At 40.6% G+C, this 144,179-nt stretch overlaps 4 protein-coding genes across 4 annotated transcripts in view; 2 read left to right on the top strand and 2 right to left on the bottom strand.

The window, feature by feature from the left end:
- The window catches only part of SARAF (store-operated calcium entry associated regulatory factor), a 16,534-nt gene extending 4,826 nt beyond the window's left edge, over window positions 1-11,708 (bottom strand). Inside the window, exons 1-3 of the mRNA XM_074275369.1 lie at window positions 11,054-11,708; window positions 1,537-1,715; window positions 339-783 (exon numbers count right to left, since the gene is read on the bottom strand). Of these exons, the coding sequence (XP_074131470.1) occupies window positions 339-783; window positions 1,537-1,715; window positions 11,054-11,174 (745 nt within the window). The 5' untranslated portion in view covers window positions 11,175-11,708. The remainder of the gene's footprint in view (window positions 1-338; window positions 784-1,536; window positions 1,716-11,053) is intronic.
- Window positions 11,709-23,553: 11,845 nt separating this feature from the next.
- On the top strand, window positions 23,554-47,982 carry LEPROTL1 (leptin receptor overlapping transcript like 1). Its single transcript, XM_074275368.1, has 4 exons — window positions 23,554-23,709; window positions 42,619-42,694; window positions 44,432-44,618; window positions 45,513-47,982. Exons 1-4 carry the CDS (start codon window positions 23,694-23,696, stop codon window positions 45,627-45,629), a joined length of 396 nt encoding a protein of 131 aa, XP_074131469.1. The 5' UTR covers window positions 23,554-23,693; the 3' UTR covers window positions 45,630-47,982.
- Window positions 47,300-61,906, bottom strand: MBOAT4 (membrane bound ghrelin O-acyltransferase MBOAT4). The gene is made up of 3 exons (XM_074275366.1): window positions 60,069-61,906; window positions 54,658-54,882; window positions 47,300-51,611 (listed from the first exon to the last, which is right to left on the bottom strand). Exons 1-3 carry the CDS (start codon window positions 60,185-60,187, stop codon window positions 50,651-50,653), a joined length of 1,305 nt encoding a protein of 434 aa, XP_074131467.1. The 5' UTR covers window positions 60,188-61,906; the 3' UTR covers window positions 47,300-50,650.
- An 86-nt stretch (window positions 61,907-61,992) lies between these two features.
- DCTN6 (dynactin subunit 6) lies at window positions 61,993-80,529 on the top strand. The gene is made up of 7 exons (XM_074275367.1): window positions 61,993-62,161; window positions 63,996-64,060; window positions 71,148-71,253; window positions 73,660-73,748; window positions 74,501-74,548; window positions 79,580-79,722; window positions 80,111-80,529. The coding sequence occupies exons 1-7, from the start codon at window positions 62,139-62,141 to the stop codon at window positions 80,207-80,209; spliced, it is 573 nt and encodes a 190-aa protein (XP_074131468.1). The 5' UTR covers window positions 61,993-62,138; the 3' UTR covers window positions 80,210-80,529.
- Window positions 80,530-144,179: the final 63,650 nt, after the last annotated feature.

The raw sequence follows: 144,179 nt of genomic DNA, 5'->3' as shown, positions 1-144,179 counted from the left end.
GTGACTTGCTCAGGGGATAACACAGCTAGGAAGAGTCTGGGGCAAAATTTGAGTCTTTCTGACTGCAGATCCAGTGCTATACCAATCCACCACCATTGCGACAATACAGCCAAGCCATATGAACACCCTAAGTCATGGCCAATGCTTCAGTCCCCCTCCAGTCTTGTTTTTTACTCTGGGGATCATGGAGTCTTCAAATTGCCCTGGAACCACCCCAACCCAGCAAGCTCTGGGGGGATGGTGACATTCAGTCCTTTCCAGGGACACAGCAACAGTCACCACGCTCACAAGAGACACTGGAAGCCATCCCTTGGGGGAAAGTAGCCATAGCAACATACCTGTGAAATAGGACTTGAAGCCTGGGGGAGGAGGAGGCGGGGGTGGGGACGCCTGGAAGAACCTCTGGTGGTCCTGGGGATGCTCAGTGTAGGGCGGGGGGAGATCCTCATTCTGGGCTTTCAGAAAGAGCTTATAAACGCCCAATGCCAGCACCAGCAGGATGACGACGGCCAACAGGCCTCTGGTACTGGAGGGCACGGGGGAATCCATCTTCTCAACGTACCCGGGGAAGTAATTGGAGCCGTAGGTGTTCCCGTGGCTGTTGGTGTTGCTGCTGCCAGCATCTTTGTATTTCTTCCGGCCTTGCTCGGTCAACTCCAAGTTGAATTCCAAGCCACAGGAGCCCCGGAGCACGTAGGGGTCATCAGGATAATCATAACCTTCACAGCTCACAGCGGTCTTGCCAAATCGGTAGGACGTGTCAAGCTCTGCTTTACACTCCCACTGCAGAGGGGCCAAGAAAAGACAGTCACCCTCCCCTTGTTATCAGGAAAGGTCCTCCCATTTCCTGGGAAGAGTACAAACAAAAAGCTGCGGGCAAACCTCTGGGCTTTGATTCTGTCTCCCTATATAAAGTGACCACCTGGACTAGAGGGTCTCTCCAGTTTCCACAGCTAGGATCTAGTAATCTTGACATTTCCTCAAATAAGCATAAGCAAAAGCTTCCTGATTCTATGATGTATCAAATCTATTCTGCCTTTTTTTTGAGGAGGACATGGGAGGGGAACTAGACTATGAGATTCCAGTGAAGAAACTCCTTCTTCTAAAGCAGATCAGCAGCTGCTTTCCCCCTGTATTTCTCAGAGCCCTGAGGGGAAGGGGGAGAGAAACCCCACCAGTACATATGGAAATCAGAGCTTGAACCCAAAGAAGACTCTGAGCAGCTAAACATGTTTCTTCTCCTGACAGCAAATAAGTCCAAGTCCTCTGAAGCTGAATGGTCACAGTACATCAAGAGGAGTGAAGAAAAGGCAATAGAAGTAGCGCATTCTGAGTGATCCCTGCATGACCCTGGACAACCCATTTCCCTTCCTGCAACTTGAGTTTCTGCCTCTGTGAGACAGAAGATATTCTGTCCTAGATCCATGACTGACCAAGCAAAGGCCAGCCCTGATGGTAGGCAAACTCCCCCCTGGGGGTTCCCCCATAGCACCTCAGTCTACCTACCCCACCTCCCGGCCCTTCCACTGCCGGTACCTGAACGTCAAAACCGTCCCAGCCTTTGTTGCGGCACTGCACGATTTCGGGGATGTGGGCCGGACATCCGGCAGAGCCACCTAGGCACTGCAGCTGAGGGATGGGTGCAGTTCTGCGGGCAGTGGTGAAGCGGTCGCGGTGGAGGGTCAAGGCCTGGATGTCCCGTAGCAGAATTTTCTCTATAGAGCAAAAGAGAGAACATCAGCATGATGCAGACAGAGGACAAAGGTTCCCCACCTGGCTACTGCACAGGGGGGCTTCTCAGTCTCTCTCAGCCACCTCCACAGTCAGTACAGCTCCTTTGGCCCGAGGTCTGTTGCCAGACTGACATGAAGCTCAGGGACAGAATCTGACTAGGTCAGAAAGGCAGAGGAGTTCCAGCAAAGATACAGGACAGGAGTTGGAGAGTCAGTCTCAGGTCCAAATCCCAGCCTTGACAGGGGAAAACCAAGGGAGACAGGGCAGCAGTGGGGCCAGAGCAGCTGATCTCTAGGATCCCTTCCAGCTAGAAAATCAAAGATCCGGGTACCTTGGTTAGATTACAAGAAGGAGCTGAGAGATGCTACCACCTAGCACAGGGACTTATCTGACAACTTCTCACAAAACAAAACACTAACAGAACACATAGGAGAGAATTTTCTTACATGAAAAAATGTGTCTTTTTAAAAAAATACAATCCTGAAAAGAAATGTCAACTAAGAGATAACCATCAACTGGAGAATAAAAGATCAATAACGGTATATGAATGCTGTGAGAAATGACAAAAGGGATGATGTTAGAAAAACCTGGGAAAACCTATGTGAACTGATGCAGAGGGAAGGGAGCAGAACCACAAGAACCATTTATACAATTAGAGCAATACTGAAAAAATGAACTGTGAAAGAATTAGGAATTCTAATCAATGCAATGGCCATCTGCTATTCCAGAGAACTGATGAGATATCATGCTACTCACCTCCTAACAAACAGTGGATGGACTCAACATGCAGAAAGAAACAGATGCTTTCTGAACATAGCCAGAATAGGCATTTGTTTTGCCTAACTATATTTATGACAAAAACTATACGTAACAATATTTATTACAAAAGTTTTGTAGAGATAATTTTGTAGTTTCAAAAGGTAGAAGGGAAAGAAAATAAATGCTCATGGATTGAAAAAAATTAGCTAAAAAAATTAAAGAAAAAGAATGACTACTAAGGTAGAAATTATGGGAGGCCTGTGAAGAAGTAACTATTCCACCCTAGATTTTGTGATCTAGAAAAAAGAGGAAATCTTATCATAATTTGAAATGATCCCAAAATTGGAGCAAAGCAGATTTCAAAAGGTTCAATGAAAAGATAGGTAGTATCCCATAGACTAAGATGCTTCAGATGAAGTCAGTCCAGGAAAGATGAGAGATGCTCAAACATAAAATTCTAAAGACACAAAAGGAAACAATTTCAATGAAGAAGAAAAATTAAATCCGTCTTTAGAGGTCTATGCATAGGGAAGTCACCAACTCATAGATTTTAAAAAGAAATATACAACAGATGAAAGCAAGGCCAATGACAGGAAATGAATATGAAAGCCTGGCACTTTCCTATAAAAACAATGTCAGGGCAATTAATGGCTTCAACAAAGTAACAGATTACAAAAGATACCCTCAAAAAGCAATAGCATTTTTATAGAACAATAATAAAAAATGGAAAATTCTATTCCAAATAACTACAAATTGCATAAAGTAATTGGGGATATATCTAACAAACCACACGAGACTTGTACAAATTGCTCCTTCACAGAAATAAAGAACAGCTTAAACAGTTGGAGGACTAGTAGATGCTCATGAGACTGAGTCAATATCAAAACTTTCAATAGTAATTTATACTTTTAATACATTTCAATCAAATTATCAAAGGAATATTTTATAAAATGATAATGATAAAATTTATGTGAAAAAATTAGAGATCCAGAATATCACATGAAAGGAGAAAAAGAGATAGGGATGAGGTGGGTAGGTATATAAAACCTCAGTCATCAAAATTATCTGGTGTTGGTTAGAAAAGAGAGGCAGCTCAAATAGAACAGACTAGACTGGGAAGAATCAGGAATAACAGAATTCAAAAATTCAAAATAAACCTGGAAAACATGAACTACTTAGGAAACAACTTCTTAAGTTACATTAAGAAATATATTCTTAATCAAAAACTACGTATAAAATTCTTGCAATAAAAATTTGGTTTATATAAATAATTCCATTTCAAAAGAAGAAATCCAAAACTATCAACAGCCATATGAAAACGCTCCAAATTGCTAATAAAGGAGAGAACTGTAAATTTAAACAAATATGGGATTCCACCTCATACCCATCAGATTGGCAAAGACAACAACAACAATAAAAAAAACAAAACAAAACAAAACAAAAAAAAAACCAGAAAGCAACATTGCTGGAAGAGCTGTAGGGAAACAGGCATGATATGTTTGTTGTTGCTGAAGCTGTAATGTAGTTCAACACCTCTGGAAATTATGTTCCCCTTAATCTAATTCCTAGGTATATTTATATATCCCAAAGAGATATATACAAAGATACTTAAAGCACTTTTTTGTTATAGCAAAGAACCAGCAACAAAGTAAATCTCCACCAACTGAAAGGACCAAATTATAACATATAAATATAATGAAATTATTACTATACCCCAAGAAATGATAGAAGGGATAAATTCAAAGTAACCTGGGAAGAAGACTTACATGAACTGATACAGGGTGAAGAAAGCAGATTCAGAACAATTCACATAATAACTACAATAATGCAAAGGAAGACAAATTCCAGAGGAGTTGAGCATGCCCCCCACCCCGATATAGTGGTGGAATAGAGGTGCACATTGTTACTTACCTTTTCAGACATGGCCAAGTAGAGAGCAAAAGAAAGGTTAGGAAAGGACACAAACAAGTACTGCCACTATGTTGTTAAATTTAATACACAGTTTTAAAAAGCAAGCTGTATATAGCAAAGATTCATGCTTTGTGTGGACACAATCATCTTTTTCTTTTTCAAATACGATGCTCTTTATTCTGTTCTTTGGAAATAGATATGTTTGTGTTTGTTGGAGTTTGTTTTATATGTTCACATGCCCAAGCTGTCTCCTTTAGAATGTAATCTCCTTGAGGGCAGCATCTCTTCCATTCTTTACTTTTGTATCTCCAGCCATGACCACAATGCCTGGCTGGCACTTAGAAAGCACTTGCTGACTGATTTATTAGCTTTGAGACCCTGAACAGGTCACTGGACCTTCTTGATTTCCTCATCCTTTCCTTTCCAGCTCTAAATTTATGGCCCTCTAAGTCACTCCCCTGAGCCTCAAGAAGGCACTTTGTAAACCATGAAGCCCAACAGAAATAATAGTGCTTGTTATGTGAGCACTTAAAACAGGGATATAAAGTTATCCAAACTTCCCGTAAATGGGCTGCCGTTAAAAAAGAAAATATTCATATGATAATAATAAGTATACAAAGTTTTAAGATTGGCAAAGCATTTAAAATACCTCATTTGATCCCAACAACAACCCTCAGAAGCAGAGGCTAGTATAATCTCCATTTTACAAATGAGGAAACAATTTGGAGTGGTTAATTATCTAGGATCACATGGTTAAATATGTCCAAGGTCAGATTAGAACTCAAACTTCCCTGACTCCAGGAAATGGCTCTATCTATTGTGCTGCACAGCTGACTTATATATGAAGTATCTTCCAAGAATGATAAAGTGATTGCTTTGAAATAAGAAGGTTATTAGATGCACTAAAAAGAAGGCATCTAAGAATTATTTTTCGATATCTGGAAATATGAAGTTGCCGGATTCCTGGTCAGAGATGGAATCTGATATCTAACAACAACAAAAAATGTATTTGCCAGGAATTTTAAAAATCTTCTTATAAGGACTCTAAACCAAAAAGGATGAAGGAAGAAGAGTATCCCCCTCTAAGCTAGATATTATAGAAAGTAACCACAAAAAAAAAAAAAAAAGAAAGAAAATAACCCCAAGACACTCAGAAATTCACAAGAGATAAAACACAAGAAAGAAGTACTACTAAAAATAAAACAAACAAAAATCCGTGACCTAGAGAGCACACACACATAAATATTCAGAGCTTAAGCAACAAACAAGAGTCCTCACTCAAGAGGGCATATTTGATCTTAAGATAGGTACCACTGAGGCTCGGTGGGATGAAACTTATAACTGTAGCATGGCTCTGGATAGGTACACCTTATTTGACATAATAAAATAAATATAAGCAGGGCTTAGATGGGAAGATATTCAGAAACCACAAAGGAAAGGAAGCATACTAAAGATTATTTGGGCAAAGGTCAAAGGAGGGAGAAACAGGGCTGAATTTGTCACTAGAATATGCCAGAGACTACTTGGCCAGAAGGAATAGATGAAGAGGAATAGATCCCAAGCCTGACACAGAAATATCAGACAGGAGTGATGAGAAACTTCTATCGTGACATCTGCTGGACCTGAGCCACGATTAACTTCTTGATCTGCCTTAATATTAATAATTAAAATTAATATAATTATTTCATCCATCAAAAGGGCCAAAAAAGGGAAATTATATTCTGAATCTCGTTCTCACTCACAAGGAGAAATTGGTTGCTGAGGCAGAAATGAAGAAAAACCTGAAGAATAAGTGACCACATAGTCAGATAAAATCAAGAGAAAACATATTTTGAAGACGTCAGAGGGAACATAGAGAGGATAAGGAGGATCCCATGGGTTAGGAGATTCTCACAGATAAAATTTTAAAGACACATGGAAACAATTCCAAATAGGAATAATAATAACTGGCATTTATATAGTACTGTAAGGTCTGCAAAGCATTTACATCTCATTTGATCCTCACAATATCCCATGGAGATAGATGCTATGATTATCCTCCCTTTACAGCTGAGAACACTGAGTCTAAGAGACCTCAAATGACTTGCCCAGGGTCACAAAGCTCAAAGACCTAAATCTTAAATGTTGGAAATGGATTTGAATTCAGGTCATCTTGATTCCAAGTCCAGTCATCCATCCACTGTGCTACCTTTATAAAACATATTTGTCTGAGAATGATATGCAAAGGGAATACAAAGGGAACTCCCAAGCCAACTTAAATAGTAAAAAGAAACACAAAGAAGATGAAATCAAGGTCAAGTAACAGAGAAAGACAATAAGAGTGTAGTGCTGTCTCATAAAAAATAGTGTCATTAGGCTTAAATATTGAGTTAGAATTTGAACTCTTAATTCCATATCAAGAATCCTAAAGCACAAAATGTCTATATTGTACACATAGACTTCCATGCTAAGAGCCCCAGGACATCTCTGTAAAGAAATTATTATTGTAGATGTTTTTATCCCTATTTGACAGGTGAGGAAACTGAGTTACACAGAAGTGAGGTGACTAGTTAATAGTTACTTATATAAAAGTATCAAAGATAAAGGGGATTTACTTATACCCCAGTAACTCTTTAAAGGGTAGTGTTAGGAAAGAAATTTAAGAGCAACAACAACAAAAAAAGAACTTTTGATACACTGAGAAATGAGAGGATTAAAGAATTCACAGAACCTTTGTATAGTATGGGAAGATGACAACTGGAAAAAGAGAGAAAGCAATTTTTATTTTGTTTGTTTTTTTCCCAAAAAAGAGAATGGCCTTGACTGCAAACAGAACAAAAATGACTAACAAGGAGGAGATATTCAACATAAGACACTCAAGATAAGAAAGGAGATGGTAAGAAACAGCTAGCTGCATTGGATGAATTTAAATCACTTAGTATAAAACAGCATCTTTTACAACATGATGGCTGAATCACCATCAGTGATAGTTCAAAGAACACAGAACATAGGAAAGGTATTAAAAGATTGCAAAAGGACAGATGTCATCTGGATTTTCCAAAAAGGGAAGATAACAGTCATTGAATTATAGGGCCAGTGAGCTTCTCTCTGATGATCCATTCTATAATTGTCCCAGAACTGAAAGAAATGATTGGCGCATAACTAGAAAGAAGCAATAATTCCAAGGAGCCAGCCTAGTGTTATCAACCACATGCCAGACTAACCTCACTTCCTTTTTGGGAAAAGATTAATAAACTAGGTGGATTTCAAGCTTTTGATGTAGTATCTCATGTTATTCTTGGGGAGAAAATAGTAAACTATTTATAACATAATCAAGTGGATTCCAAGCTTGTTAGATGGCAGGATTCAAGGAGTAATTGTTAATGGTTCAATATTAGAGTGGCAAATCTAAACAACCATGCAGGCCTAATTTGTAGCCTAGAAAGCTGTGTTTGGTCCCTTACTAAGCAACAACTTTAATAAAAATTCGGATAAAGGTATGATGGTGAGAGTTCATCAAGTTTACAAATGGACACAAAGTTGGGGGAAGATGGAATGGCTAACACATCCAAAGGTAAATCAGAATTCAAAAGTCCCCTGACTACCTAGAACTTTGGGCTAAGATTAATAAAAGTAAAGTTCAAGAGGCCTCAACATATAAGCTGGAGAGGACTCAAAAGAGGGCAACCATGAAAGCCTTCAAGTCCATGACATGAGGAATCACTAAAGGAATTGGAGATGTTTACAGCCTGGAGAAGAAAAGACTGCTGGAGAAGAGATGAACTTGGGGACAGAATCGGCAGCAAGAGGTAGAAAGAAATTGCATGGAAGCCAATTTAAATTTGCTCTCCACTGAAAGTGGATTGGCATATCTGCCTGAAGTGGAGGGTTCCCCTAAATTAGAAGATCACTTGTCCTAATGGGAATTCCTTTTACATGTGGATTTGGAGGTAGCCACTCACATTCTGTGACCGGGTTCAAACCCCAGTTCTGCTGCTTGCAGAGAAGGTGCTAATCCTCACTGGGAGAGGAAGTATCCTCATCCAAAAGCTCCCTATGCCAGAGAAATCCAAGGTCCGGCCTGACCTGGGCCCTCTTCTCTTCCTGCTCTATACCTTTCTCTGAATGCATCAGATCCAATGTTCATCTCCTCCTCCATACACATGACACGCAGCCCCAGCCTCTCTCCTGAGAGACAGCCAATACACTACCAACTGCCTCATGGAACATATGTCACACAGACATCCCAACTCAATGTGTTCAAAAAATAACTCCTCTGTCCCCAAAACCACTCCCTGTTCTTAACTATCAAGAGGACCACCATCCTCCCAGTTACCTCAGCTTATAACCTAGATACCACCCTCAATTCCCACAGTTAACCAGTTGCCAAACCTTATCCTGGAGTTTCAAAATACCTCTTTTATCCATTTTCTTTCCACTCACCTGTCAAAATCCTACCTCAAGACTTCATCATTTCCTGCCTGGACCATTACAATAGCTTCCTGGTTTCCCTTCTTCGAGTTTCTTCCCCCTCCAATTCATCCTCTACTCAGCTACCAACATGATTTTTCCACAGCACAAGTCTAACCTTGCTAATTTACTGACTCACCTATATGCTTCTCATCAATGACAGCCATCTTTGGACCACCGTGGGAGGTAGAGGTCCAGGCTCAAAAAAGGGCTGGGCCATGAGTAAGGAAAGCACCAAGGATAGTGATCCAAAAGCCACACAACACGTTGGCCACTCAACTGAACATGACCTAAAAATTTTGCAAAAAAACAGCAAACTTCCACATTATACACATAGACTTCCATGCTAAGAGCCCAGGACATCTCTGTAAAGAAATTATTATTGTAGATGTTTTTATCCTCATTTGACAGGTGAGGAAACTGAGGCACACAGAAGTGAGGTGACTAGTCAAGGGTTACTTATATAAAAGTATGAAAGATAAAGGGGACTTACACCCCAGTAACTCTTTAAAGGGTAGTGTAATTCATCATGAAAAATAAATTAATCACCCTATCTTTAATTTAGATAACACTAAATGATTAAACACCCTGAGGATGGGGACTGTATTTGCTTTTTTTTTCATTGGAATACTGATGGTTAGTAGGGTATGGTATCTAATTAACACTTAATACATGACTGTTGCTTAACTGATTGAATTTCATTCTAGAAACAACTAGTAGCCGCATAAGTTTCTGAAGAATATTCTGTCAGCCATGCAAAAGATGGATTAAAGAAAAGGACACAGTGGCTGGAGTACTGGGATTTAAATCAGCAGGACCTGTGTTCAAATCAACCTTCGACCCTTACTAACATGTGACCAGGATCAAGTAAGTCACTTCTCTGCCTCAGATTCATCTGTAAAATGGCATGACATCTATTTCACAGGCCTGCCACGAGGACTTTCTAAAATGACATAATGCTTATAAAAACATGATGGCTGCCACTATCATTCAGTGTAGCCCAGGATCCATAGAGCTAATCCACTAAGCCTTTAAATTAAATCTAAATTTTATCACTGGGTAAGGGCATAGAGACAAAGCATCTTGGCCTCTCAGCTAAGTCACAACAGAACACGCCTCTTCTCAACTGTAACATGAGGATATAGAGACCTGGCTCCCCCACCTCACAGGCCCAGATAAAATGCCGTTATAAAAAAATAAAAAGCTCGGTGAATGAAATCAGTCAGCCAGCAAGGGCCAGGCAGCGCCCCACCTCTCCCCACCCCCCCACCCCGGCTCTTCCCTTCCCCACCCCACCCCCATTTTGTCTGACAAAGGATTTCTGTCGATTTCATCAGCCAAAGACAGGTGAACAAAGGGGAAGAAAGCCAGGACTAGAAGAAGCCCTGGGTGGCTCGCAGGCTACTAGGGAAGCAGAGAGGGAAGGGTGAAGCAGAAACATGGAGGAGCTGAATAATACGCATTATGGCAACAGAGGACCAGACCCCACCCCCACCTCACCCGCAGTGTGGGAGGGGGGAAGAGGAGCAGGGGGGCGGGGATTAGAAAGGAGGGGCAAAGGGAGGGATGGATGGCTGCAGCCACAGGGGAGGGGGCCTCAAAAAGAAGGAATGGGGATGGTGGCAGGGGATGGAAAGAGCAGGGGGGGGAGGAATGACACTGGAGGGGGAAGAAGGAGAGGAGCATGAAGAAGCAAAGGAAGGGGGCCGGGAACGGATGGGGGGAGGAGGTGATGTCAGGGAGGATGGAGAGAGGGGAATCAGACTGTGGAGGGGGATGACAGCAAGGAGGATGGGGAGGAGGGGAGGGGAGAGAGAAGGGGGAGGGAGATGGACAGTAGAGGAGGTCGGTAGGAAAGTCTCAGAAGGAGGGCAGGTGAATGGGCTTCGAGAGGAGGAGGGAGTGACAGGGGGTCTCGTTGGGAAAGGGGATGATGGAAGGGAGCCTGGAGAGGAGAGATGGAGGCTCCTGAGGAGAGGGGATGACGAAAGGTCTCAGGAGAGTGATGCGCTCCTTCCATAAGGAGATGGGGAGAGAAGGGTGATGGAGAGCTGGAGAAGAGGGGGGGTGAGGAAAAGGAGTCTTCGAGAAGAGGAGGATGGCGGGGGCTCCTCCAGGGAGAGCCGAGGGGAGGACTCCTCCAGAGGGGAGCGTGGGGGGTACCTTGGAGAAGGGGAGGGGGTTGGAGCAGGGGCCTCACCGGACTGGTCCCAGGCGAGGGCGGGGCTGGGCCGCGGCAGTAGCAACAGCACGAGGAGTGCGCAGAGCAGGGGCAGGCAGCGACGGCCCCCCCAGAGCGGGGCCGGGGCTGCGGGCGCCATGGAGCCGGCGCGCGGGGGGCGGGTGGCCGGCGGACTAGCGCAGAGACTTAGCGGGGAGTGGTGGAAGGAGCTCAACGAAGGCCGTCGTTCCGAAGTCGCAGACGTTCTAGAATGGTGCAGCAGACGGACTGCGGCGGGAGGCGGAGGAAGCTCGCGACGCTCGCTTCGGTCCCGTTTGCTGCGACACTGGGGCGGTGCCACGTATCGGCCTCTGATTGGCTGCTTCTGCCTCACGCCCCGCCTACTCCCCGCCCCGCGCTGGGCCCGCCCGCCGCCGCCAGCGTTCGAGAAGAACCCGACCCAGCCGGAGATCTCCGCCCCAGCGCGGGCCCAAGGGCAGTTGCGCAGGCGCCTTGGGGAGCAGTCGCGTTCATCACCCTGTCCCTTCACTCTCCATACATCCCTCCCCCTCCATCTCCCTCGGCCTAGCACTACCCCCCACGGAGCTGCTCGGGCTGGCGGAGCGGAGGAACGAAAAGACCACAGCCCCCTTTTCCGGGACTCTCCCGGACTAGCAAAGCTTCCCTTCTTCCTCCCCCGCCCCTTTCTCCCGTCTGTGTATCCATCCCTCCTAGTACGCACAAGCACTTACGTAGCAACAATAGCTTGTCTCAATAGAGACGGCGCTTGGGAGGGGAGGCCGCTAATATTACCTCATTCTACAAATAATACTAATAATACAGCTAGCGTTTCTAGAACTCTGCAAAGCGCCTTCGGTACAAGTCTGGAAAATTCGGGGGCAATTCTTCATTTCACAGACGGGGAAACTGAGGCAAGGGGTGATTAGCCGACCTGCCCAGGATCCCACCATTAGTGTCGGAGGCAGTATTTGAACTCAGATCCTTTAAGCACTTGGACCACTGCAGCATAGGTACCCGCCTTATTAATGCCCACTCCGTGCAGGCACTCCATATAAACATATGTAAATGTGTTTAAAAATATATATAAATATATTTTATATATATAAATATAAAAATATATATAAACATACATACATATAAAGATAAATGTGGAGGAAAGACAACGTGTATGTTAATAAGTGGTCTCAAAAGTCAGTACATCTTTGAACTATCAAAATTTAATACTTAATAATGATCGGTAAATTTATATAATAGAATTATTTTATATTAGACTATGACATATAGTCTAATATAATAAATTATTGTATTGCATATAATCGATAGATAAACAATACATATATCAAATATATTAATAATATATTGTATAATATTTTATAATATATTATATATTATATCTATTAAAGTATATTAAAGCTTAAAACTAAATTAAAATTTTGGGACTGCCTTTATTAGCATATATAGTATATATAAAATACACATTGTGGCGCATATCGTATGCATACAATACACATGTGGCGCATATAGTATGCATACAATACACATGTGGCGCATATCGTATGCATACAATACACATGTGGCACATATAGTATGCATACAATACACATTGTGGCGCATATAGTATGTATATAATACACATTGTGGCGCATATAGTATGTATATAATACACATTGTAGCATATATAGTATGTATACAATACACATTGTGGCGCATATAGTGTGTATATAATACACATTGTAGCATATATAGTATATGTGTGTATATATAAATAAATACACATTGTATAGTTCACAAACAACTACATAGATTGTGTGTGTACTAGATACATACTGTATCTCTCCATAAATAAGATACAAAATAACAAAGGAGCCACCTAAGCACTGGAAGAGGAAAGGCTTGGGTAGAAAGTGGCAACAACAAATGGAAGTGGAGGTCACAATCTCAGAGCTGGAAGGACTATCAGAAGTATCTGGTCTTACCTAGAACTGAACGAATGCCCTGTATAACGCACCCAAACAGTGGTCTTCCAGCATCACCTGGCTGATAGGGTATGAGGGCTTCTCGAGTCAATTAGAATCTCAGGGGTTAGCCTGTCTCAGGATCCTAATCTAGAATTGAAAAGTCACCTAGAACAGCCCCTCATTCTACAGATGAAGAAACAGAAAGAGTGACTGACTCCTCCCAGTCACATAGGTTTCGAGTAGCATTATGTAGACTTAGATATCAGTCTTTTGACCCTGAATACAAGCAGTTTACATGTATTCTGAGACAGTTGTATGTAGAATTTTGTCATTACTAAGGCAATTAAGTATTTACAAAGAAAAGAGTTCGTGAATGTGAGTCAGTTATGTAGCAATGATCACAACAACTAAAAAATGGAGAAATGAGAAAGCAGGATTGAGTCAGGAAAAAAAAGGGAAGGCAGAGGAAGAAGAAGGAAAATTATCTCACATAAAAGAAGCATACAAGGAAGAGCTTTTACACCAAAGGGGGAAGGGAGATGACTAACACTTGAACCTCATTTCCATCTAAACTGCTTCAAAAGGGAAGAATATATAAACATACATATATAGTTGGATAGGGAAATCTATTTTAACCAAGAGGGAAGTAAGAGAGGAAGGAGGTAAGAGGAGGGGGGCTGGAGAAGTGCAATAAACAGGAAGGTAGATTAAAAGAGAGAAGAGTCAAAAGGAAAACAAATTTAAGAGGATGGATAAGATAAAATAAGAGAAGTATAAAGGAAGAAAATAGGGTGGAGGGGAAATGAATTAGTAATCATAACTGTTAATATGAATGGAATGAATTTGCCCATTAAACAGAAGCAGATAGCAGAATGTGTTAAAGACTAGAATCCAACATCCAACAATATGTGCATGAGAAACACACTTGAAATAGAAAAACACACAGAGCTCAAGCAGACTCTATTATGCTTAAATTGAGGCTAAAAAAGACAGGATTAGTTGTCATGATCATCAGATAAAGCAAAAGCAAAAATAGCCCTATATATTTGTCTTTGTTAAAAGGTACCATAGACAGTGAAGTAATATCAGTATTAAATATATGGGCATTAAATAATGGCAAACATCCAGATTCTAATACTGTCTATTCTAATAGACTATACTAGTAGGGACTTCAATTTTTCCCTCTTAGGATTAGATAAATCAAAACATAATGTAAATAAGAAAGATAATAAGGAGATGAATAAAATTTTAGAAAATTTAGATATTATAAACCTAGAGAAAATTGAGTGTTTTTTTCAGTACATGGAAACTTCACAGGCACAAAAACTTCACAAATAAATGCAGAAAAGCAAAGATGCTAAATGCTCCATTTTGAGGACTATAATGTAATAAAAATTACATTGAGTAAAAGATCATGGGAGACTAGATCAAAAATTAATTGTAAACTAGAGAGTGGATCAAAGAATAAATCATAGAAACAATCAATTCTATTATAGATAATAACAATGACACAGTGGACCAAAATTTTTGAGATATTGTTGGGTGCTGCCCTCCACTTCCTTGCCATTAGAAGTGGAAATTGAGTTTTATATACCATTGAAGGATAGAAAAGAAAAACAATATCCAGATGACCGCCACTCTGACTCGATTCTTGTCCAAAACTACCTTGGAATAGAATTATCTCACCTCCTGCCTAAAAAATCTAACATAGTCCATATCTATCCAAGAATGATCCTCCTCCCTTATCTGAGGAGGGCCTGAACCTCAATCCAAAGCTGTAAATACCAAGTTAACTCCTTTCTCTCGTTCTCTCTCTGAAGTAAAGATAAACGTTACAAAATGTTAGACTAATTGCATTCTTGGCTTCTGTATCCTAGCTAATTAGCTAAAAAAGGGAACTGAGAAGTTCCCTTTCTCAGTTCCTCTGGCTAGAATGATTTTGGACACAAGTCCCATCCTGTCGGCTACCCTAAACTCTCCACATTAAAAGATTAAAAACAATCTCTATCTTGCCTCAATTTCTCTGGTATTGCAATACCAAAGTTGTAAATCAACAAAATCAATTAAAAAAAAGAAAGAGTAGATCAATGAATTGGGCATGCAACTAAAACAAAATAGAAAAAGAAGAAATAAAAAAATTCTCTACTAAATACTGAAAGAGAAATCCTGGAAAAGCAAAGAGAGATTAGCAAAGTGAAAAAAAAAAACCAAACAAAACCCATTGAACTAACAAGTACAATTAGAAACTGATTTGGGAAGGGAGAGAATAATAAAAAAATAGATAAACTAATGGTTATCTAGATTTAAGAAATAAAGATAAAGAAATTTAAAGAATAAGAATCAAGGAAACAAATTTTAACTCCTTGCAGACCATGATGGTATTCTTGTAAAACTCTAGAGAATCAACTAAAAAAAAGTTGAAATAACTAACAACATTAGCAAAGTTGCAGGATGTAAAATAAATCCACACAAATCATCAACATTTCCATATATTGCCAACAAAATCCAGCAGAAAGAGATAGATAAATTCCACTTAAAATAATTACAGACAATATAAAATGCTTGAGACTCTACCTGCCAAGATAGACCTAGGAACTATATGAACCCAATTACAAAGCACTTTTTATCCAAATAAAAATAGATCTAAACAATTAGAAAAATAGTCATTGCTCATAGGTAGATCAAGCCAATATAATAACAATGACAATTTTATTTAAATTAGTTTGCTTATTCAGTGCATCCTGAACTATTTTATATAGCAAGAAAAAAATAATTCATCCAGAAGCATAAAAGATCAAGAATATCAAGGGAATCAGTGAAAAAAATTATTAAAGAAGTTCACCTAGCAATACTAGATTTCAAATTATATTAGAAAGTAATAATCATCAAAACAAGCTGCTGCTGGCTAAAAAATAGTGTTGGATCAATGGAATCAATTAAGTATACAATATACAGAAGAAAATGTCCTCTATAATGTGTTTGATAAATCTAAAGACCCAAGCTTGAGAGGCAAAATTCACTATTTGACAAAAAATATTTTCTAGGAAAGCTGGGAAAACAATATGGCAAACACTGGACAGAGATCAACATCTCATCTCACATTGTATATCAAAGTAAGTTTAAAATGGATACATAATTTACACACAAACATGTAATATCATAAGCAAATTAGGGAAGTGTCAGAACTACAGATAGGGGAAGTGTTTGTGACCAACCAAGACAGACAGGATCAGGGGAAGTAAAATGGATGATTTTGACTACATGAAATCAAAGAGTTTTAGCAGAGACAAAAATAATGCAGTCAAAATTAGAAGAAAGTAGAAAACCTGGAATGAATTTTATATCCAGTTTCTCTGATAAAGATCTTATTTATCAAATAGATAGAGAATTGAGCTGACTTTATATTACCAAAAAAAAAAAAAAAAAGGGAGAGACATTCCCCAAATGATCAAGGGTCAAAAGATATGAACAGTTTGCAGAAGAATAAATCAACACTATCGATAATAATATAAAAATGCTCTAAATCAGTATTGATTAGTTGAAATGCAAATTAAAACAAGTCTGCGATACCACTTCATATTTATCATGTTGGCTAACATGACAAATACTGGAGAAGTTGTAGAAAAATAGGTACTCTATTGTGAATTGATTCAACGATTCTGGAGAATAATTTAGAACTATGCCCAAAGGACTATAAAACTATATATATATATATACATACACACACACACACACACACACACACACACACATCCTTTGATTCAGCAATATCATTATTAGATCTGTATCCAAAGAGATTTTTGGGGAAAAGAAAACAATATATATGTATAAAAATATTTATACCAAAACTTTTTGTGGTAGCATAGAATTAGAAATTGAGAGAATGCCCAATAATTGAGGAATGACTGAATAGGTTCTGATCCATGATTGTGATGGATTGAGAAAAACCTGGAAAGACATACCTAAATTGATGCAAAGTAAAGTGTACACATTAACAGGACTATTGTTATAATGATCAACTGGGAATGATTTAACTATTCTCAATAACAGAATGATCCAAGACAATTCTGAATTTAAAATGAAAAATGCTATCTACCTCCAGAGAGATATTAAATGTTAAATGTTAATGTTAAAATATATAATGGACAAACATTTATTTATTTATTTATTTTTGCTGAGGTGATTGGGATTAAGTGACATTCCCAGGGTCAGACCCTCCTGACTTCAGGGCTGGTACTCTATCCACTGTGCCACCTAGCTGCCCCTATGGATCAACATTTAGAAAGTTAATGCTTAAAGAAAAAGTAAAATTTTTCCTATACACTCCTGCGATATGTATATGAAGAAATACAGATTTTAGGTAGGATTTGGTACATTTTCAGAGAGAAAATGATTTGTGGTATGGATTGGAGTGCTGGGGTTAAGGCAGTTAGAAGCAATCAATTGAAAAAAAGGCTTCATTTGAATGATTCCTGATTGATTACAGTTGATTTTATTTACCAAGATCTCCAGTGATATTTCCTTCTAACACCACCTAAAGTTGCAGAAGAGCAATAATAAATATCTGGTCTCTGCTGCCATTTCTGAGAGGTCTTTGAGCTCCCTTTTGATTGGATGAAGCAGCAAGTAGATGAGTGAATTACTAACTACAATCAGCAGATGAAGCAACAAGTAGTTGAGTGAATTACTGACTGCAATAAGCAGAGAAAACAAAACATTCCAGCCCATGCTCCAAAACTGCACCCATGAGTTTTTTTTTTCCCTTTCTGTGTTTCCTTGGAAGATTCTTTTTAAATATGCCAACTTTTCACCACAGTTACTGAGTACATCTGTGAAAAGCTGTAATCTAGGTTTATATGCATATTGTAATGTATTTATATTTTTCCTTAATATTTTAGTATCTATTATATTACTATTTTTGCATTATTATTAAGTAACTAGTTATGTTTCAAATTTTAAAATGTCATTACTATGAATGGCAGGTTGTTTAGCCAGAAATATATTGGGCCTGACATAGCATCATCCCAGCTACTGGGGAGGCTGAATCTGCTGGATTGCTTGAGTTTGAGAGTCCTGAAATGCAATAGGGCTAAATCTGGTCCAGTGTCGGCATTAAGTACAATATCAATATGGTGAGTCTATAGGAGTAGGGGACCACCAGGCTATTTAAGAAGACTCAAGCTAGCCCAGGTTGGAAACAGAACATGTTAAAGCTTCTTTATTGATCAATGATATTGAGTGCAAGAATCACTGCCCTACCCCCTGTCTGGGTGAGATAAGGCATTGAAGAAAGGAAGAAGGAAGGAAGGAAAAAGGAAGAAGGAAGGAAGGAAGGAAGGAAGGAAGGAAGGAAGGAAGGAAGGAAGGAAGGAAGGAAGGAAGGAAGGAAGGAAGGAAGGAAGGAAGGAAGGAAGGAAGGAAGGAAGGAAGGAAGGAAGGAAGGAAGGAAGGAAGGAAGGAAGGAAGGAAGGAAGGAAGGAAGGAAGGAAGGAAGGAAAAAATGGAAAGATGTTCAAGAAGCAGAATTATAAGTAGGAGAAGTATATTTCTCAAGTGTCACTCCGAGGATGTTGAAAGAGTTGAATGTTCCAGTATTGTGGTGGTAAATGGTCACTCACTGGAGACTTAGACCTACTAATGTAACAACAGGTTGAGGAGTAAGTCAAATCCAGAGAAAAGTAAAGTAGGTCCCTGTATCTGAATGAAAGGGATGACCCCCAAGTATTATATAGTTTGAGCATTGATTATTTTCCATTATAGCACTTCATTTGCCTTTTTACACTTTGGAAGAACTGGAATCACCACAGTAGCAAGGAATTGGAAACTGAAAGAGTACCCTTCATTGTATAATGAAAAAATATGATATATGAACACTATTGTGCTATAACAAATTATAAAGAGGATGGTTTCAGAGAATCCTTAGAAGAGCTGTTTGAACTGATGCAGAGTGAAATGACTAGAACCAAGGGAATACTTTATTCAGTGGCAACTTGTCATTATATATTGTAAGTACAAACATTTTGGAAAGACTCTGAAACTCTGCTCAACATAGTGACTAATCATGATTTCAAAAAATTCATGATGAAACATACTGTCCTCCTCCAAATAGAGAGGGAAGAACTCATATTATTTTCTAGTGGTCAGGCAGTTAAATAAGGTCTAGTGGCAGGTTTAGAGTTCTGGGAGTCAAATAGAGTTCCCCTGTAACCCTTCAGAATTTGGCCCAAGGGTAGAGAGTTAAATGAGGTCTAGTGGCAGTACAAGCAGTTCTCTGTAAAGGAATTTACAGACCCGAAAAGAGGTTTATTATGGGGATTGGAAATAGGGTTAAAATCTGTTTAAAGTCTAGTTAAGGAAATAGATAAGGATAAAGAGAGGAGGGCACTGGAAACAGTATTCTAGTGGGCAGAGACCCTTGGTATGCCAACCATAAGGCTGCCATGTTTGGAACCTCTGCAAAGAGACAGTTTTAGTTGGCTCTTTTATAATAGGGGGTTTTGGCTATAAGTCCCAGGTTGGCTCCTCCCTGAATTTCAGCTAGGGTTAGAATTTGAGTTGAATTCTATGGGTTTCCGGACTGAGCCAACCCCACCCAGATAACAAAGATGAAACTGTGCTTGGGGTGGAATCCCCTCCCAAAGGCAGAGTTGAAGGAGGTTTTCTCCTTTAAGGATTTTCAGTTTTGGGGATCCCTCTTGAATGTGACCAATAAAGGGATTTGTCTGACTTTACTATGGTTGAGAGGGAGAAATGGGAAGAAGAGAAAGTATACTTGAAAATAATATTGAATTTTGAAAAAGGAATAGATCCCAAATCATCTGATATTCCTGCTATTAAACCTGATCTTCATTCTCACCATAGACTCTGGTTTCTCTCTTTTCTCCTACACTGTGTCTTCTACTCTAGTTTCACTTTCCTTTCTTCATAGTCTTGCATTCTTATACACTATTGATCTTTGTCCCCACTGTTCATATTTTGTCATTCCACAACTTTGAGTCACCTCTAGCCTCCACCTTCTGTGCTCTGGTTCTTAAAGTCATTCATTGCCTGTGGGTAACAGAGCTCACAAAACTATAATGCCTGGGTCTACCTATTACTGGCCTTCCTTACTGCATAGCAACCCTTATTTCAGCTTTGGTTGACTATCACACTTCAAGCAACAATCCTGAACTTCTAATCACCCATCCCTTCTATCCTTCCTCTTAGCAGGTAATGCTGTTTTGCTGAAAAGATCAAGATCATCTGCTGATAAACTAGCTTCCTTTTCCTTGCCTCAAACCTCATCTATCTCTACATGAGTCTTCTCCTCCTTGCAGCCTTAGAGAAAGAGGTAGCCATCTCTTTGAAATTCCTCTCCTCTCCTCTCCTTTCCATATCCTGTAGGAATTTGCCTATTAAGTAGTCTCTTTATCTCTGGCCTTTCCCTATCCACTGCTTTTATCTCTGGCCTCCATTTCAGAACTTCCGGGAGCCAGGATTCCTTCAGCAATTCTTCTCATAACCCCTTTGCTACTCAATTGATAGTCTGTGACAGTTGCTATAGCCAAGAAAAGGTGACTCTGCCTCCAACTTAGTGAAACTGGTTCTTAGCCAATACATTCAGTCCATTACCAGGTGCAAAAAGTTTTTCCAGCCTAGCAAGAACATGCCATAAACCTTGAACTTCTTGGTACATCCTTAGAAAATCCAGGATAAGACCTTTTCCCAATCATGCTGAGAATTCTATGCAGACAAGGTACCCTCAGTTTTAAAAATCTGTCACCAGATGCTGCTGTTATTGTTGTTTGTCCTTCATTCTCAGAAAGGACCAATGGTGTTAAGAAATTGATGTCTTGACTTCCAAGTGAAGTAGATTTAAATGAGACAGGGCTGTGCAAACTCATCAACCTTACTCTTCTTCAGAGCCAGCTGGGTCCAGTGGCAAGACTTCATAAGTAAAGACAGCATGATGACCCAGCTGTTAGCCATTGAAACTGCCTTTATCTTTCCTCTTCTCTTTAGACCTAGAAAGAGTTCTCCACAGTCACTGCCTCCACTTCTCACCAATATGCATCTCAAGCTTAACTTCCAGTTTCACTTGGGGTGAACAATGAGCTAGAAAGTGAAAATAAGTGTAAAATATATCAGAACTCTTCCTTCCAAAGTCTTAGTCTCTGATACAAAAGCAACTTCATTGCTAAACTTAATGCCATTTCCCAGTCCTCATCTTCCTTGACCTCTCTGAAACTCTTCTCATACTTTATTCCTATCTTGACTGCCCTGAATCTACTTTCTACTGGTTCTCCTCCTGTCTATCATAGTGCTCCTTTTCCTTTCCTGAATTATATAATTGCAGTGAAGCAAAAAATATGGCAAGGTGATATCTTATAACTCCTGGTACTAGAAATCCATTTCACTCTTTGTAGAGTCCTCACAGAGCTTCCTTAGGCTTTTGCTCTCCATTAGGCAAACCATTCAAACAGAATCTGAGTTCTTATCCATATCTCTGCCACAGAGGGTCATTTTCCTTCAAGATGCTTTTTCTCTATTGTGTCTCCCCATGGTTTATTTAACTCAGTGTGGCTCTACATTTTTGATGTGGATCCCTTAGCTATTAACCCTTCACCTCTGATGACAGCTACTATCACGATCACCAGTCCTTTCAGAATTGCCCAAACTTCTTAACAATTCTTATTTGGATACTAATTTACTTGAAATAAGGAAAGAATAAACACAAAGAAACAGAAGCTTCTGTATGTTCAGGGATACATAGTAGTCAGGCTAGCTGACTCTTTCTCACTAGACTCTTGAGAGGCAGCTCACCACAGTCACGATGGTTCAAAGCTAAAAGAAAAGGAGGAACAATATTGCTTTAGCAGACATCTTGAATTTTAGTTTAGCAGACAATTAGAGAATTTTTCATTACCCATTGCAAAGCCCCGGAAGCATCCCTGGTCAGAAATAGGCTCTCCTCAGTAAGTATGTGGACTGACAAGCAGGAAACATCTGCAAAAGCTCCATACAGCCCATCAAGAGCAACAAATCCAAGCTTACTCCATGAGCTCCTGTTGCACTATGAACCTCAATATTACATGGTACCTGACACATGGTATGACCTTATGCTTGTTGGTTGATCTCTTTCCCCATGCATTCTAGAAGGTACTACTTTCCCCTCTTTACCTTTTAGAATGCTTTCCTTTTCTAGGAGCCAGTTAATTGGGTAGAGGGTCTTAACTTGGAGTCTGTATTTTTTTTAATGTTTCGATAACAGTATTTCAATGTAATTGATTTCTTCTGGAATTCTATGTATTTTATTTATGCATTTAAAAAACATGATTCTCAGCTGCACCAGAGAAGGAATACTGGGAAATGAGTGTAAACTGTTTGCATTTTTGTTTTTCTTCCCAGGTTATTTTTACCTTCTGAATCCATTTCTTCCTTAGCAACAACAACAACAACAACAAAAATCGGTTCTGCACACATATATTGTATCTAGGATATACTATAACATATTTAATATGTATGGGATTGCCTGCCGTCTAGGGGAGGGGGTGGAGGGGAGGAGGGGAAAATTCGGAACAGAAGGGAGTGCAAGGGATAATGTAAAAAAAAAATTACCTATGCATATGTACTGTCAAAAAATGTTATATTTATAAAATTAATTTTAAAAAATAAAAAATAAAAACAATTTTTAAAAATTAAAAAAACATGATTCTGAGGAGGGGTGTATAGGCATTATCAGACTAAAGGGAACTATTACACACAAAAAAAGGTTATGCACATCAGGTTTTAAAAAGCATTAAAACAATTGAAAAGGACTTTGAAATTTGAGTGTACATATATATATATATATATATATATATATATATATATATATATATATATATATATATATATATATATATTCATTTTAAATAAAAACTAGCATGTGCATGGTATTTTAACGTTTTGCAAAGCAAAATATGTTGCATAAGATGTTATCTCACAAGATCTGCGCAATTCCAGGAGGCAGGTGACATTTATCATACCATTTTACAGATGAGGAAATTGAGGCACAGAGCAATTAAAAGATTTGTCCTGTCCTGGGTCATTCATCTAGCCAGTGTCTGAGGCTGGCTTGGAACTGAAGTCTTCTAACGTCAAGTCCAGCACTCTATCCTGTCTCGATGAAGAAAATGAGGGCCAGAGAAGGGAAGTGACCACTAGGAGTCATGCAGACATTAAGTATCAAGGGGGCACTTGCAACCCAAGTCTTCCTACTACAAAAGCTGGACTTTCCCGGGGCATGGGGGAAGGAAAGGACGGACGTGGGAATGGAGGGATGTGAAGGAGCCCAGTGAGTAGTGCTGCTCCAGGCGGACAAACTGACCGCCCACGCATAAACCCTGGAGGGCAGGACGAGCCTCCCGGATTCCGGACTTGGCGTGAGAGTGCGAGAAGGAACTAGCTTTTCCGCGGCCCCTTTAATAACAGGTGCAGAGCCAGAGACAGGGAGGAGTGAAGGGAGGGTCCAGAGGCGGGACCCTATATTGGCTGTCCAATCACAATGTTAAAGCAGGGAGGAGAGGGCGAGCTCGAGGCGGAGCACGGTGTTCTGACGTCATCGCGTCCCACCGCTCTCTCCCACCCGACCGGCGGAAGTGCTGTGTTGGGCACTTCCGGTTGTTGTCTGTCTGGTTGTGTGGCGACTGCGTGGAGGCTCTCGGGGCGTCGGCGCCGCCATGGCCGGCATCAAAGGTGAGGGGGCCGGCGAGCGGCTCTGCCGGGCGGGCGGCGGAGGGGCTGCGGGCTTGCGGCGACAAAGCGGGCAGGAGGGACCAGAGCTTTGGCCTCCTCCAGCCCCGCCTCATCTCTACTTCTCCCCCTCCCCCGCCTCACGTCGCTGCCCCCTCATGTCCGCCCCCCCAGCTTCAGGTCGCTCTCCCCACCTGATGTCGCTGCCCCCAGCATCATGTCGCGCCCTCCCCCCGCTTCGTGTCGCTATCTTCCTTCACATCGTGTTCTCCCTTCCCCCCCCAGCCTAATGTCGCTGCTTCCCTTCATTTCTCTCTTCCATAAAGGGTATCTTTTGGAAAGCTCTTAAGCGCGGTGCCTGGTAACAGTAGGTGACTAATAAATGTTTGTTCACTTCCCTTTCATTTCTCTCTCCTTGGCTTATTTGTCTTCCCTAAACGAGACAATTTTTGTAAAGTGCCTGGCACACAGCAAATGCTTAATAAATGCTTGTCCCCTTTCCCTTCCCCTCATTTCAGCATCCCTTGCGTCTATTCCGTAGCCAGAACTTTCAGAAACTTAAGGGAAATAGAGGTTTCAATAAAACCTCTATTTAAAGTGACTCCTGAACGGAGACTAGATGCTCCTGCGGTCCTGCCTGCTCGCTTCCGATCCCCACCCCAATGAGGGCAGAGCTGGTCTTTGATCCCCTTCCCCTGGAACTCCCTAAGCAACTTCCTAAGCGGAGGGTTGGGGATGGGGCATCTCGGAGTCGGGATAATTCTCACACTCCCCCGCGGAAACACTGTTCCTTTTGTGGAGCAGCCCGGACCAGAAGGGGGGAGCACATCCCACTCTGGGACATCCCTTTACCCGACTCTTTATCTTCGCTACATTGTTATTGAATTCAAACTGCGCTGGGTTATTGTTGCATACCAATCTGCCTCCCTCGACTTCTCTCTGGGCTCCACCCTCGGGGCCGAGCTTGGCCTCCCGGGGGACTGCGTTGGGTTTCATGGTTAATGACTCAGCTCCTTCCCTGCAGGCAGAAGCCACTGATTTTTGGGTCCCGATCCTGTTTTACGTGTTCTGGGTTCCAGAATCTTGTAGTGATAATTAGGGAACGAGTTCTCCTATCCCTGGAGGGAAATTGAAGTATCCAGCCTTTAGAGAGGAAGTGTACTTACAAAGTTATTTTATTCTTCCCTTCTGTGGTTAAGTAACAAAAAGCCACCCACACTTTAAAGACTATACTAGTAGTGTTAAGATACTTTTGGAAGACTTAGTTCCTTTGTAGATCTGATGTTTTGGAGAAAGATTGAGCCCACAGGAAGTGAGGAGCTTTTAAGTTATGGTTTTGTTTTGTTTTTTGATGCGTTTAAAATGTGCTTTAGTGTCTTTAATCACAAGCAGTTATTTACAAAGAAAAGAATGTAATTTAAGCAACAATGCTCCAAAATCCACTTTCTGTTATCCGAATTAAACAGCCATTGTTGATTCTACTTAGGGCCAGTGAGGGAACTTCTCCCAGACTCACTTTCCTCATATGTAGAATGGGGTTAATAATAGCACCTACCTCAGAGGGTTGTATCAAAAGAGCTAACAGAGCAGGCATCGACTTTTGTGCCAAGTCTGATTTTCGATTTTGATAAGTTTAAAAAAAATACCAAATTCATATAATTAGCACTTCATCTCTAGATATTGTATATTTTTTCTGTTCCAACCCTAGCCTAGATAGAAGTTTTGGAAGTTGACCAGTCACATTTACATTTGCTCACCACTGGATTGTGATAATGTATTATTACTATGTTATTATAACAAGGAAACAGTTTACATAGAAATGTTACTTCAGAGTCAGCCAAGTTATCAAATTCATGACTTGTTTTGCCAACCTTGAGATAAACTACAATTTTGAAAAACTTTTTATTGATATTTTTATAAGAATTTTATTTATCTAATGAAGGTAAAATCTTGTGTTTAGATAAGTGATTTTATTCCAATTTACACTTGAAATTGCTAAGATTTTTCAAGGGGCCTATTGTTTAATAGATAACATGCTTCTCTGACTTCTTAAACAGAAGCAGAATTTATCCCTGTCCTTACTGAAAGCCATCATTATTAATTATTGTACTGTATAAAATACATTATTACTCATGAGTTTTTAAAAAGGTAGATATAAATGGTGCAATAAATAGAGCACTGGGCCTGGAGGCGTGAGTAACTGAGTTAAAATATAGCCCCAGACATTTAATACTTGCTGTGTGACCCTGAACAAGTCACTTAACTACAATTGCTTCAAAAAAAATGAGAAAAAAAGAGATTTGAATTGGTATCCTTGATATCCTTTTGCCCTTGTTTTGAATTTGACTCATCAGCAAACATTTCATTGTCCAAAAAAGAACAAAAAGATCTACCCAAAATTGTGGCCCTCGGGTCTATGAAATGAAGTCTGTTCAATTGAACAAGGTGATAAGGAAAATTAAAGTTATTTGTGAATGTCTGTGTCCCTATGGTAAATTGGCTCCAGATTGCCTCACTTTTTGAGTTTGGTGTCCACTTTGTCTAGTTTTCTCCTGGCCAGTTTTCATATCTTAGTCATAATCATTAAGGTCCTACTTTGGTACGGGGCACTGCTGTATGCTGCCAATACAAGTTCAAACATGAGTCAGCCTTTGCTCTCCATAAGCTTCTGAGGAGTCCTACAACATCCCGCCAGTGGAGAAAATAGACAACCTGTAGAATAGACAGGGAATGCTGAAATGGGGAACAGGGATATCAGGTAAAGGGAAGAGTCACTGAGTGAATCAGGAAAGGTCTGAAGAAAGTGCTCTTTGAGCTTAGTCTGGAAGGGAGCAAGAGAGATTCAAAAAAGGGAAAGGGGAAGAGGGAGAATAATGCAGATGGGAGGAAGCCTGCAAAGTAATGGAGGTAGCTTTTATTATATTTTATAATACTGACACACCCTCAGTTTCACACTTATGATCTTTGATATGATGTCTAAGCTTTTTAGATTTTATTTTTTACTTTTTTAAAGTAACATGAGAAGAATGTAGTTGTACTTATTTTCAAAATTGTGTAACTTAGAAATAAACAGAATTTGGCTGCACAGTAGATTGTATGGAGAAGATCAAGTGACCTAGATGGACAGGAGCACAATGAGTTATAGGTAACTTTCTAATAGCCTAGAAAGATAGTCAGGAACCAGATTGTGAAGAACTTTTAACTCATAAAGCAGCTGGTATTTTATTCTAAAGAATTCTTTTCTATTCTAGGGAGTCACTGAAGCTTCTTTAGCAAAGCAGTGACATGGTGAGATCAGTGCTTTAGGATTATCCATCAGCAGCCATGGGCAGGAGGAATTGGAGAGAAAGGAGCATAACTTCTATAATAAATAGCCCTGGAGACAGTTGCTAAGGGTATATGGTGGTTGTAATTAGAATCTGATTAGAATAATGACAAGGATAGATGGGAGATTGAGGACTAGCACTTAAGAGAGAAGAGGGCTGGTTCATTTTGGAGTCTTCTGAATAATGGTTATATAGAAAACAGGAGAGGTGCCATAAGATTGGAGAAGGGCAAATGTGATTTTCCACAAAAAAGGAAATAGAGTCTGCAAAGTATGGAACAGTGAGCTTGATTTCAATTTCAGAGAATTCTAAAGCAGATCATTAAAGAGATTGGTAGGGAACTTCTAGAAATGGAAATAGTAATCACAGAAAATCAACCTGGCTTCAAGAACAGGTTGTTTAAGACTAACTTCATTTCCTATTTTCACAGGATTTCACAAGAGGCAAGCACTGTGTTAAGTGGTTTGGAGTTAATTTCATTTAATCTTCACAACACCCCTGCAAGATGAGTGCTATTATTATTTGCATTTTACACTTGAAGAAACTGAGATAGACAGATGCTACGTGACTTGCCAGGTCACATAGCTAGTAAGTCTCTGAGACCACATTTTAACTCAGATCTTCCTAACTCCAGACCCAGTGCTTTGTTTCAGGCACCACCTACCTTAGGAAGCAACCAAAGGGGTTCTGATATCTATGTTCATATGTCTGAAGGACATATGTCATGTGGAGGAGAGATAAGGGTTGTTGGAGGGGAACAACAGATTACAAATTTAGGCTTGATATCAAGGAAACCTTGTTGCTAATTAGAACTGTCCCAGAGAGGGAATAAACTGCTTCTGAGGATGATGGGCTCCCCCTTCTTGGAGACCTCTAGAACAGGGTTTCTCAAACTATTGCCCGTGGGCCAGTGGCCACTGAGGACGTTTATGCGGCCCGCCAGGTTATGGCAAATGGGCTGAGGGGCGGACACAGAGTGTGAGTTTTTGTTTTTACTATAGTTGGGCCCTCCAATAGTCTGAGGGACAGTGAACTGGCCCCTGGTTTAAAAAATTTGAGGACCACTGCTCTAGAATATGGTAGTGCCAATTCCTTTCATGTAGAGACTGATCTGTAATGACCCTGTTGTCCTTCCATCACTCAAGTTCTTTGATTCTGTGAATCCATGGGAACAGATGAGATCACAGGAGAGTGCAAAAAGAGAAAAAGCAGGAAGGGATCCAGGACAGCTCTGGATTATAGCTGCCGATAGGGAACAAGGCTTGTGTGTAGGTCATTGTAAAAGCTGGAAGAGAGCCATTCTTGGGGCAGCTGGATAGCACAGTGGATAGAGCCACCCAGCCCTGGAATCAGGAGGACCTCAGTTTAAATCTGGCATCAGACACTTAACACTTCCTAGCTGTGTGACCCTGGGCAAGTCACTTAACCCCAATTGTCAGCAAAACCAAAAGCCACTCCCAGAACAGAGCCATGAAACCCAGGAGAAAAGTATCCAGAAGGGGTGGCCTAGACAGCACCAATCTAGCCTCAAGAGAAGCCAAGGTTACCAGTGCTGTTATCACCAGTCTGCTTTTACCAGCTGCCCTTTTCTGCATTTCCTGAGGCATGATATGCTGTGGTTTGAAGAGCTAAATTTTAGTGCAATTCAACAGACCTCCTTTTGAACTTCCTAGGTTGAGGCCAGATGAGAATTCTGGGGACCCCTTTGTTAAAGGTGTTTTGATTTTATAACTAGTGTGCTTTCCCTTCAGGTTTTTAATGCTCTTGGACATTGATAGTCTATTTCTTGGTTAAATGAGTTGTTAACCTTGTGTTCTCAATAGTGTGTAACTTGAAAGACTTCAATTACAAAAAGAAAGAGTAGGAGACATACTTTCAAGTCCTAGCTCTTGAGATGGAGGCCTTTATGTGAGGTAGGGTAAGTCAGTGGGCTCTGAGTCTGTTTCCCTCCATCCCACTTTCATTGCAATGCCACCTCACAAAGCTGCTGAGAGGAAAATAATTTTGTACACCTTACAATACTCCCTAAATGTAATTTGTTAAGAGGTCATAGACTTGTAAAATGTCAGAGCTGGAAGACACATCAATCATCATGTAGTCCAGTTTCTTCATTTTACGGTTAAGGCAGATGGACTTGTGACCAGAGCAAGAGACAACCAGTGAATGTCCCTTGAGTTCGATGACAAAAGAAAGGAATGTTGACTCACCTGTGGCAGTGCTAGAGGAACCTGTGGACAAGAATGGTCCTGAGTGGAGAAGTGGAGATGGGTCCCTGTGAAGCATCAGTGAAAAGAATGCCATACCCATGAAGTCATAGATCTATCTATTGAAGGTTGTGTGGCACATTGACTTCTGTTTCTCTAGAAACACATTTACATTGAATACTATGAGCCACAAGAGTTTCACAAAAATTCTGTACTCCATAGGACCCAGAGATGTATAAAAACTAGAAATGAAAAGATTTCATAGCCAGCTCTGGCTCCCCCTATATTCTACTCCAGCTGCCAGTTATAGGTGGAAGGGAAAAGTCATCTTTCATGCTGCTCCCACCTGAATACCAAGTGTCTATAAGAGTGCAACTTATTCTACAAGTGTGTGTTTATTGTTCAATGCAGGCTAATTATGGAAATGAAATTGAGATGTTATTCAACCTTTCCTCTCCCATCATTTCAAGGTGATTTTGCTCTATAATAAACCTTACTTCACTATGAAGCCCAAATTCTCCACCTACCTGGCCTCTTGCTCCCCCAACAGAAATCTTCTAGGTTATGGTGGTCACCCTTCTCCAGCTACTAGGAGTTGTGGCTGAGTTAGGCCAATTAGAAACATTGTTAATTTTCACCATTGTGTGTAAAGAGAAAAGAGAGTAAATAGATTGGGAACTGGGTTTGAAAAACTTAGTGGTCAGCTCACTTCTGTGCTAAGTCATTCCTATGCTGCATATTCTGTATAAGACAGTTCAAGGACTCTTGAGAGGAACTAAGAGTTTAAACCATTAAAAGTGATTCTCTAGAGACTAAAGCATCTGTGGTTTAGGGGAAAGTATGTAATATGGAGACAGGAACCTAGCTTCACGTCTGAGCTCTATAATTTAGTAGGTCACTTGACCCCACCAAGCCTTAGTTTCCTCCCTAATTGCATGGAGAAACAAATAACTTGTACTACCTGCTTGACCTAGTAGTTGTCTGAGAATATTTTGTAAACCTTTCCTTAAGGACAGGGACAGCTTTGCCCTAGTTGCCTAGCACAGTGCCTGATATGTAGTAAGCAAATGCCTATTGAATTGAATATTAAAAAGGTTAACTTATCATGCGTATATAGATTATGTGCAACACTATTTTTTTAATCCTTAGTTAAATTTCCTTCTTAGAATAATGGACTTTTGGGGCAGCTAGGTAGCTCAGTGGATAAAAAGTACCAGCCCTGAAGTCTGGAGGACCTGAATTCAAATGTGATCTCAGACACTTAACACTTCCTGGCTGTGTGACCCTGGGCAAGTCACTTAGCCCCAGTTGCCTCCTTAAAAAAAGAAAAGAAAAGAATAATGGACTTCAGTGAAGAGAAATGATAGGAATGCTATCCTCACAGAGAAGTGATACCTATGCAGATTGAGACACATTTCTGGACATAACCAAACATGGGATTTTTATTTTTTATTTTTTTATTTTTTTGCCTATAAGAACTTGTGAGGTGGGTTTTGTTTTTCTTTTCGAATTTTTACTGGAGATAGAAAGATAGGAGGGGGAAAAAACATACTTTATAATTTTTAAAAATAAAATTTAATTTTAAAAAAGCCTGTTCTTCATACCCCTCAATCCAGGAATGATTCTGCTAGACATATATACCCCAGGTAGGTCAAGGAAAGAAAGCTAGATTCCATGCATACACAAAATATTTAGAGCAGGAATCTGGAAAGAGTAGCTCAGAAATTAGCAGGACAGCTTTGAATTTGTTATGTACCTGAAGAGAAAAACAAGTTGGATATAGCAGTGTAATTTTGTACTAGATGAAAAATACTCTGCTTAATTGGTACTTGTGACACTTAGAATGAAGAAACCAGGTGAATGCCAGTTGACTGGAACATGTCTGATCAAAAAATAATGAAATTTTATTATGCTGTAAGAAAATAATAAGTAGAAAGACTTAACAGAAATATAGAAAGTTGTGCAGACTAAGACATAGTAAAACAAATAACTGGGAAAATAATCTAAATGATGATAATAAAGTTATAAAGGGGGAAGGAGGATGAAAATAAACTCAACTTATAATAATGAAATAATGAAACTTGTGTCCAGAAAGGAAATGAGAGTGTGTTTTTCTTCCATTAGAAAGGTGTAGTTGTAAAACATCATCTACTTATATTAGTAGAATCTGTTGATATATTGCCAATTTTATTTCTTCTCTTTTTAGATTTTGTTACAAGGAATGGATTACTGTATAGTTTGGGGATGAGAGGCACATTTGAAAATGAAGATGTGTAGGAGATATCATTAAGAGATCAAAACCTCAGAAATATGTTCTACTCCAAAATATAAAAGGAATGTTAGTGCTGGAGGGGAATTTGGAGACCATTTAGTCCACTTTCTTCATTTCACAGAAACAATAATTTTACAACCCATGGGTTGAGTAAATGTAAAGTTACATGGAAATGCACTGTGGAGTAGAATTTGTATTTATTGGTTCAGCAGTAGATAGATCTATTCATTCCTCTCTTCATCTCTTTGTAAAATTGGAGACATTAATATTTCCTCTTCCTCTAAAATTCTAATTTAAGTAATCCCACACTGTGTGATGAATATGACCTTGGGTTCTCAAAGGCAAACTAGTGGTATGCAAATTCTGGCAGGCTTTGCCAAGCTCAGCAGACTGGCATATGACAAAGCAGCCTAACCCATAGGAAGGCTCATGATCATCATTTGATGCTTTTTGTTATTGAGATTAGCTTAGCATATAGTAAGTAGGTGCCTAATAAATACTTGTAGACTTGGTTTTTTTTTTTAATAGAAGATTATAGCTTTGTATTTATAAAACATATGCATTGGGCAATTTTTCAACTGAGCCTTGCAAAACTTTCTGTTCCAACTTTTCCCTTCCTTCCTCCTACTCCCTCCCCTAGATGGCAGGTAGTCCAATACATGTTAACTTTTTTAAAGTATGTGTTAAATCCAATATATGTATACCTAGTTACACAGTTATCTTGTTGCACAAGAATATCGGATCTAGAAAGAAAGGAAAAAAACCTGAGAAGAAAAACAAAAATGTAAGCAAACAATAACAAAAGTATTGGAAATGCTATGTTGTGGTCCACGCTCATTTCCCATAGTTCTCTCTCTGGGTGTAGCTGATTCTCTTCATTACTGAACAATCGGAATTGGTTTTAATCATCTCATTGTTGAAGAGAGCTGCGTCTATCAGAAATGATCATCGTATAATCTTGTTGCCATGGATAATGGATCTCCTGGTTCTGTTCATTTCACGTAGCATCAATTCAGGGAAGTCTCTCTAGGCCTCTCTGAAATCATCCTGCTGATGATTTTTTTAAGACATGACAGGCCACGTCCACATTCAGATTCCCTAGGGATGGTATCCAGATGATATAAAAAGAAGACATGAGTGGAGAGAATATCCAGATGGATGGAATCAGGCACTCAAAGCAATTTTTTTTCAAAACCTTTTTCATTAGTGAATATAATGATTGGGGAAATGCAGCTATTATGAAGATTGTTTAACTATTCACATTTTTCACCTTAATCATTTGGTTTACATTTAAGAGATGAATAGTACAGGACACATCTTTGTCCTAAGTAATTCCTAAGAAATAAGAATAACTGGATTCGTTGGGTCTTAAATTATGCTAAAATTCAAATTGAGTAATAGTGATAAATTTATTTTTTTAAAATATAGCTTATGCTGTGAAATTTGCCTTAAGTACATTGAATTGGATTCAGAAATCAAACTTGTATAGGTATGAAAAAGAGGAAGCATGGCTAGACAAATTTCCTGTGAAAGTGATTTGAGGGATTGAGGAAACTTGAAACAGCTTTGAGTTAACAGTGTTATGTGGAAGGCTAATGATTTGGGGCTATATGAATACAGGCCTAACATCCAAAACAAGCAAGGTCTCTCCTCGAACACCACTTCTGGAGAATTATGTTTGGTTCCGCTGTTACATTTTAAGAACATTGACGAACTGGAAGGTGACCAGCAGTGAGTTGAGGTGGAGAGAATCCTTAAGAGTATTCTCTCCAATAGGCAGTTAGGTGGTGCAGTAGATAGAGCACCAGCCCTGAAGTCAGGAGAACCTGAGTTCAAATTTGGTCTCAGACTCTTAACACTTACTAGCTGTATGACCCTGAGCAAGTCATTTAACCCAATTGCCTCAGAAAAAAAAAAGGAGGCATTGTCTCCAAGAATAAGTGGAGGAAATGGAAAGGTTGAGTCTTCAGAAGAGAATATATGGAAGGAATAGATTCAAACTTATAAGAACAAGAGCCATTCCCCAGTAAAGAAATGGTCAAACTATATAAACAGGCTTTTTTTCAGAGAAGTCCTAGTAACTACAAATTAAGGCAATTCTAAAGTAACATCTCATATCCACTTGATTGGCAAAGTGACAAAAAAGCAAGATGACAGTTGTTAGAAAGACAGTGGGAGGACAGACTGCACTGTTGGTGGAACTGGGAATTGGGCCAGCTGCTCTAGAAAACTACTTGGAACAATGCCCCAAATGTCACAACTCTGCATATCTCCTTTGATACAGAGATACTGCTATTAGTTCTGTAGCTCAAAGAGGGCAAAGAAAGGGGAGAAGGATCCAGGTACAAAGATATCTCTAATAGTTATTTTTGTAGTGACAGAGAACTAGAAACTAAAGGGGTGCCTGTAAGGTCAGGAAGGGTGAAGCAAATTGTGTCATTGGAATATAATTTGGAATGCTCTAATATTGTAGTAAATGACACAAAAAAGTCAATTGTGGAGAAACCTATGAAGATGGGCTGATGCAGAATCAGGTAAGCAGGAGAGAAGATGGAATAAGCATTTATTAAACATCTACCATGCGTTAAACAATTTTTAAAATATTTTCTTATCAACATGATTACTGCATGATCCTCGGGTCCAGAGGACACAACTGAGGACCATAGGAAGAAGTTAAAAGAGAAATTTTAGACTTGACAAAAACCTAAGCTCCATAATTGGAATGAATGCTGCTTTAGCAGGTCTTTTCCCTTCCACTAGAGGTTTGGAAGCACTTGCTCAGTCAACATGCTGCAAAGAAGATTCAAAATTAGTTAAATAATTTCAAAGTTATAGGATAATAAAATAACTCCACATCATTTCTGTATGATAACAAAAAGACAAAGAAATTCTAACTTATAAAATATATCAAATACTAGGGAATTTTTACTTACCAAGACATACACAGAAGCTATGTAAACACCACAAATCATCCTTTATGAAAATAAAAGTAGGCCTTTCCTTTTAGGAAAATATTAATTTTCTATTTATTAAAACAGACTTAGAAACAATATAAAATATTACAAAACATTTTGTGGAAATGAGAAATATTAATTTCTTATAAGTAGATGAAGCCAATACAATTTTTTAAACCACACCTAAATTATTGTCATACCAATGAAACTACCAAAAGATTATTTAGAACCAGAAAAAAAATAATGGTTGACCCTTCATTTAGGGGAACAGAAAGGCCAGACATCTCAAGGGTTTGGGGTTTTTTTTGTTGGTTTTTTTTTTTTTTTTTTTAGTGCAAAGAATTAGTTTAATAGTATCATATTACAAACTGTAATACAAAGCATCAATTATCAGAAATACTTGGTATTGATAAAAACAAATAATAGAATAGATTAGATATATAACAAAAAGAAATAAACAGAAAAATTGTTTGAAACCCAGAAATCCCAATTCCTAGGGTAAGAACTCATTCAACAAAGACTGCTGAGAAAGGTAGAAAGTAGTCTAGCAAAAATTAGATTTATATCTGTCACTTATATAACACATAGCAAAGCAAGCTCCTTATGGATACTATAATAATAATAACAATAGTTAGCCTTTATAAAACACTTTAACATATGCAAAGTGCTTTGTAAATATCTCATTATCTACGTAATATTCCTAGAAAGTAAGTGCTATTTTAATTTTATAGATAATGAAATTGAGGCAAATAGATTTGTTCAAGGTCACACAGCCCAAAAAGCCTGGGGAGTTAACTATTCAGGTTTTCCTATCCCAGTACTCTATTCATTGCAGCACCACTGTTTACCTGCTTTATATTATAACTTAGATACAAAAGGTTATATTGTGAACAAGAAATAATAGGGGAGATTTTTTTTTCCAGATTTGGACAGGGGAAGAATTCATAAATAAGGTGATCAAAGAGAATGAAATGGAAAATGTTGATTACAAAAAATCAAAAAGTTTTTGCCCAAATGAAGTATAGTTAGTTAGAAAAATTGCTAGGGAGGGGAAATCTTTGCAGTAAATTTTGCTAATAAAGATTTCATTTCCTTTATACAAAGAACTGGTACAAAATTTAAAAAGAGACACTACCTAATAGACAACTGGTCAAAGGATATAAACAGGCAGTTTTCAATGTCTTTTTTTTTTTCCCCCTGAGGGTGGGGTTAAGTGACTTGCCCAGGGTCACACAGCTAAGAAGTGTTACGTGTCTGAGACCAGATTTGAATTCAGGTCCTCCTGAATTCAGGGCTGGTGCTCTACCCACTGCACCACCTAGCTGCCCCCAAACAGGCAGTTTTCAAAGAAAGAAATCCAAGTTGTTTATAACCAAATGGAAAAAAATCCTCCAAATCATAAATAATTAAGGAAATGCACATTAAAGTAATTTGGAGACTTCACATCTATCTGACTGTCAAAGATGCCCTAAAAAAGGAAAATAACAATTTTTGTAAGTACTATGGAGAGAGAGGCATACTGCTGCAGTGTTTGTAAAAGATATATGGATATGAGAAATAATTTGAAATGTATTCAAAGAAACCAGTCCAGATATCCTTTGACCCAGATAAAGAGAGTGCAGGGAAAAAGAAAAGTACAGGAAAGTACAAAAATATTTGTAGCATCCCTTTGAAATGGTAAAGACCTAGGAACTGAGAGTATGCCCATCAGTTGTGAAATGATTGACTAAATTATGCCACCTAAATAGAATGGAATATTATTTCATTATAAGAAATTATAGAAAGGTTGTCAAAGAAACCTGGGCACACTTGTATCAACTAATGCATAGTGAAGTGAGCAGAACAGAATAATTTATACAAAAACAACATTGTACAGCCAATTTTTTTCCTTCTGATTAACACAGTGATTAATCATCACAGAGAACAAAGGAATGTGCTACCCACTTCTGGACAGAATTAATGACATATAAATGACAGAATAAAAGATATATATAGTTAAATTTTTAAAAATATAAAAAATTAGATTCAGATTGAATCCTGGGAATTGGGACTTTCTCACTTTGATTCTTTGTAAATTAGGATCAAGTGCACATTTTGTATGCATAGTTTTGTTTTGTTTTAATATTTCTTAATATGATTGGATATTGGATTTTAGTGATTTTTGTTGTAATTAAACATGAATTAAATCATAATTAAACTCATCTTGTATGTCCAGACCTCACATGATAAAAAGTTAAAAAAATTTTTTTAAAATAAAAAGAGTAGGGACTCTGTGGCATTGCTTTCTTGGGAAAGAGAATGTGATACAGTATTATGTTCCTGATAAGAGACTTATTAAACTACATCAACCCTTTAGTCAGATAGATGGATTCGTTGATCAGATAAGATAATTGTTAATTATTAAATAACCAGGAAATCTTTTAAAGATTATTGTAGGTTTATCAACCTATGGAGGAATCACTGATTAGAATTAGAAAAACTAGGTTGTATTTTTTGGTTTGTCTCACCTGGAACACTAATTTGATTCCTGACTTTTTGGATAAATATTTTAACCTGTTTGTTGTTTTTCATTGGCTGCCCTTTGGGAATGTTATGAAGGTAATATGACCATTAGTATTATGCAACCTTTTGTTCTTGGTAGATAAGATGAGCTATATAAGCTCAAGGTAATGCTATAGTAATAATGAAAAAATATATATCAGGGAGTTGTGTTTTTTCAAATATTTTATTTTTTCCCAATTAGCATGTAAACAAAATTAATATTTGCTTTTTTTTTTTTTAATTTTGAGTTCCAGATTCTTTCCTACCCCTCCCCTACATTGAGAAAGGAAATAATTTGATATAGGTTATACATGTATACTCACACAAAACATTTCGATATTAGTCACATTAGGAAAGAAAACACAGCCATTTTCCTCCTTCCCCTCCCCCCAAAAAACCCTAGAACATTAAAGTTCATGTTAATCTTTCCAGCTTTTCCTGAAAGCATCCTCTTCATCATTTTTCATAGCACAATAGTATTCTATCACAATCATATACCCTAACTTCTTCAGCCATTTCCCAGTTGATGAGAAAAGCAGTAATCTGATTTTAGGAAAAAAACTGCAATTTTTTTTGTACATTGTTCTTTTCCTTTTTCTTTGAGGTACAGACCTTGTAGTATTGCTGGGTTAAAGATTATGCACGGTTTTCTATCCACTTGGGCACAGTTCAGTTGCTCTCCAGAATGATTGGATCAGTTCACAGTTCCACCAACAATACATGAGTATCCCAATTTTCCCACATCCCCTCCACATTTATCATTTTCCTTTTCTTCCACATGAGCCAATCTGTGAGGTAATACCTTAGTATTTAATTAGGTTTTGGTACTGAATTTTATTATTGTAGTCTGTAAGCTGTGAATAGCCAGGGCCACACAAAGCAGGTATAGAGACAGGTTTTAGAGATCAAGTAGCAGTTTAATTATTTCAGAATGAAGAATACAATGTGCAAAATGGAAGTTCTCCTGAGCAAGAGATTTTTATTGCAGGAAGGTAGAGATTTTATATACAAATCATAAGTGAGAAGGGAGAGAAGAAGGTAGATTACAGTACAATCATTTTTAGAGCCTGAATGGCTTCCCAGGACAAGACTATGAATGCAGGACAAAATGAGTGTTCTCCAGTCCTCTGGGAAAAGTTCTTAAGTGATTGTTTCAAATCACAGGGAGGTGGGAGGTTATTTGGTGGGAGAATAGGACCAGAGTTCTGTGATAGGAACAGGTCTACAGTTTTTGATTCACTTCACTTATCATACACAAGAGAGTGTTGTCAAAATTTTATTAATCAGGGCAGCTAGGTGGTGTAGTGGATAGAGCACCAGCCCTGAACTCAGGAGGACCTGAGTTCAAATATGACACTTGATACTTCCTGGCTGTTCACATCCTGGGCAAGTCACTTAACTCCAATTGCCTCAGGGGAAAAAAGAATTTATTAATCATTTCAAGCTGCATTGTTCAACTAATTTCCTATCCAGAAGAGGCAGCTGAGAGATCTAAATTGTTAGTATAGGCATATATATATATATATATATATATATATATATATATATATATATATATATATATATATACATAATGTTGGTAATTATAAAACTCATAATCATTTTTCCTCAGTTTTTAAGTCATTTTATGAATGCTCCATGAGAAAATACTTACTTGAACTGTCATAACAAATTCTGAAGATAAAATTTTAAGGGGCAGCAAGGATCGTGCAATAGATAGAGGGCTAAGCTTAGTTTAGAAACCCTGAGTTTAAATTCTGCCTCCAAAACTTCTTAGCTGAGTCACCTTAGGCAAATCGTTTAACCTCTCTTTGACAGTGGAGAAGGAAATTAATGGTCTTTGCTAAGAAAACCCTAAGCTCACAAGGTCACAAGACAGGATTTGAAACAACTGAACAAGAAGATAAAATCTAAATGATGCAGTTCTTGCTTTTCTTGAAACTTGTGGCAAGCACAGAAAATGTTAAATAAAAAAATGCTTTATTATATTTCCGCAAATTGTTATCTTTAATCTGATAAATATGTCAAATATGCTTTCTTCAATGACAGGGTTTGATCATGTCACTGTTGCCTACATGCAAGATCAGCTCAATGGCCCAGTAGTTTTTAGATGTTCAAAATATTAAGTTTTAAGTTTTCTCCTAGGCTTAGGTGGCCAAGTTTATAAGAAGATTAGCAGATTTACTCCACCTTTTATTGTGGTTATATGGGTATCAGATATACCTCATATCCACTCTATTGCCAAACCCTGTCTACTTCACCTTTATAATGCTTCACCAAATACTTTTCAATTCATTGACACGTCTTTTGCCTCTTCCACAAATAAGGTACTTTGTCTCTTGGCTCTGGGCATTCTCTCAGGCTGTCCCCCAAGCCTGAAATGTCCTGCTTCCTCAACTTTACTTGATATCTTAACCTGCTTACCTGGATTCCTTTAAGTTCCAATTAAGATCTCATCTTTCTCCAAACCCTCTTAATTTTAGTACCTTCTCTTTTGGTTATCTTTTACTTATCCTGTCAGAAAGTTTGTTTGTAACTAGTAACTTGCAAGTTTTATCTCCCCCAATTTCATTAGACTGTAAGCTTTTTCAAGGCAGAGCTTGTCCTTTTTGTATCCTTAGCACTTAGAATAGTGGCCCATATATAGGTCCTTAATAAATATTTATTGTTTAATTGACTAATTGTATATCCATTCTCTGTAAAAGATGCACCAATCAACATCATTTTGGTAGAAATAAACTCCTGACACTGAAAATCAGGTATCAAGGAAAATTTATTAAAGAAGAATCTTAAGAATTGTCTTAACATTTCGTGCAGAAGTAGGAGAACCTTTAAATTTGCTATTTTGGCACAGTCCCTCCCTTCAAAGAACAGATTGGTCCAATTTCTTCCAGGTTACATTCTTTCTGATACGTCAGCTACATATTTCTCCTAAATATATATAAACATGTTCCCCTTCCCTCATTATACAGCCCATGTTCAAAAATGAAGGAAAACTTTTCTTATAGAGTGTGTTGTTTAATATTCAATTAGCTTGTTAAATAAGCACAGTAGTGATTTGGTCAAGGTCAGGTCATTGACTCTAACTAGTTTGGAATGGATCAACTATTATCTTAAATTTGTGGTTTTCTCAAAACCCACAAGATTTTATGATTGGCCTGATATCCACCTGTGTCTTCCAATCCCTTTCTCCTCCCCCCCCTCCCCCATTTCCTTGTTTGCTCAAGGCTTCTAGTGATCACTTAATTGTGTGGAATCTTAACCTTCCTTAACCTCTCACATTCTGAAAACCTCTTGGTCAGTGTTATCTTCTATCCCACAGTACCTAAAAGCTTGCAAAACTCTGGAAACCCAACTTTTCAGCATTTCTCACATTTTTCCAATGCTGTAATTAACATATCATAGCCAAAGCCTAGGATTTGGCTAAAATTTTATTGTAAAACAATGTCACTATGGTCACTGTTGATTCATTTTGCCTAACAAGTTTTCATGAAACCAATGAAGAAAATCAGATGAAATATATCTGTATAAAAAGTACTCATTTTTTAAGCTTAAAGCATATTGCAAATAAATACTATTCGCTTTTAATAAATGTGCTGATACTCAGTATTATCCACAAATATTGATTGTGAATACAAGAAACTTTCCACCATGAGACACTTGTTAACTTTTTCCCTTTATCTTCAGACAGTAAAATCTGGTGGTTGGGGATTATATTTCCAATCACCATCAGCCATCATCTGATAAGAGGGCATCATGCTGAATCCAGTCTAACAATATTTCATTAAAGAAATTAAGTCTTCTTGAGATACATGTGTGATTATCCATGTAAAAACCATCATTGGATTACTGTCTTCATAACTTCAAAGAGGCTCCTGATGTGATTTTTTTTTTTTTTTTTTTTTTTTTTTTTTTTTTTTTTTTTAAGGCAGTCCAGGTTAAGTAGCTTGCCCAGGATCAACTAGCTAGTAGTAGGTATCTAAGGCTTGATATGAATTCTGATCTTCCTGACTCCAGGGTCCATGTTCTATCTACCATGCAATCTACTTGTCCTATGATATTACTTATATTCATTTAGTCAAGATCTGGTTAGGGGAAGAAAGATCATCAGAATAGATTTATTTTTGGCCTTTTTTTCCCCCTTAAGAGTGGGGAAACATCACCATATTTGAAGGCAGGGAGAAATGGGAAGAACCAATGAAGAAAGAAAGGATTGAAGGTCCCTGAATTATGGCAAAGAATCTTAAAGAGGAGCCAATAGAAAATATAGTCCAAAACTCATAAATATAATTTCTTCTGCAAATATATATATTTTCTTGAACTGATAATTTGTTATATAGTTTGAATCCATATATTTTGAATCCTCGTTGATGTTCTGCTGGACACATGACTTTTTTTTTTTGTTTCAGATTCCTTTTCTGTTTTTTCTTTCCTTATTCTGTTTTCTTAAATAAAATAATTTTTCTTAAAAAAAGAAAGAAAATGTAGTCCAGGCCACACAAAGAGGGATTATCTTTAGTGAGAAATAATAATTGTTGGGGTTGTTAATGTTAGTGATGTTAATTGTTTTCCTAATGTTGAAACACCCCACTTATAAATATTTTGGGGGATATATTGTTCTAGGTTTTTTGTTGGCATTTTTTAAATAAATTTTTCATCAATATTCATTAGTCATATTGGTCTTTAGTTCTCTTTTAAGTACACCCCCCCAAAAAAAGTACATTTCTATATTTGTAGTAGAGTAGAAAAAACATTCTCCTCTTATTTTTATATAAAAATGTCTAATTAAATCTCTATTGCTTTGAAAACTCTCCAGGTTATCTAGAATCCTTTCTGAATTTTCTGCTCTGCTCTGTGAATTTTTAGAAGTATTTCTTTTTGGCAATAACTTGGTAAACATACATTACTCAGAGCCTTCCCTTTCCTTTCTTCCCTCTTCCACATACGAGTTAATGAAGAAAACTCCACAGGTGTCTATAAATAACCTTAATTTAGAACATTAAAATTTGTTATACTCAGGTTCTTAGTTTAATGAGTTTGGAAGAGAATACCAAAATTGAAGAATGTGATAATATGATTTGAATTTAAAATTTTTTATTTATTTTTTCTCTGTAGTATTTTATTTTCCCAAATATTTATAAAGATAATTTTCACCATTCATTTTTGTAAGACTTTGTTCCAAATTTTCCCCCTAACTCTCATCCCTCTCCCCTCCCCAAGAGAGCAAGCACTGTGATGTAGGTTATATGTATGCAATCCTTCCATATTTGTCATGTTGTGCAAGAAAAATCAGACCAAAAGGGAAAAAAAAATCACTGGGGTAAAAAAGTAAACAAAAGAGGTGGAAATGATGTGAATATTTTGAAAGTTGATATTTATCTTTTAAAATACTGCGAAAGACCATTAGTTGGAAAGTAGGTGATTGAGATATTTCCAGAGTTGGCTTAATTTTAATGTTCCCTCCCCCTTTTTAAAAAGAAAAGCAGAATTTTTACTTACAAAGTTATAAGTTTTCTTTTTATAATATTTCTAGGTATTTTCAACCATATAATAATACTAATTGAAGCTGTGATTTAATTGAATGAACATTTCTATTTTGTGTGTTTTCCTTGCAGCTCTGATCAGTTTGTCCTTTGGTGGAGCGATTGGGCTAATGTTTTTGATGCTTGGATGTGCCCTTCCATTATACAAGTATGTATGAACATTTTCTCTTTGGTTGTGTTAAGGTTGTCTTTACAAAATAGTGTTTTACATGTATGGGACTGCCTGCCATCTAAGGGAGGGGGTGGAGGGAAGGAGGGGAAAATTCAGAACAGAAGGGAGTACAAGGGATAATGTTGTAAAAAAAATTACCCATGCATATGTACTGTCAGAAAAATTATAATTATAAAATTAATTTTTAAAAAATGGTGTTTTAATGATCTCAAAAGGAGTCACCACCAAATTCTTATAAACCTCAGCATGGGGATCAGAGGCTCTGCTTTTCCATTCCAGCCTTGCTGCAATCAAAATAATGATGACTGAATTCAGTTACCTTTCTCTGTCAAAGCTAAATAAGGTGTCACCTATTCTCCACACCTTATTTGCATATGATCAAATATTGGTCGTGATGGAAATGACACTTTGATGTGGAAAGGGGTGGGGGGGGGGATGAAGGTAGGCAACTTCATTTGCATAGGAGTTTCCTATGATTGAATCCATTCAATCAGTTATTGGTTGGCTGCCCATTAGGTGCTTGGTGCTGAGGAAGGTGTTGTAAGGACTAGGCATATAATTTCATTAGTATAGTGAACTGCCAATGAGAATCTTTTGACAGGACTCAGCTCCTGCTCTAGGACTTAATCTGAGATTCTGGATCACTCAGAGGTGAAATGATTGACCAGGATCACACAGTTGGACATGGAAGTTGGTTCTAGGTTTTCCTACAGCCGTCTCCTCAGCCAGCAATCTGTCCATTGTACCAAAGAAATGACAGAAAATAAAATAGCATTTCCTAAGCAGCCATGCCATAATCTTTTGGGTAGATGGTGCCAGGCTCTGTGTGTTTAACTCCTGAGGAGAGTACTAGTAACAGTATACTACAGTTTGGAAAAAGTAGATCTCTTTGGGAGCTTGGGAAGTTAAGTAAGACTTTGTGGAGAGAGAACTGAAGTCTGGAGAATCAGAAAGGTGGTGATGAGGAAGAGAAACAGCATGAATGCAGCAACTTGGTGTTGACAAGAAAGGGTAGGGGGCATAGGAAGGAATTGATTGTACTCCAACAGACATTTCTGAGGAGTATGGTGGGAAGGTGGGTCCAGATCAAAAGAGTTTCTACTTGGTACAGCAGGAAGCCCCAAGGCCTTATTATAGGTAGCACAAGAGTCAAATGAAAATGGCTCTGGCCCTAGCTATAGACTGTAGAAGAAGGTAGATAGAGCACCAGCCCTGAAGTCCTGAAGGAGGACCTGAGTTCAAATGTGGCCTCAGACATTTAACACTTCTTGGCTGTGTGACCCTGGGCAAGTCATTTAACCCCAATTGCCTCAGCAGAAAGAAGGTAGGCTTAGGAAACCCAACCGGGAGGTTTATCCAGCGTCATGTGCTGAGATGAGCAAGGCATGTTGGCCTTCAAGTTTGGAGATCTAGCATCTGATGCCACATCCGATATTTATGAGTTGTGTGGTGATGGACCTCAGTGTCCCCTTCTGCAAAGTGCATTGTTGCAGACCTCTTCCCTGATTGTGATCCTGATTGTGGAGCATTGGAAAGATTAAACAAGCTTTACCTAGTGTGTGTAGCACACAGAAGCCTCTTTTAAAGAAAGTCATTGTTCTGGTTCTTTGTAAAGATAAACGTTATTATATAACTTAAGAGGAATGAATGGCTTTGAAGCAGAAGCTTGTGTGATTTCTTCATTCAATTTTTTTTTTTATTTTTTTTTTGCAGCCAGTACTGGCCCCTGTTTGTTCTGTTTTTTTATATCCTTTCTCCTATTCCATATTGCATTGCAAGAAGATTAGTGGATGACACAGATGCGATGAGCAATGCTTGTAAGGAACTCGCCATATTTCTCACAACTGGCATTGTTGTCTCTGCTTTCGGACTTCCTATAGTGTTTGCCAGAGCACTTCTGGTAAGTGTGTTTTATTTGAGAAAGATGGATGGATGCCATTGCATGCATACCCACTATTCCTGGATTACCATAACCAGATTTCATTCCTTGGAGCCACTTTATGCTAATTAGCCTGTTGCTGGGATCATCTTGAGGCCTTTCCAGTTTAGTAAGATGCACCACAAATATAGCATTTGAAAGCCAGAGGTGTCCCCTCTACCCAAATGAGGTTTCAGAGAAGAATATGATCAAGAAGAGGCCTTCCTTCAGGGAGGACTGAATTCTACTATTAATGTCCCCATTAAGCTACCCAAGGATAGTCTTTTTATTCTTTCCTCTCCTAGCTTACATTTTCCCAATGTACAAGGTTTTCAGAATGCTTTAAAAGCATGATTGTTTTGTGATCCACACAGCCCTCCTGTAAGATAGATACTGCAGATACTATTCTTCTCAATTTACAGATGAAAAAAGTAAAGCTGGAAGAGGGTAAGAAGTGGGAGTACACAGGGTAGCTAGTTAGGAAGAGTCAGCAGAATTGAACTCAGGTTTCATCCTGACTCCCAAGACAAGTAGACTTCCCTACACATATTCCTTGTCCTGGCTCTCCCAGTTTCTCCCCTCATTTAGTCCTTGAATACATTGTGAGCAGCCTGCCCAAAAATACAAGTTTTTCTTAGCAAAACATGAGTTAAAGCAAATGCCTTTAGAAGCAGAAACAGGAACCATTATCCATTCCCAAGTCCAGTCATCTTCACGAGACCAAAACCAAATGAGAGCAGCTATCAGACCCCCTTTTCCCAACAACTACCCAAGTGTTTTTGAGCAGGGCCCAAGGACCAAGGAGCGGTTGTGGTCGCAGGTGTCCAAGCTTGCTGGCTTCGTGAAGGAAGTAACTCGGTTCTCTTCTCTCCCCAGATTGAGTGGGGTGCTTGTGCCCTGGTTCTCACAGGCAATACGGTCATCTTTGCAACAATCCTCGGGTTTTTCTTGGTCTTTGGCAGCAATGATGACTTCAGCTGGCAGCAGTGGTAAGAAGGAACTTGATTACCAGACTCTCCTAACGCGGACCTCTTGTCATTTGGTGGCCGTCCATGCCATCCAGAAGCTGGAAGAGAAGAGGAGACGGTCGAGCAGGTCCCGGGTGGCTGGTCTTCTGGGGACAGACTCTTCTCGCTGCTGCTGGGTGGGAGAGCATTTCCACAGTGACTTGCTAAAGGGTTCACAAACTTTTGTTTTTTTAAAGCTAGGATGGACTCCTCTGCTTTTCATGGAGCCCTGCTGAGTTGGGACGTCCATCTTAAGTGTTGTCCCTGTTCAGTGTTAGCTCCATTGGCCATGCCCCTGTCCCCATTTTAATGGAATAAAGCACCACTTGAGTATGCGAAAGTAATACCTGCCTTCCAACAGGCCACAGTCCTGGAATCTAGGTCCAGCTTAATCTCCAGAAATCATCTTCAATTCCTAAATAGCTCCTGTGTTATACAAATGACGTGCTTGTTCAGACGGGATGACGGTTCCCATTGCTGAATAGCCATGTTGATGATGGCACAAGTGGAAGAAAACATGGCAGGTGCCGAAGAATCCACAGCCAGCCGTACCTCAGTGGGACTGATAAGTCTTAGTGGTCAGGCCCAGGTTGGGGGTTCTACCCATGACAGATGTTTGAGTCATGAAAAATTATTTTTGGAGTTACTCAGAAGGAGTGTTTGTTGCTCCTTTAATTATTTCCTCATTGAACTTCTATGCTGGAGATGTGATAAAAGAGATCTTTTATGCCTGGTTTTTATTTGTATTTCTTGTGGTTATAAATAGATTGAGCTACATTGTGGGGAGCAACCAGTGTTGCAATTCCATTTTTAAAGGCCTGTTTCTATTTATATGTAAGATTTTTGATCTTGTCAGCAGCCTTTCATGTTTTACTCTAGGTAAGATGGATGTTTATGGCACTACTGATGATAAAAAGTTTTATGTTTGCAGCATCTAGAAAAGAAAGCCCTCCCTCTCCCATGTCCCTTTTAAAATTTATTTTATACATAGTATATCTTAACTAAAAATAACTTTTCAAATGTAGTTTAAATAATACTAAATGACCAGGATTGCCATCCTGTGCAGTCAAAGCATTACATTTTTTCTCTTTGCAAGTCTTGAAATGATTTCCCAAGTGATTTGTCAGTCTTGCAGCTCTCATGTTAATAATCTTCATGTTTAGTCGATGACAATTGTAGTTAGTGTTCTGTAATGTTAGGTCACATGTAACTTAATATTTAAGACAAGTTTCTGGCTTACCTCTCAGCAGTCTGATAGCCACCCTGTCAGACTTGCCCCTTCCTTAAGTATTCATTTTGTTGTGTATTCAATTCATATAATGTCATTGGCTGCCTCTATTGCCATTTTAGACAGAAACCTAACCCACAAGATGCTCAGCTGCATATCTCATTCTTAACTGAGCTTGATCACATTGTGTATGTGGGCCAGAGAAAGAGAGACACAGAGAGAGAGATTTATACCTTTTGATGTATTTGATGCCTTAGTATACTAGGCACATAATAATTGTTAAATTGAACTCTTGAAAAACTTTGAGATTCATCATCAACTATTCTGTTAGACCTTTTTTTGTTGGTTTTGATTACTCACTGTACTGATGTATATACATAAAAATGAGTTCATTCTTAGACAATGGTGAATGATCATGATAGTTACTATTTGCTTTTTTTTTTTTTTTTATCAAGTTTATTCCTGAAGGAAGTGGGAACAGATGTTGGACGTGTTCAGCTTATTCCTATAGATGTATAAAATCACCTTGCATTGTTTTTCTGGCTTGGAAATGAATAACAAGATCATAGGGACACTGACTGAGAGTACTGTGTACCTAGCAAGTTTTTATGTGACTCCCTACCCCCTCTTCATTGTGGCCCCCTGCCTCTTCAGTGGGGCTGAAAATTACCTACAATGTTAAAATGTCTCTGACCCATACTAGTCCAAGAATGCTGAGTAAATATGCATTAGACAACTGTGGATGTGATTGAGAACTTGCCATGCCTTGTGATCTCCCCCACCCAGTCTATGAAACTTTCCCATTTTCTGTTGTTCTTCCTCTTAGGTGATGTCAGGGTGGCTCATAGCTCCCTCCTGTTTTATTTCCTTGGCCATACCTCTTTTTTCTACCTGCTGCACACACTTCTTATATACTAATGGCAGTGGGGGCAGCAGCATTGTATCTCAGAGCTTGCTCACTAGGCTTAATATAGTGCTGCTGCCACCTCTGATTTCTAGACTAAGATACTTAACATGTGGCTTTTCCATAAAATATGCATTGATAGAGCATTGCTGTCCAAGAGAGGGAAAACTTTTGATGACAAAACAATAAAGATTTTAAGTTCTTGTTTTTGCTTGTGGGATTTTTTATTTTTTTATTTTAGCAAATACATGCGACGTTCTGTTTTTCATTTCTGAGGTGCTTCTAGTCTTAAGGAAATTAAAGAGTTAAAGAAGCACATGACATATTGGTAGCATGGCTGCCTAGCTAATGGTAACCTTGCAGCGCAGTTTTGTTTCCAAAATTAAAACTGAAACCATGGTAACAAATGTTCCTTTCTCATGGTTGAGACTCCCTGATGTGAGGCATTAGTGAAAGGGGGCTGATAAGGTCAGGAAATGACATTTTGCCTAACCATGTTTGCAATTGAGTCACAAAAGGCAGGGCTCAGAGCCATCTCAGAACTTGATCTCAAGGCCTTTTTATTGTAAAATTGCTGCAAATATTTTTAAGGTCATATTTTTATGGCATAGTGCTCCTAGTACTGTTTTTTTTTTTTTTAAACTTTGTTTAAACAAACATCAAAGGACTATTTCTCTAGTCTGAAAAATTATATGCATTAGCATTATAAATACAAGCACTACTCTTAGGTCAAGTATGCATTCTGTTGCAGATCTAAACAATCCATGAAATTCCACATTTTCAATAGTATGGTGTTTTTCACATGTTGTTTCAGTCTTTGTTGGGAATATTTAAAAAAAAAAAAAAATCAAACTGTTTAGTTCACTTTGAGGCCCCCTGGATGAAAAGGTCTGACCATCCAGATAACTTTATTAGGGCACCTTATTTAACATCTAATCATGTACTTTATTGTGGGATACACAGAATCTCAGAACATCCCCTAGAACAAAAGTAAGAAAAGCAACATATAAGAAAGTTGTATGAAGATTGATGTCTTCTTCTACAAAATAATAAACCATTTTTTAAAAAATCCAACAAAGATTTTAAGAGATAGGAAAATAGTTCAGCAATACCAATTAATATTATTAAATGTATCCCGTGGTCTATGTTATGTTTTTTACTCAGAGTCCGGGATTCCCCTCTGCCCTGAAATAAAGGAGATAAATATTCTCAACTTTCCTGTAGGGTGGGCTTCATCCTTATAATTAAACCAGGATTGATTCATTTGTTCTCTTTATTTACTTTGTTGTCATTTAAAATATATTAATTTTGTTATTTACCAGTTACATGTAAAAATTTTTCAGTAATCATTTTAAAAATATTTTATTTTGTTTCAAATTCTTTTTCTCCTTCCCATCCCTCCTTGAGAAGGCAAGCAATATATCAATTATACATATGAAGAATGTAAAACACTTCCATATTAGCTATGTTGTAAAACAATGCAGACCAAAATATCCCAAAAAAAATAAAGTAAAAAAATATATGCTTCATCCTGCATTCAGAGTTCATCGTTTGTCTCTCTGGAAGTGGATTTTTTCATCATTGTTTTGAATTGTTTTGAATCGTTCCTTGTCTTGATCAGAGTAGCTGAATCTTTCACAATTGATTATTATTACATCATCACTATTATTGTGTACAATATTCTCCTGTTCCTCTTACTTCATTTTGCTTCAATTCATCTAAATCTTCCCAGGATTTTCTGAAACCATCCTACTTGTCATATTTTTGTGTATATTATTTCCTTCCACTTAGGTAGCTGCTTCAGTATAGAAAGGCCTCTCACGCTTTTCTGAATTCTGACCCTGTAGCAATATTTCATTACATTCATGTGCCACGATTTATTCAGACCTTCCTCATTTTTAAAAAGGCCCACAGAAATGAAAACTTCCAAAACAGAAGCCATCAAGTCCCGAGTTATGAAAAAGCTATTTCAAGATGAAATGGAGTGTTGGGAATTTATAACATCTTTCCATAGAATCAACATTATGATAGATAGTCTGGTTCCTAAACCAGCCCCCATAAGCTCATTTAATCTGTCATATTGCCAAACAATGTTATTACTGGCTCTTATCACTTATCTTTTTGTGTATATGTGTGTGTAAATATATTAAGGCTCCTCATATTTTAAAAATTACGTTGTATTCAAACAAGTCATAATAAACATTTTAGAGGTGAAAACATTCTCAGAGCTCATCTAGTAAGAAACTATACCAACTCAAAAGAACAAGGAAAGATAAAGCCTCCTATCTATGAAAAAGTGTTGTATTTGTTAGGAGGGCTTCTGTCTCCCTGGTTTCTATTCTAAGGACAGTCAGACTCTAGAGTGATCCCATATATAATCCACCAAAGCCCACCACCTCCACAAGTTGAGAAGCTACCAAAGATGGTGAGAGGGGTGAGGTGAGGAGGAAGACTAAGGTGGGAGGTGATGTGAGTAAGCAAAGTAGAATAGAGTGTCCTACAGGCTATGAAAGTGAGAAAGGACTGAGACTTCAACACACCTTAACCAGATAGACCTACCTTCCTTCCTTCAGTGAAGATCTTGCAGAGGCCTGCCCCAAATCAGCAATTCACATGTCATTTCCCAAGCCACATGTCATGCTTGTGTGCCTTTCCTACACCTTTGCTGCTACTATTCTGCTTGTTTCAGTTCTGAGTACTTCTCTATTTTTCCTTCCAGATCTGCTTTTGGTCATCCTCACTGAACCTACTACAGTAGCTCTTCCTTTGATACTCTGTCTTGTCACTTGTCTCTGATCAAAATGTCCTGAATGATCCTCAATGAGGCCATAATACCCCACAGAGCAAGGACCCCAGCACCAAGGCAGAACCCAGTTCATTGGGTGAAAGAGGCTGGTGAGGTTCCTGCTTGCTTTTTATTCCTTGCTAATAGAGCAAGAAACAAACAGTACCCCAGGGGGAAGAGGCTGTTATAGGAAGCCCCCAGTAGCCTGAGTGCAGAGACGCTTCTAAGCTCCACTGCCAGTAGGATGTAGGCAATGATAAGCTGCGTGTAGGCCCAGGAGGTGATCCTGTAGAGCAGCTTTCCTGGCCAGGACCTGATCAGCACATTAGCGCGGCTATGGATCAGGTAGTCAGCTTCCACCATCAGTGCCCAGCATAGGAAACCAAAGACCTGACCTGGATGGAGCCCATGCCACCAGGCAGAGAAGGCGAATGTCTGCAGCAGTGGCCAGGCCTTAGCCTGCTCAAATACAAGCCTCCGGAGCCACTTGGTGGTGCTCTGGTTCCAAGTCCTGGTGAACAGGGAGAGCCTGTGAGTTGTCTCCAAGGTCCAAATGTCTGTGTCTGAAACATCTCCCTCGCTGTGGAGGGGAGCTCTGGAGTCCAGCCCAAAGCCTGCTACCCAGAGGAGCGCTTCATCCAGCATCCAGTGAGAGTAATAGGTCAGTTTGAAGAGCACAGCCATGGTCCACATGACATAGACACAGCCAAATCGGTGGCAGTTGGCCAAGCTGGTACTTGCCCTGAGCATTCCCCTCACCAAGGTTTTCAGCAGCTGCAGCCCCAGGAACAGCAGGCCCCTCCTGGTGATAGAGCCAAGGTACAGTGGCCTCCACAGTGACTCTGGCCGACTCACCTGAGCCTGAAACCTCTTAAAGGAACACAAAGGGCCGCCCAGAAGTGCCGGGAAGAAGAGGAGGTAGCTACAGAATGACAGGACGCAGGGGCCTCTCCAGGCTTCCTTCACCACCACTTTCCCTTCACAGATGTCTAGAGACAGCCAAGTGATTCTCTGGGTCAGGAGCATGAGGGAAGAAAGGGTGATACAGAACCTGAAAGAGATGGAGAAATCAAACTGGGGAAATTTTTTTTCTCATCATTGCCTCCAAGCATGAACTAACATCTTTAAAGAGGCAAGATGAGCCCTGTCTCTTTGGAACACACAACTGAAAGCAGGATGGATATCTGAAACTTGGGGCTTTCATCCATTTGCTGTTTATTAACGGGATGTGTGGCAAATCCTGAGTGACTGATGCTGAAAAATATCCTGAACTCCCTCTAGGCCACCTAAGCAATTGGTATCTTTAGATTTCAGGGCCAGATGTTGGCTGGTCAAGACTGGGTCAAGAACCAGGCTTTGGAGAGTTCTTGCCCAGTATTTGATACGAAAGATTGGCCCTCCAGGTACTTCAACTTGGACAAGATATGAATAAAGCCACTTCACTCATCTGCATACAGAGATTTTTTCCCCCTCTATATTTTCCTGGATTTTGGTAACCACATATCTTTAGAAATATGTTTACATTTAGAATATTTAGGAAACAACTGAGAGATTTCTAAACAAAACTAAAAACCATCAGTTGGTAAACAAAATGGATAGAAGCTGTATAATTGTACAAAAAACCATTGTGTTTGGTAAATAAAAACAGTGTGTTCCTTCCTGGGTTGTCATCCCAGAAATTAAAATGGAGCTGAAAAAAAAAAAAATTGGTTAAATGTGCTTTATTATGAAGTGTGTATGGTTCTGATGTAGGATTTACTTCTAATATTCTAGCACACTACTAAGTATACAGTAAGCTCTTAATAAATGCTTGTTGGTTGACTTATTGATTCCTTCTCAGCATATAAACATCATTCACTGGGCATATGACCAAGCCCTTCCTTTCCTAGTTTCATGATCTATAGAATAGGGTGATCTCCTGAACTTGGTGGTTGTGAGAGTAATTAGTGGAAATTATAGTCATTCACTCTGAAAATGGGAAGGCCAGGTTGTCATAGGGTTGGAGCTGGTTCTTCAGCTTCTCTCCAGTTCCCACCTGTGTGCATGTAGATTGAACTACAAAAGTCTAGCTGTTTCTCTTAAAAAGGAGGACTTTGAACACCATATACCAAGATAAGATCAAAATGGGTCCATGATTTAGGCATAAAGAGGGAGATAATAAATAGATTAGAGGAACAGAGGATAATCTACCTCTCAGACTTGTGGAGGAGGAAGGAATTTATGACCAGAGGAGAACTAGAGATCATTATTGATCACAAAATAGAAGATTTTGATTACATCAAACTAAAAAGTTTCTGTACAAATAATACTAATGCAAACAAGATTAGAAGGGAAGTAACAAATTGGGAAAATATTTTTAAAAACAAAGGTTCTGACAAAGGTCTCATTTCCAAAATATATAGAGAACTGACCATAATTTATAAGAAACCAAACCATTCTCCAATTGATAAATGGTCAAAGGATATGAACAGACAATTCTCAGAGGAAGAAATTGAAACTATATCCACTCACATGAGTGTTCCAAATCACTACTGATCAGAGAAATGCAAATTAAGACCACTCTGAGATACCACTACACACCTGTCAGATTGGCTAAGATGACAGGAACAAATAATGACAAATGTTGGAGGGGATGTGGGGAAATTGGGACACTAATACATTGCTGGTGGAGTTGTTGAAAGAATCCAGCCATTCTGGAGAGCAATCTGGAATTATGCCCAAAAAGTTATCAAACTGTGCATACCCTTTGAACCCAGCAGCGCTACTACTGGGATTATATCCCAAAGAAATACTAAAGAGCGGAAAGAGACATATATGTGCCAAAATGTTTGTGGCAGCTCTTTTTGTTGTAGCTAGAAACTGGAAGATGAATGGATGTCCATCAGTTGGAGAATGGTTGGGTAAATTGTGGTATATGAAAGTTATGGAATATTATTGCTCAGTAAGAAATGACCAGCAGGAGGAATACAGAGAGGGTTGGAGAGACTTAAATCAACTGATGCTGAGTGAAATGAGCAGAACCAGAAGATCACTGTATACTTCAACAACGATACTGTATGAGGATGTATTCTGATGGAAGTGGAAATCTTCAACATAAAGAAGATCCAACTCACTTCCAGTTGATCAATGATGGACAGAGGTAGATACACCCAGAGAAGAAACACTGGGAGGGGAATGTAAATTGTTAGCACTAATATCTGTCTGCCCAGGGTTGCATGTACCTTCGGATTCTAATGTTTATTGTGCAACAAGAAAATGATATTCACACACATGTATTGTACTTAGACTATATTGTAACACATGTAAAATGTATGGTATTGCCTGTCGTCGGGGGGAGGGAATAAGGGAGGGGGGGTAATTTGGAAAAATGAATACAAGGGATAATATTATAAAATATATATATATATATAATAAAAAAAATTAAAAAAAAAAAAAAAAAAAAAAAGGAGGACTTTGACCAAATGGATGCCATTGCTATTCTCTTCATCTTCCCCCAGCAACCCAGCTCCAAACTCCGGCCCTGGTTTTCCTGAGTAGTTTGTTTTTCTGCTTCCTACCTAGATCATCTGATAACAGCCCAGACACACTCCACTCCTCCCCCACTCTGCAGTCTTAGTATCTCCCTCTCTGAGCCATAACTAGGGCAGGGCAGTGTGGTCTTTGCCCCCAAGGTCCTGGGTGTGATGACAGCTCCATCTCAAAGTATGCTTTCTTTTCCTCACAGCTGTCACATCCCTGGCTTTTAGCCTATCTTCTTGCACCATCCTTCCTCTCTCAGTCCTTCAGCAGCAGGGAAAACTCAAGATGTCCTGGGACAGGCTTCCTTCACTTTCTCCCATCATGAGCTCCACTCCTGGCTTCTCCTGCCCCCATGCAGGAAATAATTCCTATTTTTGGCTCTGTTCTCCACAGCTACCTCTCTCAGCCAGCTTTGCTATTCTCGAGGTAAATTGGTCTCCCTGGAGTATTGGCTGAGAACAGGCAGGAATAAAAAAGGAAGTACACGACTGTGGGAAGATTACAGAGATAGCTCCATGGACAGTCCCTGTAACTGATGGTGCTGCCAGACTGATGGGCTGAGTGAGGCTCTCCTTTACCTCATGCAAGGAGGTTCTTGAAGGTAGTACTCGGTGTAATGTAGTCCCAGGTGGCAAAAGGTTTGCCAAGTCATCTGGAAGGAGAGTGTCCAGCGGTGAACCTTCTCTGGACTCACGGACTGGAAGAGGGCCACAGCACAGACAGCAGGGGTGAAGAGCAGCACTGAGTACTGGGCCATGGCCATCCAGGCGAGCAGGCAGCCTCCCACAAGGAGAAAGATGTATCTGGAACAAGAGAGAGTCCCTGATATTCTGATCTGTAGGAGTCTCGTGAGGATGGAGCCTGGGATTCCACTCAAGACAGGCCCACCATAGGTGGTCTCCTTTGGATGGCTAGGTACAGTAGGTAAAGCACTAGAGTCTAGAGTTCAAATCCTGCCCCAGATACTAGCCATAAGACCCAGGACAAGGCACTTAATAACAATAACAACAATCATTTTTTTAAATAGCATTTAAGCACTGTGAGATTTACAAAGCACTCTACAAATATTTCATTTGATCCTCACAACTCTGGGAAGTAAGCACTATTATTATTCTTGGTTTATGGATGAAGAAACTGAAGCAGAGCGGATTTAAGTGCCTTGCCCAGAATCATACAGCTAGTTAAGTGTCTGAGTGCAGATTTGAACGCCAGAAGTCTTTCAGACCCCAGGCCTGGCACTTTATCTACCGTAGCACCACCTAGCAGTCCCACTAAGGATCCACTGGAGTTTTTAAAGCAGAGAAGTGACATGGTCAGCCCTGTGTTTCTGGAAAAACCACTGACAGATGAGTAGATAATAAGCTGCAAAGGAGAAAAGGCTGGGACACCAATCCGAAGGCTATTGCAAAAGTCCAAGGCAGACTTATTGGGGGAAACAGACAAGAAAGGCATGAATACTCAAGATGCTTCAAAGAAACAAGATTTGGAAAGGGATTGGCTACCTGGGGTCAAGAGAAAGGGAAGACTTGAGAATATGGGTGATAGGAAAAATGGAGTTGCTTTCAGAATAAATAGGGCAGTTTAGAGGAAAGGTGGACTTGGGAAGAGATTTTTTTTAATGTGATTAAGATACCAACAGAACACAAGGACAGCATTTATATAACATTCTAAGATTTGTAAAGTGCTCTACAAACATTATTTAATTGTCACAATCCTCAGAGGGAGGAGCTATTATCCCAATTTTACAGATGAAACTGGGTATATGGCATTTAAGGAATTTATCCAAGCATCCCACAGTTAATGCTTGAGACCAGCTAGGAAATGTCTAATATGTATCTAGAGTTAAGAGCTTGGAGCTGAGAAGAGAGTTTAGTGAACTATAAACTTGGGAACCACAAATCACAAATTGAGGCATAGCAACAATGTTTCAAGCAATAAACATTTATTAAGCATCTACTATATACCCAATATGGGGATACAAAGAATGAAATAATTCACTATAAAGTTGGAGTAACAGGAGAGAAAATATTCCCACAACATGAAGAGAAGAATTCTTGACCAAAAAAAAAAAAGTGTCACAGGAGATAAAAGCATAATTGTTACATCAAACCAAAAATTTTCTTTACAAACAAAATTAATCTAGAATAGAAGCAATGAACTGGAGTGGGACTAGGGAGAAGGAGGGAAATCTTCATAGCATATTCCTCCAATAAAAGACTTATATCTGAGATATGTAAGAAATTGAAATATATAAGAACAAGAGGCATTAACTAACAGATCTAAAGAAATGAATGATCAGTTCTCAAAAGTAGAAATACAAGCTATCAGCAACAATATGAAAAATGTTGCAAATAATTAAAATTAAATATAATTTAAAATAACTTTGAGCTTTCACCTCATATCCATAATATGAGCAAAGATTTAAAAAAAAATGGCAATTGACTGATGCACTGTTGGTGGAAGTTATACAATTACTGTGGAAAATAATTTGAAAATATGCAAAGTCACTAAATTATGTATCCTCTTTGAACCATTCTACTAATAAATTTAGACCCCAAAGACATAAAAATAAAGATAAAATAAAATCTGTACAAAAAAATATTTATAAAAGTATTTTTGTTTATAGGAAAGAAACAAAGTTGATGCTCATCAAATAAGGAAAACTGAACAAATTATACAATATAAATATAATGGAATATTGTTACACCATAAAAAATGACTATAGGAATGAAATCAAGTAACCTGGACTAATTTATATAAACTGAATAGAATGAAGTGAGCAAAACCAAGAGAATAACTATATGCCTTGACCACAATATTGTAAAGGAAAGCATCTTTGAAAGACTTAAGAATTGGTCAATGAAATAATTCCAGAAGATTGACATCTAGATCTCAGTGGAAAGGAGATGATAGATGTGGGAGGAGTGCTTTTAGGGTGAGGGTATGGACAGTCCCATTGTGTCTTTCCACCCTATCACACATTACATCTGGAACACCATACATTATATTTTCAGAAGGATACTGATAAACTGGGGAGTACAATGAAAAATCAACCAAGATGGTGAAGGATCTCCAGACAATGCCAAATATGTATTGGTTGAATTGGGAATAGTTAGCCTGAAAGAGATTCGTAGAGGGAATATGACAGCCTTTTATAAGGGTTAGTCTGGGCGAAAGGGATTCAAGCCGGTCTTCTTGGCTCCAGAGGGCAGAAATATCAGTGATGGGTGGAAGTTACAGAGATGCAAGAACTTACTAATAATTAGAACTATCTCAAAATGGAATTAGACTATTCCAAGAAATATGGGCAGTAGCTCATTACTCCATTAGAAGTTCTCATTACCACCATCAATTTTTTTAGGAAAAGACCAGATAACTAATCTTTGGGGCTATGAATCAGATTAGATGGCTATGGAAATGCTTTCAAGTTATTGACGTCTGTGACTTATGACTTAGAAAATGTCTTGTATCAAGAATTCCTATCTGACTTGCTAGCAATTGGAGCTTCTGAGATATCTACCTGCAAGACCCTATGTCATTCTTACACATTCCTCATGTGACTATCTCTTTAACTGATTGTCTCCTACCTATGTGAATGCTTTTGCATTCAGTGTCTGTGGAGAGCAAGCTTTAAGTTGTTTCTTTAAGTTGTTGACTGAGAGGGGACCCTGCAGGAATGGAAGCCTGAAGTGCTGGCCCTGAGGCCAGAACATTCATACATTGCCATATTCCTTCCTTGAACACTTCAGGGGAGCTTCATTCAAAAGACAGCTAGGCGGTGCCAGCTACACAGTATGGGATTTGGGCTTTTTTTTAATCTCACGCTTCTTCATGTTTTAATTGCCAATTTGAGCAGGGTCATCTCCAGTCATTCTGATCTATCTTGCCACTGGATCCAACTGTCTCTGAAGGACAAAGTGAGGTTGATGACTTTGCACAACCCTGCTCATTTAAATCCAATTCATTTGCAAGTCATCTTCCTGATGTCTGTGGTCCTCTTTGAGAATGAAGGACAAACAGCTAACTTTAACCACTGAAGACACAATTTAGTACAAAGAGTCCAAAATGTTAGTTTTTCAGTCTTCTACAGTGCCCTCTTTAATATGGCACTTTGCACTTGAAATAAAAAGAAATTTATGTTACCCCCTCCCACTTCCTCCTCCAGTCTGAATGCTGAGCCTGGGCTCAGGAAGCCTAGCCTCAAGTATTTCCAATGTGGGTGAGCCTGAGCAAGTCACTTCACTTATATATCAATTTGCTGATATAGAAAATGTGGGTGATGATAGCACCTGCCTTCCAGGATTGTTGTGAGGATCAACTGAATATATACACACATATTTTGTTTACAGTCATGTCTGTGGCTCCATTTAGGGTTTTCTTGCAAAAGTAATGGAGTGGTTTGCCATTTCCTTCTCCAATATCTATATTGTGTTGCAAATTTTGAAGTGCTACATAGATGCTATTATTCCCTCCTGACAATTATAATCCTAAAGCCTCTGAAAAACAAGGAGGAATCCCCAAACAGGCCAGAGATAGGCCTTTTCCTATGCAGAAGGGGCAGGCTGAAAGGCCACTACATAGATGTGACCTGCCACCTTATTACTCTAATTTAGTTAGACTTGAAAGTCACAGCACTCCTTCCTCCAAGCTGGCTGTAAAGAGTGGCCTTTAATAAACTCATCTGGACATGGTCAGTCTTGTGCCTGGGTCTTCCTTTCCTTCTCAGTGCAAAAATGCTGGTTTGCCACAGTCACTCACATGAACAGGCCTTTCTTTGGCTCCAAATGTAGGTATTAATAAAGGGTAGGAGAAACCAATCAAGTCTCATGTTAGACTTCCCAAGACACAGCACAAAGAAGCCCCATTCAAACTGCTATTGGGGGGCCACAGACACTGGGTGGTGGGTCTTTGTGCCATTGCAATTCTTGAAGACTGTCTTCTAAGGCTATCATAGGGAAGGAATAAGGGAGGGAGTCACTACAGAAAGGCAAAGTTCCAGACCCTTAGAGTCAGAGGAAATCAGTTGAGTTACAAATGAGAGCAAGTGTGTCTCAGAAAACCCGATAGACAAAGAGCCTCTAAACAGTTCAGCTAAGGAGTGAAGATCTGCAGAATAAAAGATCTATGGGTTTCAGAAGGGGATCCATCACAGATCCCTGAAGTCTATCTAAATTATGATCTGATTTAGAAAAACAATGTACACACCCCACAAAGGTGCCCCTTGGGGATGTTCCTCAACTTCCATCTTGTTACTAGTGATGTGGAGAAACTAACTTTCCCTTTCTAGGTCTCAATTTCTTCTAGGAGTGGGGACTGGATTTTACGGTCTCCAACATCTCTTCCAGCCCAAAATCTCAGATCTGATGATCTTTTCCCTAAGCATGTTCAAAAAGTCAACAAGCATTAAAAAACAGTGTGTGTCAGGCACTAGGCCAGGTGCCAGGAATAGCAAACAAAAGGCAAAAATAGTCCCTATACCAAGGAGCTGAGTCTAATTATGTACTTAGCTCTTCTGCTCGAAGTACTCATTATAATTCAATTTAATACACACTTTTGAAATCACCCACTGTGTGCAAGAAATTAAAAAAAAATCTAGACTTTGACAGGCAGTTGGAGGGCCACTCCCTTAAATTGAGTGCATCTATATGGGACAAGGCCTTTGAATGAGAATCACTTGAACCTAGATTGGAGTAGGAGGTAGAAAGAAGGCAGGATGGCATTTAGGAAATTGTGCAATGAATGTCATCTTTCCCATCTGCTACAAAAGCCTGCCAGCTTCCTTGTTAACACAGATGTTCTCTTGTTATTGCTGGGGATGGTTCCAAATCTCAAAGCTCCACAACCTACTTTATATGTCATAGATTACAGCTGGAAGAGACCTCAAGAGATCACCCGGCCCAACAGGAGAGGGGATTCACCTAAAGTTATCCGCCCGGTTGGTGGTTAAAGCCTTCACAAAGATAAAAACAAAAGAAACTTCCAAACTTACCGGGCAGTGATGGAGAAAGAATCCATAGCACAGAGAAAATTAAAAAGAAGAGCAAAGGGAAAAGCAACCCCTTGGTAAAAGGTCACAGGATGAAAGTAAAACAGCGGTAGGCCATCCATTGGGAACTGGGGAAATTGGCCAGGTGCTTTAGTCTCTTCTTCTTGCCTCACCACAATTGAGCAACCCCTAGTCTCAGTGTCAGGGTGTTTTATATGGTTTGGAGCCAGGCTGGAGTAGTGGAGATAAGCAGTCTCAGTAGGGTTTTCTGCACTTGGGAGACTGGAACATCTCAAGAATGGGGAAAGAGGGGGAAAGCACCTGGCTGTTTTCAGCAGCTGTCAGCTGTATTCGTTGCAAACACTGCTTTATTTGTCTTTCCAGTAAGTACACCGACATATTTCCATCACTGGGTTAAAATAAAAGTGCTCTCTATTGGAAAAAACTTTCCATAGGGACACAACTCATAAGATATGGAGTATATACTTAGAAAAGGGAAAGTAGTCCAGGAAGAAGATTTGGGAAGGAGATGGGATCGGGGAGCACACCAAGGGAAATATAAAACTCTGTGACATTGAAACAAAATAGTGGCCTTAGTGTGTGAGTACATCCTTCTGCCTGGACTCATTTCCTCCCTGGTAAAATGAAGCTCTGGATGGCTTTGCTACCGTGAGATGAGGAAGATGAGGGAATTAGGCTATGCAGTGTAAGCAAGAAAGTCACAAGTGGTAGCAGAAGTGTAGCATCAGGACCAAGGCTAGCTCCATGTTGGACAGACGGAAATGGAAGCTCTTTTGTAAGAGAGGTACCTTGTCAAGATCACCTAGGGAGCGAGGAAACTAACCAGAATCTAAACTCCAGTCCCGAGTCTAGATGCGAGGCTGCTAACAACTGAGAGAGCCAGACACCAAACTTGGAGGATGTGGGAACGTGTGCCTCCCAGTTCCCCTTAGCGCTACTTGAGTCTTATTTCCCCATCCGGAGGAGGTGCATCCCTATCAACCCAGTCCTTTTAGCTCAGCGCCCATTTATCGATTGACTCCCCATTCATTCCTTGGTTTTCAAGATCACTAAGAAAGCATTTTATGAAAGCAGTAAGCTAAAGATAGATTATTATTAAAGCAACGGCCACAGGCACAGAAAACTAAGACTTCCACTTTAAGGCCAGATTGTGTGCTTCTCAAAAGCAGAAAGCCTTGTGCCGTCTGTCTCCTCTCTGGTTAAGGCCTGGGGAAAAGAAGGCAGGAATCCGTTTCTGCTCCTGGCTGACTGCGAGGGCAAAGCTCGGCTGCGTTAGAACACAGGGGCGCACCCTTGAGAGCTCCGGTGGCACCGAGGACTCTGCTTTGTCATTGGTCCTCTCTCTTCCGGAGAACCCCGTGACTTTATCAGTGGACACCTCCAAGGAAGTGGTGAGACAATGGGACCCTAGGTCTGGAACTGGGAGGGACCCGAGAGTATGAGGCTCCCGGGAAGGGGGCGCACCGGTGGCTAGCAACCGGAGGGTGAGCTGCCTGGTCAGTTGCTCAATGCCCCTTGACCTTGGGGGAGGGAAAGAAGAGAAACTAAGGCAGAGAAGGGTGGAGCCCACTTAGGGTCTACCGGGCTCTGGACTGTAGAACTTGGCTCCTCCCCAAGGAGGAGCCTCAGGAACCGGGAGGCGCTGGGGCTAAGGGGAAACTGAGGCAGCGAGGGTAGCGACCCCCGGGTCAGCCGAAGGACCTCCTGAGGGTCTCGAGATTAGAGCCGGAGGGACTGCTGATGGGACAGGAGGGAAAATGAGGCACCGAAGAGGATGTCTCGGGGGGAGGGATTGCCGCCTGTGCGCATCCTCCGCATTCAGAAGCACTAGATCGCGCTCGGCGAAGTGGGTCAAGAGCTCAAGACGGGCCCCGCCCTTCTGGGCATGCGCCCTTGTTCACACCGTCTGTCAGGCTAAATAATGGAGTCCGGAGTTCAGCCCACTCACCGCGCACGCGCCCTCTTCCCCACCGGCTACTGACTAATCGAGCGCAGAGCGGACCCCACCCTCACTGGATGTGACGGCTGTATGTGCCTCGGGAGTAAGAGAAAATGTCGGAGAAAATCTCGAAGAGGTGAGTTCACCCAACGTTGCTCGAACCCCCCATTTTGCCTTCCCCCTGCCGTGCCCTCACGGACTGAGGCGGAAGCAGGCGGAAGATCGGCCTGAGACCTCCACTAACCCTCCCCCACCGCAGGCCGGAGAAGCCGGGAGCTCGGAGCGGGGCGGGATCTCTGCAATGCGCATGCGCTAACCCAGGAGGGCTGGTCTGCGTTCGCGCAGAAACCAGGACCGGGGCGGAGCCTAGATGGGAACGGCGTGGGCTCCCCATGGCTCCTCCCACTGGGGCTGAGCCTGAGGGCCGCCGCCCTCCTGGGTGGGGTACCTGCTGGAAGGCAGGCAGCGAGGGGAGGACCTCTCAGGGGAGCCTTGGGAGAGGAGGGAGGGAGAGAGAGGGAGGAGAGCCACAAGGACCAAGGTACCTTGTTAATTACCTTTTTAAAAGCTTTGAAAAATATCTGAGGCAGACTAAGGCTTGAAATAGACAAAGGGGAGCCTGCACCTGCGTGCGCCAGGACACTGCTCAGGGCTGTGATCCTAGAAAGGGTCAGGAAGACCCGAGTTCAGATCCAGCCCCTGACACTTCCTAGCCGGGCTGTCTGCACCAGTCATTTCATCCGCTTACCCAAGTTTCTTAATCTCTGAAATGGGAGACACCATTCCATGGGCGGGGGCAAGATGCAGGGAGATCACCGATGTGAAGCGCTCCTTAAATGCAACCCCCGATTAGTTTTACAGAAGGAGGCTGCCCTTCAGAGGCAGACCCACGGGGATGGGCCTGGGCAGAGGGCCCGGGTCTGAGAGTCACGGCCGCCACTGACTAGGAGGGAGCGGGCTGCGGCCCGCTGACAAGCCCACCTCGCACCTGCTCCCTCGTCAGGGCCGCAGCGACATGGCGGTGTTCGCGATGCTCGGCCAGTCACTTCATACGCGTTTGTGGAGCCCCTCCTGGAGGCCGGGGACGCCGAGGAGCCCCGTGGGGAGACCGCATGCCCCAAACTGAGCCGTGCTCCGGCTGGGCTTTCTGCACTGATCCGGGGGGGGGGGGAGACGCTAGCGCGCATTAAAGCGCATCACTGGTTCTTGCTGCCCAAGGGCCTTGTGTCTGCTGGGCCGATTCGTAATAACCGAGATTGTTGTATGCAGTTGTTTGGGGTTGTGTCCAGCCCCTTATGACTCTGTTTGGATCGGCAAAGACACTGGGGGGGGGGCAGGAGGGGAAGTTTTTCCATTTCCTTCTCCAGCTCATTTTACGGATGAGGAAACTGAGGCACAGTGACGTGACTTGGCCGGGTTCACGCAGTTACTAAGTGCCTGAGATCAGATTTGAACTCAGAAAGATGAAGCTTTCTGACACCATCCACTTTGCGGCACCTTAAAAAATAAGCATAAGAAACTAAAACTTGGCTTTTTCTTCTCGTGAGAAGGTGGTTTTGGATCACACCTTAGCTGTAATTTGGGCCTGAAACCTTAAGTGAGTTGATACATAACTGATTACAGTTACGTAATGTTCCTAACTCCACTTTTTCTGTAGCTCTGACAGACTGTGGCCCAGAGGGACCCCAGCGGCCCTCCAGGCTGTGCCCCCAAGCCCCAGGCTGGCAAGTGCCAGGCTGGGCTGTGCCCCCGAGCCCCAGGCTGGCAAGGTGCCAGGCTGGGCTGTGCCCCCGAGCCCCAGGCTGGCAAGTGCCAGGCTGGGCTCCGCCACGCGAGGGTGCTTGGCTGTGGGCAGATCTGCTGTCTCACCCCACCAACATCCCAAACCCTTGAAGCTCTCCAATTAACTCCACCATTTCTTCGTTTTCCTTCTAATCAGGCAGGAGTCTGACTTGTGCTCTTGTTTACAGTGTGAAAATTGCTCCAGGAGCAGTGGTGTGTGTGGAGAGCGAGATCAGGGGAGATGTGACCATCGGTAAGAGGACCAGAGTCGGGGAGAGGGGACGGGGCGTTTGTTGCGTCCACTTCGCCAGTACTGGTGATTCCAGTGCCGTGTCTTTGGGCTGGGGAGGGCTCTGAAGCCAGGAGACTCAACCCCTTTCTTTTAGGGATGAGGGAGACCGAGACCAAGAAAGGGAAGTGACCCGGTCACGTGTGGCGGGGCCGGGACCAGGCCCGCTGTCTCTAGATCTGACCCCTTTCCGCAGCACCAGCCGAGCCCCCCTTCTCTCTTCTGGTGGAGGGGCCTCTGGACTCCTTCAGCGCCCCCTCTGGGAGAAGGTGACATAGACCAGAGTATTGCCCAAAGTATTTTTATGCCTTTTCCTCATTTGGCCTTGTTGACTTTGCCATTGCCATCAGCAGATCAACTTTCTGTTGATTACGGTACATCAGTTTTTAGTGGTTAGGGGGATGCCCACTCATGCTGCAGCTCTGCAGCGGCTTTACACCAGACTCCCCTGCAGATCAGAAAGATTTGTCCTTCATTGAGATGTCTACTTCCCAGACAGACAGAGGGAGAGCCAAGTATTCCTTAGAAGTGTGGGCCAGTCTCACCCCAAGCTCCAGGTGGTCCCTCTCTGTGTCCCCCAGCCCTGAAGGCGAAGTAGGCCAAGGAGGAGGGAGGGCAGACAGCAGTCAGTCCATACCTGCGTCTGAGATTTAGGTATGCTTGTAATTTTGTTTTTAATGCTTCATTACTACTACGGAATTTTCCTTCATGTCTTAAGTTTTTGTTTTTGTTTTTGTTTTTTTTTAATTTAGCTTTATAAGATCATCTGTTTGTCCCGGATGACTGTGGCTTCTCTTCATGTAAAACCCTCAGTGGCCTTAGTGTAATGGATTCCTAACTTACTGCTCCCTTTCCATCAGGCTGGTCTATTGCAGTAGGAAATACATGAATTTGGGTGCTTGTGCCTCAGACCTTTTGGTCTTGACCAAATCAAAGAACACTTTAGTAATCCATTAAAATGTTTTGCCCCAATGCAGCTTATAAACTTATATTCTTCTTTCTGTGCTTCCATAGTTCTCCAAATCTAGAAATTTGTCAATAGCAGTGATCATGGAATTTTGAAATCTTCATAAATAGTTATTGTTTAAAGACCAGTTTCTTTTTTTCATGAACTTTATCTTTTAATAGCTTTTAATTTTTCCAAATACATGCAAAGATAGTTTTGAGCATTTGTCCTTGCAAAACCTTGTCTTCCAAATTTTTCTCCCTCCTTCCCCTTCACCCCTTCCTTAAGCAATCCAATATAGGTTAAACATGTGCAGTTTTTCTAAACGTATTTTCATCTTCATCATGCTGCACAAGAATAGTCAGATCAAAAAGGTGAAAAAAAAACATGAAAAAAAAAACACAAGTGAACAAAACAACAACAACAACAAAAAAGAAGATATACTTTGATTCACATTTAATCTCCACAGTTCCCTCTCTGGATGGGGATCGCACTTTCCATCACAAGTCTATTGGGATATGTTAAATCACCTTGTTGTGGAGCTAAGTCCATCACAGTTGATCATCACAGTGTTGTTGTGTACAATGTTCTCTTGCTTCTGCTCACTTCACTCAGCTTCAGTTCATTCAAGTCTTTCCACGCTTTTCTGAAATCAGCCTGATTATCATTTTTTATACCTTCATATTCCATAACTTATTTAGCCATTCCCTAACAGATGGGCATCCATTCAATTTCCAGTTCCAATTTTTGCCCTGTTTGTAGCAGCCTTTTTTGTAGCAAGAAACTGGAAACTGAGCGGCTGCCCATCCATTGGAGAATGGTTGGGTAAATTATGGTATATGAAGGTTATGGAATATTATTGTTCTGTAAGAAATGACCAGCAGGAGGATTTCAGAGAGGCCTGGAAAGACTGACAGGAACTGATTATAAGTGAAGTGAGCAGGACCAGGAGATCATTGTATGCAGCAACAGCAATATTATATGATAATCAATTCTGATGGATGTGACTCCAAAAATGAGATGATTGAGGCCATTTCCAATAATTTTGAGAGAGAACAATCTACACCCAGAGAGAGGACTGTGGGCACTGAGTGGGGATCACAACATAAATTCACACTCTTTTTGTTGTTGTTTGCTTTCATTTTGTTTTCTTATTCATTTTCTTTCCTTTTTGATCTGATTTTTCTTATGCAGCAAGATAACTGTATAAATATGTTTACATATATTAGATTTAACATATTTTAACATGTATAACATATATTGGATTGCTTGACATCTAGGGGAGGAGGGTGGGGGGAAGGAGGGAAAAATTTGGAACATAGGCTATGCAAGGATCAATGTTGAAAAATTATCCATCCATATGTTTTGAAAATAAAAAGCTTTAATAAAAATATATATCTATATATATATTTTTTTTTTGCACATATTGGTTCTTTTTCATTTTTTATGATCTCTTTGGGATACAGACACAGTAGAGTCACTGCTGGATGAAAGAATATGAACAATTTGATAGCCCTTTGGACATACTTCCAAATTGTTCTCCAGAATAGTTGGATCAATTCACACAACTCTACCACAGTTTTCCTACATCCCCTCCAACATTTATCATTATCTTTTCCTGTCATCATAGCCAGTCTAAGAGTTTTCAATTTGTATTTCTTTAATCAATAGTGATTTAGAGTATTTTTTCATATGACTAGAAATTACTTTAATTTCATTATCTGAAAATTGTCTGTTCATATCCTTTGACTTTTATCATTTGGGGAACAGATTTGATAAATAAAATCTTATAAATTTGAGTCAATTTTCTATATATTTTAGAAATGAGGCATTTATCAGAAACACTGGCTACAAAATGTTTTCCCAACTTTCTGCTTCCCTTCTAATCTTGGCTTCAATGGTTTCATTTGTACAAAACCTTTTTAATTTAATGTAATCAAAATTATTCATTTTACACTTAATAATATTTTCTAATTCTTCTTTGGCCATAAATTTCTTCTTTTGCCACAGATCTGAAAGATAAACTATGCAGTTTATCACCCTTTATGTCTAAATCATGAACCCACTTTGACTTTATCTTGGTAGTTATTAGTCAGTGTCTAGTTTCTGCCATATTATTTTCCAGTTTTTCCAGCAATTTTTTGTCAAATAGTGAGTTTTTATTCCAGAAGGTAGAGTCTTTGGATTTATCAAACACTAGATTACTATAGTCGTTGACTATTTTACCCTGTGAACCTAACCTATTCCCCTGATCAACTACGCTATTTCTTAGCCAATACCAAATGGTTTTGATGATCGCTACTTTATAATATTGTTTTAAGTCTGGACAGCGAGGTTACCTTCCTTTACATTTTTTTTTTCATTAATACCCTTGAAATTCTTGACCTTTTGTTTAAAAGCCAGTTTCTAAAATGAGTCTGTGTAATGGAATAGTTTTAATTCTTAGAAAAGGGGGGAAAAATCACAAATTTTTCCTGAGCCATAGATTCATTTTCTTGTTTTGGTGGTTTTGTGCCTGGGGGTGGTCACCAGCTAAGGGTGAGCTCAAAGGATGCATACTGTGGGGTCTTTTTGAGGTGCCTCCTGCAACAGAACTGGGCAGCTGGAGCTGTGTCAGAGGCTGTATTACAGTAGCTAGTCATGAAGCATTTAGTGCTTAGGCAGTAAGTCATCTGTACTTGGAGGGATGAGCAGTCCTGCTTGGATCACAGGACAAGATGCTTCACCACCCTCAGCCTCAGTTTCCTTATCCTTACCTGACTAGGATGATATTTCCAGGGTTATTGTGGACACCCAGGAGATATCTGGCACTGATAGGTGCTTAATACTTGCTTCTTCCTTCCTCTCTGGAAGAAGGCAGCTATTTTCATTCTTTAGTAATGGGGTATGTTTGTTTGGGGTATGGCATTCTTTGATGAGAAACAAAACAGAAATGCTTCGCCTTACTCTCTGCTTGGAAGAAAAGTTTTAAGAGGAGCCAGATAGTTCCAATGATCTTGTTTTGAAGAGGGCCATCTACATCCAGAGAGAGGTCTGTGGGAACTGAGGGAGGATCACAACATATTTTCACTTTTTTTTTGTTGTTTGCTTGCTTTTTGTTTTCTTTCTCATTTTTTCCCTTTTTGATCTGATTTTTCTTGCACAACAAGATAATTGTATAAATATGTATTTCTATATATATTCAATTTAATATATTTTCAACATCTTTAACATATATTGGATTACTTACCATCTAGAGGAGGGGGGTGAAAAGAGGGGAGGGAAAATTGGAACACAATGTTTTACAAGGGTCAGTGTTAAAAAATTATCTATGCATATATTTTGAAAATAAAAAGCTTTAATTAAAAAAAGAGAGAGAGGAGTCAGAGGACAAAGTACACTGGCCTGGAAGAGGTGCCTCAGGAAACACTGCTTGTGCTCTGTGACATGGGCATGGACTTCTCCTGAGGTACCACTGGGTCATACCTAGGACTCTGGGCATTTTTGCTGGTATCTACAATGGAGACAATCTTTCCATTGCACGGGATTCACTTGTTTGGAAAAAAAAAGAAAGATTTGTTTGTAACATTTCTCAGCTACACAGCAACTGTCATGGTCTGACCAGATGTTTGCAGCAAAAGACAGATGGAAGGGCCCAGCTGGATAAATTAAGCCTTCTACAGGGGTGGGAGTGAGCATAAAGTTGGTTTTATATTTTTTCATGAGGATGATGGACCTGCTGGGAATGTGAAGGGTCTTCTTGTACTTTTTGAGTATTTGACTAGTGAAGAAATGAAGTGGACTTGTCCAGGATCAAACAACTAGTAAATAACACCATTAGAATCTAAGTGGCCAGAAACACCTTCATACCATCCTGTGAAATGATCTTTTAAAAATTTTTTAAAATGTTTTCCCCAATTACTTGTAAAAGCTATTTCCTTTTTTTTCTTAATTTTTAATAGCGTGCAAAGATAGTTTTCAACATTAACCTTTGCAAAACCTTGTGTTCCAATTTTTTCTCCCTCCCTTCTTCCCATTCTCTCCCCTAGACAACAAGTAATCCAATATATGTTAAACATCTTTTATACATATTTCCACATTTATCATGGTGCACAAAAAAAGTAGATAAAAATAAAAGAAAGCAAAAAACAACAAAAAAAGGTGAATATGCTACGTTATAATCCACATTCAATCCCCATAGTCCTCTCTCTGAGTGCAGATGGCTCTCTCCATCCCAAGTTTATTGGAATTGGCCTGAATCATCTCATTGTTGAAAAAAGCCACGTCTATCACAGTGGATCATCATATAATCTTGTTACTGTGTACAATGTTCTCTTGGTTCTGCTCGATTCACTTAGCATCAGTTCATGTAAGTCTCTTCAGGCAAAAGCAATTTTCAACTTTCATTTTTTGAAAGATTTTGAATTTCAAATTTTTCTTCATCTTTCCTTCTCCTCCCCTCTTTCTAAAACAGTAAGCAGTTTGATAAAGGTTATATACATGTGTAATAATGTAAAACCTATATCCCCATTAGTCCTGTTGTAAAAGAAGAAATAGAGCAAAAGGTCCAGGAACAGAAACACTTGGGGGGGGAGGGGCGGCAGGGACAGTCAAATACAGGCAGAAAGAAAGACAGGGCCTGCTTGTGCTCAAGAAGCTCCATGCTAAGAAGGGAGACAGTGCCCACAGGGAGCTGAAGAGCAAGTCTGGGGCATGGTGGAGAGCCCAGGCGGGAGGCGGTCACCTGTATTTGCCTGTCGGCTGTCTGTTGCCTGATACACCTCCGCCTCAAAGCCAAGCTCCTCTCCCCACAATGCTCAGGGCCCCATCATCTCCCACCCGGAACCAGGCTAGCAGGCACATCCACAGGGAAATGGCAGCAATAGGAGGCACCCATGAGGCAGGGGTGCAGGAGCCAGCACTTGGTTTACAGAGAGATCGTATCTGATCCTTTGTGTTTGCCTCTCACACTTGGCTGTTATCCACCTCCTTCCAGAGAGCCATCCCTTGGAGAACTAGTTGCTATGGCAACCAACCTTGACATCTCTCAAAGGGCGGCTCCTTCCTTCTCACTGAGTTTGGAGGGAGGGGTTCGGTGAACTGGGGGATCAGGCTTGCTCATTCAGTGCTGTCCTTCCATTTTTTGTAAATCTTAGCAGAGGTCTGAAGCCCTCAGCCTTGTGTATGTGTGTTCCCTTTCAAAAACAATTAGCTCCAGAAGGCCGCAGCTGCTCCTGTGGCCGTGGCTGCTTGTCTCCTTCCTCTGCCCCCGCAACCGAGATTCTCTCCCATCCCAGCAGGACTGTTCCAGCTGGAGGCTGTCGGTGCAGATCCAGTCATGAAAAACACTGTCTGGGGGGCAGGCAGCACTTGTTGTGCACCAGGCACAGGAAAGATGGGGGCCTGCTTGTGCTCAAGAAGCTCCCATTCTAGCAAGTGAGACAATGCCCACTTGAAAAGCAAGTCTGGGCATGGTGGGCTCCTGGTCTGTGCCAGCTGGAAACCTGCCCCTCCTTCCCCGCCCCCTCCCTGCCCAGTCATAAGGTCACTGATCCAGAGCTCATCTAGCCCAGGCCGTTTGACAGAGGAGGTAATTAAGGACCAGGGCAAGAAGGGACTTGTCTAAGATCACACTGGGAGTAGGGATTTAAACCAGATCCCCTCCCTCTTTCCACTTGAAAGTAGTCTCTATCTTTGGTGCAGTGCTATTAATTAATAAATGAAATTAATTAATTATTAATAAAAAATGATAAAAAGTAAAATTTGTTGTTGGCAAACATGAGGACATGGGACTAGCCAGCTTTGCTCATTTCACACTGATGTGAACAGTCCTGTCAGACCCGAGGCCAGTGTTCTGGCTACATGGGATACGTCAAGTCTTTTTTTCGTAAAACAGGAAGTCAGGCATGTGGGAAGACTGCATCATGTGCTTTAAAAAGTCAGGTGTATTGGTCAGAGAGACCAATTCTTGTCTTATTCTTTCCTTCATTGGAGGATGTCTACTTAAAAGCACATATTTCAGTTTGCCTAAAGGGAATGGGTCTGTTTCTTCCTAAAGCTGCATATCCCTGTCTAGAGCCCCTGAACCTCGGCCAGTAGTAACGTCCTGTCCTGCTTCCTCCACAGGTCCTCGGACGGTGATTCATCCAAAGGCCCGTATCATTGCGGAAGCTGGACCAATAGTGATTGGGGAAGGCAACCTCATAGAGGAGCAGGCCTTCATTCTCAATGGGTGAGTATGAGCCTCTGCAATGGGCTGCCTGTGAACCAGGCGGCAGTCGGGTTCTTCATTATTGCCCATCTCTAGCCACCCGGAGGGACTGACCAAGCAGCTTGAGCCCGCTCTGCCCAGCTCAGCTCCCCAGCGACTGTGGGATTGGGAATCAGACTGAGTGCCACGACGTCTTTTGGTCAGCCAAGATGAGCATCTCTTAATCTATCTGTGCTTGAGTAGGCATGAGCCTTAGAGAAAGTCAGAGGAGCGAGGGGGTGAGTTTTAGATGATTCTAGTCTTAAAGACTGTTTTCTGCATGTGTTTTGAAAAATAAAAAACTATTATGAAAAAAAAGAGAGAAGATGATTCTGGGCAGAGAGATTTCCAAATTGGATGGACCTCTACCCCTTTGGATTTGTCGGCAGAGAAGTAATGAACTGGGCTTTGGGTCCAAAGCACAGAGAATCAACTTTGACCTTTCTTCCTTGATGCTTCTCATTTTTGTATCCCAACCATTCAGGCTGCCATTGCAGTCATTGATCTAGGGATGGAAGAGACCTCAGAGACTATCAGTGCAGTGAGAGTGAGGGTCACAGCTAAGATGCAAACATCTGGATGTCAGGGCTCCCTCCCCTACATCTTCCTGGCTCTCAGTGCTCACCCCGAGCTGGTGGCAAGGAGAGAGTCGTGTTTGGGGCTTCTTCTACTGCTCCACATGCCTCTCCCAGGCTCCAGTGGGGAAGTTTGATGCTAAATGCAGCCATAAGTTTGTCGGCTCTTAACACTGGAAGGGTTTGGAGATTGTGGAAAATCTTACATGTTTGGTAAGAAGAAGGCCCCTCTTCACTAACATACGTGTGAAAGAGTTTTGATCTCATCCAAATGTGGCAGTGCCGTGCCCGAGGCAGATAGCCATCTTGTCCGGTGCCATCAATCCATCCTAGGGTCCCAGGACAAGTTCCAGGTCCATGCAGGTCATGAGACTGACCGTGGTCACCTCTAGTTCCCCCACTCCACCTAGAAAGTCACAAAGGAGGGATGTGAACCCATAAGTCCTTTGGCTGAGATTCCTTGTCTGGCTGTGTCTGCGTGTACGCGTGTCTGCAGTGTATTAATGAACCAGACTTTGTGTACCCGGGAAGCATTGAGGTGGGGGCGGGAGGGAGGAGGAACTAGACTTGGAGTCCCACGACATGGGCTTACTCTGGCTCTGCCCTTGATGGAGCCCTTGGCCAAGCATTGGCCATTGGGTTGTCAGCCTGCCTCCAAAGGCAACATCAGCGCCATTCCTGCCGGCCTCCTCAGGGGAGTCAAGGTTCCAGGCTCCTCTTGCCTTCTCCTCCAAAGCAGCAGCACATGAAACATGTGTCCTTGAGCTCTGAAAGGTGCCCAGCTTGGATGCTCAGGTTACCCTTGGTGTTTCTCTGGAGGAAGCAGCTTTTTTATGTGTTTTGAACAGCTTCGTGCACTCCACTTAACAGTAAGCCTGTAGCAGATGACACGCAGCCAGCCAGCTTATGGAAAACTGGCTTCTTGTCTTAGGGCCCTGAGCTTCTTGTGGCCAAATCAGCACTCTTCCTATTGAGTGTGTTTTTGTTGTTTAGTTTACCCAGAGAGCTATTATTTATTTTTTTCCAATTTTCTTTTAAAATTTTGAGTTCCAATTTCCCTCCCTCCTCCCAGTCCATCCCCCACATGTTGAGAAGACAAAGACTATGGTACCCACTTTACATATGCAATTGTGCAGAACATGTTTCCATGTTAACTGGGTGGTAAAAAATAAAGCAAGTAAAAAACAACCAGCTCCAGTCCGAGCCCACACTTACCTCCTCCTGGAGGGACATAGCACTTTTATCATGTCTTCAGAATTGTCTTAGACCTTTGTACAACATTATTATAACTGGGCACAGTGATCCCAGTTCTTCTCATTTCACTTTCTCTTAGTTCATGCAAGTCTTCCTCTGTTTTTCTGAAAGCATCCTGCTTGTCATTTCTCTTAGCAAATAGTCATCCATGACAATCTTATACCATAACTTGTTCAGCCATCCCCAATTGGAGGACATCTCCATTTCCAGTTCTTTGCCACTACAAGAGCTGCTGTAACAAGTAGATCCTTTTCCTCTTTCCTTTCCTCTCTCTGGGGTATAGATCTAGGAGTGGTGGGTCAAAGGCTATGCCCAGTTTGTCCTGCTGTCCTATCCCTTTCCTTCTTCTTGGGGATGTTTTCTGAGGATTTGTTTCATTCTTGTTTATCTGGAGTTTTAACGACAGTTTCCTTCCTTTCTTCCTTTGAAACTTGGAAACCCTTGGATCCAGAAACAAACACTTGGGGGATTGAAGTTTACTGTGGGTAAACATTTGGGGTTCAGTGAATAGGAGAGAAAATGTTAAAGCTTTTTGAAAATGTATTTGTCTTTTTCACAGTTATCCTGAAAACATCGTCCCCGACACAGAGAACATGGAGCCCAAGCCCATGATCATCGGCACCAACAACGTATTTGAAGTTGGCTGTTGTATCCTTTGCCGTGAGGACCTGTCCTGAGAGTGGCCTTTCTCCTACAATGGCCCACCTGCCATGATAACGGAGGTGGATCTGATGCTCCTCCTGGTCGTGCTCACCTCTGCCCATGGGAGAGGGTGCTCTTAGAGCCCATACCTGGAGGCTAGGCTCGAAGTGTGCACCTAGGGACTACCTGAGCCCCTGGACCTGGCTACAGGTACAGGCCCACCCAGCCCCACCTTCCTGGTTCTGCAGTGACGTCATCAGCTCGTGATGGACATGGGAAATCTGCTGAGGCTGGAGTGGGAGGGAGAGGGAGGCCTCAGAAGAGAGGCCTGCAGCTGGTGGCAGGTATAGGGCAGGGTGGGAGTCTAGAGGCTCAGTGCCTACCTAAGTTTCCCCATCTATGAAATGTAAGAGATAATAGCATCTGCCTCCCAGGGTGGTGGTGAGGATCTGATGCCAGGTTCTTGGCAGACCTTGAAGTATGGAAATGCTCAGCATTGTCCTAATTGAGGAGGCGCATGGCCTCCAGCTGGGAGGAGTTGTGCCCTCTTTCTGGGCTCTCGTTTGGGGAACATCTTCTCCCTCACACTCTTCTCTCCAGGCTGGGAAGGAGCTTTGTGCTGTTGTTTGGGTCAAAACCTTCTCTAAGTCTAAGTGAATAATCACAGACACACGCCCCACCCTGCTGTCTGCATTTGCTGCCTTTTTGGTGATTCTTTCCATTTTTGACATCATCTTTTGCTTAACCGTCGTTTCCAGATTCAGAAGCTATGAAGATGGGAGACAACAATGTCATCGAATCCAAAGGTAAACATCAGTTATCCAGCATTCATTAAGCACCTACTGTGTGTCAAGCACTGGGGGTACAAGAACAAAAGAGGAAATCATCCCTCCTTCTAGGTAGAGCTTCCTTTCCAATGGGAAGATGACAAAGATAGAGCCAAATGTAGAGAGCAGAGATACAAATAAGTACAAATATGTACAAACGAGGCAGTACAAGGTGGGTAGGGAGGGCTTGCATGGTGGAGATCCAGGATAAAGGTTCAGAAGTGGGAGATAGCATGTGATGGGGATGAGTTGTGAAGAGCTTTCTCGGCTCCTCAGAGGAGTTTCTACTTGCTCCTAGAGGCAACAGGAAGGTATTGAAGGTGATCCAGTAAGAGAGGCCCCCTCAGGCCATGCAGAGATATAGGGTGGGAGAGGAGACCAGGGAAAGCAGTTTTGGTCACCTGAGTGAGGCGCCATGAGAGCCTGAGCTAAGGTTGTCACTTGAAGAAAAGAAAGGAGGGATCAGACCCAGAGATTTTGTGGCAGTGGCAATGGTGAGCGTCCTGCATGTAGTAGGTGTTCAATAGATGCTTATGGAATCAAATCGAATCCCCCCAGATGTTCATGCCATGCTCTGTCTCTCCCAGATCACCTTTTCTCTACTTCTTGATGGGGCAAAGGCAGGGGACATTTTATTTTTGTCCATAAAAGGACCAGGCCTTTTATAGTTGCTTTTTTCCCAATCATGTCCAACTTTTTATGGCCCCATTTGGGGTTTTCTGGGCAAAGATACTGGAGTGGTTTGCCATTTCCTTCTCCAGCTCATTTTACAGATAAGGAAACTGAGGCAAGCAGGGTTAAATGATTTGTCCAGCCTCACGCAGCTGAGGCCAGATTTCAATCAGGCATCTAGGCCTTTTATAGAGTAGGTCTTTAATAAGTGTTTGTTGAGTGGTCTGTTTGGCTGCTCCTCCATACTTGGCTGTTGGGGTGGATGTGTGTGTTTCTCAGGCCAATTATATGTGGTTTCTAGGGTTTGTTTTCTTGTCTCTTAACTCAGGATGTTCCTTCAGACTCTGTCCCTGACCCCTTTTCTCTTTGTACTCAGTAATGTCATCAGCCCCTAGAGGTTTGGCTCTCATTTCTGTGCAGCCACCTGACTGCCGCTCAGGCATCCAACTTAGTGTCCGTGCTCCAGGCAGACATCCCTAGCTGTCTGTCAGATGCCTTGGAGGCACCTCAAAGTCAGCACATCCAAGACTCACTCTCCTTCCCCACCTTTTTCCCCTTTTGTCAAGGGTACCACCAATCCCCAGGCTCCCAGCTGTACACCCTATCTTCAGCACCTCCTGTTTCCCCAGGCGTTGGTCATCTTGCTCCATGACTTCTCTCATCCCTCTTATGGGCTTCACTCCCTCTCTCCTGGAGAATAGACACAGCCTCCGGAGCCATGTCCCTTCTTCTCCCTTAGTTATCACCTTTACACTCTGTACTGAGGGGCTTCCCTACACCCCAGCTCGGAGCAAGCCAATCCCCTGCTGGGGAGACTTTGATGGCCCCCTTCAACTTGAGGATTAAATACAAGCGCTTTCCTGTGACCCAGAGATCCTTTCTCTGCCCGTCTCCAGGCCACCTTTCCAGGCTTCTTAGTGCATCCTTTGCTTCAGCCCAGCTGGCCTTCAGACACTTTTTGTGGACACCGTTCCATCTGTCGCCTCCAGCCTTTGTCATGGCTGTCCTTGGAGTCTTTCGGAGTTATTTTCCTTTACATTATTGGGTTAATCTGTAAGTTGTACTTCTGCTTGTGCTCACTTTGCATCCATTCACCCAAGTCTTCCAGGTTTCTTTAGTTTCATCCTTTTCCTCCTCTTTTTTCTTTTCCCCTGAGACAATTAGGGGTAAGTGACTTGCCCAGCTAGGAAGTGTTAAGTGTCTGAGGCTGTATATTAAATTCAGGTCCTCCTGACTTCAGGGCTGGTGCTCTATCCACTGCGCCACCTAGTGGCCCCCATTTCCTCATTTTTTAAGCACGATGGTGTGCCATCCCATCCATAGACCATAATTTGCTCAGCCACCCACTAGCCTCTTCCCCCACAGAAAGTGCTGCCATGTATTTTTGTTTCCTTCCCTCTTGGATCCCTTGGGAGCATGGGCCTTTCCAGAATGTCTGCACCAGTTCACAGTGTGACCCACAATGCATCCGGGCTCCTGTCCTCCTACAACCCCCTGTAGCTCCTTTTTCAGACCTTGTCCCTTCACAGCACAATTACCAGATTTCCAGTTGACACAAAGCTCACACAGTTGCTCAGGATCTTAGAAGAGCGTGGTATATTTTCTTGTCTCTTTTCAAGGTTTGTAGAAATACAGGTGATTGTTGAGACCTTCTCTGGTGTCCTGATAACAGCTTTGCTAAAGACTTCAGTCAGCTCTTTAGATTGAATCTTGCTGTCATGGAGATTTAGGGCTACCATCTGCCAGAGACTTTGGCCTTTGCTCCCCCAGTGCCCACAGCATTTGCTATAGTGGACGTGTGTTAGGTGGGACTGGCGAGCGTGACTGGCGCTCCCTTGCTCCTGCACATCCTTCTCCCTGTCATGGAGTGCCAGGTTCTAGTCAGGGCTCCTACCAGGAGGGAGGGAGGCTTTACCTCTGTCAGGGAGAGCGAGAGCAGGTCCTGCCTCTGACACAGACCACCTGGTGCCCTGGCAGCTCCTTGGTGGAGGGATCTTCTCTCTTGGGATCTCCACCCTCCATACAATCTCCAGTTCTTCCTGTGCTCAGTCTAGAAGACTGAGGCAGGGAGAGGTAAGTGCTAGGAACAGTCATTCTGGATGTCTGAAGCTTTGGGGGCGACCTCCATGCACCTGCCCCTCACATGCTCTACAGACACCAACCAGATAGCTTTGTGGGCCGGCCCCCCTGCCAGGCACCGGGGCTGCAGTCTGGCCAGATTTGCAGGGAGGCCTCTCGTGGTGGGAAGAACAGGAGCTGCCTGATGTAGGGACCAGTCCTGGTGCTGAGCTTTGAGAAGGAAATGGCCTTCACAGCCATGGAAGAGACAGGGAGAGCGCCCCAAGCACGAGGATCCATCTCTAGGCCAGGAGATGCCCTTTCTGCCACCAGCTTGAGCCGAGCCAAGATCAGCTGCCCCTAGGCCTGGCACTGAATGTGTGTACTAACTGTGCAGGGGGGAGTTTTTCTGCTGTGAAGTACAAACCAATCAATCAATAAACAGTTATTAAGTATCTACTATGTCCCAGACACTATGCTAAAAGTTCAAAATACAAAGGGGCAGGAGATGGGTTCCTGCCCTCTAGGGGCTTACAGTCTGATGAGGGAGACAACAAAAAAACAGCTGCATACAGACAAGCTGTGCACAGGATAAATAGGACGTGCTTAACAGAGGGAAGGCCCTGGAATTAAGAGGGGTCAGAGAAGGCTTCCTACAGAAGGAAGTGACTTACAGCAAGCCGGGGCGCCAGTAGTCAGAGCAGAGGAGGGACAAACAATGCCCAGAGCCAAGAGATGGAGCGATTGTTGGTGCACTGGCCAAGGGGCTGGGTAGAAGAGGACGTGTTGGGGAGTGAGGTGGAAAAGGGAGGAGGGGGCAGATTTTGGAGGGCCAAGTAGAGCATATTGGGAGCCACCGGAGGTTACTGAGTGTGGAGGCGGGAGGTCTGAGGGTAGAAGGGACATGGTCAAACCTGCACTTTATAAAATCACTTAGGTGGCTGAATGGAGGGGGGACCAGAGTCAGGCAGCCCCTCCCCACCTCAGCACTTATTGCAGTAGCCGGGGCACGAGGTGATGAGGGTCTGCACTGGTGGGAGCTGTGTTCGGGGAGGTGCTGCTGAGGGGAAGTCCGTGGGCCTCGGAAGCAGATTGGGCGTGGGAAAGGGAGAGAGTGAGGAATCCGGGTTGACTCCATTGGGAGCGTGACGGAGGAGGTGGTTGCCCTCTACCCTGATAAGGAAGGTTGGGGGTTGTTTTGGATGCTCTGCTGGACATTCAGTTCAAGAAGTCTGAAAGGAGGCCGACATAGAGTTTGGGGCAGGACAGAGATGGTAATTCAGTCTGGGAGCTGATGAGATCCCCAAGAGGAGGGCCCAGAACAGAACCCCAAGGGACAGCCGCAGTTAGGGGCCCGGTCTGGAAGAAGATTCAGTAAGACACAGAGATGGGATGGTCAGAGAAGTAGGAGGAGAGTCAGGAGAGTGGGTGTCCAGCAGTGTCAGGCTGAGGGGATCAGGGAGAAGAACTGAGAAACGGCCATTGGGCTGTGGTCAGAAAAGTGCCCTGGGAGAGAGGGCAATCAGGGCTCTAGGCCAGGGGCCATCCTGGCTAGAGCTGGCAAAGGAGAAACTGGCACAGGAGGCCCAAGAGCTTCCCTTACTGCATAGGAGGGAGCAGGCATTCCAGGAAACAGAGGCAGCAGTGGCCAGCATGTGGTTAGTCCAGCACTTATTCATGGAATTATTCCATTTTCTGCTCATTTTCCAGCCTTTTTGCTGGCCCCTGGTCTTTGCTTTCCTTCTGCCTCTGCTCCTCGCCCCTGCCCTCTGTAACTACCAGTGCCCGCCCTGCACCTTCAGCAGCCTTCTTCACTCTTTCCCTCTGATTCAGCCCAGATGATGTTAAAGGCCAGGAGGTGGGGGCCCTGGGGACTTATCCAGTCTACTTCTTCCTCCCCCCATTTTATATATGAGGAAACAAGTCCAGGAAAGGGAAGGAATTTGCCCCTGCCCCCCAGGTATCTGAGCTAGAACTCAGCTTTTGAAGGCCAAGGCAAGAGCTCTGGCCCCATGCTCCTCCCTGGGGTTCTGGGAAGGGAGCCAGCCCCAGAGGCAGCCTGGAGCCCACAGGGTGCAGCAGCAGAATGCCTCAGGGGTGCCTCTGGGATCGGGCGGGCCCTAGACCTGGGGAAACGAGAGCCGGGTGCACAGGTCTCCAGTTTTCCCGGTCCATCCCCATGGGGCAGATGCTGCCTGGGGGGTCCCCTGCTCTCACCTCTCAGAGAAGTCTCTCCCAGCCTCCTCAGAGCTAAGCTCTCCTGCCTGTCCTTGTCCACAGCCCACGTAGGGAGGAACGTGATCTTGACCAGCGGCTGCATCATCGGGGCCTGCTGCAACCTGAACACCTTCGAGGTGATCCCGGAGAACACCGTCATCTATGGGGCCGACTGTCTTCGCCGGGTCCAGACGGAGAGACCCCAGGTGAGTGCTGAGGGGAGGGCCCCGGTGCAGCCTGGCTTCCTGATCCCTTCTGGGCATTCCGCAAATGCCCTGGACTTTGTAATAGTAAAAGGGTGAGGAAGAGAAGGGTGGGCTTTGCTAGTTCCGAGCCAGAGCCCCAGGGCCACTTCTGCGCCCGTGGCTGGGGTGTCTCACGCCCCACTGGGCGGCCTCCTCCTGAGGCATCAGTGAGGGGCCAGTGGGTGTTTGGCTCTGGGGCTTCCCCAGGAGGTGCTCAGGATCCCTGTAGGAGACTTGATCAGGAGAACTCCTTCCCCAAGATTGGGTGCCACGGCTGGGCACTCGGGCCAGCCTCAAGCATTGAAGGCCTTGCTAATGGGCTCCTGTCCTCTTGTCTTTTGTTCTCCAGCCCCAAACCCTCCAGCTGGATTTCCTGATGAAAATCTTGCCCAACTACCACCACCTGAAGAAGACCACGAAGGGGATCGCAGCCCCTGCCAAGAGCTGAGCGAGCAAGGCCCGGGAGGAGGGGAGGCCGCTCTTTGCTGGCCTCCGTGCATTTCCTCCCATGCGTTGTCCTTGCTGTGACAGCGGCTGTCTTGTAGCAGCTGACACTCATGCATGCGTCACCCTGACAAAAGGACCCCCACCTCACGGGGAAGAGCCGCTGACTGTTTCTTTGGGGCTGCCCAGCCTGCCTCGGCCTGCTCCGGGAGCAGTGCTTCCGAGGCCTTTCCAGGCCCACTTCTGTGCTCCTGCCCCCTCGCTCTGGGCCCCCTTCTTGTAATGGGCACTGGTACAGAAATAAAGGCACTTGTGGGAACCCAACTGGCTCCTCCTCGAATCCCTGGGCTGGCTTCTGACAGACACGATCCCGTCCCTACCACTGGAGCCTCATTCAGTGCTGCCCAGTGCTCCAGCATGGCTGGCTGCTTGGGGTGTGGACCCCTTTCTCCACTGGTGCGGGGTCTGTGCCATGAGGAAGGCTTGTCCAGCCTCCTGGTACCCCTGGGCACCTCAGGCACTGGGTGAGCCCCCTGCTGGTGGTTGCCCTAAAACAGGGGAGACCAAACCCATTGGAGGAATTTGATATACAAAGGGGTCCTTCCTGGACCTCAGCCTCTTTATCTGTAAAAAGCATAGGGGAGGTGGTCTCAGGAGTCCCTTCCAAGCCAGATATCCCAAGAAACCAAGCCCCCCAAGGCTCAGCTGCCTTCTCTGTCTCATGAAGGTAAAGCTGGTAAGACTAGGTCATCTCAGTGCCCGGGGGGGGAGGGGGGGAGATGTGGAGGTTAACGTCTAGAAGTTCTGAAGCAGGCCCTCAGGTGCTTTGGGAAGGGGGCCCAAGACATCTTAATTTGTCTGCTTTATGGTCATGGGCCCCCTCTTTTTATCCAGTACAGTGCTGACATTCAAGGCCCTGCAGTCCGCTACCAACCTGGGTTTCACCTTCGACCTCCTGGCCTCCTCTCAGTCTCCGAGCTTTGTGTTTTCTAGCCCAGCTGAAGGCTTGGGCCTGTAGTGCTCTGCCCTCGCCCCCCATCAGCACACACATACACGCTGCCCTTGGGCTTCCTGCAAGCCCTCCAAGTTTAAGCCCAAACCCACCTCCTCCAGAAAGCTTCCCCAACAGGCCCCAGAGAGCTGTGGGTGTGGGTGCGTGTGCTTGCTTGTGCAAGACTAGAATGCTATTTTCTTCTGCAGTTCATTTTACAAGTGAGGGAATTGAGGCAAATGGGATTAAGGGACTTGCCTGGGCTCACACAGTATCAAAGGCTACATTCTTCCTAACTCTGGACACTATACTGTGCCATCTGGCTGCCCCTCCATAGCAGTAGTGATCCCCAGAAACAGAGCCTTTGAAGCTTTTTTTTGTTGCACTGAAGAACAGAATCTGGAAGCTGAGTTACAGAAAAGTAATTGTTTTGAAAGTAGCAGGTAGAATTTATTATATGTTCTTTTTTAAAGTTGAGTGGTATAAAATAAATTTTAAAAAGCGAATGGCACAAAATAGAAATTAATGGTTTCATACTGGATCCTCTTTGTTGTGTTCAACTGTGTTTTGGGAAATTGACCTTTGAGTTGGAAAAGATATAGGCAATTTTTTTTTCCCTGAGGTTGAGGTTAAGTGACTTGCCCAGGGTCACACAGCTAGGAAGTGTTAAGTGTCTGAGGTCAGATTTGAACTTGGGTCCTCCTGAATTCAAGGATAGTGCTCTCTCCACTGCACCACCTAGCTGCCCTGATAAAGGCAATTTTGGAGGAAAGACAGCAGTATCTAGAGGAATCAGTACAAGGCCCCAGATAAGGGTTTGTCTAGTCAACACAATTTTGTTCAACTATTCAATTGTTTCCCTGTCTGCTGCTTCCCTTCTAATCTTGGTTGCATTGATTTTATTTATGCAAAAGCTTATTAATTTAATGTAATCAAAATGATCCATTTTGTATTTCATAATGGCCTCTATTTCTCCTCTGGCCATAAATTCCTTCCTTCTCTAAAGATTTCACAGGTATATTATCCTTTGCTCTCCTAATCTGCTTATATTACTGGCCGTTATGTCTAAATCATGAACCCATTTTGATCTGATCTTGGGATAATGTGTGAGATGTTGGTCTATGCCTAGTTTCTGCCATACTATTTTCCAGTTTTCCCAGCAGTTTTTGTCAGATAGTGGGTTTTTATCCCAGAAACTGGAGTCTTGAGGTTCATCAAACAGGAGATTACTGCAGTCATTGACTATTATTTTTTGCGTACTAACCTAGTGCACTGCCCACCACTATTTCTTTGCCTGCAGCATTGAGAGATCAAGAATTGCTCAGTTAACATAGCTATCCTCTATTGCACTTAATAAACATTTAATAAATTATTTCAGCACCTAAAATGTTACTCTGATAATATCTGTTGAGTCTACATCCTAATATTATGGCTGTGTGTCTAATTTTTTTTAATAGTTCAAGTAATGCATAAGCCTCCATTTTAGTAGAAACAAACATTGTTGTCTTTGGCTTAGAAAGCATTGAACTTGTGTTAATATGAAAATCCTCATGTTCTTTCTTGCATTTATACTTGTATTCTCCAAACTTGTTATAGTGTTTGGCAGGTAGGAGCTTCCTGATAAAGGATTTATATTTATTCATTCATCCGATTAATATCACTGCCAGCAGGTTCAATCTGGAATGATGTGTACTTTCAAAAATATGTTTTTGTTTTTTTTCCCCCTGAGGCTGGGGTTAAGTGACTTGCCCAGGGTCACACAGCCAGGACTGTTAAGTGTCTGAGAGCAGATTTGAACTCGGGTCCCCTTGAATTCAAGGCTGGTGCTCTATCCACTGCACCACCTAGCTGCCCCCCTCAAAAATGTTTTTTAATCTCAGAAACTTGTTTGGATCACAGACAACTGTGGTCTTGGACGGTGTGGGACCAATGCTGACCACTGACCCCGTGCATTTGAACCTTGAATTATGGCTCTCCAAGCAGACTTTCCCCTTCTTCCCAGCAGTGTTAGAAACATTGTGTAAATTGTTCTCTGGGTTCTGCTATCCTTACCCTGAATCATTTTATACAGGGGACTGAATTCTTCATATTTGTTCCTCTTTATGGTACCGTCATATTCCAGGAACTTTATGGGGCGTAATTTGTTTGGCTGTTCCCTAAACTTTGAGCACATCTTTTATTAGTACATGGAGTGAGGCTCTGAACATAATGGCGGGTGTCTTTCCTTATTGGCAGTGGCCTTGATGGGATAGAGCCCCGGGGGGACCCACTAGGTCTGAGCCTCCTTTCCGAGTAGAAATGGCAGTTTAGAAAAGTGCAGTGATGTAGGGCATGATGTTACCCATTCGGTTCTGGTTCCAGAGTCTAATTCCTCCACCACAGTTAACCAAAGTTCTTGTGGCCTAGTAGGAAAAGTATGGGAGGAGCATGTGGATGAAGCTGGAGTGGAAGCTTTCCCAGCACTGGTGGTCTTCCCCCTCACCCATCCAAGTACTAAAAGTAAGCCCCCAGGTTCAGGAAACTCAGCAGTAGCCAGAAGTAAGTGGAATAACTTTTCTTAAGGCCATTCTTGCAAGAAAGCCTGTTATGGGAACTCCTGTCTCTGTATATTCCATTCTTGTCAATGGGCTGCCCCATTGACCCTTATGGCTATAGTCTGGAGTACCCACTTTGGAAGTTCATGTTTCAGATTCCCCAGGACATCCCAGCTAGGAACATTTCGAGGTTCTGCTGCTTCTAGCCATTTTGCTCTTCCTTTTCCTGAAGGGGAACTAGCAGAGCCCGGAAGGACCACTACAGAACCATAATCATCAGAATGACTTGGGACAATCAGTGGAACAGATGAAGTTCATAACATACATACATGCCAAAAAATAAAGTGAAATAATGTTTGGATAGACTCGAAATCTCCAGCTCCTGAGGCAAAGGCTCACTCACTCTCTCTCCAAAACTGCTAAGAAAACCAGACAGGAGTCTGGCAGAAATAAGTATAAACCAATGTCTTACAGTGTGTGCCAAGATAAGGTCCAAATGGATGCATGACTTGCAAATAAAAGTTCACACAATAAACATATCAGAGGAGAGAGAGGAAGAACATGTTGTTCACTGTTAGGGACTGAGAAAAGTTTAGGACCAAACAAAGGATGGAGAGGAACACAAGATAAAATGGACAATTTTGATTACATAAAATTACAACATTTTTGCACAAACAAAACCAATACAGTTAAAATGAAAAAATAAACAGTAAATATATTTACTGTTACTAGGAAGGAAAATCTTTGCAGGAAGTTTCTCTAATAAAGATCTGATATCCAGAATATATAAGGAACTGATCCAAATTTATAAGAATAAGAGCCATTCCTTAATTTAAAAAAAAATGGTCAAAGGAAGTTCTAAACAGATAGTTCTGAAGGGGAAAAAAACCCAAGCTAGCTATAGTCAAAATTAAAAAACAAACAAACAAACAAAAAAACCTTTCTTCAAATCACTAACAATTAGAGAAATATAAATTAAAGCAATTCAGAGGTCCTACCTCAGACCCATTAGATTGACAAAGGAAAATGACAGTTGTTGGAGGGGCTGCTGGGAAACAGGTACATTAATGCAGCATTTAGTAGAGATATGGATTGGTCCAGCCATTCTAGAAAGCAATTTGGAACTATACTTTAAAAGTCCCTGAATTGTGCAGACCCAGCAATACCACTACTAGGCTTATACCCCAAAGAGATCAAAGAATGAGGGGAAGGACCTACAAGAACAAAGTTATTTATAGCAGCGCGTGGTTGTTCTTGGCAAAGTAAAAACAAAGGGCATGTGTGGAGGCTGCAAATAATACAAATGCATGGAATGAAATGTTACTGCACCATCAGAAATGATGAAAGGGATGGTTTGGGAGAAACCTGTGAAGACTCTTGTGAACTTTTGCAGAGCAAAGTGGCCAGAACTGAGAGAATAAATTATAAAAATAAATTATAAAATAATGACTACTTTCTAAAGACAAATAATTTTGAAAAACTTAAGAACTCTGATTAATGCAACGATCAACCTGGGATGCTGTCCTCCCTCTGCTCTGACTACTGACCCCCCTGACTTCCTTCCCACCTTTTACAGGAAGCCTTCTCCAATCCCTCTTAATTTCAGTGCCTTCCCTATTTTAATTTCCTATTTAGCCTGTATATAGCTTGCCTTGTATATATTTGTTTGTGTGTTTTATTGCTATGAAATTGTAAGCTCCTCAAGAGCAGGAATTCTTTTGCCTCTTTTTGTAGTAGCAGCTTAATAAAATGTTTATTGAATGAATGAATGAATGAACTATGGTTCCAGAGTACAAATGAGGAAGCGTGCTACCCACTTCCCACTAAAGAGGAGATAGGCTCCATGTGCAGAGAGAGTACTTTTTAGCAGATATTGTGGCAATTCATTTTGCTCGACTATGCAATTTGTTACTAGATTTTTAATTGAGGGAATAGGATTAAGAAGGTGGGAAGGGGACATTAGGAAGAAAGAGAGTTGCCATTTAAAAAAAAAAAAAAAAAAAAAGGGAAAGAACGCAATGAAATTTGCATTTGAGGATATGGTCAGTAGGACCTGACAGTATTTGTTAGGAGGGTTCTGTTAGTGTTTTTACAGTGGGCCGCCGGGAGAGGGGTAAGAGGTAGGAAAAATCAATGGTTCATAAGGAGGTGGAAATGGCACATTAGCAGTAATTGGAATGTTGTTGCCAGGTGACAGTTGACAGGCCAAGTGTGATGTGAGTAAAACTGGGACGCAGCATAGAGTCACACTGAGGAGGACTTGGAATGCCCAGCATATGGTGTGCTTATTTCATCCTAGAGATAAGAGGGAATCAATGTTCTGGGTCAAAGTCTCCGTCTCTTTTTGTCTCACTGTCTCTATCTTTTTCTCTCTTTGTTTCTCTGTCTCTGTCTCTCTCTGTGTCTCTGTATCTTTGTGTCTGTCTTTCTCTTTCTATCTCTGTCTATATCTCTCTCCATGTATCTCTGTGTGTCTATGCCTGTATGTCTCTTTGTGTATCTCTCTCCTCTGACTCTCTCTCTCTTTCTGTCTCTCTTTCTCTGTCTCTCTAGCTCTCCTCTTTCTTTCTAACTTTTCTTTTTCTATCTTTCCCCATATCTTTCTTTTTCTGTGTCTCTCTCTTTTCCTCTCTCTCTCTAACTTTCTTTTCTCTCTCTCCTTCCTAATTTTTCTCTTTTTCTCCCTTTCCTTCTCTCTCTCTCTCTCTCTCTCTCTCTCTCTCTCTCTCTCTCTCTCTCTCTCTCTCTCTCTCTCTTTCTCTCTCTCTCTCTCTCTTTTCTCTCTCTCTCTCTCTCTCTCTCTCTCTCTCTCTCTCTCTCTCTCTCTCTCTCTCTCTCTCTCTCTCTTTTCTCTCTCTCTCTCTCTCCCCATCTCTCCTTTCCTTTCTCTCTCTTCCTCCCTCTCTCTCTAACTCTCTTCTGTCTCCCTCCTAACTTTTCTCTTTTCATTCCTCTCCACAATTTCTTCTTTCTATCTCTGTCTCAGTCTCTGCTTTTTCTCATGTGTGTACTCTCTCTCTTCCTCCTCTCCCACGCACATAGACACACACACACGTACACACCCTCTCCCCTTCTCTCTGCTTGTCTCCTGCACACACACACAGTAGCAGGCTCATATAGTCTGTCTCAGTGATGCAGCAGCATATGTTGAGAACATTGAAGATCCATTGAGAAACAATCAGGACAACACAAGCTACTTTTGCCCATGACTAGCTGTGAGATCTTGAACATGTCACTTACCAGCTTTGAGCCCCAATATTGACATCTTAAAATAGAAATCATAATACCACATATATAATTCATAATATTTAAAACTTGTATTTGTAGAGAAATGACAGGGCGTTCTTTCCATAACTATTACCCATCTCAGTGGGTAATGCAGAGGATCCAACAACATGCTCCTTGACTTAGAAAATTGAATATATTCTCTCTTTAAGATCAACTGGCTTCTTCTGAGATGGATTAGCCAGTGCTCATGTACCCTTCTAAGGGTCTACGGAAACCACTGTCCCAGAAACTACCAGCTCAGGACTTTCACTTTTAACCAGTGAAAGGTGAGCTTTCCACTCTGGGAAACCCATTTATTCAGTAGGCCAGGGAAACAGGCTCGCAGGTCTCTCTACCATTCAGAGAGGCTTCAGTGCTCTGGGATTCAGAGCTAGAAGAAAGTGTAGAGAGGGACCAAGACAAACTATGCCCAGAGGACTATCAAACTGTACATACATTTTGATCCAGCAGTGTTACTACTGGGCTTATATCCCAAAGAGATCTTGAGAGAAAGGGACCCACATATGCAAGAATTTTTGTGGCAGCCCTTTTTGTAGTGGCGAGATACTGAAAAGTGAATGGATGCCCATCAATTGGAGAATGGTTAAATAAGTTATAGTATATGAATGTAATGAAATATTATTGATGAGCATCAGGGCAGCGACAGCGTCAGCCCTGAAATCAGGAAATCCTGAGTTCAAATCCAGCCTCAGACACTTAACACTTACTAGCTGTGTGACCTTGGGCACTAACGCCAATTGCCCTACAAAAAAAGAAGAAACAAAAAAGAAATGATGAGCAGTCTGATTTCAGAAAAGACTTACATGAACCAACGCTGAGTGAAGTGATCGCAACATTGTGCACAGTCACAACACTGTATGATGATTAACTATGATGGACTTGGCTCTTCTCAGCAGTGCAGTGATCCAAGACAATTCCAATAGACTTGGGATGGAAAATGCCAACTATGAAGACTGAATGTGGAGGGAAGCATATTTTTTTCACCTTTTTTGTTGTTTGCTTGCTTTTTTCTCATGGTTTTTTCCCCTTTTGGTCTGATTTTTCTTGCACTGCATGACAAACATGGAAATATGTCTAAAAGGATTGCACACATTTAACCTGTATTGGATTGTGTAGTGTTTTGGGGAGGGGGAATAAGGAAAGGAGGACGGGAGAAAAAGTTGGAACACAAAGTCTTACAAAAATGAATGTTGAAAACTATCTTTGCATGGATTTGGAAAAATAAAATCCTATTGAGAAAAAAAAAAGGACCAAGACAATCCCTGCGTTTTATAGATTTAAAAAAATGGAGTGAGGGAAATGACTTGCCAAGTAATAAACCATAGAGCCCTGAGGCCTTTTACTCCAAGCCCAGCTCTTCTCACTGCGCCCTACTGGTGAAGAACTCATGGTCCCACTGACAGAGTTCACAGCCCTGCATGATCCCTGCTCCTGCCTCCCCCTTTTCTTCCTAGCGCTTGGCTTTGAGACAACAGACTTTAGCCCCATGGAAGATGCCCCAGGGGTGGAACTAAAATCAAGCACCAGAAAAACTTGTGTTTGTAGAGAAGTGACAGGGAGTTCTTTTCCTATCAACCTGCCCTGGCTCTTCCAGTGACAACAATGATCACAGCTCTTTAACTAGTTGGAAATAATTGATAATAAATCAGGGGCCAAGTCTTGTAAACAGGATTCTCAGGGTAGAGCATCTCCCATGCAGGATGGCTGATGGCCACAAGGGGGCACCAATAAGCTAAATAATTTCCTATGGAAGATTTCTAGTTGTCTATAAGAGGACACCAGTAGGCTAAATCATTCCCCCATGTAAGATGTGTGATGGCCACAAGAGGGCACTAGTAGGTTAAATCGTTCCCCCATGTAGGGACTGTGATGGTCACAGGGGGGCACTAGTAGGCTAAATCATTCCCCCATGTAGGATGTGTGATGGCCACAAGGGGGCACCAGTGAACAAAATCATTCCTTCATGCAGAATGGCTGATGGCCACAAGAGGGCACCAGTAGGTTAAATCATTCCCCCATGTAGGACTGTGATGGCCATAAGGGGGCACTAGTAGGCTAAATCATCTCCCTTGGAAGATTTTCGATTGGCCACAGCAGAACGAACACCAGTGAGCTAAATCATTCTCCCATGCAGGATGGCTGATGGCCACAAGAGGGCACCAGTAATTACATCATCTCCCATGCAAGATTTCTGATTGGCCACAAGAGGGCCGCAGTCGGCTGATTTGCAGGGAGGACCTTAGAGAAGGAAGTTTGATAAAAGATCACAGTTTACCTGGAGTCTGTTGGGCAGTAGTGACCTGATCTGAGCCGAGTTGATTTGGATTAGACTGGACCGGATTGAACTAGAGAATTAAAAGCTCCCAAGATTCTGCTTTCTGAACGGCAGACCACATCCCCTTTCTTCCCTCATCAAAAGATGTAAATATTTATTTTGACATCAAATGACAGGAAGCAGCTGCAGAGTGTTATATAGAGCGATGGCACCGGTTCCGGGTCCATCATTCTGCCTCTTCATAGCGGGGTCATCCCCTCCGGCCTCAGGATCCCCATTTACATGTGAAAGGATGGAACGGATCTCTCCGGATGTCAGGATCCTCCTGTTTTGTCCTTTTGGAGGAGGACCAATGGCAGAGGGCCAAATGGACTCTTTTGTGAATTGGATTTAGGTGAGACAGAACTGCACAAAACCATCCCTTACTCCTTCCGGGGTCATAGAAGTCCAGCATGGCCGGGGAAGGCCCCACAAGAATGGATAATCTGTCCCTGATCCGCAGATGAGCTGAAGGGCAGTGAGCGAGGCAGCCCCAGGGCAGAGGGTCCGAGAAAGAGAAATACAAGGGGTGCACCATGGAGGTGCTGCAGGGAAAGGGCGGCATAATAAATGCAACATGATGTGGATAGAAATGTCTATAGAAAAAAGGCATAAGAGCCGGAAACAATAATAGACAACATTATGGTAGTCTTAGCTCACAGACAGTAAAGGGGTTGGACTAGGGTCAGAAGATTACGGGGCTCCTTTTGTTGGCCAAGTGCCTGGGTTGCATATCAGGGTGAGGAGGAATCCTGGCTCACCAGGTTGCACGGGAGTGGGCACCCTGGTCATGGTTCCAGGGCGGAAAAGAGTGCTTGTGGTCAAATACAAGCTAGGAGAGTAGTAAACGGGCCTCCTTAAATTATACCCCTTTGGGAGAATTTAAAGCTTATAGACCCCCCCCAGAACTAGTTCTGAAAACAGCTGCCAAAAACCCTGAAGCTTAAGACAGCGCCCCCTCCCCTCAGGAGAAGAGCCCAACTTTAATGTAAAGTGTTTTGTTTGTTTTTTCCTGAGGCTGGGGTTAAGTGACTTGCCCAGGGTCACACAGCTAGGAAGTGTTAAGTCTGAGACCAGATTTGAACTTGGGTCCTCCTGAATTCAAGGCTGGTGCTCTATCCACTGCGCCACCTAGCTGCCCCTAATATAAAGTTAAAAGTAAAGAAACAGTTTGGGAAAATGAATAAACAACAACAATAACAAAAAAGATCCTGACTACAGAAAGTTACTATGATGAGAGGGAAAATCAAAACACAAACTCAGAAGAAAACAACAAAGTCAAAATTGCTACACCGGAAACGTCAAAGAAAAATGTGAACTGATCTTAGGTCATGGAAGAACTCAGGGAAAAAATACATATTTTTGCACTTCCTTGCATTTTTTCCCCAATTACATATAAAGACCCTCCTCAAGACAGCAAGCAATTAGGTATAGGTTGAATATGTACAATCCTTTTAAACATATTTCTATATTTGTCATGTTGTCAAAGAAGAATTAGAACAAAAGGAAAAAAATCAAAAGAATTTTAAAAATAAAATAAGATGGAGGGAAATTGGGAAAAGAAATAAAAATGATGCAAAAGAATCTTGGGGAAAAAAAAGAATCAACAGCTTAGTAAAGAAGGCACCAAAAAATACTGAAGATAATAACATCTTAAAAAACAGAATAGGCGAGATGGTAAAAGAAGCACAAAAAATCCAATAAAGAAAAGAATGTATTAAAAAGCAGAATTGACCAAATGGAAAAAGATATATAAAAATTCACTGAAGAGAATTCCTTAAAAAGTAGAATTGAACAAATGAAAAAGGAGGTACAAAAGCTCAATGAAGAAAATAATTCTTTAAAAATTAGAATTGGGTTATTGGGAGCTAATGACTCCATGAGACATCAAGAAGTAGTAAATCATAATCAAAGGAATGAAAAGAATAGAAGAAAATGTGAAATATCTCATTGGAAGAACTACTGACCTGGAAAATAGATCTAGGAGAGATAATTTGAGAATTATTGAACTACCTGAAAGCCACGATCCAAAAAACGAGCAAAGTCATTGTCTTTCAAGAAATTATCAAGGAAAACTGACCTGATATTCAAGAATCAGAGGGTGAAATAGAAATTGAAAGAACCCATTGATAACCTCTTGAAAGTAATCCTAAAATAAAAACTGCCAGGAATATTATAGCCAAATAGAATTCCTAAAAAAAAAAAAAAAAAAGAGAGAGAGAGAGAGAGAGAGAGAGAGAGAGAGAGAGAGAGAGAGAGAGAGAGAGAGAAATATGTCAAGCAGCCAGAAAGAAATAATTGTGGAGCACAGGCAAGATAACACAAGATTTAGGTTTTAGAATATGCTATTCCAGAGGGCAAAAAAACCCCTAGGATTATAACCAAAAACTACCTCCCAGCAAAATTCCTCCTTCAGTGAGGAAAATTAATGTTCAATTAAATAAATTTCTCCTTACCTGCCATCCTGGTGAGCACGGAAGATTCCCAGCTATGGTCTGCTCATATATATTTAACAACCAGCTCTCCAAAAATGAAAATTTATCCACTACAAAAATTAAAGCTTAATTTGCATCACTAACATTTTCTTCATTATATGCTTACATCTACATAACATAGACGTTAATAAACCAAACCCTGATTTGTTGCATTTGCCTATTTCCAATATGTATGTAAATGTTCATACTGAAATTTTAATAATCAGCTCCTCTGACTGGGTCCAAATGGATGTTCAACAGTGGTCCTTCCTTCTTCACTGGCTTTCTTCTCTCCTTATCAGCCTCTATTTCTTTGAGGAAACTTTTCAAAGGTACAAGATCAGTTTTACTTCTATTTTCTCATTCTTATCATCTCACAACCCTGAGAGGTAAGTGCTATTATTATCCCCATTGCAAAGAGGAGGCAAACAGAGATTAAGTGATTTCTCAAATTCACACAGCTAATAAGTGTCTGAGGTAGGATTTGAATTTAGGTCTTCCAGGATACTAAGTTCAGCATTCCATCTTCTGTGTCCATCTAGATGGGGGCAGATACTTTAGTTCTATCGGGTTTCCACAGTAATGACTGGTAAATGATTCAAGCTACACAAAAGGTAGTTACGGTTTGAAAAAAGGAGTATCTTTTGTCTAGACTCTTCCCCCTAATTCCCCAGCTTTTCCTCAGCCCTTTCTCCAGCCTCATCTGAAGCTTGGTGAGAGAAAGAAGTATTGCATGTTCAATGGAAGTTCAATCACCAGCCTGTGACTCCTTGCAGGTCCTCCTGGGTGGCCAGCTTCAGCTGCTGCTCTTGGCCTGACTGGAAACTTAGCTCCCACAGAGTTGGCATTCCAGGTTGAATGGGGCTGCAGGGCTGTCTGGCCAGGGAGGTGGGGAGGAGCAGGTGGAGACAGCTTTCTGCCCTGTCACTGTCCTGAGTGGGCTTTGGGATGAGTCCTGAATAAGTAGGGCAGATTGGCAGAGAAAACCTCAAATACTTATAAGCTTATGATACTCTCTGAGGCAGACAGGGAAGGGCAGCCTTACAGTCCCACTCCTGTGGAGGTCTTGGGAAACTCTATCTTACTGTAGCCAAGTTATGATGTCAAACCCCAAGGATTAAATTTCCTCTATAAATCTGTCCATGGTCTGTGCCATCTTTCCTGAATCCCCTTTGGATTAGCTCACAGTATCTTTCTCCTTCTTATATCTAAGTCTTTTAAAGTAATAAACTCCTCTATGGATTGATTTATAAAGCCTGTCAGTTAATGACATACTCCAACCTCATGGCATATTCCTTTTCTCCTGCTTAACTGGGGAACTTGTCCTTTCCATTGTTAATTGTTAAAAAAAAAAAAAAAAATCCCTTTCCTTGTTGCTATATGTCCTCCCAAATCCATTTTTCCTCTTTCTTTTGTTTCTAACCTCTTCCTTTAAATAAAGGTACCTTTTGGTAAAGAAAAAAATTATAAATTGTTCACATGTGCCTTGTGAATTAAGAATTGCTATCCAAGTCCCATCATTTGGTGCCATTACTGTAAACTTCATCAAGTGGACTGGATTTGCAACCACCAAATTTTTATAAACAAGGTTTGGACCAAATTGTGTGGGCAGGGAAGTGGGAGTTAAGACACCAGGAGCACTCTGGGTTTAGAGCCATAAGACTTGAATCCCACCTCTGTGACTGTGCCAGCTGTGGAGCACTGAGCAAATGCCTAGTCCTCTCTGAGCCTCAGTTTCCTCATCTGTAAAAATGGGAACTTGTTTTAGATAACCTTCTAGCTCTAAATTCCATGGGGTGTTCATTCTGACAAAGACCCTTTTCTCATTCCATCTCTCATCTTCTTGCCCTCTATTTCCTTCCATGCTCAATGTCTGCACTGGAGTACCATTCCCCAAACAGAAACATTGCAGGAGAGAAAAGGGACAGCCTTGAACTTGTACTGAGCCCAAGGAAGCAAATCCTAAAGGGTCTGCATGCTCTCTATTAAGATCTGCCAGCAGAAACAGAATTCAATGGCTAATGGCTTTTCCATTCTTTACCATTGTTAGAGAGAGAAGGTTGAATTTAGAGTCACAGAAGCGTAGTAACCCTTATTGCCAGTGGCAGATTTCTGCCATACTCTCTCCCAGAGTCATTCCTTGAATAGTCCATTGATAGCAAGGAAACTTCAAAGCACTATTCTATAGTCAATTAAGAGTGCAATAGTTTTATGTCTTAAAAAAATGCACATCCCTTAATTAAAAAATACTTTACCTGGAAAGACCTCTGTAGCTGATACTGAGTGAAGTGAGCAGGATTAAGAAGACATTGTACACCATAACAAAATGTGTGTGATGATCAATTGTGATGGACTTGGAGCTTCTCAACAATGAAGTGATTCAAGGCAATTCCAATAGATTTGAGCCAGAAAGAGAACTATGGAAACTGAATATGGATCAAAGCATAGTATTTTCATTGTTTTGTTGGTTAGTTGTTTCTTTCCTTTTTGATCTGATTTTTCTTGTATAATAAGGCAAATATTTAAATATGTTTAAAAGGATAGCACATATTTAATCTACATCAGATTGCTTGCTGTCTCCAGGAGAGGAGGAGGTGAGGAAGAGGAGAAAAATTTGAAATAAAAAGTTTTAGAAAATTGAATGTTGGAAATTATCTTTACATGTATTTAGAAAAATAAGATACTATTTAAAAAGTAAAAATTTTTTATTGCTAAAAATGCTCATCATCAATCTTCAGTGAGTTGCAATCTTTGCTGGTGGAGGATCTTGCCTCAATGTTGATGCTGCTCATTGATCAGAGTGGTATTTGCTGATGACTGAGGTGGTTACTGAAAGCTGGCAATTTCTTGAAATAAAACAACAATGAAGTTTGTCATCCTGATTGACTGGGTTTCAAATGCTTTTATAGTACCACAGTAGAACGTCTTTCAAAATTAGAACCAATCTTCTCAAATCAAGATAACCAAACTGCTTTATCAACTAAGTTTATGTAATATATACTATTATTAATATAATGTGCAATATTATTCAATATCATTGTGTCTCAAAGAATAAAGAAGCCCAAGGAGAAAGAGAGGAATGAGGGAACAGCCAGTCGGTGGAACAGTTATAACACAGAATCTTCTATGGGCACGATTCATGGAGCCCCAAAACAATTACAAAAGTAACATCAAAGACCACTGATCACAGATCACCATAATATATGTAATCATAATAAAAAAGTCTGACATATTTTGAGAATTATCAAAATGTGACACAGAAATGTGATGTGAGTACATGCTGCAGGAAAAATGTTGTCAATAGACTAGAGGCAGGGTTGTCCCCAAACTTCAATTTGTAAAAAAAAAAAAAAAAAAAAAAAAAAATGCAGTATCAGTAAAGCACAATGAAACAACATATGTTGGTATCTGACACATAGCAGACACTTGATAAATGCTTTTTGATAGATTTATTGTCTTGCACACAGTAGGGTCTTCAACATTCCTTATTTTTAAGGATTTATTCATTTATTTTTAATTTAAGTTTTAAATAATAATTTTAAATTAAATTTATTAATTTAATAATTAAGGATTAATTAACATAGGGTAGCTGAGTGAAACAAGCAGAACTAGGAGATCATTATACACTTCAACAATGATATTGTATGAGGATGTATTCTGATGGACGTGAATATCTTCAACATAGAGAAGAGCTAATCCAATTCCAATTGATCAATGATGGACAGAATCAGTTATATCCAGAAAAGGAAATGAGTGTAAACTGTGAGCATCTTTTTTGTTTTTCTTCCCAGATTATTTTTACCATCCGAATGCAATTCTTCCTTTGCAACAACAATAAAATTCAGTTCTGCATATATGTATTGTACCTAGGATATACTATAAGATATTTAATATGTAAGGGAATACCCGCCATCTAGGAGGGGGTGGAGGGAAGGAGGGGAAAAATTCAGAACAGAAGGGAGTACAAGGGATAATGTTGTAAAAAAAAAAAAAAATACCTATGTATATGTACTGTCAAAAAAAATGTTATAATTATAAAAATTAATTTAAAAATATTTTAAAAATTAACATAGGGTAGCCAGGTTTCTGAGAATTGTTTGCACAAGTTGGGAAAGGTTACTTTTTAAGAGATGGAGGAGTTGCTGGACATCCCCTGCCTTGGCCAGCCACATCCTTCTTCCTCCGCCAATTACAATTTACTCTCTAGTAGCCTCTCACTGTTTCTGGAGTGAAGGGCCAAGGGATCCCCATGACAAAGCTGAGTCCCCACCATATGGAACATTTTTTAGACTTTCATTGTACTAATCTGGGTATGGGAACTTATAGAAGGCCAGATCTAAGCATCCTTCATTTCATTTTGGGAAATCTGTTGACTATAAAAATGCTCTGTCCTCCCACTGGCTCAGGAGCCTCCAGTCTGAGAGAGTCACTCCTTCCCTTGGCATTTCAGGGGGAGTCCCTGTTTTCTGTCCTCTTTTTTTCAGTCTGAATACTCAGCCTGACCATCTCCTCCTCCCCCTTTCTCTTTGGCTTTACAATAATCACTTCCTCTGATGAGAGGCAGCTGGGTTCCATCATCTTATCAAGGCAGCATTCAGAACTAATTAAACAGAAACATGAATGGAGTTTTAAAGACTAGAGATAAGTTTTGAGAGGGCAGCCCACTCTCCCTGGGAACAGGAAGTAAGAAAAAATAAGTGAGGAGGGAGAAAAAGCCATCCTTCTTCTGACGGCTCTAGTCTCTGTCTCTCCTGTCCCTCTCCCCATGTCTCTGTATGTCTGTTTCTCCCTCTCTCTGTGTTTCTGGCTGTTTCTCTCTGTCTCTCTGTGTGTCTCTTTGTCTTTCCCACTCATTTAAATCTCTGCCTCTTTCTCTCCTCCTTCTTTCTTTGCCTCTGTCTCTCTCTTTCCCCTTCTCTCCATCTCTCTTTCTGTCTTACCATTCCACCTTTCTCTTCCTTCCTCTCTCTCTATTTCTTTCTCTCTCAGTCTCTGTCTCTCTCATTCATAATGACATTCACATGATTTAGCCACCCCTTCTCTACATCATTCTGCCATTGTGGAAGCAGCAACAATAAGTAGTAATTGCTCTCTCTCTCTCTGTCTCTGTCTTTGTCTCTGTCTCTCTGTCTCTCTCTCTCTGTCTCTGTCTCTGTCTCTCTGTCTCTGTCTCTCTCTCTCTGTCTCTCTCTCTCTCTCTATCTCTCTCTCTCCAAGATCAACTGAACATGGGTAGAGCTCCCATATCTCTGCAGGGGAGCTCAGGCCACAGGTCCACATCCTTGCTCATTTCCCACAATCCAGAGATCTCCACTCTCCAAAGCAAAAGAATAAAACTTCCCATTTCCGTGAATCTTGTCTTCCCTCCCTTCACTCTGTTGACAGGACACGCCAAAGACTTCCTTTCCAAGCCAGCAGTCCTTGATCTCTGGTAGGCATTTGTCCTTGACAGAAAAGGGCACCATTTTTCGGCACCATTTTTCTGCACCGAGTACCAATCTGCTAGATGGGGCAGAATGGAGGACTCTGACACAGTCTCAGATCAATAAGGTGGGGCAGAGTGAGCAGAAAAACCCTGCCAGGGCCTGGTATTCCAGGGATGTGCCCAGCCACCTTTACCCACCTTTAATTCTCTTTCAAGTAAGTTCTCTCTCCATGTGGCTCCAAAAACCTCTTGATGTGGAGATCTGATCGTGTTTCTCCTTTGCTTATTCCCTGCTGGGTTAAGTTCCAATTCTTTTGTTGGCATTCAAGGTCCTTTGCAAACTCCAGCTTTATCTCCAACTTTGGATGAGTCCCTGCCCCTTTCATTTATTTCTTCTATAAAATGAAGGGATTGGACACAAGGAGGAGTCCTGACCCCTTGGGGCCCTGGACAGATTTCAGGGGCTGGTGAACTTTAAATGGGGGGAAACTGTTTTTATTTTAACCTCTAAATGAAATGTAGCACTTTCTTCAATTGTGAATTAAAAAGAAAACATGATTCTGAGAAGGGGGCCCAAGGGCTTCATTCATTGCATAGCTGGAGGTGTTCGTGGCACAAACATGAATTAGAATGCCTGGTCTGGCTAAGTTCTAAGAACCTTCCGAGCCTCTGAACTGTATACTCTCTGTGTCTCTCTGTGCTTGTCTGTCTTTCTGTCTTTCTCTCTGTGTGTCTCTGTTTGTTTCTCTGTCTTTCTGTCTCTCTTTTCTCTCTTTTCTCTGTTTTCTCTCTACTTTTTTCCATCTCTGTCTCTATCTCTTCTCTATCTCTGTCTCTCCCTCTCTGTCTCGCTCTCTCTGTTTTTCTCTTCTTGTTTTTGTCTCCTCTCTACTTCTGTCTGTCTCTACCTCTGTCTCTCTGCCTCTGTGTGTGTATGTCTCTCTGTGTGTTTCTGTCTCTGTCTCTCTGTGTTTCTGTGTGTGTGTCTCTCTGTCTCTGTCTCTCTCCCTCTCTATCTCTGTCAGTCTCCCCTCCTCATTTATATCTCTGCCTCTTTCTCTCCTCCCTCTCCCTTCTCTGTCTCTATCTCTCTTTTATCTCTCCCAGTAGGCACCCTGGTCCAGGCTTTATCTCTGAACAAGCCCTGTTCTCTTGCTCCTTTGAGTGGTTGGAATCTTTATTTCACATCCTACCTAGGCTGCCTTAAGTCATAGAACTTCTTTGGGCTCAGTTTCCTCACCTGTAAGATGAGAGAGTTGGATTACCTGGCTTCTGAGGTCCTTTTTTACCCTGAATTTAGAACTCTATGAACCCACTCACATACACAGTTTGCATTTTTACCCATCCTTTCAAGCCCAAATCAAGTACCACCTCCTCCAGGAAGGCTTCCCTGATTCATACTTTTACAAACACCTCTATACCATCCCTTTCTAACTGATATTCTTATGGTGTTTGAGGATTTGCAATACTCTTTTTTCTTTTTTTCTTATAATAGCATTTAATTTTTCCAAATGCATGCAAAGATAGTTTTCACATTCATCCTTGCAAAATCCTAATTTTTCTCCCACTTCCTCTCTTGGACAGCAAGTAATCCAATATAGGTTAACCATGTGTACTTCTTCTAAACTTTCCATATCCTCCATGCTGCACAATAAAAATTAAATCAAAAGGGGAAAAAATGAGAAAGAAAAAAAAAAAAAAACAAGCACACAACAACAATAAAAACAGTGAAAGGGGGCAGCTAGATGGCAGTGGATAGAGCACCAGCCCTGAATTCAGGAGGACCCGAGTTCTAATCTGGTCTCAGACACTTAACACTTCCTAGCTGTGTGACCCTGGGCAAGTCACTTAACCCCAATTGTCTGGGGGGGGGGGATTAAAAAAATAAAAAATAAATAAAAACAGTGAAAACCCTATGTTGCAATCCACATTCAGTCCCATAGTTCTCTCTTTGATTGGGGATGGCATTTTCCATCACAAGTCTATTGAAATTAGCCTGAATCACCTCATTGTTAAAAAGAGCCAAGTCCAGCACAGTGCAAAGCTCTTTAGGGACCAACCCATGTGAGGGAAGTTACAGATATTATTATCCCCATTTTACAGATGAGAAAGATGAGTCTCAGGAGATTAGATGATCACTTGCTCTGTGGTAACACACCTAGAATAAGTGTCTGAAGTGGGATTTGAACCTGATCCATGTTTAGCTCTCTACTCTCTACATCACATTATGCATATTATTGTTGTTCATTCATTTCTGTCATGTCCAATTCTCCATGCCCCATTCGGGGTTTTCTTGACAAAGATCCCAGAGTGGTTTGCTGTTTTCTTCACCATCTCATTTTACAGATGAGGAAACTGAGGCAAACAGGGTTAAATGGCTTGCCCAAAGTTAAAGAGCTAGTAAGTTGTTTGTTTTGGTTTGTTTATTTTTGTTGAGGCAGTTGGGGTTAAGTGACTTGCCCAGGGTCACACAGCTAGGAAGTGTTAAGTGTCTGAGGTCAGATTTGAACTCAGGTCCTCCTGACTTCTATCCACTGCACCAAGTTTTTTTGTTTGTTTGTTTGTTTTTAAGAACATTTTTCAAATTTGCCAGCTTACCTAGGAGGAATTCCAGTATATCTCCTATCACCACAAAAAGTCATACCAAGATTTTCTGGACCAGCAAGATCCCTGGATTTGAACTCAGGTATTCTGGACTCCTGGCCTGGTTCTCTCTCCATTAAGCCACTTAGCTGCCCAAGATACTGCATATAGTAAGTGCTTAATAAATGCTTGTTGACTGATCGACTGTCTCCTCTGATGTATAATAGAATTATTGATTTTGCACCAAGAGAGTCCCTTAGAGGCCCCTATTCCAATCCCTTCATTTTGCAGAGGAGGATACTAGGATGCAGAGTTGACTTATCCAAGTCCACATGGCTAGAAATTTGACTGATGCAGGGGTCTGACCCATCCCACTTGACCACATTGCCTCTCGCCATGTCAGATGGGATTTTGCTGCTGTTTCTCTGAGTTTGTGTAGGATCCATCTCTTAGACAGTGCCCTACGGGAAGTGTGTTTTAATTAACCTTGGGAGCTTTCTGATTGCTGAGCCCCGGGCTGTCCCCACAGAAGGAGCTGTTCTTCCTGCCTTGCTGGAGCTAGTAAGGGCATTCTCTGGCTAGAAAGTCAGCCTGTGAGTCCCAAAATGACACCTCAAGAGGGATTGCCTCTGATTGGCACAAAGGTCTTTGCCCTCAAAGATGCCCGAGCTTTGTTTAATTGCCCTTAGCTGCCATCTGGCCAACTTACCTCTATCCCCTTCCCCCCAGCCTTTGGCTCTTACTGGAGAATGTGAAAAACATTGTGAGAATCTCCTGGCAACAGATTTCCCCCTCTCCCTTTAGGCAGTTTGAGTCACAGATTGGGTCCCACTTTCTCTGGGCCAACTCGACTTATATGGATAAAAAAGATAATTGTGTTGGGTTTTTTAAAAAGAACATTTTTCAGGCTTGCCAATTTACCCTAGGAGGAATTCCAATGTCTTCCCTGTCATCACAAAACTCATGCCAAGGACCTTCTGCACCAGCAAGATCCCTAGGCCCATCACAAGGAATCGTTTAAATTGTGGGCACCTGGGCCAAGCTTTCCTGAAGGTTTCCATACACTCCTGCAAAAGCCAAAGGCTGAGGGCACTACACAGAGGGACCTTCCATTCTATATAGCCCAAGATTTGAAGCTCTGAAGGTCTTTTCAGACTAAGGATGATGTTGGGTGGAGATCACAGAAATTTTCAGAATTTAGAGAAAGGAGAGTTTAGCAAAGAACAATTTGGAAGATTTAAATCACACAGAAGATATGGAATTGAAGTTAAGCCTTGAAGGATGATGGAATATCTCATCATGGAATATCATGCATAGAAAAGTGGACCTGGGACACTCCACAGTGGACACAGTTAAGAGATGGCGATTTCATCTCTTCTCCGGGGGACAGTGAGCTATCCAGTTTGGATGGAGGGGTTGAGGAAAAGATGGTAGAATAGTCCAACCTCTTAATTTTTACAAAGGAGGAACTGAGCTCCAGAGATGGGGAAAGATTGTCTAAAGTGACACAAAAGAAAAGGATTCTTCCCAATTCCTCTAAGGCATCTCATGGCTATCCATGCGCTTGGGAGTCAGTGGAAGGAAGAGCTCCCATCTGAGACTTTGGATAAACCTTGGGCTGTATAGAATGACAGTGCCACTGTGTTGTGCCCTGATCAGACCTCATCAAGGGGATTGCTTTAAATTCTGAGCAGGCCTATTTAGGAAGGAAATACAAAAACCAGTTTAGGTCCAGGGGTGGACCACTGGGATCTGAGACCATGCTGTGAGAGAACAGGTTGAAAGAACTGGGGATGTTTAGACTAGAGAAGAAAGGGAAATAATAGTTGTCTCCAGGTATCTGAAAAAAGCTTCAATGCAGAAGGAGAAGGAACTAGGAAAAGTAGAAAGACATAATAAAGGCCAACTCTAGCTCAACAAGAGGAAAATTTTCCTAAAACTATCAAAAATGAAATGGCCTACCTCAACAGGGAGTGAGTGCTCTACCATTACAGGGTTTAGGTAGAGCCTTGGGGGTTATTTTGAAGGATGCTACAAATAGGGCTTCTGGTTCAAAGCCCCATTGGACTCAGCTGGACACCTAGCTCAAGTCATGAATAACTGTGACTGGATGACAATTATTATATAACTGTCTTCCATTGCTTCTTCTCTTTGGCTACCAGAAGTGTCATAAAAGCAGTTCACACAAGCAGGTGAGGGAGAAGAAAATCCCCCTGGATCTCATGAAGTCCAATAAAGGCTGTCTGCTTGGTTAGCAGGTCCTTCCCAGAAGACTCAAGAAAAGGCAGAGTGTGAAGCTGCAGGAGAAGGTTAGGGAGTGATACCCCCCACCCCAAGAAATCAATCCCAAGTCAAGTCATTGGTGGTATCCATTTTTCGGAGTCTGTGGTCTTGTTTCCCAGCTGATCCATCAATAAAGCTTGACTGAAAGCATCTGGGTAGGCACTTGGTGAGGGAAAAAATTCTAGATGATGTGTTCTTGTCCCTCAAAGAGTTTCCAGTCTCCCAGGATAGAAAAGAGAGGGGAGGGGCAGCTAGGTGGTCCAGTGGATAGAGCACCAGCCTTGAATTCAGGAGGACCTGAGTTCAAATCTAGTCTCAGACACTTAACACTTCCTAGTTGTGTGACTCTGGGCAAGTCACTTAACCCCAGCCTCAGGGAAAAAGAAAAAAAAGAAAAAAAAAGAAAAGAAAAGAGAGGGGAGAGAGGGAAGAAGGAAGGAAGGAAGGAAGGAAGGAAGGAAGGAAGGAAGGAAGGAAGGAAGGAAGGAAGGAAGGAAGGAAGGAAGGAAGGAAGGAAGGAAGGAAAGAAAGAAAGAAAGAAAGAAAGAAAGAAAGAAAGAAAGAAAGAAAGAAAGAAAGAAAGAAAGAAAGAAAGAAAGAAAGAAAGAAAGAAAGAAAGAAAGAAAGAAAGAAAGAAAGAAAGAAAGAAAGAAAGAAAGAAAGAAAGAAAGAAAGAAAGAAAGAAAGAAAGAAAGAAAGAAAGAAAGAAAGAAAGAAAGAAAGAAAGAAAGAAAGAAAGAAAGAAAGAAAGAAAGAAAGAAAGAAAGAATAAGATAATAAGACTTAGGTTCAAATCTTGCCTCTAATCTTCACTGACTGTACAACCTTCAATTCACCTCTCTGAGCCTCAGTTTCCCAATATGGAAAATGATGAGGTTGTATTAGAAGGCCTCAAATATTCTATATGATCCAAAAAGGGAGAAATCCCTAAGGTACAAAAGTAGTCAGGAAAGTCTTCACAGATATGATGACATTTGAAATGGGCCTGGAAGAATAAGAATTTCATTGAGTCATAGAGATGAATAAGACCTTCTAGATTATTAAGGTTCCAGGTCCCAGACAGACTGAAAGTCTGAAACAAATGTCTATGCTCAAGAATATCAATTTACGGAGGGGGGCCGAGCCAAGATGGCAGAGAAGGCACATGCTAGATTGTGAGCTCCTCTCATACCCTCATTACCAATTTTTAAAATCAGCCTCAAAAATAGCACTAGAAAACTAGGAGATCATTATACACTTCAACAACAATACTATATGAGGATGTATTCTGATGGAAGTGGATATCTTCAACATAGAGAAGAGCTAATCCAATTCCAATTGATCAATGATAGACAGAATCAGCTACACCCAGAGAAGGAACACTGGGAAATGAGTGTAAACTGTTAGCATTTTTTGTTTTTCTCCCCAGGTTATTTTTACCTTCTGAATCCAATTCTTCCTTTGCAACAACAACAACAAAATTCGGTTCTGCACATATATATTGTATCTAGGATATACTATAAGATATTTAATATGTATGGGAATGCCTGCCATCTAGGGGAGGGGATGGAGGGAAGGAGGGGAAAAATTCAGAACAGAAGGAGTACAAGGGATAATATTGTAAAAAATTACCTATGCATATGTACTGTCAAAAAATGTTATAATTATAATAAATTATATATATATATATATATATATATATATATATATATATATATATATATATATATATATATATATATAATAAAAACCAAAAAACAAAAATAGCACTAGACTGGTAAGGTTCACAAAGATTAGAAGTACAACAACTCACCAGCTGAAGATAATCAGGAATATCGCCAGAAAAGGTTTGTCCTGAGTGACTGAAGCAGATTGGTGCAGGGCAGGGATAGAAATGGGAGCAGGGGTGGCCTCCGCGTTTGGAAGGTTTACATAGAGCTCTCTGCCATAGCCAGACTACTTTGCTTTGGTCACAGAGTAGTGGACCAGCAGAGAAATTGGAGCCTAGGGTAGAGGGCATGGCAGGGGCACACTCTGGGGCAGCCTTTCATCTGCATAGTGGGGGGCTGGGCCTGGGGTAGTGGAATTTTCCCAGCTCCCCAGGCAGAGACACTTCCAGTGAGGTGAGGGATAGGGTAACTGCTAATACTCAAAGTGGGCGTTTGTGGGGAGGGCAGTGATACTTTTGCTGCTTAACCTCTAGCCCCAAGGCAGCTGCTAATTTTCACAAGAGGGCTCCTGGCAGGGTACTTACACACCCTGGCCCTTGATAGCAGGCCTAGTCATTTCCGGGTGCAGCTCTTCCCCAGAGCACTCCTACAGCTCGTCAGATCTTTGTAGCCCATTGAGAGGACAGTTACTGTCCATTTACCCATCCTTGCTCTACAGAGGAAGCTAGTAACCTCCTTGCCCTGAAGGTAGACCCTGAAGGCTTTTTAAAAAATGAGTAAAAAAATGAAGAGAATGATTGATAGGTTCTATACAGAAAGAGAGTGGGTTTCCAACTCCGAGGAGACTAATAAATAGCCTCAGACAATATCCCAAATAATGCTCTCCTAGAAGAGGCTATTAAAAATCTCAAAAGAGGGCAGCTAGGTAGCACAGTGGATAGAGCACCAGCCCTGAAGTCAGGAGGACCTGAGTTCAAATCTGGTTTCAGACACTTAATACTTCCTAGCTGTGTGACCCTGGGCTTAACCCCACTTAACCCCAGCCTCAGGAAAAAAAAAATCTCAAAAGAGACTTAGAAGAAAAATGGGGGAAGGAAAGAGAAGTTATGCAAGAGAGTAACAACCTCTTGAAATGTGAATTGAAAAAGGTAAAGAATTCACAGGAAGTACAAGGAAACAGAATTAGGGAATTGGAAAAGGTAAAAAAATCACAGGAAAGTAGAATCTGTGAATTGGAAAAGATAAAGAATTCCCAAGAAAGTAGGATTTGTGAATTGGAAAAAGAAAATAACTCACTAAAAAACAAATATAGTGAAATGGAAAAAAATTCCATAGAGCAAAACACTCATTTAAAAACTCAATTGGACATATACAAAAAGAAGTAAAAAAAGCTAATGAAGAAAATAACTCATTAAAAATCAGAACTGACCAAATAGAAATGAATGATTCATTAAGACACCAAGAATCAGTCAAGCAAAATCAAAAAAATGAAAAACTGTAGAAAATGTCAAATATCTACTCAGAAAAACGACAGACCTGGAAAATAGATCTAGGAGAGATAATCTGAGGATGATTGGACTTCCCAAAAATTATGATGAACAAAAGAGCCTAGATACTATTTTGTAGGAAATCATCAAAGAGAGTAATAGAACCAGAAGGTAAAATAGGCATTGAAAGAATTCATCAAACACCTTCTGAAAAAGACCCTAAAAACAAAACAAACAAACAAAAAAAAACTCCACGGAATATTGTGGCCAAATTTCAGAACTATCAGACTAAGGAAAAAATATTACAAGCAGCCAGGAAAACACAATTCACATACCAAGGTACCACAATAAGGATCACTCAAGATCTGGCTGCCTCTACATTAAAGGATCGAAGGGCCTGGAATCTGATATTCCGAAAGGCAAAAGGACTTGGAATGCAGCCAAGAATAAACTACCCACCTAAGTTTAGCATTTTCTTCCATGGAAGAAGACGGAAATTTAATGAAATAGATGAATTCCATTTGTTTCTAAAGAAAAAAACAGATCTAAACAAAAATTTTTTATCTCCAACCATAGGACTCAAGAGAAGCAGAAAAAGGTAAAAGGAACTCTTGAGAACTGTATTTCTGTTGTGGATATACATTAAGAACACATGTATAATTTGATTTTACTGACATAATATAAAAAAGGGAAGTAGAAATGGAAAGGGGATAGTGTCAGAAAAAGGGAAAAGGGGAGATAAAAAGAGGGAAACTACATCTCACAAAGAGGCAAAGAAAACCTATCATATCTGAGGGAAGTTAGAGAAGGGGAGGGACATTGTGTGAATCTTACTTTTATCAGAATTGGCTCAAAGAGAAATTAATTGACAAATTTGTTTTACAGAGAATTCTCTCTCCATTAATTCCCCACTGCTTATCTCAGTGGGGGTCAACTGGTTTCTTACCTTCCTCAGGTCTTCAGATGTCTTCAACTCTAATTATCTCAATTAGAGAGCTACCTCTCTTGAGGTTCCCCACAGAACACCCAAGTTACTCAAGTATGCAACAGTAGGTCTTTATTCTATCACTTTACATAGCATTCCCTGACATTCCCTTTAGCATTCCCTCCGGAATATTTCCCTTCTGGAGTTTCCTCCTCCTCTCTGTCTTCTCCAACACCCTTTTTATAGTCCCCAGCTGAGAGTGTAAGAGCCAGGTGCATCATCAGCGAGGGCAAGGAAGTTTTCCCTTGTTACTGAGGTTTACTCAATACCATCATTGCCTTGTTTGTCAGGCTCAGGTAGAATAAGCCTCCAAGTGCCTCTTATACTCTACCCTTGAGATCTGCCCTTTACTCTAATATCTCTCATCTCATTAAAAAGGGGGAGAGGAAAAGGGAAAAGGAAAAGAGTAATAAGGGAAGGTACCTTAAGAAAGGGAAAGGGATTTAAAGGGAGGAGGGAAGGATACTAAAGAGGGAGGGCTGTGTGACACAAGTGGGGCCCATAAGTGTAATACTGGGAAAAAAGTTCAAGGGGGGCAAGGGAAAAAAAGCATATTCTAGGGATAATATGATGGCAGGAAATACAGAATTAGTAATTTTAACTGTAAATGTGAATGAGATGAACTCTTCCATTAAGTAGAGGCAGAAAGCAGACTGTATCAAAAGTCAGAACCCTACAATATGTTGTTTACAGGAAACACATTTAAATCAGGGAGATACATATGGAGTAAAGGTAAAAGGCTGGAGCAGAATCTATTATGCTTCAGGTGAAGTCAAAAAAGCAGGGATAGCCATTCTTATGTCAGATCAAGCAAAAGCAGAAATTGATCTAATTAAAAGAGATAAGGAAGGAAACTATATCCTGCTAAAGGGTAGCATAGACAATGAAGCCATATCGATACTAAACATATATGCATCAAGTGGTATAGCATCTTACTTACTAAAGGAGAAGTTAAGAGAGTTGCAAGAAGAAATAGACAACAAAACTAATGGTAGGAGATCAACCTTGCACTCTCAGAATTAGATAAATCAAATCACAAAAAAATAAGAAAGAAATTAAAGAGGTAAATGGAATATTAGAAAAATTAAGTATGATAGATCTTTGGAAAAAACTGAATGATGACAGAAGAAGTATACTTTCTTCTCAGAAGTTCATGGAACCTATACAAAAATTGACCATATATTAGGACATAAAGATCTAAAAATTAAATGCAGGAAGGCAGAAATAATAAATGCTTTCTTTTCAAATCACGATGCAATAAAAACTACATTCAACAAAAAGTTAGGGGCAAATAGACCAAAAAGTAACTGGAAACTAAATAATCTCATCTTAAAGAATGATTGGGTGAAACAGAACAGTATAGACACAATTAATAATTTCACTCAAGATAATGACAAAGATGAGACATCATACCAAAATTTGTGGGATGCAGCTAAAGCTGTAATAAGGGGAAATTTCATATCTTTAGAGGCTTACTGAATAAAATAGAGAAAGAGAAGATCGATGAATTGGGCTTGCAACTTAAAAATCTAGAAAAAGACCAAATTAAAAACCCCCAATCAAATACTAAACTTGAAATTCTAAAATTAAAAAGAGAAAATAATAATATTGAAAGTAAAAAAAACTATTGAGCTAATATATAAAACTAATATATATAAAGCTTGTTTTTATGAAAAAAAAAACAAAAAAATAGATAAACCTTTGGTAAATCTGATTAGAAAAAGGAGAAAGGAAAATCAAATTGTTAGTCTTAAAAATGAAAAGGGGAAACTTTCCACCAATGAAGAGGAAATTAGAAAAATAATGAGTTATTTTGCCCAACTTTATGCCAATAAATTTGATAACCTAAGTGAAATGGATAACTACTTCCAAAAATATAGGCTTCCCAAATTAACAGAGGAGGAAGTAAATTGCTTAAATAGAAAAAGAAATAGAACAAGCTATTAATCAACTCCCTAAGAAAAAATCTCCAGGACCAGATGGATTTACATGTGAATTCTACCAAACATTCAAAGAACAATTAGCCCCAATGCTATATAAAGTATTGGAAAAAATAGGGAATGAAGGAGTCTTACCAAATTCCTTTTATGACACAGATATAGTACTGATACCCAAATCAGGTAGGTTGAAAATGGAGAAAGAAAACTATAGATCAATCTCCCTAATGAATATTGATGCTAAAACCTTACATAAGATATTAGCAAAAAGACTACAGAAAATCATCCCCAGGATAATACATCATGATCAAGTAGGATTTATACCAGGACTGCAGGATTGGTTCAATATTAGAAAAACTATTAGTATAATTGGCCATATTAATAACCAAATTAACAAAAACCATAAGATCATCTCAATAGATGCAAAAAAAAAGCATTTGATAAAATCCAACATCCATTCCTATTAAAAACACTTGAGAGTATAGGAATAAATGAACTATTCCTTAGAATAGTCAGGAGCATCTATTTAAAACCATCAGTAAGCATCTTATGTAATGGGGATAAACTGGAACCATTCCCAATAAGATCAGGAGTGAAACAAGGTTGCCCACTATCACCATTACTATTCAATATTGTATTAGAAATGCTAGCTGTGGCAATAAGAGTGGAGAAAGAGATTAAAGGAATTAGAGTAGGTAATGAGGAAACCAAATTATCACTTTTTGTTGATGATATGATGGTATACTTAGAAAACCCCAAAGATTCTATTAAAAAGCTATTAGAAATAATCCACACCTTTAGCAAAGTTGCAGGATACAAAATAAACCCACATAAATCACTAGTATTCTTATATGTCACTAACAAAATCCAACAGTTAGAGTTACAAAGAGAAATTCCATTTAAAGTAACTACCGATAGTATAAAATATTTAGGAATCTATCTGCCAAGGGAAAATCAGAAACTATATGAGCAAAACTATAAAACACTTTCCATACAAATTAAGTCTGATCTAATCAATTGGAAAAATATTAAATGCTCTTGGATAGGGCAAGCAAATATAATAAAGATGACAATACTGCCTAAATTAATGTATTTATTTAGCGCTATGCCAATCAGACTCCCAAGAAACTATTTTAATGACCTAGAAAAAATAACAAAGTTCATATGGAAAAGCAAAAGGAAGAATTTTAAGGGAATTAATGGAAAAAAAATCAAATGAAGGTGGCCTAGCTGTACCAGATCTCAAATTATATTATAAAGCATCAGTTACCAAAACCATTTGGTATTGGCTAAGAAATAGACTAGTTGATCAGTGGAATAGGTTAGGTTCAAAGGACAAAATAATCAATAACTTTAATAATTTAGTGTTTAACAAACCCAAGGACCCCAATTTTTGGGATAAGAACTCAATGTTTGATAAAAATTGCTGGGAAAATTGGAAATTAATATGACAGAAACTAGGCATTGACCCACACTTAACACCATACACCAAGCTCAGGTCAAAATGGGTTCATGACCTAGGCATAAAGAATGAGATTATAAATAAATTAGAGGAACATAGGATAGTTTACCTCTCAGACCTGTGAAAGAGGAATGAATTTATGTCCAAAGAAGAACTAGAGATCACTATTGATAACAAAATAGAAAACTTTGATTATATCAAATTGAAAAGTTTTTGTACAAACAAAACTAATACAGATAAGATTAGAAGGGAAACAATAAACTGGGAAAACATTTTTACAGTCAAAGTTCTGATAAAGGCCTCATTTCCAAAATATACAGGAAATTGACTCTGATTTATAAGAAATCAAGCCATAAGAAATAGACCGGTAGATCAGTGGAACAGATTAGATACAAAGGACAAAAAAGGGTACATCTATAGCAATCTAATCTTTGACAAACCCAAAGATTCCAACATTAGGGATAAAAATTCATTATTCGGAAAAAACTGTTGGGAAAACTGGAAATTAGTATGGCAGAAATTAGATATGGATCCACACTTAACACCATATACCAAGATAAGATCAAAATGGATCCATGATTTAGGCATAAAGAGGGAGATAATAAATAGATTAGAGGAACAGAGGATAATCTACCTCTCAGACTTGTGGAGGAGGAAGGAATTTATGACCAGAGGAGAACTAGAGATCATTATTGATCACAAAATAGAAGATTTTGATTACATCAAACTAAAAAGTTTCTGTACAAATAATACTAATGCAAACAAGATTAGAAGGGAAGTAACAAATTGGGAAAATATTTTTAAAAACAAAGGTTCTGATAAAGGTCTCATTTCCAAAATATATAGAGAACTGACCATAATTTATAAGAAACCGAACCATTCTCCAATTGATAAATGGTCAAAGGATATGAACAGACAATTCTCAGAGGAAGAAATTGAAACTATATCCACTCACATGAAAGAGTGTTCCAAATCACTACTGATCAGAGAAATGCAAATTAAGACCACTCTGAGATACCACTACACACCTGTCAGATTGGCTAAGATGACAGGAACAAATAATGATAAATCCAGAGAGGCTTGGAGAGACTTAAATCAACTGATGCTGAGTGAAATGAGCAGAACCAGAAGATCACTGTACACTTCAACAACAATACTGTATGAGGATGTATTCTGATGGAAGTGGAGATCTTCAACATAAAGAAGATCCAACTCACTTCCAGTTGATCAATGATGGACAGAGGTAGCTACACCCAGAGAAGGAACACTGGGAAGTGAATGTAAATTGTTAGCACTAATATCTGTCTGCCCAGGTTACATGTACCTTCGGATTCTAATGTTTATTGTGCAACAAGAAAATGATATTCACACACATGTATTGTACCTAGACTATATTGTAACACATGTAAAATGTATGGGATTGCCTGTCGTCGGGGGGAGGGAATAGAGGGAGGGGGGGTAATTTGGAAAAATGAATACAAGGGATAATATTATTAAAAAATATATATATATATATAATAAAAAAAATTAAAAAAAAATAAAAAATAAATAAAAAAAGAAATCAAGCCATTCTCCAATTGATAAATGGTCAAAGGATATGAACAGACAATTCTCACATGAAGAAATTGAAACTATTTCTAGCCAATATGAAAAGATGCTCCAAGTCATTATTAATCAAAGAAATGCAAATTAAGACAACTCTGAGATACTACTACACACTTGTCAGATTGGCTAAAATGACAGGGAAAGATAATGTGCAATGTTGGAGGAGATGTGGGAAAACAAGGACACTGATACATTGTTGGTGGAATTGTGAATACATCCAGCCATTCTGGAGAGCAATTTGGAACTATGCTCAAGAAATTATCAAACTGTGCATACCCTTTGACCTAGCAGTGTTACTACTGGGCTTAGATCCCAAAGAGATCTTAAAGAAGGGAAAGGGACCTGTATGTGCAAGAATGTTTGTGGCAGCTGTCTTTGTAGTGGCCAAAAACTGGAAACTAAGTGGATGCCCATCAATTGGAGAATGGCCAAATAAATTGTGGTATATAAATATTATGGAATATTATTGTTCTGTAAGAAATGAACAACAGGATGATTTCAGAGAGGTCTAGAGAGACTTACATAAACTGATGCTGAGTGAAATGAGCAGGACCAGGAGATCATTATATATTTCAACAACAATGCTATATGATGACCAATTCTGATGGATGTGGCCATTTTCAACAATGAGATGAACCAAATCAGTTCCAACAGAGCAGTAATAAACTGAACCAGCTACACCCAGTGAAAGAACTCTGGGAGAAGACTATGAACCACTACATAGAATTCCCAATCCCTCTATTTTTGCCTGCCTACATTTTTGATTTGTACACTGTTTCAAAGTCTGATTCTTCTTGTACAGCAAAATAACTGTTTGGACATGTATACATATATTGTATTTAATTTATTCTTTAACATATTTAATATGTATTGGTCAACTTGCCATCTGGGAGAGGGGGTGGAGAGGAGGGGAAAAGTTGGAACAAAATGTTTTGCAATTCTCAATGCTGAAAAATTACCCATGCATATGTCTTGTAAATAAAAAACTATAATAAAAAAAATTCTATATCCTGACCCTGGAAATTTCATTTGCCTTGGATCCTTAGTAGCTATGTGGTTCAGGGCAAGTCACAACCTCAGTTTCCTCATCTGGAAAGTGAAGATAATAATAATACCTGCCTCAGGGTCATTGTGGAGATAAAATAAAATGTAAAGGTTTTTTGGAACCTTAAAACCCTTCATAAATGCTATCATTATTATTAAGAAAGCTCACATGGTATAATCCCTTTTCTCTATCCCATTTTTTGTCCTTAGTTGCTGGGCCAATTAAGATGTAATGCATGTATAATGGGAAAGGAATTCAAATTCAAATTAAATTTCTCACCTCTCCTCTTCTTCATCTTCTCTCTCTCTCTCTCTCTCTCTCTCTCTCTCTCTCTCTCTCTCTCTCTCTCTCTCTGTCTCTGTCTCTCTCTGTCTCTGTCTCTCTCTCTCTCTCTCTCTCTCTCTGTCTCTGTCTCTCTCTGTCTCTGTCTCTCTCTCTCTCTCTCTCTCTCTCTCTCTCTCTCTCTCTCTCTCTCTCTCCCTTCTCTATTAATAGATGTATATTTAGGGACACTGGAGCTTCTGATCGTAAATTTTTTTTGGCCAGGTAATTTAAGTTAAGTGAGGTGTCCAAGGCTGGATTTGAATTCAGGTCTTCCTGACTTCAGGATGGATGTTCTATTCACTGTACCCTTGATTGTTAAATTTTCAGTGTGAGTATTTGCAGAAATTGGCAAATGCTACAAAGCAGAGTTTGATTGTCTAGATTTAAGAAAGTGATGAAATACAACAATTAATAATGCAGAATTAACTTTAATATATATTGTGCTATATTTTTGAGAGCTGGTTGTTAAACACTTACCAGCACACCCTTGCTCACTTACAACCTTAAATAGTTTAAAAAGAAGCTGCAGCCAGTCCTGCACAATGCCTGACACAAAGTTTGTGCTTAATAACTGCATCTAGACATGATTTGATGATTTCCAATGTGACCACATTGTTTGATGGTCCCTGGTCTCTCTCAGAGTCATTCTGTTAGATTTGTAAGGTCCAGTGCTACCTTTCTCATTCTCAATGTTCCTTCAATGATTACATAATCAAGGTGTGCACTCATTTAAAAAAAAAATTGTACCAGGAGGATGAATCAGAAAAGAAACAGAAGTAAACCAAACACCCACTGGGGAAGAAAGCTAACCAGCCCAATGCCCAAAGGCAGTCTAGAGTATTTGATACCGAAGAGATAGAGAAATATAAATGGTGCCCCGGGAAATGTCTTGTGATTGGGTTGAGAAGAGTTGGTAATAGCTTATGGAGCTTTAATAAAATAATGGAGGAGTTTGGAAGCTGAGATCTCACTACCAGGAGTCACTAACCTCTCTGAGAGAGGTGTGAGTGAATTTCCTCTGGGTACCCAACTTGAGTCCCCTAACTCACAGAGATGGAACTCCAGGAAGGGAGTTCTTCCATCTGATAAATGAAAGCTCCTGACTGATCCAAATGTTGTCTCACAGCTCCCAGCATCTTTGAAGAGATTTGAGAAGCATGTTTCCTATATGTTCCAAGGCTGTGCATTTGTGTTCTGGTCTTGGACAGCCCACCCCCAATCCCTTAGGTGAAAGAGGAGACTGGTCCAGGCTGCTGATCTTTGATCAGAACAAACTCTAATCAATTCTGAAAAACCAAAAGTGGAGATGACACAAGTAAGAAACGTGAGTAGAAACCACAGAAGCTGACAAAACTACTCATGATAATGACTGACCACTTTACAAATTAGTCTTTTGGTTAATGTGGTGAAATAAATATAAGCTGGACCACATGAGGAGAAGGATTGGAGCAGATGAAAGAAATTCCATTGCACGGCTTCTTTCACATGTCCCATTGGTTTCGACTCCCTCTTCAGATTTGAAAAAATCAATCAGCTCTTTGATCTCAGAACAGGAATTTTCCTTTGTACTTTAGGTGAAGCAGGAATAGAGGAGAATGTGTCAGCGATGTCTGCTCCAAAGATATCAAGATTCAATGAGAGGATCTAGTCTCTTTCCACAGTGCTGCCAGACTAGGGTAGTCACATGAACCCTGAAGTCCTTGGACCCAAACCCAAGGAAACTCCAACCCAAAAACAAAGGCGTGAATGCTACTGGATGGACACCCCAAGAAGGATGGACTCCAGACCATGGAGACCCAGTTTGCAAATGGCATTGGTAGAGAGGAACCATGATGCCTTCATTGAGTAGTAGCTCTGAGACAATCAGCCAGAGGATACAAAATCTTAGAAACATATCAGGGAGATGTTCAATGAAGAAATGAAGTAAGGTGCTTCAAATCCAGATATTGGTTAAGATTATAAAGAACACGGGATGGCACTGAGTGATAACTGAGTGGTCCCATGGACCCAGTCGTATGCTGAAGTCAGCTTGTATCTGCTTGGCACTTGACTGCTAAATTTTCAGTGTAGGTGCTTATACCTCAAAAATCAGCAAATACTACCAATCAAACTTGATTTATTAGATCTTTTATTATCTAGAATTAAGAAAGTGATGGAAAAATAGCAATAACACATATTAAACTTAAAAGCAGCAGCCCATGGGTACATTTTCTCTCCAATCTACTTAGTCTATTTCCAAAGATCATTAGGAAGAAAGGAAAAGGACCTCTATGTTCTAGAAAGTTTATTATAGCAGCCCTCTTTGTGGTGGCAAAGAAGTGGAAATTGCAGGGATAATCCAAGATAACTCTGAAAGATTTATAATGAAAAATCCTATCCCCAGAGAAAAAAACTGATGGTATCAGAATACAGATTGAAGTATACTTTTAAAAAACTTTTTTTAAGGATTATTTTTCTCTATTTTTCATAACATAACTAATATAGAAATATTTTGCATGACTACATATGTATGAGCTATATCAAATTGCTTGTATTCTCAAGAGGAGATGAGAGGGAAAGGGGGGAAATGCGAAGGAAGAAAGAGAGAAAATTTCGAATTCAAAGTTTTTTTAAAAATGTTAAAAATTGTTTTTACATGTAACTGGGGGGAAATAAAATAAATAAAAAAGAGAAATTATGAGCTAAATGATTTGAGAAAAATATGGAAAGATTTGCACAAAATAATGAACAAAAGGAGCAGATTCAAAAGAACATTGTATACAGTAACAAAAATATTATTTTAAGAACAACTTTGAGTGAATAAGTTATTTTGTCTACTATAAGTATCCAAAATAATTACAGAGAACATATGAAAAAAAATGCTATCTGCATCCTGAGAAAGAAGTGATAAATAGAGGTATATATAAAAAATTACATATGTGTGTGTATATATATATACATATATATATAAATAGATATAATATGTGTGATTACCTATTTGTATTTAATGGTAGCCATCTCTAGGATGAGAGTGGGGAAGAGAAAAAAAAGAAATTTACATGATAATTTTGTTGTGTATTTGAAAGGAATAGCAAGTAGATTTGCAGTTCATTTACAAACATCTTTTTTAGTATACTATATTATGGAAATATTTGTCCATAAATTTAAAACAAAATGAAATAAAAATAAAACCCTAAAAAACATTTTCTAAGTACTTTCTATGTGCCAGTTATTGTGCTAAGCATTAGGGATACAAAAAGAGGCAAAAGACCTCAAGGAACTTACATTCTAACAGGGCACACAACTATAGAAAATAATCAACAGTAAGAAGACACAAACATTAAGAGGGATTGGGAAGATTTCCTGAACAAAGTGGGATTTTTGTTGGGACTTAAAAGAAGCCAGAGAAGTCAATCAGAGAAAATGCCCAGAGCCAAGAGAAAATCTTTATTAAAGTCTTGTTGGTGAAATTGCCAGGGACCATGGAGGGAAAGAAGGGAAAAATCAGTGACCTGGTAATTAAAAGTCCCAGGAAAAAGTACTGAAGAAAGAGTAAAGGGATTAATAAAGGTAACATGCAGAACTACCATATAAAAATTTTCCCCTGAGGCAACTGGGGTTAAATGACATGCCCAGGATCACACAATTAGGAAGTGTTAAGTTTCTGAGACCACATTTGAACTCAGGTCCTCCTAACTTCAGGGCTGGTGCTCTATCCACTGCACTACCTAGTTGCCCCCTTATAACATTTTTAAAAAATATTTTAAAATAGTATTTTATTTTCCCCTCAATTACATGTCAAGAAAAATGTTAGCATTTATTTTTTATAAGATTTTGAGTTCCAAGTTTTTCTGCCTTTCTCCCTACCTCCCTTCCACCCTTCTGAAGATGATAGGTAGTATGATATAGTTTATACATGTGCTATCATATAAAACATATCTCCATATTAACCAGAGTCGTGCAAAAAGAAACAGATTGAAAGGGGGGGGGGGGGAATCTTGAGAAAGAATAAAATAAGTAAAAAAAAATATGCTTTGGTTTGCATTCAGAAACTTATCAGTTTTTTATGTGGTTATGGATATAATTTTATTTCATGAATTTTTTGTATTTGTCTAGGATCATTGTGTTGCTGAGAAGAAGTAAGTCAATCATAGTTGATTATCATGTCATTTTAAAAAAATTAAATAAAACTTGCTATTTTATAAGGTATCAAATACCCTGTGCCCCAGATGTTATGTTATTGACAAATTTTAATTAGTATAAAATAGTTCTTCACATCTAATATTCACTTATGTCAATAATTCTCCCTGTCCACAAAAGTGTATAAAATGGTATTTGAAAAAATCTATAAACAAAAGTGGTACAATATGTAACATATCACAGTGCTTGCTGTCTTGGGGAGAAGGAAGGTAAGGGATGGAGGAAGAAAAAAATTGGAACTTAAAATCTTGAAAAAAAATAAATGTTCAAATCTATTTTTACATATAATTGGAAAAATAAAATACTATGGTAACAAAGTAATTATTGGTACATGCAGAGTACGGGCTAGCTCCCTAAAGGGCTCAAAATCAGCCAGAGTCAGGATAAGCAAAAGTCCTTGCCCCACATTGGGCGCCAAAATGTGAATGTTCTGTTGTCTCTAAATCGTAATCATTCTCTTGGGGGCAGGTTTCTTGGGGGGGCCTCTGGAGGTAGCCTTGGCTTTAGTTCCAGTTCAATAATCCCAAAATGCAGCCAGGAGTTAAAGTCCTTTACTGTCTCTTTCCAAATCTTCTCTCCAGCTCCCTCTGAATCCAAAGCCTCCAGTCAGCATGAAGGTAGACGGGGGAATGAAATCTTGCCTCAATCCAAACTGCCTCATCCCACTCAATGTTGGCTCCTTATATCCTCCCAGAGAATGGGCTTGTGGGTACTTCATGGGCTTGTGGGAATTCCTTAAGGAACCAATGAGTGAACTCCTTTAAAGGTGTAAACTCTGAACTAGAAAATTGTTAAGTATTGATTTAGCACCTTGTAAGGATCCTAAGAGGTATAAGCCTCCAAAGGAATGGATAAGTGGAAAGACCCTCATTACCATGCTGCTCCCCCCAATTAATTTCTTTCCTCACCTCCTGCCCTGGCCTTGGGAACTCCTAAAATCCATCCCAAATAGTTGAGCAGTAGGAAAGCCACCCTGTGGGGTTATCCATTTCCCTTTGCCTTTCCCTTCATCTCCTCCCCTGGTCTGGGTATCCAGAATCCATCTAAGAGACTGCCTGGGTTCCCATGGAGCTTGAATAAACTGGGAGTCACCAACTCTTTTCTTTCCTGGGAGATGGAAGACCCCAGTCCTTATTGTATGCCTTGTCTCTATGACCTGAAGTCCCCTAACACTGCCATTTTGCCTAAGCCTTCTGGGCCCCTTTCCTTCTTGACCGATGGTCAAGAAGGAAAAGGAAGGCTTCCTTCTTGACGGATGAAATACTGCCAAAGTACCCAGAACAAAGTGATACAAAGTTTTACAAAAATGAATGTTGAATGTTTAACATGTATGAATGAGACTGCCTGCCATCTGGGGGAGGAGGTGGAGAGAAGGAAGGGAAAAGTTGGAACAGAAGTGAATGCAAGGGATAATGTTGTAAAAATTACTCATGCTTATGTTCTGTCAATAAAAAGCTATAATTTAAAAAAATGAATGTTGAAAACTACCTATACATTTATTTGGAAAAATAAAATACTATTAAAAAAAAAACAAAGTGATAATCAGTTCTTCTCCCAGGTAAGCTATTTGTGAAGGACTGTGTTCAGTCTAGGTGCCACATGTGGAAGAACAATGCCAATCTGGAGAGTATTCTGAGAAAGATGACCTGAATGATCAAGTATCTCCAGGCCATATAGATACCTACTGAAGGCATTGTTGTTGTGTAAGCTTGTGAAGAGGGATTTTGAAAGATAAGAGTATGGCAGGAAAGGAGTTCTTGGCTGCTTAGCTGCAGAGGGAAGAACCAGGATGGGAGGAGTTATGCTGAGGCCAAATCTTGCTTTTGCCTCTACTTGTATCATTTAAAGGGATTGGACTGGATGATCTTCAGGGATAAGATCATCTGACCTCCACAGACCATTCCAATTCTCAGATTCAGTGATCTGATAAGTAGCTGATTTTTTTTTTTTTGGGGGGGGGTTCATCCTTTATATGTGTAAAGACAAACCCAGTTTGAATGTTTAGCTACAGCATTTACAGGAATGATCCTTCCTGGTAGCAGAAAGCACAGGCTTTCTGTGCTGCCCTTCCTATCCGCACTGTGACTACTCAGGTTGTGCTTTTCCCACGACCTCCACCACAAAAATATATTTTCCCTCTGGCTGCCATGTAATAAGTGCATTGCAATCTATTCTAGGTCCTTGCTGCTTCAGTTTTGGTCCATGGTCAACATGACCTTTGCTTGCTGGTCTTTTTTAGTAGTCTCTGTCTCAGATTCTGGGCCCTGGGGAAAGATCCCTTTGCATGGGGCTCCCTGGTTGAGGCACACCTTTTTTGCTGCTCCTGACCATACGATGGATGATGGGCTGAGAAGCTGGATTGATTACTTCTCTTGGTGATGGAATTCTGTGGATTAATAGGATGAAGAAGACTGGGGATGGGAAGGTAGAAAGAGAGAATAGTAGAACCTAGAATTGAGAGATCCAAAGGTCATTTAATTCCATACTATAGGAGAGCAGGACCCTTCCCCCTTTCCCTCTCCTTACAACTCTTTGAATTGGAATCAGAGGATGTGGATTCAAGTCCCATCTCTGTCTTTTACCTGTGGTCCATGGGAAGCCTTACTACCTCTCTGGATCTGAATTTCCTCATCTATAAAATGAACAGTTTGGACAAGATTATCTATTAAGTACTTCTAGCTCTATAATAATAACTATTAATATTATTATTAATTTATATCAATATTAATCAAATGAGAAAATGTTTATAAAGCATTTAGCACAGAGCCTGGCACATAGTAGTTGTTTTATAAATGCTTGTTCCTTTTCCTTATTGACTGATGAAATACTGCCAAAGTGTCCAGAACAAAGTAAGTGATACAAAGTTTTACAAAAATGAATATTGAAAACTATCTCTACATGTATACATATAGCTCGTATTTACATGGCTATGTGCCAGGCACTGTGCTAAATGTTTTTGTTTTTCTTTGGGGAAGGGGAGTTGTTAAATGACTTGCCTAAGTCACACAGCTAGTAAATTAGTGTCTGAGGCTGAATTTGAACTCAGGTCCTCCTGACTTCTGAGCCAGTATACTGAACCATCTAGCTGCCCCTGTGCTGTTTTTCAAATATTATTTTATCTGATTCTCACAACAACTTTGAGAGGTAGATACTATAATTATCCCCATTTTACAGCTGTGGAAACTGAGGTAAGCAGAGGTTAAGTGATTTTCCCAAAGTCACAAAGCTAGTGTCTAAGGCTGGATTTGAACTCAAGTTTTACTGACTCCAGGGTCAGGCCTCTCTTTACTCCACTAGGCTAGAATACCCCACATGTGGTCATCCAGACTTTGCTTAAAGTTTCCAAAGACAGGGAGCTCAAAATAGCCCTTTCCAGTTTGGGAGAGCTCTCATTTGAGAAAGTTTTTCTTGCCTTCAATCAAGACTAAACCTGCCTGAGAATTGAGGGTTCTGCCAGGACAGAATATCATGTACCTTAGAAGCCTTCACTGTGCCAAATGTTCTCACTTAATTCTTTCTCATTTACAAAGGGAAAGGCTCAAATGCCTGTGATATAAAGACAAACGATATCAGCAAAAAAAGTTTAAATAATAAAATGCTATATAAATTTAGGGTATTATTATTTACTTGGAAGTATTCAAAGTAAAATTTTTTTTAAAAAGTCGATCAACTGTGATGGACTTGACTCTTTTCAACAATTAGGTGATTCAGGCCAATTCCAATAGACTTGTGATGGAGAAAGCCATCTGCATCCAGAGAAAGAATTATGGGCATTAAAAGTGGATCAAAAAATATTCATCTTTTTATTGTTCTTTGCTTGCTTTTTTCTATCTCATTTTTTACTTTTTGGTCTGATTTTTCTTGTGTAGCATGAAAAATGTGGAAATATGCTTACAAGAATTTCACATTTAACCTATATTGGATTACTTGCTATCTAGGGGAAGGGGGGAAGGGGAAGGGAGGGAGAAAAATTTGGAATACAACGTTTTGCAAGAATGAATGTCGAAAACTATCTTTGCATGTATTTTAGTTTGCTTGAGTGATTCTTATCTCATTGAGTCATTCATTTCCATTTGTTCAATTCTGAATTTCAGTAAATTATTTTTTTTTTTTTACTTTTTTTACTTCTTTTTGTAATTGTTCAATTGGATTTTTTTTTTTAATTTTTTTTTTATTCATTTTTCCAAATTATCCCCTCCCTCCAACTCCCTCCCCCCGATGGCAGGTAATCCCATACATTTTACATGTGTTACAATATAACCTAGATACAATATATGTGTGTAAATACCATTTTCTTGTTGCACATTAATTAGCTTCTGAAGGTATAAGTAACCTGGGTAGATAGTCAGTAGTGCTAACAATTTACATTCGCTTCCCAGTGTTCCTTCTCTGGGTATAGTTATTTCTGTCCATCATTGATCAACTGGAAGTGAGTTGGATCTTCTTTATGTTGAAGATTTCCACTTCCATCAGAATACATCCTCATACAGTATTGTTGTTGAAGTGTATAGTGATCTTCTGGTTCTGCTCATTTCACTCAGCAACAGTTGATTTAAGTCTCTCCAAGCCTCTCTGTATTCCTCCTGCTGGTCATTTCTTACAGAGCAATAATATTCCATAACCTTCATATACCACAATTTACCCAACCATTCTCCAATTGATGGACATCCATTCAACTTCCAGTTTCTAGCTACAACAAAAAGAGCTGCCACAAACATTTTGGCACATACAGGTCCCTTTCCGCTCTTTAGTATTTCTTTGGGATATAATCCCAATAACAGCAATGCTGGGTCAAAGGGTATGCACAGTTTGACAACTTTTTGGGCATAGTTCCAAATTGCTCTCCAGAATGGCTGGATTCTTTCACAACTCCACCAACAATGTATCAGTGTCCCAGTTTTCCCACATCCCCTCCAACATTCATCATTATTTGTTCCTGTCATTCTAGCCAATCTGACAGGTGTGTAGTGGTATCTCAGAGTTGTCTTAATTTGCATTTCTCTGATCAGTAGTGATTTGGAACACTCTTTCATATGAGTGGAAATAGTTTCAATTTCATCATCTGAGAATTGTCTGTTCATATCCCTTGACCATTTATCATCAATTGGATTTTTAAATGAGTTGTTTTGTCCCTTGGAATTTTTTTCCATTTCACAAATTCTGTTTTTTAAGGAGTTATTTTCTTTTTTCTATTTCATAAATTCTGGTTTTTTTCTGGGAATTTCTTTCTTTTTCCATTTTATCAAAACTATCTTTCAATGAGTTACATGCCTTTTCTAAACCCTCTTTCAAAGTTTTCATTTCCTTTCCCCATTTTTCTTCTAGCTCTCTTTTAAGATTCTTTATCATTTCTTCTAGGAAAGCCTTGTGTGATGGGGACCAGGTTATATCACCTTTTAGGGCTTCATCTAATGACAACTTACCTTTAGTCTCCTCAGGGTTTGAAATCTGTTCTTCTCTTTCACCATAAAAGCTGTCTATCATCAGAGTCCTCTACTTTTTTTACTCATTTTTTTAAAAAAAGTTAAGGTCTGTCTTTAGGGACGGGGAGGTTTTCCAAATGGCTGCAGCTGTGCTGGATCAGTGCTCATTCACTCCAGGTGCTAAATGGGCATGGCCAGGTCCTGTGAGATTCTGTATTTTGGGGTTCACTATTGATCTTTTTGTGTTTGTGTTGAATGTTTTATAACTTCTCTGCTGATCTTCTGGCTTGCAGCCAGGGCAGAGTGTAACTCTGAGGGTTACACTGGTGTAGATTCTCTGCCATGCATTCCACTCCAAGGTTCTGTACTGTCTGCACTGGAGTTTGTACTCAGCAGCTTGTGCTTCACTGCCTCCCTCCCATTTACAATTGAAACAGACTTTTCTGGTGATCTTCAAAATTATCTTCTATCACATTTGATTTATATTGATATAAATTAATAATAATAATATTAATATTTATTATCATAGAGCTGGAAATACTTAATAGATAATCTTGTCTAAACTGTTCATTTTACAGATGAGGAAATTCAGATCCAGAGAAGTAGTAAAAATTCCCATGGACCACAGGTAAAAGACAGAGGTGCGGGCCCCCAGAAGTCCTTTGCATGTATTTTAAAAATAAAAAGCTATTATTAAAAAAAATTTTAAAGCCTGCCTTTGTCTCTCTCCTGCTCCTGGCCCTGCCCTTTGAGATCAAAGAGGACAAATCTTATCCTTTTTTATATCAAGACTTCTCTTCAAATTCCTCTGCTCCAGTGAAATGTACTGTGGACAAAGTAAAAGCAATATTGTAAAATGATCAGCTGTGAATGACTTTGTTTTCTTAGCATTACAATGATCCAAGAGAATTCTGAAGGACTTCTGATGAGGAATGCTATCCATACCCACAATAAGAAATGATAATATCTGAATGAAGATTGAAATATATATATTTTTACAGTCTTTATTTTTCTTGAGGTTTTGTTGTTGTTGTTGTTGTTGTTGTTGTTGTTGTTGTTGTTTTTGGTGTTTTCTTTCACAATGTGACGATTATGAAAATGTTTTGCATGACTACACCTGTATAACCTATATTGAATCGCTTGTATTCTCAATGGGGAGAGGAGGAAGGGTAAGAATCTGGAACTCAAAGTTTTAAAAATGAATGTTAAAAATTGTTTTTACATGAAATAGGGGGAAATAAAATGCTAAATAAAAATTTTAAAATAAATAAATTGAATAGGAAATTTTATTTTAAAAATACAACAAATTCCTCTGCTCCTCATGACCATTCTTAGTCCATAGTTTTCCCCTGGAAAGAGCCAACCTAAAGGATTCTTTTGGACATATGAAAACCTGTGGAACACAGATGTTACCAGGAACTAATAAACTTCAGCTCTGGGACTTGGTAACCTCTGACCCCAGAAGCAGGTGTCAGACCTGTGAGTTGATGGGCAAAGACCCTCTCTTTCTCTCGCAAAACAGCAAACAATCTGCTGTAGGTTTTACATGTACAATCATTTTAAACATATTTCCATATGAATCATGTTGAGGAAAATCAGAACAAAAGAAAAAAAACACGAAAAACCAGACACAGCTCTTACTTTTAGTGTCTTCCCCATGTTCCTATTTCTATTGCAGAGAGCTTGCTTGTACATATTTGTTAGCATGTAGTCTCCCCTATTAGATTGTAAGCTCTTGAAGGCAGGGACTGCCTTTTGTCTTTTTTTGTATCCCAACTATTTAACAAGTGCCTGGCACATAGTAAGTACTTTAATTATTTATTGACTGATTCCTCACCAACTATCTGCCATTTTTTATTCTTACTTACCAGCTGTCCCTTCCTCTTATGAATTTCCTATTTTCTTATAAATGTTGTCTTCTCCCATTAGAAAGTAAACTCCTCAAGGGCAAGAAGTTTACTTCTCTTTGGTTCCTAGAGCTTAGCATGGTGCCTGGAACATTTTAGGCACTTAATATGTGCTCTGTATGGAGCATCTACTGAATGGCTCTCTGAGAGAAGGAAGGAAGAGAAGTATTAGAAGACATAGGAGATGAAAAAAACAAAAGAAATCAGTATAATTTATTCTTTTCCACTTAATTGCATTTTATTTTTTCTAAATACAGATAGAGTTTTCAACATTCATTTTTACGTTTTTGAGTTCCAAATCTTTTCCCTTCCCCTCCTCAAGACAGCAAATATTTTGATATAGATTATACATGATAAATTTTTTAATTGCCTACACTTTTTAAAAAATTAGAATCATGGACAGGATGTTCTTGGATGTTCCTCCAGGCCTTGATCCCCTGGTCTGATGAGTCTGATATCCTTTTAGAGGGATGCCTGCTTTAGCCAGGAATAATCTCAATCTCTGAGCGTTTCTCTGGTCCTGCCCTTCTGGATGGAGATCTCAGTGGGGTCTTCTTGGGAACTCAGCAGCAAGAAGAATAATAATATTAATAGCAAGCATTTCTATTGCTCTTCAATAATTGCATTTTACAATTACTGTCTTATAACAATAATTATGACCTCCATTTTACAGACTAAGAAACTAAATTTAAAGGACATTAAGTTACTTGTCCACGGTCACAGAAATAGTAAGTAACTGAGACTAGATTTGAAGTCAGGTTTTCCTGCCTCTAGGTCCACCAGTCTATCCACTCTACTACCCTCCACCCCTTCCCCATACATTGATAGAGTGAGGGAGATGGTATCAGAATTCAGAAGACTTTTGCAAAGTGACAAGAAAACCTATGACTTTCCCTTTTGTCCCTCACTAGTCATAGTCCAATGAAGACTTTTTCCTTCTCTATGTCTTCTTCCCTACCTGATCCCTCTTTCAAAATAGTAAACTTCAAGAGGGTAGGGACTGGGCCTCATCTAAACTCTGTATCTCAGCCAGACCATACAGGACTGACATTTAATCAATGTTTGTCAAACGCATTAAATAGAATTGCTTTTCGTATGGCCACGAAGCTTCAAGAAGTCAGATGTTGATTGAATGTGGATCAAAGTATAATATTTTCAATTTTTTTGTTAGTGTTTGCTTGGTTTTTTTCCCTTCTCATGTTTTTTTCCCATTTGATCTTATTTTTCTTGCACAGCATAATGAACATGGAAATATGTTTAAAAGAATTGCACATATTTAGTTTATATTGATTTGCTTGCTGTCTTGGAGACAGGGGAAGGAGTGAGAGAGGGAAGAACTTTGGAACACAAGGTTTTGCAAAGGTGAATGGTAAAAAATAAAATATTATTAAGTAGTCAGCTGTGGTGTTATATAAAAAGCCTGAATATGGAGTCCTAGTGCAAGAGTTCAAATCCTGGCAAATTGTATCACTGTTCTGAGCCTTGCTAAGTGGAGAAGGGAACTAGACAAAATGATCTTAAAGGTCTCTTCGAGTTCAACATTTGGTGATTTCAAATGAAAGAAAGCTTTTTATCCTGCTCTTTCCCTGGGAGATGTAGCAAAATTAAACTAAAAACAGATGAAATGAGTTTGAAGCTCACTAGCCATAAACCTGTACATGAGACAATGTCTCAGGAGTATGGCTGGTTTAACAAACTCACCTCGCTGCTTGTCTACATCTTACAAACTCATGATATCCCCCATCCTCTCTGTCTCTGATGAAGTTGCTCTTCCCCTCACCAAGGCCAGCCCTCTTTATCAACCCTTGAGTCCATCCCCTCCCTTCTGGAACAGCAGATTGCCTCGATATGAAGATTTATCATTTCTACCTTCATAAATGTGCACCCCCTTTCTTCTCTGATATTACCCCCTCCCCCTGGTTCAGGCCCTCATCACCTCACACCTGGACTATTCCAGTAACTGCTTTGGGATCTGTCTGTCTTCAGTCCGATCCATCCTCCATTCAACCACCAAATGATTTTCCTAAAACATATTTTTGATCATCATCTCCCCTACTCAATAAACTCCAGTGGTTCCCTATTGCTTCCAGAGTCAAATATAAACATCCTCTGCCATTTAAAGCCCTTGCCAGTTTTCCTACATCTTAATCATCCACCTCCTACCATCAATTACTCTGCCATCTGGCAATACTGACCTCACATAAGATGTCCCCTCTCCTCACTTTTCACTAACTCAACACTACTTTCCCTCCTCACCCCTGCTTGAGCTTCCCTTATTTCCTTCAAGGCTCAACTTTCAAGACTGAAGATTACTATTTTTTACTTTTTTTACCTGTGTTTTTCTTTCTCGTGGGTTTTTTGTTCTGATTCTTCTTTCATAACATGACTAATGTGGAAATATGTTTAATATGATTGCACATGTATAATCTATGTCAAATTGATTGCCATCTTGGGGAGGATGATTTTCTCTCTTTAGGGAAAGAAGTCTTTCCTGGTCCTTCCACTGCTAATGCTTCTACCTTTACCTCACCCCCCACTCCAATATGACTTTCCATTTATACTACATATAGCTTATAAGTTAATTGCAGTTTATATCCCTCTTGTTAATATAGTTTCCTTTTTTTGCCTTTTTTTTCTTTTGATCCTCAGTGCTTAGCACAGTGTCTGGTGTCTGGCATATAGCAGGTACCTAAATAAATGCTTGTTGATTCACTAACTTAGAAATTTACTGACTGATTAACTGCTTGTCTGACCAGTATGCCCACTCTTTAATCTTCAACTTCAACCTATCTAAAGCCTCCTCTATCTGTAGAAAAAGGCCATCAGAAAACCCTACCATCTTCCCAAACTATTATTCTGTTTCTCCTTTCTTTCCTTGAAGCTGCCTGTTCTCATTACCAAATCATTTCTCTCCCCTCCCTCATTTCTCGGGCCTCTCAAGTCTGCCTTCATCCACTGCATCAGCAAAGTTGCCAGTGATTTTGTCTGGTCTGATGATCTTTCCTCAACCCTTCTCTTTCTTATCCTCCGTGCACACTTGGACAACATGGAATCTTCCCCTGTCCTAGAGAGAGTCTTGGCTTTCTGGATTTTGTGACTCCATCTCCTGGTTCTCCTTCTGAGAGCCTCTCCTTTTCTGGCTTATCTCCATATCACAATTCTTAACTAAGGGTGATTCCCAAGGTTCTCCACTGGACTCCCTTTTCATTTCTTTCTACTGCATACACTTTTTAAAATGACTTCATCAGCTCACATGGGTTTAATTATCACCTCTGCTAATAACTCACAGATCTGTCTTTCCAGCCCTAGTTTCACTCTAAGTTCCAATCCCATAGTATCAACTGCCTAGTAAACATTTCAGGGTGTATAATTCAGAAGATATATCTCACACTAACGCATTGTTGCTGGAGTTGTGAAATGATCCAGGAGAGCAATCTGGAACTATCCCCAAAGGACTGTCAAACTGTGTACACCCTTTGACCCAGCAGTGTCTCTACTGTCTATATCCCAAGGAAATGATAAAGGAGGGAAAAGGACCCACATGTGCAATAATGTTTGTAGCAGCTCCTTTTGTGGTAAGAAAGAATTGGAAAAAGAGTAGATATCCATCAACTTGGGAATGCTGAAGAAATTATGATATATGAAGATAATGGAATATTATTATTCTGTGAAAAATAATGAACCAGCTGATTATAGAAAGGCCTGGAAAGATTTACATGAACTGATGCTGAGAGAAACAAGCAGAACCAGGAATACATTGTGTACAATAACAGTAAGAATGCATAATGATCAACTATAAAAGACTTGGTTTTTCTCAGTTCTTCTCTTCTTTTTTTTAATCTCTCTTTTTTTATTATTATTTTTTTAATCTCTTTTTTCCCTTTTGCTCTGATTTTTCTCTAAGAAATATAGAAAAATGTTTGTGAAACAATTCACAAAACAATATGTATTAAAAATAAATAAAAATAAAAAAAGGAAGACACATCCCAAACTGAACTCATTATCTTTTCCCTAACTCTCCCTCTTCTAAATTTCCTTAATTCTGTCTAAGGTACCACCACCCTCCCAGTCACCCAGGTTGGCAACCTCAGAGTTGTCCTCCACTCCCTGTTCTCCTTCATCTCATACACCAATCACTTTCCAGATCTTGCCATTTCTAACTTTATATCATCTCATGCCCATGCCCTCTTTACTGTGACTTTGCCTCTCATCTGGACTATTGCACAGCCTTTTGGTTATTAACATCTCCCCAACTCCAGTCTTTCCTTTCCCCATTCCCTCTTCCACACCGCAACAAAAGTGATTTTCCTAAAAAGCATGTCTTGAGAATTTCAGGAGGCAAGATGGTGGAGTAAGCAGTAAGTTTTCATAATTCTTCTATATTCATCTCCAAACAACCACAAAATAGCATCTCAAAACCAGCAAAAAGATGGCATGAAATAATCTTTTAGCTCAAGAAAGTTTTTGTCCTTTTACTGATGAGGAAACTGAGGTCCAGAGAGGTTAATTGCCCAGCAAGTAAAATTTAAACCTAGATTTTCTTGCCTTCGAATCTAAATGAAGCTAATGAAGCTAGGGATTCCGGGAGCCAGAGGCGAGGAAAGATAATATTCTAGGGGTGGGGGACAGCCTGCAAATTGCATATGGTGCATGGGGAGGGGACGGAGAGGGGGGCAGCAAAGAGACTGGGCTCATCGGGATGTGGAAAATGTGACCAGTAGTAAGGTGAGATCAGTCTGAAAAGGTCGCTGGAGCTAGGTTGTGAAGGGTTTTATTTTTATTTTAAAAGTATTAATAGTATTCATTTTTATAAGATTTTGAATCTTCCTTCAGTCCATCAGTTCTTTATCCTGGTTATGAAAAGCATTTTCCTTGTGAAGGGACTTACTTTTATTTTCTTTTTAATAGTATTAATAGTATTTGATGTTTCCCCAGTCACGTGTCAAGAAAATTTTTAACACTTATTTTTACAAATCCATCAGTTCTTTATGTGGTTATTAAAAACATTTTCCTTGTTAAGGATTTTTAAAATTCATTTTAAAAAATGTTTTTTTTCTTATGAAGGGTTTTAAATTTCAAGCTAAGGAGGGGCAGGCCCTGGAATCACTGAGCAGGGCAGTCTGTGGGACATCGCTTTGGCCACACGGTGTGGCGGATGGACTGGAGGCAGGGAGGGCCGAGAGGAGGCCATTCTGCTCTTAGCCCCTGGCCCCGGCGGAGGCAGCTCGGGACCGGCCCGAGAGCTGCTGCGGAGCCACAAGGCAGCGGTTTGGCTGTGACGTAAGCTCCAAGGGTTCAAGCTGGGAACTAGGGCTCCCCTTCGGAGCAGCGTCCGGTAGCCGCGCTGAGCTCAGCGGGGGACTTTACATTTCCTCCGCATTAGTTCATCTCACTCACTCCCTGCATGGAAAGAATGGAAAACTTTCTGGTCCTGCATGTGGTGCGAGGTTTTCCCATGACGCGGAGCTGAGGGGGGTGCAGGAAGGGGAGGAAGGCTTCAGAGAGCCGAGGAGCCAGAGGGGCCCGGCTGCAGGGGTGGGATGGGGAGACCGCCACTTGCCTACCTGAGTCTGAGCAGTTCCCATCTACTGCCCCGTGCGCTGCCGGCTCGGGCTCCGGTTTCAGCTCTCAGAGAAGACGGGAGCCTCCTGAGGGCAGGGATAGACTCTAAGCTTTTTTGAATTCCCAGTAACTGCTAGGACAGTCTCTTGTGCTTGATAAGTATGAGGGATGACAGGGGAGGGAGGGAGGAAGGGAGGGAGAGACAGAGGGAGGAAGGAAGGAAAGAAGGGAAGCGAGAGGGAAAGAAGGGGAGGAAAGAAGAAAGGAAGGAAGGAAGGAAGGAAGGAAGGAAGGAAGGAAGGAAGGAAGGAAGCAAGGAAGGAGGAAGGAAGGAGGAAGAAAAAGAAAGAAAGAAAGAAAGAAAGAAAGAAAGAAAGAAAGAAAGAAAGAAAGAAAGAAAGAAAGAAAGAAAGAAAGAAAGAAAGAAAGAAGAAAAAGAAAGAAAGAAAGAAGGGAGGGAGGGAGGGAGGGAGGAAGGAAGGAAAGAAGGGAAGCGAGAGGGAAAGAAGGGGAGGAAAGAAGAAAGGAAGGAAGGAAGGAAGGAAGGAAAGAAGAAAGGAAGGAAGGAAGGAAGGAAGGAAGGAAGGAAGGAAGGAAGGAAGGAAGGAAGGAAGGAAGGAAGGAAGGAAGAAAAAGAAAGAAAAGAAAGAAGGAAAGGAAGGAAGGAAGGAAGGAAGGAAGGAAGGAAGGAAGGAAGGAAGGAAGGAAAAGAAAGAAAGAAAGAAAGAAAGAAAGAAAGAAAGAAAGAAAGAAAGAAAGAAAGAAAGAAAGAAAGAAAGAAAGAAAGAAAGAAAGAAAGAAAGAAAGAAAGAAAGAAAGAAAAGAGGCAGGGAGGAAGGAAAAGGGAAGGAAGGAAGGAAGGAAAAGGAAAGGAAGGAAGGGAGGGGAATGAGACATACTGGTTCACTAATGCTCTGTTAGTGGAGTTGTGAACTGATTCATCCATTCTGGAGAGCAGTTTAGAACTATACCCAAACTGTGATCCCTGTGATCCAATGTCTCTGCTGGACTTGTATCTCAAAGAGATCATAAAAAAGCGGAAAGGACCCACCTGTGTAAAAATGTTTGCAGCTCTTTTTGTAGTGGCAGGGAAGTGGAAACTGAGTGGATGCTCATCAGTTGGAGAATGGCTGATTTATTATGGTTATGGTATATGAATGTAATAGAATATTATTGTTCTGTAAGAAATGACCAGCAGGATGATTTCAGAGACACTTATATGAACTGATGTTAAGTGAAATGAGTAGGGGCCAGGAGATCATTGTACAAGGCAACAGCAAGATAATATGATGATCAATTCTGATGGATATGGCTCTTTAACATTTAGATGAATCAAAGCAATTCTAATAGACTTGTGATAAAGAGAGCCATCTACATCTGGAGAGAGGACTGCGGGGACTGAATGTGGATCACAACACATTCCTTTTTAATCTGATTTTTCTTGTGCAGCATGATAAATGTGGAAATATGTATAGAATTGCATGAGATTGGGGAGTGAAATTACAGGAAGGTGGATTCCAGCTACAGTTAGGGGAAAGTTTCTAACCAGAAAAGCTGCAAAGAAGAGTAATGTCTTGCCTTGGGAGGTTGTGAATTCCCCATGAGTAGAGAGCTTATAGAAGTTAAATGATCATTTGTGGGTTTGTCATGAAGGAGATAAGGAGTGAGTTGGAACCAAATGACATCTGAGGTCTCCTCTTCCCTCAGATTCTGGAATTCTGTGATTTGTGAACATAAATTTAAAATGTTTTGGGATTGCTGTCCCAACTAGTTAAGATGAAGCAGATTGATTTTTCTTAAAAGACTCATAAAAAGAATTCTGACACATGTTGCTGTTATAACATAACATTCTGATGAGTTAAGTGGTAAATGAATCAGAAACATATGGAATCCACCCCCCTTCCAAAGCCATGAGTGAGCCTTCAAAATTGGAAGGGCAAATCTATACAGCATAGAGAAGCCTTGGGTCCCAGAATGATTCAGCTGCTCAGTGGAAAGAGAATGGGTTCAAGGTCAGAGGCCCTGAGTTCATGGACATGCTTATGTGACCATGGGCACTTCCCCTCCCTAGGCCTCGGTTTCCCTCTCTATAAAAAAAGGGATTACACTAAATAATGTTTAAAGTACTCTGAAGTTCTAAAAATTTGTGAAATATACACTTCAAAGACTTTTCAAAATGAGTTATTCCTGGCTGTTCATTGTGGTCACTCCAAATCATCAAATGTTAAGAAAGTATCTATTGTGGGAATGGATGTTTGCTAGCTATAGGGCTCATTCATTTTAAATCTCCAACATTCTTGAATTTTTGTGTTTAGGAGCCTGAGTTTTAAAGATATAGAGGGTTTATTAAGTGTTTTTGTATCCCCATCCCTGGGCACAGAGCACTGTACAACAGAACATGTGTTCAATGGATATTGGTGCATTTTAATGGTGCTTCTGGCATACCTAATGCTGATCAGCCCTTCTTCCACCCTAACCTTCAAGAATGATGGACTTGTTCTGTAGTAGCTCTTTTTTTGTGGTGGCAAAGAACTGGAAATGAAAGGGATTCCCCTCAATTGCTGAACAGCTGAGCAAGTTGCATATGATTGGGATGGAAATGGCATAGGAGAGGGATGTTTTCAGAAAAACTGGGAAGACCTTTTATGAGCTGATGCAGCATGAAGTGAGCAGAACCAGAATAACATTGCAACAGCAAGATTGTAAATGACAATCAACTGTGAAGGACCTAGCTACCCTGATCAATAATAATATTCCAAATATAATATAATAATTATTATATAATAATTCCAATAATATAATAATTCCAAACAACTCTCAAGGAAAGATGTTCTCTACCTCAGAGAGAGAAGTGATGAATTCTGAGTGCAGATTGAACATTCTCTTTTTACTTTCCTCATTACTCTTGTGTGTGTGTGTGTGTGTGTGTGTGTGTGTGTGTGTGTGTTTTATTTTACAACATAGCTACTATGGAAATGTTTTACCTGACTTCATATGTATAATAAATATATTGTTTGCCTTCTTAAGAGGTTAGTGGAGGGAAGGAATGGAGGGAGAAAATATGGAACTCAAAAAAAATTTTAATGAATATTAAATTTTTTAATGTCATTGGGAAATATTTAATGAAACAAATAAAAATACATTTTTTTTTTTAAAGAATTACTGAACTTGGACTCCAAAAAGAGTTGAGAAAATGTACCTTCCCACCCTTCTTTGAAGAGGTGGGGCACGATGGGTGTGGAATGTTTATACAGACACTGTCAGACATAGTTGAGGGATCAGTTGATTCTACTGAACTGTTTTTCTTCTCTTTCTTTTTATTCCTTGTTACTAGGGATGACTGACTGGGAAGGGGTGGGGAAGGAGGGACATATTCAGAAAAAGATGACATAAAAACATAGGATGTCAATAAGTATAAGATTTCTTGAAAGGGTAGTTTGCAATAAAAGTCACTAAACTGATCAAGCTCTGCCCCAGAGAAGAGATATGAAAAGGCACCTCCCTTCTCCCTTTTCTTTGTAAAGATATTATGGATTTGGAGGGGTGGGGAACATAAGTCAGACTTTTTCATTATGTTGGTTTTAATAAACTTGTATGAGGAATAGTTAAAGGAAGAAGAGAAGGATTCATCAGAAATGTAGAGGTAGCTAGGTGGCGCAGTGGATAGAGCACCAGCCCTGAATTCAGGAGGACCTGAGTTCAAATTTTCAAATCTGGCCTCAGACACTTAACACTTCCTAGCTGTGTGACCCTGGGCAAGTCACAACCCCAGCCTCAAGGGGAAAAAAAAAGAAAAGAAATGTAATAGGTGTAAATATATATTTTTAAATCACTAAACTATCTATGGGCAAGCTAAGTGGCACAATAGATAAAATATTAAACCTAAAATCAAGAAGACTCCTCTTTCTGAGTTCAAATCAAAGTCCATCAGACATGTACTAGCTGTGTGATCCTGAGCAAGTCACTTAACGCTGTTTGCCTCAGTTTCTTCATCTGTAAAATCTGAAGAAGAAAATGGCAAACTACTCTAGTATATTCACCAGGAAAACCCTAAATGGAATCACAGAAAGTTGGACATGACTGAGCAACAAACAATAAACTATCCATGTCCATCGATCCAGTCATCTCAATACAGGATATACAACCTGAGTCAAAGAGAAAAAGTTCCCAGCTATACCAGAATATTCATAATAATGTTCTTTGTGGCAGCAAAAACACAAAAACAACCAACCCTAGAAATAAAGTGGATACACATTGTCTGAGAGCCAACTGGGGTATATGTGAAGGGAATGGAATGATGTAGTGAGACTGGGAGCCTTCTCTTCTGACTTCCCTGCATCCCTCTCATTCCCCCACACACACCTCGCCCAACTCCCATAGATAAAGTAGTCAAAGTATAATTGACTCCCTCCTTCCTCTCAGGATTCTAAGAGGGTCCCCTGAAAGGTGTTGGGACTCTTCTATCTGCTAAGAGCCCCCATGCCAGCATTTCCCCATATCATCAAGGGCTGCTAGCTACTGTCTCTTATTATATTACTGGCAAGTGATTGACATCTTTTAGCTTTTAGATAGGGATTATTTATTGAAAAGAAGAAGAAAACAAAAGAAAGCAGTATACTGGCGTATACTTACCTCTCTATCCTCTCAATTCCTTGGGAGAGAGTTATGGGCAAAGACTACAATGATGTCAGTGAAAACAATACTTGAATGAATGAGTAAGTGAATAAGTGAGTGGATGAATAAAAAAAGCATTTATTAAGTCTACATTATGCTTAGGTCCTTTATTAGGATTTGGAGTATAAATTGAAAACCAAAGCAGTCTTTGCCCTGGAAGAGTTCACATTTTAATTACACTTAGGGCAAAAATGTCCGAGGAAGGAAAGTGAATAGAGACACAGGGCAATAGATGGACAGGAGTACATCTTTTCCAGACATGGTAGTAATATTCAGAATTACAAGGTCTACCCTCCCCTTCTACCTCTTTCCTCTCCATCTTTCTCCTATTACCTTTTTTCCTTTTCTCTTTTTCTCTCTGTTTCCTCTCCCCTTCTATTTCTCTTTCTCTCTGTCTCTGTTTCTCTCTGTTTCTTTCTCCCCCTCTTATTTCTTCTATTCCTCCCATTCCCCTCTCTCCTTTCTCTCTCCCCCCCTTTATCTGTCTGTCTCTCTGTCTCTGTCTCTCTTTTTCTGTGTCTGTCTCGCCTCCTCCCCCTCTTATTTCTTCTATTCCTCCCATTCCCCTCTCTCCTTTCTCTCTTCCCCCCTTTATCTCTCTGTCTGTTTGTCTGTCTCTCTCTCTCCTCCTCTCCCTTATTTCTTCTAGTCTTCTCATTCCTCTCTCCTTTCTTCCTCCCTTTATCTGTCTCTCTCTCTCTGTCTCTCTGTCTCTTTCTGTGTCTGTCTCTCCTCCTCCCCCTCTTATTTCTTCTATTCCTCCCATTCCCCTCTCTCCTTTCTCTCTTCCCCCTTTATCTCTCTGTCTGTTTGTCTGTCTCTCTCTCTCCTCCTCTCCCTTATTTCTTCTAGTCTTCTCATTCCTCTCTCCTTTCTTCCTCCCTTTATCTGTCTCTCTCTCTCTGTCTCTCTGTCTCTTTCTGTGTCTGTCTCTCCTCCTCCCCCTCTTATTTCTTCTATTCCTCCCATTCCCCTCTCTCCTTTCTCTCTTCCCCCCTTTATCTCTGTCTGTTTGTCTGTCTCTCTCTCTCCTCCTCTCCCTTATTTCTTCTAGTCTTCTCATTCCTCTCTCCTTTCTTCCTCCCTTTATCTGTCTCTCTCTCTCTGTCTCTCTGTCTCTTTCTGTGTCTGTCTCTCCTCCTCCCCCTCTTATTTCTTCTATTCCTCCCATTCCCCTCTCTCCTTTCTCTCTTCCCCCCTTTATCTCTGTCTGTTTGTCTGTCTCTCTCTCTCCTCCTCTCCCTTATTTCTTCTAGTCTTCTCATTCCTCTCTCCTTTCTTCCTCCCTTTATCTGTCTCTCTCTCTCTGTCTCTCTGTCTCTTTCTGTGTCTGTCTCTCCTCCTCCCCCTCTTATTTCTTCTATTCCTCCCATTCCCCTCTCTCCTTTCTCTCTTCCCCCTTTATCTCTCTGTCTGTTTGTCTGTCTCTCTCTCTCCTCCTCCCCCTTATTTCTTCTAGTCTTCTCATTCCTCTCTCCTTTCTTCCTCCCTTTATCTGTCTCTCTCTCTGTGTCTCTCTGTCTCTTTCTGTGTCTGTCTCTCCTCCTCCCCCTCTTATTTCTTCTATTCCTCTCATTCCCCTCTCTCCTTTCTCTCTTCCCCCCTTTATCTCTGTCTGTTCCTTCCTTCCCCTCTTACAAGTCACCAGAACAGATTCTCAGAATGAGGAAGTGCTGCAATAGTCAGAGACAACTCATTCTACAAATGAAGAAGTGGACAGCTGCTAAGAATTAGGAAGAAGTAAGAAGAGTTAAAAATTCAAGTCATGGCCTGTGACTCTATCTTCAAGGCTCTTTTCACAGTACCACATCCTTACACTGATGTTCCTGTGGTACAGATTTCTGGCCCTTCGATGTCCTGATTGCCCCTCCAAGGTATCAGCATCATGGCCCCCAGAACTGGACATAGTGCTCCAGGTGTGGTTAAACCAGGGCTACATGTTAGGGGCCTGTCTCTCTCCCCTTGCCCTGGTTACCCTGCCTTTCAACCAAATTCTTTGACCCTGCCAAGTCCGTTTCTAGTGACCCAGAGGGCTCACCCTCCCCAGAAAGGCTTTTTTGCTCTTCTCTCAAAGGTCTGGGGCAATAGCTGACAGCTTCTGGCTCACTGCCCCCCAGCCCTCTTACAGCTGTCCCCCACATCCTCAGCCCCTAACAAAAGCTCCCTCAGTCCACCTGAGCTTCCCCTCCTCCTCCTCCTCATGTTCCAAGGTTGGCTCTGAGTCCCCTGGGCCCCCCCTTTCCTCCTTTCTCTCTGCCCAGACTTGCCCTCTCAGTATCTTCTTTGTTCCCCTTGCCTCACTTGGTCTTTGCCTGTTTTCTCGCTGTCCCCTCTGCCCAGAACAGTCAGCCAGCCTCCTCTGGGCTCATCCAAGGATATCCCAAGTCCTTCCATGTGTATAGACCCCCGTTGGTGGCCCAAGCAATGCTGTTCTTAGGGGCACTACCCATTGCTGCAAGCTTTCCCCCTGAGCACAACCTCATCCACACACATTGGCAAAAGCAGAAAACAGGCAAAGACTGCAGCCCAACTCTGAGCTGGACCTGCTGATGTCAAGCAGGCTCACATGGCAGGAGCCTGGCTAAGTTTTAGGTATATCAAGAAAGGCCAAAAGGTCAGGGAGCATGGAGGGAGCCTACTGCCCATGCCCTCTGTGCCCTTCTTCCCGCCCTCCCCACAAGGCAAGAGTTTCAGGGGCAAGTGAGGTATCAGGAGGATCCCATTGCATAGGGAAAGAGGTCAACTCCTAGGATGATCTTCCTCTCAAGGGATTCAAATCCCCAATAACTTATTCTCCATGCATCCCCTCTCTTTCTTGCAGAACTGCCTCCTCCTCTCTCCCCTCCCTTTCTTTTTTTATTTTTTTTGTCATTATTTTTGAGATGACTCTCTAGGCTGAGAGAGGATGGGTATAAAGAAAAATGAAGGTGACATTAAAAACAAAAGATATTCATTAAATTAATTTTTTAAAAAAGATTTGATTCTCCCAAGGTCATAAGATCATAGCTAGAAGAGATGATATATATCAACACAGTAAAATGTGACCAGGAAAATGAGACCAAGATCACACAAGTGTCAGAAGTGAGATTGGAACACTAGTCTCCCATTCCAGGGTCAGTGTTTTTCTGTTGTAGCTCCCAGAAGCACAGAGAGGAAGGGAGGATGGAGGAGGCCTTAGAGCAACTGGGCCATCTTTCAAGGAAAGACCCTGGACCAGAGTCACAGAGGACAGGTGGAATGAAAGCCCAGCTTCCTGGCCCTGATTCACTTTACTTCAGTTCAGTTCAACTGCAGGAACAGGGAGGAATTCCAGGCTTGTCCTTCCTGACAGAAGGATGCCCTGCTCTGTGGGAGTTTTTGGGAGGGAGAGGAGGACCACAGACCGAAATCAGTCTCTATCCCCATTTGGCAGGTAAGCAAACTGAGGTTCAGAGGGACAAAGTGATTTGTGTAAGGTTAGACAGGGAACAAATATTAGAAGTGGGTTTCAAACGCAGGTTTCCTGATTATAAGAATTATAATGTTCTTTTCACCACACCAGACTTCTCCTAACCTTAAGCTGATCCTCTTTGGGCTTTCTGCCCAGGGGATGGAAAGCTCACCACCCTGACTCCATAATTTTCTTCCAAAGCCACCTGATGAGGCAGAAGGAACCTGGAGCTCTTGAAAATGGGGACAGATGTGTAAAGAGCTTAACTCAAGACCTGGCACATACCAGGTGCTGAAGAAATGCTTGTGTTCTCCCTCTCTGACCAAACTTGGCACTAGGATATAGAAAAGATTTCTCCTTCCCTTTAAAAAAAAAAAAAAAGTGTGGAGGGGAAGGGGTCTATGGGTAAAGAGTAGCGTATACTCTGGCAGACATGACATGGTCAATGTTTTGGTTGGTTTTGCTGAGCTGATTCTTTTTTTTATTCTTTGGGCCTGGGAATGACTTTCTGGGTAGGACAAAAGGAAGAGGGAGGTATTTATGAAGGAATAACAGGTAAAAGCCAAAGACATCAAGAAATAATTAAAGAAAAACAAAAGCAATAGGTACAGGGATCCTGAGGGAATGGCAGATCCAGGTCTGGGACACAGCTAGACTGGCATTTAGGAAGAGTAACTCTCCATTCATGTGTGTCAGCCTGGCCCCGGGCACTGAGCAGGCGAGAGCCCAAAGCAGGGCTGCCAATTCCTCCCTCCCTCCAGGATGACTCCAGCTTAGATCCTGCCAGACCAGGAAGGGAATGTCACTCCCTCAAGGGTCTCGTTTTTCTCTCCTTTCATAAGGTGGGCAGCAATGGCTTCTTTCTGTCCCCTGGGCAGCTGACTCACAGCAGGATTCCCACAGGGTTAACTGAAAGAGCACAGGACATCTGGGTCACATGAGTGTGAGCAAAAGACCCTGTCTACACTGACCTTGACAAGCAGCCTACAGTGATGGGGAGCTCACTACCTCCTCCTTGAAGCTGTCTTTAGGAATTAGGAAGTTTTGCCTTTTATGGAGCTGGAATGTGTCTCTCTGCACTTCTGGCAGTTTCCCAAGCTCCAAACAAGGTGAATCCTTCTTCCATGTCAGCTCTTTAGACGCTTCCAGTGTGATCCTCATCATCCCCATGGCCCTATCCTTAGCCAACACTGGGAGCCATCCTACATAGAAAGACTTGGGGGGCAGCTAGATGGTGTGCTGAAGAGTTCAAATCTGACCTCAGACATTTAATACTTACTAGCTGTGTGATCCTGGGCAAGTCACTTAATCCCAATTACCTGGGGGAGGGAGAGTGGGGGGGAACAACTATAGTTAAAAGATATGTACATATGTACAAAAACTGTGCATAAAAGATATATGTTTGATTTATATTTGAATTGCTTGCTAAGGGAGGAAGGCGGGGGGAAGTGAGGGAGAAAATTTTGGAACACAAAATTTTGCAAGGGTGAATGTTGAAAACGATTTTTGCATGTATCCTGAAAATAAGAAACTATTAATTTTAAAAGATATGATACATAATAATATACAAAGTGAGACACTTAGTAAATTAGAAAGCCATGTGTGTCAACTATCATTATTGTTGGTAGTAATCCAACTCTCACTCACCTGCATCTCTAGGACATTTCTCAGACCTTGAGAAGACCGTCTCCACTTAGTCCACTTCGTATTCTCTCCTATTAACTCCCTCCTTAATTCTGTTCTCTGGTTTCCCACCTCATCATCCCACCCAAACTGTTCTCTCCAGCTACCAAAGATCTTGTTACCAGCCAGATCTTCAACACTGCTTCTCAGCCCTCATCCTTCCTTCTTGCCTTGTCTGCGGTATCTGCCACTTTTCCCCATCTTCTCTCTTCTCTGGCTTTTGGTGCTTTATGGTTTCCCGACTCCCCTCCTACCTGCCTGACTGCTCCTTCTCAGTCTCCTAGGCTGGCCTTGCAATCCATGTCCCATCCCCTAACTGTGGATGTTCCCCAAGGTTCTTTACTCAGCCCTCTATTCTCTCTCTCTCTCAGTGATCTCATCCAGCTCCCATGGGTTCAATTACCATTACCATGCAGATGATTTCCAGATTGAGACATTCATTCCTCTTCTCTCTACTGAGCCCCAGCCCCAAATCAAAAAATTGCTTCTGAGGCACATAGAACTGGATGTCCCACACACATCTCCTTCAACACGGCTAATGATCTTCCCCGTCCCCTAGATTTCCAACCTCTATGTCATTCTGGACTCCTTACCCTGATCATTCTTTACATCCAAGTCTTACCATTTCTATCTATACAACATCTCTCCTTAAGTAGGCTTCTCTCCATGCTGCCACTTTGGCTCAAGCCTCCATCTAGAGTGTTGCAGTAGCCTCCAGTTTGGTCTCCCTATCTCAAACCTCTCCCCATTCCAATCCCTACTCCATACAATAGCCTAAGTGACCTTCTTCAAGCCCAGGTCTGATTATTCGTTCAATAAACTCCAGAGCCACTCAAGTGATTCCCAGTTATAGCTGGAATCAAATGCAGGTCCCTTGTTTGTATTTGATTGCTTATTTAGCATTTAAAACCCTCCTTGATGACTCCTCCCTTCCTTTCTAGTCTTTCATATCTCTCCCCTTTTTGCAAGCTGTATGCCTTTTTTCTTACTGGTGTTTTTATCTTTCACCTCTGTGACTTTGCATAGATTGTCCCTAATGCCTAGATTGCACTACCTCCTAGGGAAAAAAAGCTTATTTTGGGACTAAGGGAAAGGCCATATAAGGGATAAGTGCTGAAACCAATCAAACAAAGGCACTGGAGAGGCCCTCGGGGAATGGGAACCCGCAGTAACATCTGACCATGTGAGGACTAAATGCAAAGCTAGCATTCTGCCTTCTCCCAGGGCCTAGAAGACTGCTTGGCACAGTGTAGGTACTCCATAAATACTTATTGATTAATTGATTGATCTCTCCTGATCTACCCAATTATTGTCATTCTTTCTCTCTCTCTCTTGAAATCACTTTATCATATTTTTTATTATTTACTGGTGAATATATTGTATTCCCCTACCAAAGGATCTCAGCCTTCTTGCTAGCCACACCCCTTTGGCAGCCAGTCTAGTAAAGGCCAGGAGGGATCCTTCTCGGAATCATGTTACTCTTTTTTAACTCACAATTGAAGGAAATGTTGACTTTCAGTTAAGAGGTTAATGAAAAATATCTAATTGTTTCCTATCCAAGTTCAAGGACCCCCTGAAAGCTATCCACAGACTCTTTACTGGTCTGAGGATCCAAGATCAAAAAATGTGCTCTCATGAGATATGATTTCTTTGAGGGTAGGGATGTTTCAGCTTTGTCTCTGTAACACCCCCCCAACACACACACATACATATTTCCATTCCAGTGCCTAGCTTAGTGCCTGGCATGAAACATGTGCTTAATAAATCCTTGTTGGGTAGTTGGTATAATTTTTAAAGAATTCTAACACTACTATAACCATTTCAAGAACATTCAAATTTAAAAATGAGCTGAGACTAGACTGGAATGTTGAGGTCACTTTAAAGGGCTTTTTGAAAGAAAAAAGCTACTTTGGGAGTTAAAGGAGGGCAATACAAGGGATAGATTATGAATGAGCAGTGATAACGGATGACAGAGATGGACTACTCATCACTTTTTTTTTTTTTTAATTTTATTTTATTTTATAATTATAACATTTTTTTGACAGTACATATGCATGGGTAATTTTTTACAACATTATCCCTTGCACTTACTTCTATTCAGATTTTTTCCCTTCCTCCCCCAACCCCCTCCCCCTGATGGCAATCAGTCTTATATATATTAAATATATTACAGTATATTCTAGATACAATATATGTGTGTAGAACCGAATTTTTTGTTGCACAGGAAGAATTAGATTCAGAAGGTAAAAATAACAGTTTACATTCATTTCCCAGTGTTCCTTTTCTGGATGTAGCTGGTTCTGTCCATCATTAATCAATTGGAATTGGATTAGCTCTTCTCTATGTTGAAGAAATCCACTTCCATCAGCATACATCCTCGTACAGTATCATTGTTGAAGTGTATAATGATCTTCTGGTTCTGCTCGTTTCACTCAGCATCAGTTGATGTCTCTCCAAGCCTCTCTGTATTTCTCCTGTTGGTCATTTCTTATAGAACAATAATATTCCATAACATTCATATACCATAGTTTACCCAACCATTCTCCAATTGATGGACATCCATTCATCTTCCAGCTTCTAGCCACTATGAAAAGGGCTGCCACAAACATTTTGGCACATACAGGACCCTTTCCCTTCTTTAGTAGTTCCTTGGGGTATAAGCCCAGTAGTAGTATGGCTGGGTCAAAGGGTATGCACAGTTTGATAACTTTTGGACATAATTCCAGATTGCTTTCCAGAATGGCTGGATTCTTTCACAACTCCACCAACAATGCATCAGTGTCCCAGTTTTCCCACAGCCCCTCCAACATTCATCGTTATTTGTTCCTGTCATCTTAGCCAATCTGACAGGTGTGTAATGATACCTCAGAGTTGTCTTAATTTGCATTTCTCTGATCAATAGTGATTTGGAACACTCTTTCATATGAGTGGAAATAGTTTTAATTTCGTCATCTGAAAATTGTCTGTTCATATCCTTTGACCATTTATCAATTGGAGAATGGCTTGATTTCTTATAAATTAAAGTCAATTCTCTGTATATTTTGGAGATGAGGCCTTTATCAGAACCTTTAACTGTAAAAATTTTTTCCCAATTTGTTACTTCCCTTCTAATCTTGTTTGCATTAGTTTTGTTTGTGCAGAAACTTTTTAATTTGGTGTAATCAAAATTTTCTATTTTGTGATCAATAATGGTCACTAGTTCTCCCTTGGACACAAACTCCTTCCTCCTCCACAAGTCTGAGAGGTAAACCATCCCATGTTCCTCCAATTTATTTATGATTTCGTTCTTTATGCCTAAATCTTGGACCCATTTTGATCTAATCTTAGTATGTGGTGTTAAATGTGGGTCCATGCCTAGTTTCTGCCATACTAATTTCCAGTTTTCCCAGCAGTTTTTGTCAAATAATGAATTCTTATCCCAAAATTTGGGATCTTTGGGTTTGTCAAAGATTAGATTGCTATTTTTATTCACTATCTTGCCCTGTGAACCTAACCTATGCCACTGATCAACTAGTCTATTTCTTAGCCAATACCAAATGGTTTTGATGACTGTTGCTTTGTAATATAGCTTTAAATCAGGTACACTTAGACCACCTTCCTCTGACTTTTTTTTCATTAGTTCCCTTGCAATTCTCGACCTTTTATTCTTCCATATGAATTTTGTTGTTATTTTTTCTAGGTCACTAAAATAGTTTCTTGGGAGTCTGATTGGTATAGCACTAAATAAATAGATTAGTTTGGGGAGTATTGTCATCTTTATTATATTCGCTCGGCCTATCCAAGAACATTGAATGTCTTTCCAATTATTTAAATCTGACTTTATTTTTGTGGCAAGTGTTTTGTAATTTTGCTCATATAATTCCTGACTCTCCTTTGGTAGATATATTCCCAAATATTTGATACTATCGACTGTTATTTTGAATGGAATTTCTGTCTGTCTGTCTCTGTCTCTTTCTCTCTCTGGCAAAGCAATTAAGGTTAAGTAACTTGCCCAGGTCACACAGGTAGTAAGTATCAAGTGTTTAAGGCCAGATTTCAACTCAGGTCCTTCTGCCTCCAGAGCACTGTATCTCTCTTAACATACTTCGGTCCTTGAGCTCTAGCTGCTGGCCAACTGGATGTGGATCTCTCAACAAATGCCATCCAGATACTGAAGGATTGTTGGAGAACCAGTAGTAGAGCTCTTGAATTTGCTTCATTGAAGGGAAGTTCAACTTTTATATGGGAAACAATTGTGGAAGAGGGACGGGAGGAAAGAAAAGGACTTGAGGTAAATAAGGAAAAAATGTAAATGTACAGGTAATGTGGAAGAATTTGGACTTGTAAGGAAAACCAGAGACTGGATTTGGGGAAGACAAAATTGGATAAATTGAGAAATAATACTAATAAAAGCTCATATTTTATAGTGCTTTACAAAGCACTATACATATGGTATTTCATTTGATTCTCATAGCTCAGAGAAAGAGGTGCTATTTACAGGATCTCCATTTATACCTAAACTGTCACTTAGAGAGATTAAATGCCTTGCTCAATCACAAATCTATTAAGCATGATTTGAACTGAGATCTTCCTGATTCCAGTTCTAGTATGCTATCCCTTATACCATGAAAAGCAATCTCTGCGTCAAGATTCTACTTCTGGCTTCTGTGAGAAAAGGTCAGAAAGGAAACACCAACTTCAAAAATGATTAAGGGATTGAGACCTGAAAAGAAAACCTTAAGAAAGAAGAA

This window comes from Sminthopsis crassicaudata, chromosome 6, assembly GCF_048593235.1.
Source record: "Sminthopsis crassicaudata isolate SCR6 chromosome 6, ASM4859323v1, whole genome shotgun sequence".
Taxonomy (NCBI): domain Eukaryota; kingdom Metazoa; phylum Chordata; class Mammalia; order Dasyuromorphia; family Dasyuridae; genus Sminthopsis; species Sminthopsis crassicaudata.
The sequence above is the reverse complement of the archived record's forward strand: the minus strand, read 5'-3'. Positions and strand labels throughout refer to the sequence as shown.

Excerpts from the sequence above, each read along its gene's own strand:
- MBOAT4 (XM_074275366.1), bottom strand. The coding sequence starts at position 60,187 with ATGGATGGCCTACCGCTGTTTTACTTTCATCCTGTGACCTTTTACCAA. Across the intron at positions 54,883-60,068 it reads TCTTTCTCCATCACTGCCCG|ATACATCTTTCTCCTTGTGG; the intron begins GTAAGTTTGGAA and ends CTCTTGTTCCAG. Across the intron at positions 51,612-54,657 it reads CAAGAACCTCCTTGCATGAG|GTTCTGTATCACCCTTTCTT; the intron begins GTAAAGGAGAGC and ends CATCTCTTTCAG.
- DCTN6 (XM_074275367.1), top strand. The coding sequence starts at position 62,139 with ATGTCGGAGAAAATCTCGAAGAG. Across the intron at positions 62,162-63,995 it reads TCGGAGAAAATCTCGAAGAG|TGTGAAAATTGCTCCAGGAG; the intron begins GTGAGTTCACCC and ends TCTTGTTTACAG. Across the intron at positions 73,749-74,500 it reads CGTATTTGAAGTTGGCTGTT|ATTCAGAAGCTATGAAGATG; the intron begins GTATCCTTTGCC and ends CGTCGTTTCCAG.
- LEPROTL1 (XM_074275368.1), top strand. Across the intron at positions 42,695-44,431 it reads TGTGCCCTTCCATTATACAA|CCAGTACTGGCCCCTGTTTG; the intron begins GTATGTATGAAC and ends TTTTTTTTGCAG. Across the intron at positions 44,619-45,512 it reads TGTTTGCCAGAGCACTTCTG|ATTGAGTGGGGTGCTTGTGC; the intron begins GTAAGTGTGTTT and ends TTCTCTCCCCAG.